Consider the following 121896-nt stretch of genomic DNA (forward strand, 5'->3'; position numbering starts at 1 on the left):
CTGCAGCAACTCACCTGCTGTCTCCTCTGAAGCCTATATGAAGCCCCCGTGGCCCTAAGACATAATTATTATTTTGTGTTATGACCTTTCAGAACATTTCAGCCTGCTGCAGCAGAGTCTTTATAGCATGATGTCAAATTAATGCACACAGGCATGGTATGAGTCTATGTGAAGGTACCTGAGAGCATGAGTTTGCTAGAATAGCATAGGAAAACTGCACAGATCTGAACAAGCCAAACTAGTGTTTTCCGGGAGTAAACTATCCCCAGAACAATTTGTGGATTTAATCTCAGGAAAGACCGGATTTACTCCGAAGGGCAGCCCAGAACTCTGGTATCCATGGAAGGAAACGAATAGCGATCCGGAGCCTGAGAACAGGCTGAGCACGTGTGTTACAATGTGCTCACCAGTTACAGTCCACAGCCTCTGGCATTTCTAACTAACCCTTAGCTCTCTCAACTCTTCTTCCTAATAAGCCATAAGTGGTCATGCAAATGACAGCTGAGGACATCCCGATCTGCTGAGAGGTTCTGCATGATTCCTGAAAGTCTCCAAGAGGTTAGATGGTTCAGAATAGAGAGCAGCTGCCTGTGCTACATTCCTTCTTACCAACAGAAAAATGAAAAATCATGGGTTTTTTAAATAACTTTTTTCCCATATCCTAAAAAAAAGAGTTGATTAGGACTTGGAATGACAAAGACCTCCTCCTATTAGTTTTTGTTTTATCCCAGTAGGGTTATTCTAATCTTGATCACTACTGTGCAAGCTAGTTGAAAAGCCAGTTTTCTGTAGCTACCTGCTCTGGTGGGAGGGACTGAGGGCCCAGGAGTGACGGTCTATCAGGCCTTCAACTGTCTCAGCCACATTAGTTCTGGCCTGACACTCCTCAAAAAATTCAGGGGCCTGCCTCTATGCTCAGCAAAGTTAGAGTCCATGGACTTCCACATTTCCTTGATCTGGGTCAAAGCGTCCAATTCATAAGCAAGTCACTGGGGGTTTGTGCAAGAAATTACTTGGAGAAACAATGCTGAGAAAAACGTTTCTGGAGGGCCCTTGAATCAGCACTGTACAGGGCACATGAAAACTGAAGGTAAGCCTCCCCTGACTGCAATGCAAGTGGGAGTAATCACACAGGGCTTTTGGAAGTCACTTATCACCAACTAAGGTGTAAAGCCTAAACACTTACTCAGGAGTAGGTGTTTGCTGATAACACCTAGGAAACTAAAATCCTTATTTAACGGTTAAGAGTTTTCCTTTCTGATATTAGAAAACTTACTGATAAGGATTTAAAAACCTGGAAAGTACTTTGTAAACTTCCTAGGCCAAATGGTTCAAGCTAGTTAGAGAGCTTGTCATCATCTTCTGTATTTTGTTGTTGGTATTAGCCTAAGAAAAGGTGGTTTTATCCCTGTTCTTATGAAAGCCTGCAAATGTAGCAACTCTCTTGCGTGCATAAACTTAAATCCTGCCTAATCTCTGAATCCTGGTGTACAGCCTGCCCCATCCAGGATCTATGTCTCTTATCAAAGCAAACCAAGCACTAGCAGTGTCCACTGAAAAACAAAATACACCTTTCCAAATGTTCCCCAGTATGTCTTCCTTAAAGTTGACCATATAATACCATAGGAAGCACAGAAGAATTTTCTTGTTCTGTATAGTTCTCAATGACTGGAACTCATATTCAGTCTTATAGATGCCGAATAGAAAAAGATAAGGTTTATATTTCCATTTCTGAGTTAAATAACTGCAAGCACTTAATGAGAACTCCCACATATGCGTGGATGCTAGAACAATTTTAATGCTAGCAACTTTTTACGAGAAGAGGATTTTTAGCTGTTTTCTGTTCCCTGACAAAATCCAAATAACTAACAAAAAGAAGATGAAGGAGTATAACACAAAGCTTTCATTGCTGTAGACTTAAGATTTTAAACCAAGATAACTAACATATATTCTGTTTCCTTCTGGCTTTTGAACTTCCAGGTAAAAAGAGGATAAATTGTAAACTCTTCTGTGTAATACCTGCACTGTCAAAAAAATGTGTGTAAATTCTTAACCAGAGTATCTCTGATTACTTAATACAATACACTAATTTATGTAAGTATGCAACCATTTAAAAAGATGGAGCAGAAAGGAAAAGATCAGTGCAATAATCACAAAACAACCCAAAGTATCTAAGAAAAACTAGTCCATAACTTCGCACATAAGCTACTTGATAGTAAATGTGTCAAAGTCCTCCTAAGCTGTAGAAAAAGTAGGTCTTCCAAAATGCCTGGAGGGGAGACCCCAACATGTCTTTCAGCAGCAAAGCAGAATTAAGTACACACAGGCCATGCTTGACATGTTTGTCTATGACTGCTCTTCGAAATCATTGCACAAAGGGTGCTCCACAGCTGCATTACCATCTGTTCCCGTATGTCAATAACCCAAATAGATATTTTTATGTAAAGTCTAATTTCTTTCTTTGCCAAAAACTAAGTAGAACTCTTCTTGTTCTTATCCAGTTCCCAAAGAGAAAAGAAAGCAAATGTACATTTTCCTCCCTATAACATTCTATATATTGGAGGATTATGTTAACGTGTCCCCTCTAAGTCTCCTGTTTTCTAGACTGGATAAACCCAGTTCGTTCCTTTGCTGTCATGTTTTCTAATCTCATAATTTTTACTGGTCTTTTCCAAACTCTCATGCCAAAAGTTGTTATACTATTGTAACTAGGAACCAAGCAGAGTAAAAGAATTCCCTCTCTTACCTTAGTGTCTTACAAATCACATTCCTGTTAACATAAATTTAATTTTTCACCTTTTCTTTTTTCATTGACCTTTTAAAAGCATCCCATATTTTTATTCATATTTAGTTTGCATTGTACCAGCTAAGCAACCCCCATTCTTTGAAAAGCAGTGAACCTATGGGTTAGCTTCATGTAGCACTGCTCCTCTGACACCTTCCCTAAGACATTTTATTCCAACATACATTGCACATCAGTGCAACCAAGTTCTTGTTAACAGGTTGATATGCTCATCTGATCCCAAACTGAGGGCTCTCCGCTCACCTTTTTCCATGGCATGACCCTCAAGCATATTTTTATCCCTACACTTAGTATGGTGTCAAAACTACATTTGCCTGTCTGCTTCTGGAAAACACTTTGCCAGGCTGGAGAGGAGGTGCTTGCATGGAGACAGACACATGCCAAGAGTGCAGAGGCAAAACATCCTGGAGTTTGGCACAGAGCGAGTACCTGGGAGTGCTGAGAAAGGGAAGGGCACTCAGGAACGCTTCAGGAGGATGAGCACAGATACCTGGTTAAACAGCTCCCTGAGAAGCTTCATTGTTTCTAATACATCTATGTAGCACTCTATTGTAAGTGGTTGCAAGAAGACAGTGACAGAAGGTCAGTGGCCACAGTCCTTAACTAAGGTCTAGGTGGACAAAGCCATAGCTACCCCAATACCAGTGACCGTGCCCTCTGTTTAAAACTGGGAAATTATTCAGTGCAGCTCAGTGATTCTCTGTGGTGGAAATCTGGGGTCATGGGATTGTGTAACTTTTAGAATGTATTTTTATTGCCCTCTGCCAATGCTGTAGGAAGTGTAACTTTTAAGAATTCCAGGTCATAAATTTCAGCTTCCCCAAATCCCAGAGCACTAGTAAATTCTAGTAAAATTGTCTTTTTTCAAACCTTGGTGTATCTGTATGGCTGGTGATACCCTCACCAGTGTATTTCACAAAAAATGATATTATTTTTATACCATTAGTATAAAGATATTAGTATGTCTACAAGAAATATAGACTTTAGCTGATACTATGTCTATAGAAATGAGGCTAATGAAGCTTATTGCGTTACCTCCCTATAAGTTGTAATTTGCGTTGAAGATTATAAATGGAAATATTGAGGTTTTATAGGTAGTGAAGGTAGTAAAGTAGAGGAAGAGAAAGTGACTTTTGCTTTGAAGCCAAAGGACCAAGAGGCATTTCCATTCATTTTGGATGAACTCTCAATAAATAATCCTAGGGAAATTTTAAAACCATAGTACATAATTCCCTCTGCCACCTCAAACACTTGAGGGTGATATTTTTCATAGAAGCATTAAGGTTGGAAAAGATCTCTAGGATCATCAAGTCCAACCACCAACCCAATACCACCATGTCTCCTAAACCATGCCCTGAAGTGCCACATCTACATGTTTTTTTAACATCTCCAGGGATGTTACTTCACCACTTCCCTGGGCAGCCTGGTCCAATGCTTGACCGCTCTTTCAATAAATAAATTTTTCCTAATACCCAATCTAACCCTCCCCTGGTGCAACTTGATGCCATTTCTTCTCATCCTATTGCTAGTAACTTGGGAGAAGAGACCAACACCCACCTCACTACAACCTCCTTTCAGGTAGTTGTAGAGAGCGATCAGGTCTCCCCTCAGCCTCTTCTTCTCCAGACTAAACAACCCCAGTTGCCTCAGCCACTCCTCATAAGACCTGCTCTCCAGACCTTTCACCAGCTTCATTGCACTTCTTTGGACAACTCCAGCAACTCAATGTCCTTCTTGTACTGAGGGGCCCAAACCTGAACACAGTATTTGAGGTGTGGGCTTGCCAGTGCTGAGTAGTGCCAGAGCAGTGGCACAGGCTGCCCAGGGAGGTTGTGGAGTCTCCTTCCCTGGAGACATTCAAAACCTGCCTGGATGCAGTCCTGTGCCCCCTGCTCTAGGTGTGCCTGCTCAAGCAGGCGGGTTGGACGAGATGATCTACAGAGATCCCTTCTAACCTCTGCCTTTCTGTGATTCTGTGATTCTGTGAGTGCAGAGGGACAATTGCTTCCCTGCTGGCCACACTATTCCTGATAAAAGCCAGGATGCTGTTGGCCTTCTTGGCCACCTGGGCACACTGCTGGCTCATGTTCAGGCGGCTGTCAACCAGCACCCCCAGATCCTTCTCTGCCAGCCAGCTTTCCAGCCACTCCTCCCCAAGCCTGTAGCATTGCACGGGGTTGCTGTGATCAAAGTGCAGGGACTGGCACTTGTTAAAAAACCTTGTACAATTGACCTCAGCCCATCCACACAGCCTGTCCAGATCCCTCTGCAGAGCCTTCTTACCCTCAAGCAGATCAACACTCCTGCCCAACTTGGTGTCATCTGCAAACTTACCAAGGGTACACTCAATCCCCTCATCCAGATCATTGATAAAGATATTAAGCAAGATTGGTCCCAATACTGAGCCCTGGGAAACACCACTTGTGATGGGTCACCAACTGGATTTAGCTCCGTTCACCACAACTCTCTGGGCTCGGCCATCCAGCCAGTTTGTTACCCATTGAAGAGTACACCCGTCCAAGCCATGAGCTGCCAGCTTCTCTAGGAGGATGCTGTGGGAGGCAGTGTCAAAGGCTTTACTAAAATCCAGGTAGACAACATCCGCAGCCTTTCCCTCATCCACTAGGCGGGTCACCCTGTCATAGAAGGAGATCAGGTTGGTCAGGCAGGACCTGCCTTTCATGAAGCCATGCTAACTGGGCCTGACCCCCTGGTTGTCCTGCACATGTCTGGTGAGCTCACTCAAGATGAACCACTCCATAACCTTCCCTGGTACTAAGGTCAGGCTGACTGGGCTGTAGTTCCCAGATCCTCCTTCTGGCCTTTCTTGTAGCTGGGCATCACATCTGCAAGCCTCCAGTCATCGGGGACCTCCCCGTTAACCAGGACTGACGATAAATGATGGAGAGTGGCTTGGTGAGCTCCTCTGCCAGCTCCCTCAGTACTCTCGGGTGGATCCCATCTAGCCCCATAGACTTGCGAGTGTCCAGGTGGAGCAGCAGGTCGTAAAAACTGCTTCCTCCTGGATTACGAGGGGTTTATTCTGTGATCTGTCCCTGCCTTCCGGCTCAGGGGGCTGAGTACCCTGGGGATAACTGGTCTGTGTTAAAGACTGAGGCAAAGAAGGCATTAAGTACCTCAGCCTTTCCCTCATCCTCGGTGGCAATGTTCCCCCTACATCCAATAAAGGATGGAGATTCTCCTTAGCTCTCTTTTGGTTGCTGTTGTCTTTGTAGAAACAGTTTTTTACCTCTTACAACGGTGGCCAGATTGAGTTCTAGCTGGGCTTTTGCCGTTCTAATTTTCTCTCTGCATGACCCAATGAGATCCCTGCACTCTTCTTGAGTTGCCTGCCCCTTCTTCCAAAAGTGGTAAACTCTCCTTCTTTTCCTGAGTCCCAGCAAAAGCTCTCTGTTCAGCCAGGCAGGTTGTCTGGGTCAACCCCAATTTATCAAGACTTATCTTTCTGCTATATGTGACAGTTTCTTTAGAGAAGATTTTATATTTTGGGTGAGTGAGCAAGTATGCACATGCAGATGTGGACAATTTCATGCACACAGTGTCAGGCTGTGTTTCTGTCTGTATTAGATTGTGTTTTATAATTAATTTTATCTCTAGAAAATGTTATCTGAGTGTCCTTAATGTCTTTCTAGGATCTAACTGATTCTCTTAAAAAATGTTAGTTAAAAATCCAAGAAACCGGTTCCTTTCTGTTAAACCTTTGACTGCTTCCTGTAGGTAATATTTTGGGAAACTGGCCTTGATAAACATTTTTGTTTTCTCTGAGTTTTGCATGTTTATATATATCTGCAGATACGTGAATATCAATTACTTCATTGTTTATCAAGGAAAAAAATCAACCAATCTGTGTATTAATGGTCTTGTTTATTCCTACTCCTTTTTGACTTGCGATCCTAGTGGGACTTGGGTTTCTTTACTTTTTTATTTATAGATTATATAAACATTACAATTTTCATTGTATTTGCACCAACTCCTGCAGAAGTCCCGTAAGTCTCAAAATAAATAGCTTTCTGTGTGTTGTCAAAACACTATTTAAAGCCAGGTTGGCAATTAAAAGCAGTTCACGTTTACTGTCTTTCAGTGACTTCCCATCACTTTTCCTCAGTTTAAAAGCAAAAGGATGATGGTGGTTTTAGCTGTCAGTTCAATGAGCTGTTTCTTAGTTTGAAAATAAGGTAGGGTTTTTCCTGGCTTATGTATCATTACCTCTAAACCAGTCCCAGTTGCAGTAAGACATTAATGTAGAAAATGAGGGGGGTCTTGAGAAGCCCAAATGCCAGGAAAGCACCACAAGGTGCAAATCATTTATAACAACCAAGCATGTAATTTGTGGCGGGGCAAGTGGCATTACACAGGGATAAGATTGCTAGCTTTTACTTATCAACCATACACATGACCCGTGGGATTGAAAGAAAAACAGTATTTTATGTCCATTTACAGGATTAATTTTTTTTTAAGTCAGAAAGAGACAAAAAACATCGCCTATACCAGCATTTTTAGAGAAAGACTTCAGAAGTTAGACTTCAGTCTGGCTGATCTGAGGAAAGGATTTATCTCCTTCTTCATGAGTATCTACCTAGCAAATACAAATAATCCATCTCTGATAACACTGTTTAAGGTTATTTTCCTTTTGCCTATACACATATCATTAGGCATCACTACATTTGTCTGTGTTTATGTAAAAGGTCTGGGGTTTAATATCTTGAGGTTTCCTGGCAAATGCTGAGGTGTAGATGGGCAAAATAGTTCAAACAAAATAGATGATCTTTGCCTATTCTTAGAATCAGTACTGACCAAAGCTTGCCTTGGTTCCTGAAATGTTAGGTTTGTCTTTTTTATAAATGTTTTTACTTTTGTGCTTCTAGATCTGGGATAGACATGGAAATAAATGTCCACATTACAAAAGAAAAGCCAGCTGGGACCAGAAATATTGGAAATCTGTCAAGACAGTCTTCTATTCAAACCAATTCCTCTTCAATTTTGCAGTATCAAGATATTTGACTCATTCAGATAAAGTATGGAGATAAGAGTCTGGGCTTTCCAATGTGTGTCCGAACTGAAAACACAAACTAAAGTGAAGTTGAGAACATTTTGGGACGAAAATATCTGGGCAATGGGTAAGTGTAAATGTTATAGGAAGCATATTCTAAAAGCTCTAATATCCAGCTGCTGTATAAAACACTGATTGTTTGAAAATCCATCATCAGTCAACTTTTTGCTAAATAGATGAATAAAACCTGAACAAGAGAAAAAAGAAATCTCATTACTGGAGTCCCTGTACCTACTCTGGGAGCAGCGACTGAAATCTAGGGAATACATTATGGGGAAGAATCCTGCTCAGAGCTCCAGGGGGATGCTCAGAGCATCCAGACTGATGCTTGAAGTTTGGGTCAGCCCCTCAGTGTCAGTTAATGTGTGCATTGGAATATAAATGTTATGTAAATGCCTTAGGATCTGCAAAAGTACAGGTCAAAAAGTAGAGATTGGAGGGAAAGACAAATGTGATGGTAATTAAGTCAGATGAAGCTAATACATTTTCCAGCTGCCTTTAAGAGCTGTTAAGTAAATGGCAGTTACATATTTTCATCTTTCTAACATGGGAATGCAAGTATTTTATAGCGGTTGAAGAACAGGCTTTATAAACCACATTGTCAAAGTATGAACAATCAGTTTTTACTTTAACTTTCCCAAGGTTCTTTTCACAGTAACAGCATCACTGTTCTTTGGGAAAAGAAGAAAATAAAAGAGTTCAGACTGTTCAGCTAATAATGATAGCTTAGACATCAAATAATATTTTGCAATTATAGATATAGAGTAGCGTTCTCATGTTAACCTACTTTGTGGAGTAAACAAAAATATCAACCCTAAGTTCAGGGAAGTAAACTAAAGCCAGCATTTTAAAAAGCTGGGTTTTTATAACTCAGCCCCTAGTTCTCATTATTTGCTAGTTCACAGATGAATCTAATACTGCTCCCTATTACTACTGTTTTCTGAAACATCACATTTCAAGAACTTATTTTCTGTTAGTTAAAAGTCTGTCAGATTGAACTTCTGCATATAGTCTAGCTGCCTCAAGACAAGCAGTTCTGAAATGCTTCAGCCAAATCGATAGGGATGTTCCTGAGAGTATGCAAGAACTTAAAGGCTCAGTGTTTTTGTTTTCCTGACCAGACTCATTTCACAACTTGGTCGTGTTTCAGCTGGAAGTGGCTGTGACTGCCAAACTCAGTGCTGTGGGCATGTACTAGGCACACTAAGCTATTGCTTACAACATCCGGTCCCATTGGACTTAGGCACAGGACTGCTTAGCTTACAAAACAGCAGAAAGAGGCCATTATCTTCAGACAAGCCATCAAACCCCCCAGAACTGAGGGAGCGTAGGGATGTTTTGTGTTGGCCGCCCAGGTACCTGCAGACTCTGCCAAAGACAACAGGCAATTTCTCACTGCTTGCTCTGACAGGTACATGTCTCCCTCCTACCTGAAGTGAAATTTAAGTCCATTTGTGCATCTGAGACATGAATAAAGCACAAGACATGCAATGAACAAATACCAAATTGCTTCTTATTTAGTGAGCCCCAGCCAGTATGGGTCTCAAATGGAGCAGAACTTCTCTTGCATAATAACAGACACGTGAATGCATGCTGCATCAAAATGTGCACATGACAAGGTGTTGAACTTACAAAGAGTGTCTGGATGCTTCCTAGTTTGCCCTTGACTTCACGTCTTTTGCATAATAACAAAGTGTCACATTGTGGGTGTTTCTGGGGTGGATTATGTGACTAATTCATTTCCTTGTTTAATGTTCTCTGTATTACTATGCTTTGAACTTTCTAATAGTCCATATTTATTCCATAATTACTTGAGTCTGTAGAACATGAAGTGAAAGCAAAGGGAGAAGTGAATTGTCAGTGATGTATGTCCTTTCTTTGAATGCAGTCAGGGCAGCATCCTTTCTGTCAGACTGCAAGTAGGCAAATCACTATCCCCCTTGCACTGTTATAAGTCAGCTCAGTAATGTAACATTTATTTCCAAAGACTCACTGAAATATGAAGCTTGTGTTGCACACCTGAAGATACGACAAGGTCTGATTATCAGTCTGCCTCTGTTCTGAGTAAAAACTTACTAATGTCAGCATCAAGTCTGTTAAACAAGTTGCAAAAGGGTTCCAAGAGGCATCTCCCCTCTCATGAAGAGCTCTAAGACCTTTGTTACAATTCCAGGAACTGCATCAGGTGTCAAAAGACATACTACAACCAGCAGGTCCTGTATTACTCAGTTACAGTCCATAAACTGTCACTTTATAATTGTCAAGCAATTGTAATAGCTTGAGTCATTTAGGAAAAAAAAAATCAAAAAATGCTCCTTTTGCTTTTCCTCACGTCCAGCAAATTGTACTGGTGTTAGAGTCATATGAATGTCCTGCAGATGATGTAGACAACTTGTCTTCTGCATGCAATGGGTCTCCAACACACCAACATTAGTGGAAAGGTGATCTGGCTGTTGCATTTTACTTTTTGTTAGAATCCAGTTTTTAACACATCCCTCTACTGTTTGTTTCTTCTCCTAATTAAAATCTTGCACTGGGAAAATGTGATGACTCACCTACTTCTCCCTTTTGCTACAGTAAGATAAAAGGGGTTGGCAAGTGGCTGCAGAGCAAGATGAAGTCGAGAAGAGAAGCCCATTCTCCTGTACCATCACTAAGCAGCATCTAGCAAGTGCTGCCTCTGCAGACCTTTTCTCAGGTGATTCAATCTCCCGCATTGACTGTGATCCTGGAAAAGGGGCTTATGCCAAATAACTATCCAGATAAAGCTGCAAATTCCAAGCTAATCAGGGAAATTGCCTATTCACTTGAACAACAGTCACAGGCCTGGGAGACGCCAGCCTCCAACTGCAGTCATGCCTTGGCTCATTAGTCCTATGTGCCCCTGAAACTAAACTGTCAAAGGGGTGTTGAGTGCACAAAGCACTGGGCAGCATCTGAATTAAATTCCGGCGCGGAACCAAAAATAGAACACTTTGAGCCCCTTTTCTGTTGTGAAGCAAAGATGCCTGGACAAAAAAATGCTTTTCTTGGTATTATTTAATGTGTTTTTCTGTCTAAAAAGCTAAAGATTTTTGGCCTCAAGGGGTGCTAGCCTGTTACCTTAGAGACTGTTTCTTTTAGAGGCAGTGGAGTGGCAGAGGGCATGCCTTTGCTGCTTACCTTGGCAACCATGAATTGCTAAATGCTGTTCCCATGAATGCAAGCCTTTCACTGCCATTAGCGCTTGCCCACAGGTATAAACATTCCTTCATGAAAAGGTCCAGGGGAATGTACACTACCTCGATAAAAATCAAGACGACAAACAAAAGCATATTATATAACAGAGCAGTTATATAAAATTAGATTTTAAAACAAGACGTGTCTTTAATGACATTGATCCTGGACGCGGTCAAATTTCCTGTTCCATTTATATTCCCTACAGCCATACCAAGCGGTGGCAGTGGGGAAGGGAGGAAAGCAAGAAAGCTTGACAGGATATTCTTGTTTCTCTAATTGCAAAATGGAAGACCACTGTGTCTGTACTCAGAATAAACGTGCTGGACAGCTTCACAGGAATAGTACGACTCCAGTGGTCTCCCTCCCTGGCACTGGGGCAGATGCAGGCAGTAGGAAAGCAGAGCTTGCCGGGACTGTGCAATGGCACTAGCTCCCCCAGCTCACAGGAATTCTTTATGGTCTATCTGGGCAAACACTACAGGCAACATTCTCAACGTGTTTACCTGTATAAAGCCCTTGTGCTGCAAAAACAAGAGATTTGTTGTATTCTTACTGTAAATGAGGCTGTTGAGCATGGAGGAATTAAGTTCTAAACTTAATTCTCCCCTCCCCACCCCCAGCCTCCATCTTGTAAACTGATTTTTTAAAAAATGCAAGATTTTCATTCCGTTATCAAGTCAATTCACTTTCTTAAGTCTCATCTGATAGTCAGTATTTCTAGTAAAACCTTGGCTCATATGGTTTTTTAGATTGCAATGAGGCATATTTTAGAAGGAGAACAATCTCTTGGAAAAATGGCCCCACTACAAGACAGGTCTCTAAATGTCTGTCAAAGGCTGGCCAGAAAGCAATTAATGGCTCACATGGACCGAAAAGCACAGACCTCAGCAAAGCACGAGGAGGCTATGGTCTTGATCTGCCTATACAAGAACAACTTTGTGCAATGATATCAGGGTATTGTCCACAACAGGCTTGTTGGGGCAGGAGAAGACGACTCTTGCCTTGAGAAAATCCAGGTAGCAATGGTGTTTAGTACCTCCCATGTAACCTTCCCTGTGAGCAGAATGGTCTGGCCTTGCAGCTCCTGTCTGCGTGACACCTGGCAGCGAAATGAGCTCTTGAAAGCTGAGCCTGATGCAAGGGCAGCATTGCAGAGTTTCAGGATTGCCACTCAGCCAATGGCCATATGGCTGCACCCAGTTAGCCACCTGTGTATACAGACAGACTGCTTCTTCTGAAACTTTCATGTGCGCCCAGAAGATATCAGTGGAACAGCAGCTCTTAGGATACCATGTAATAGGGCATGTCTAGGCCAAACCCCTACAGAATGGAGAATGACCAAGCTATTGGCATTCCACACAGTGCCCCGATGCAGTGGGTGTCTCTAATCTGTTCAAAGAGCTGAATTACATTAAGCAGCAGATCTACTATTTGGTTTAGATTTGAAGTACACCTGAATTCTCCTTTATAACTTAGTAGTAGAGAAAACGTGCCTTATTGTATGGGCTTTTCTTTCTTCTGCCTTTTTGGCAGAGTATGGAAAATTTTTTCTTTTCTGGTATTATCCAAACTCACCGCATGCATCCCCTTTCTACTCCTTCCCCTGCAGGTGATTCAATGGTGGGCTTAGCAGTGTACAAGTGGCAGGGAGGGAGACTGGCAGGGCAAGTGAACCTCTCAATCAGCTGCAGGCACCTTATTTATTAAATGAAATTATTACTTTTTCCCCAAATTCCAAGTGAATCTTTCCCCTCTTTGTGCAAAGGGGAATGCCCATTGCTGTGAAACAAATGGCAGCAGGGTCAGCAGGTCGAGGGACATGTTTCTGCCCCTCTGGTGAGACCCCACCTGGAGTGCTGCATCCAGCTCTGGCATTCTCGGCACAGGAAAGACATGGACCTGTTGGAGCAGGTCCAGAAGAGGCCACAAAAATGTTCAGAGGGATGGAGCACCTCTCCTATGAGGACAGACTGAGAGAGTCGGGGTTGTTCAGTCTGGAGGACAGAAGGCTCCAGGGAGACCTTATTGCAGCCTTTCAGTACTTAAAGAGGGCTTATAAGAAATATGGGGACAAACTTATTAGTGGGGCCTACTGTGAAAGGACAAGAGGTAATGTTTTTAAACTCAGAGAAGGTAGATTTAGACTAGATACAAGGGAGACATTTTTTATAATGGGGGTGGTGAAACACTGGCACAGTTGCCCAGATTGGTGGTGGAAGCACCATCCCTAGAAACATTCAAGGTCAGGCTGGACGGGGCTCTGAGCAACCTGATCTAGTTGAAGATGTCCCTGCTCACTCCAGGGGGGTTGGACTAGATGACCTGTAAAGGTCCTTTCCTACCCAAACCATTCTATGATTCTATGAAAACATGCAGAGCGCTTCAGCAGGCGTAAGCAACAGCCACATACCAGGCAAGCACAAAGAAGGCAAAGTGTCATGGGAGGGAACCTGGCCTGTTGGCCATGCTCTGCCCCTCCTGGCTCTTGGCAGGGTGACCGGAGGCCAAGCAGAGAGGAGATGCAGAATGGAAGACCTAAGGCTGACCAGGAAACGAAGAGCAGCCTTTTTCTTTGCTCCTGAAACCAGTGGGTTTAACATTTTCTCTCTCAAAAGGGGAAATGTTACACCGACAGGAAAAATATTCACAGATGTCACTTCTCAAGATACTATACTCTTTCTTCCTCCCCCCCGCCACCTCAAGCTTCAGTCAAGTGGTTCTCAATTCTTTGCTGGTAAAGCAGCTACATATTTATTTTCCTTTGTCCCTATATTGTAGCACTGTCAGGGGGCAAAGCATGTGGTAGAGGCTCTCCTCCTGGCAGGGCAGGCCAGCCATCCCCATGGGTCCTGCCTCAGCATCTCCCCTCACTCTCCAACCTCCTCATGTCCCCTCACCAGGCCTGGCGTCAAGCACTGAGAGACACAACAGAGACAGGGATGTTCCCAGCACCCTGTGAGTGCTGGCCAACAACCCAGTACCCTCTCCCACTGCAGTGGCACAAGCTTCATGCCCACTGAACAATTAGTGCAATAACTTTGGGCTTCTACTGGTGTCACTGGGGGAACAGCTTTGTGCTTCCTTCTGCTAATCACATCACTGTCTCCTTGTAGGAATGGGGTCTTTACTGATTTACATCCCATACTTCTGTGAAATCACTGCCTATTCTATGACTTTCTACAGACACCTTTATTGACTTTTCCATTCCTTGTGCAACATCAAACGAATGAGGAACCTCCTGGTCTGACGCACTGGGCAGTGCCCGTGGGCTCCAGAGTCCCAGGGGCTTTCAGGGGCCTGGTGAGGGTATAAAGACCTTGTTTTCAGGGTTTCCTCTGAAAAGGAAACCAAAAAACTTGCAGAGTACAGGACTTACTCCTGCTTGAATTCAGATCTCATGAGAGATTACCAGCATCCATCTGTATGCATATAAATACACAACCAAACCAAAACAGGCTGAGCCCACCAGGAAAAAATAAGCATTAAAACAGACAAAACAGTCCTTACACTTTTGGTTCCCAAAAAATTGAATGTTCTTCACAGCAGCAGTAAATGCAAAAACAACAACAAAAAAAGAGAGTTATTCCTTGGTTTTTTGATTGAAATAACCTTCCTTCACAAAACAAATAGTATCACTTTCCAGGTGTTTGTCGAGAGAGACAATGGTAGTTACAGGACATTTCTAAAATCCACAATTCCCAACTGAGAAAAATTGAAAAGACATTTAATTTATGAGACATGAAGCAATTGTGAAGCAATGCAGTTGTGAAATCCATTTAGTGCAAACATCTTTCAAGGAACACTGAAAAACTGGGGTCATGTAGACGAAGCTTAGCAACTTTACAAACTCCAAATGTCTGCTGTGTAAGAATTATGGTGCAACTCAAGAAATGAAACAAAAAAAAATTCTTTATGATACTTTTTCCTGTTTTTTGTCCTGCATTATCTAAGTACATGAAAATGTTCCAAGTAGCAGAACAAATGTTCTGCTGAGTTCAAAGTAGCAGAATAGGTAATATGTGTAAATTGAATAGATTAAACAAAAGAGTCATAAACATTTCTGTATTGAATTTGCACTGAGGAAAAAAATTCTGTCTATTAGTTCTGTGTTCTGAAACTGTTGCTCAGGTTGGTTTCTGAAGCCCTTAGTGTACTGAGAAGGTGAATATAAGCTCTGGCATCTCCTTCAGGAAAAAAGAAAAAGGTGAAGAAGAAAGGAAAACAATCAGGAGGGCTGGCATCTGGCAGCAAAGCTGGTAGCAAGCAGATTAATATTTGGAGGCAATTAAATTTTTTAGTCAAAACCCATCAAAATTCTGTTTCCTTTTAAAGTTTTGGATGGTTCAGACTTGGGTTCCCTTCCTTCCTCTATCCCAAAGGCATCGTCTCCTTCCTCCCTCACCCAACTCCGTTATGGAAGTGCATGCCAATGCCTGCCACAGTTTCTTTCCTGGCATGAGGCAACAATAACCCTTTACATCAACAAAACATAAATCTGGGCACATAATGGCATCAGATATCAAACAAAACAAGCTAGCTATTAAACAAACCTGAAGGCTGGTGTGGGAATAAAGACAAGATCAAAGGCTCCATTTATCACTCCAATGTGAGCTTTTCCACTGCTTCCCAGTTGTGCCAGTACTGCTCAGCTGAATGACAACAGCCCACTGCGTTTCAGAGCTACCAGAGAAACTTCCACTACAGGAAACATACAGAATAAAGTCAGATACTTCATTGTTTTAATTTTCTAGCCTCTGCGTTAGGTCACATTTACATTTGTTTAGCTGAATTTCCTGCATCTGGGCTGTAAATTTGTGACATATTCAGCTGTTCCTCCATAACAACAGCCCCCAGAATAAAATATTCTTGCTTTGCCTTGCCTTGCCTTCCTTCCCTTCCCACAAAAGCTCTTCTCCAAGACAGGAATTTGGTGTAGTTTGGTCACCAAGTCATGACACTTCAGGTTTTAGAGGGTGGCTTTCCCCAGGCCTGTGCTGAGCTTGGCCCCCCTGCAGCCACCCAGCAGGTGGTCCTGGAAGGCAGTGCAGCCGTAGTCTTGAACCAAGAGCACCTACATGATTGCTGGGTCTGGTATCCTTCCTTGTTACATACAGAGCTAGCTTCCAAGGTATAATAATCTGGGTGGGTGAAATAAAATAAACTGGTATAATTTCAGGGGGGAGCAAGTAGCAGTGATTTTGGTTCACTACACTGAATGTGTTAAATGCTGAGAGCTGCCAGGAAAAGGACCATGGAAATTAAGGGATATTTTTTTTTCTGTAACATGGTGAAATTAAAGGAAAGCTAAAATTAGCATTCTAACACTAGCTTCACAGGTCCCAATTCTGCCATTACTGAATGAATGTGCTGAAATGTGGGGAAAAAAAAGACTCTTACTTCTGGCAGGGAGCTGTGAAGTGCTGCGATTATCAGAGTAGTGGAAAAGTCCCCTGAAATTAGCTAGCGGTCATGTACCACACTGTTTCAACCACTGTGAACTGCTCGTACCTACTGTGAACACACCAAGGGAGCAGCCCTCATCTCCCCCTCTCCAGATTTTTGCTGTGGGTTGGGTGTTCTTGATCATTTTCTTCCTCTTCTTACAGCAAACACACTCTAATTCACCCACCAACATAGCTTGTCAGCTTCCATTGTAAAACAGCGGTCACAGTTTGCAGGTATCAGTACAGATGGCCCACAGTGATCCTCTTATATTGCTGTACCAAAGTCACCATCACACATTCCTCATTTGAAAGCAACCATCACCAATTGTGTTGCTGATTTATGTCACAAGTTATTGCAATACCTAGTCATGGTTAAAAACATGTCTTGCTCCAAAAGTTTTGGGCTTTGATGGTCAATACCACAAGAAAAAGCTACTAATTTTTACTTATCTGGTGGCTTACTTTAATCACTGCCTCTATAGCTAAGTCACTGCTGGGATGGTGGATAACAAATATTTAACAGTACTCGGTAATGTTATGCGAAAACGTAGAACATGAACTAGGGAAGAACACCATATCCAATTGAAGTGGCAGAGGAATGCAGTAGTCAGAATGTAATTACTTGTGTTAGAATTTGCCTAGGAAACTGAAGCTAACACCTCTGCTCCCTTGAAAAATGTACTTTTTAGCATATAATCGTCTAACTTTCTTTGCTAGGTGAACATTGCATTGTTAAGACCGTTGGCAGGAAAGTTAGGGTGAAAAAAAAGCCCACATGCAACAGAATGAATGTTTCTTGAGTGTCTATTAATTTCAAGCTAGTATAGGAAAAAAATGCCACAACTGCCTAAGGAAAGCACAATAGAAATCAAGGGAAAACAAGCTTTGTTTTGAGCTTCACACATTTCTGAATTTCTGGAAGCAGGGCCGGGGCAGAAAGAACCCAGGACACTTCTGACCCAGGAAATACTAAACTCCATACAATTGCCTTTTTTTCCATAGGATTTATGACCTGGGGCCAGAGTTACATTTGGAGGCAAGTGAAAATGGTTTGGCAATTCATTATGGTTCTGATGAGAGCACTCAAATATTTTAAAAAATAGCCTGGGATCTTTTGGATGTCCTTAAGTCCCAGAAGGAAGGCCTTAAGTCTATAGTCATCAGTAAGAGCAAAAGCCTACATCCAGAGAGCTATTCAAAGGCAGTGCTGGTGTTTAGAAAACCAGCACCCAGCCCTGCGATGCTGGGCATCTACTACTAGGCACAGTGCAAGGGGTGGCTACAGGGAATTGCATCCACCCCGTGCACTGCTGAGACTAACACTGAGTAAAGAGCCTCTCCATCTAGCAAACAGGGAAACCCTGAGGACAAGCACAGATATTAACTCGGTCCTCAATGGCCCATGTGTTGTACTCAAGAGTTATTGGAAGGTGCCTTCCCTTCTTCAAACCAAAGTCTCAGCCTGCAGGAAATACCCTAAATTACAACACAGAGCAGAGGTGTCCAGCCATGCTTTGCAAAAATCACCTCAGGACAGTCTACAGCTGCCTGGTCAACATTTGCAATTACATGGGAAGTGGCTGACTGATACTCACCTTGGTCCTTCAAAATTGGGAGAAATGGGCTCTGCCCTTCCCTGTTTGGAAAGCTCCCAAACCAGCCAGTAACAAGCATGTGGTCTCCTGCCTGCTCAGATGCCCTGTGCAACAGCAGGGCAGATGCTCTCGGACAAAGACAGAGCAAGTGGCAATTTACACACTATGTGTAAAGGATGAAGAGGGGTAGCTTTCCATGCTAATCTTAATCCCTTGGGCCCTGGAAGGGGCATAGCTAAAAAAGCTAATTAGCTGAAGCACAGCACCATGCAGAGGAAGCAATATTCCCTTTCAACCAGAAGCTAATTTGGGTGCGCAGGGTCTACATACGCGCTGTAGCAAACGGAGCGGGGATAGGCATACTTGGCTTCAATCACTGCTCTGGTCATCCATTTGTTATGCTGTCTGATTTTCCACAGGTGATAAAAATGGGGTGTTCTGGTATCTATACAGGCTAAAGACAAACATTATACGTTGAAATACAATGGCATACATCTGCAGCAAGAAAGAAAACAGAAGACTGGGGAGACGAGCTTCAAATATAAAATTCACTTTAATGACATATCATATTTTAGGCCGGCCTCCCTTCACAATGTTCTACAAAACCAGTCTTGAGACATTTACAAGAACGAAGTGTACATTTGGAGGGAGCAAAGACCCACTTTATTCCAGGAAACTGTGAGAAACTTTCCACGTGCACAAACGTACTTGTGCACTCACAAAACCTCCTCGAGTGTAACTTTAAGAGAAGCAGCAGCATTGCTCAGCTCAGATTAGCCAGAACCACTTCATTTTGATTGAGGAGAGGAAAAACAACAACAGTAAAACTCAAACCACTGGGTTCAACAATTTGGGCCAAGTCCTAAAAATAGAACTGCTTTCTTATGGAAAGAAATACCAAAAAAAAACCTGATCCAAAACACAAAAATCCCTCCAGAAGATCTGAACTGTTCTCGAAATTGTCTGAATTTGGTGCCAAGCACACAGGGCAGCCTAATGCTTAAGAGGCCGCCTGTGCCAGCTCTGAATCCCTCCAGTAACTAGAGACTGCATATCCAAGACTGGGAAGTGACTATGGAAAAAAACCCTGTTTTCTAGTGGCAAGCTGTCCAGCTGTTTTAACCCTTCCTTGAACACTTGCCTTGAAGCCTTATGACAAACAGCCTTTCCCTGGCAGCCTGCTTGCAGCTGCCAGCACTCGTGGCCTGGCATGGCACTGCGGCCGGACCAGCCTCCGGCACCCACCCTCCAGCAGCGTGTGAGGTGAAGTGGCAGCTTTACTGCTTGGGAGGAGATGGTTCGGCCCCACTGGTGAAGGGGGCAGCTCCAGCCTTCCCCACTGCCTGGACTGGGTGTCTTTGGTAGCATCCACTTGCAAGAAGGGGGGCGGTTCACCCCAAGACTCCAGTCAGAGGGTGCTTGCATGTGCTCACTCCCACCATGCCCACTGGGCACAGAGCAACCTGCCGGCTTCCTCCCAGCAGGGAAAAGGGCATCACTGGTGGAGAATGGATCTGCTTTTGCACAACAAATCACTACTGTGAATTATTTGCCTGAAATTATCATGGAGCAAGGCCTTGCTGTGCTTGGTGCTGTACAAACTCAGACATATTTCTGTAGGACTGAACAGGCACAGGGGGTGTGCTTACAGTGGCACGCAAAATTATTTAAGAGGAATGGTAGCTTTCTGTTTCCCTGCCTGCGCTGTTCAGAATGGGCAAAACACAAAAAATAATGTTAAGAAAATAAGTAACAAAGCAGCTTATGCTTATCCCCTGTGAGACTCCCTATTATCTTACTAAGAACCAGGCAGAAATACAGCTCCTCATGATTTTGCTTTCATGCTTTGCCCAATCTCAAAATGTGTGGTACTAAGAGAGCATATCCCCTTCAGGGACAGACTATAGGAACAAATGCTTTCTGCACATTATACTGGCAAGAAATACAGGTCTTCATTATCCATGCAGGAAGGCAGGATTCTGGATTTTCACAAATCACCTGAGAGATTCATGCTAAAACACCTGAAATGTCACTGACATCTGGCAAAAGAGTTCTCAGGTGTTATCAAACCTGCACGTCCTCTTTCTCTCTAGACTGATGGCCTAACAGATATTTGTTCAAAACACCTGAAGATGCTGTCTGCTCCAGTAGGGCAACTCTACCATCTTCCTCTGCAATCCTTCCCAGCCCCTGCTGTTCTTGTGAGGCATTTCACTTGTGGTCCAAGGCAGAGACCTGTATTAGTGATTTTGACTTTTGTTTTGGTATAATAAGGTATTCAAAAAAAGTGTATAGAAAAATTCTTAGTAGTACAATGTTAGTTAATCATAATTTTTATTGCTTTTAAACAGGCTCCATTGTAGCTCCATCAGGTTCCACATAAACTCCAGATGCAGTCCTAACTTCAGTTTCCTGAAAACCCTTGTTAGGGTGGAAGGATAAACTACTTTCTTCCACTCCACATGGCTGAAATTTGTATAAGGAGCAAGAGAGTCCAGGACATTTAAGGAAGAAAGGTCACTTCTCTTTTCATGTAAAAAGGGTTTTTAATAAGCCAGGATCCCAGCTGAATTTTTGTATGCCAAACACAAGAAATATAATATGAGAGAAACAGAAGTGCTATTTTGGGTCACATAAGTATCATATTCTGAATAATCCTTTTATTAGCAGGCAGACTTTTCCTGCCTCTTCTTTCTCTCCAGCATTTACAGACTTCAGGCTCATACATTTCCATCGCTGCTGTGAGGAGGCCATTTGTCAACTTACTGTCCCTTAAAAAATATAAGTAAATCTGAACTTGAACTTAGCAAGAAGCACATCACAAAGCACAGAGCAGCAGCTCTCATGGTTGTTTAAAACTGTGTTTTCAAGGAGAAGGTCAATATTTTTTATGTTAGATTTATCTTCTTTCTAAATGCCTGACCCAAATAAGTAAGCAAAGAGAATGAAAGCCTAAAGCAATGAGTTTGAATTTCATCATGTGATTCTGGCCTGGTCTGTAAGAAAACACTCCATTAACTTAACAAGAAAAGTGTGCATTGGAAATATTATTCTAAGCATTTAATGGAGTTGCATAACTCTTGTGTGTTTGCTACAGATATTAAAAATAGTCAAGAGAAACCTTTTTCAATAAAATATGCCCTTTTATTTAAAAACAGAAGGTGCTTATGCTTTTTACAGACATTTAGTATCAAAGTGCTTCAGGTAAACATTATCAAAGCTCTTCAGGTAACATTTAATAAAGATACTCATTAAAAAGTAGTCTCTCTGAACATGATGAAATAAGAATTGAAAATTTTTTTTGCCCAGTTTTGTTTTCCAGACAGCTATCACAAATACTTTCACTTCAGAGTTAAATTTCTTTATTCAAGAGTCTGAATAATTAGGGTATTTTCTCCCACCCTGTCTCTTTAAGTTTAACCCTATGTTTTAAAGCTTTCATATGATTTGGACCAATTACAGAAGCTGCTTGGAACTGAACTTATGCCTGTACTAGGCACGGCTCTGATGCCAGGGCCAACCAAGCGAGTGCAGGAGCATTTTTAATTACAGCATCACCCTATGCATTTATGATTACTTAAGCGCACTTGACCCCACCAGTTGTCTAATCCTTCCTTTTAACTTCTCCACAGTCTATTAAATATCCCCATTTACAAGATTCTCTGCTGGAATTAAACCCTTGGTAGTTGCAATGTCTGCCTTTCCTGCTTACAATGTTCTGACAGCCCTTTACATATTCCAGTTCAGGTTTGACCTCTCAACAGTATGTGTCTAAATTGAGTCGATCTTACTGACAAAGATCAAACTGTTACTTAAAGTGTCTCGTGGCTGGATTTCCTTCCCAGCAGACCCACAACTCCAAGCCGAAGTAGACATGAAAGGCTGCACGCAGCTGCAAGAGGAATTAGGTAGGAGAACAGTGCAAGCCTCACATGATTTGAGCAGCAAGTGCTCCTGTGTCAGCGGTACAGGGAGAATGGAAGGGAAATGGGAGACAGGCCCCTGGCCCTAGAGTAAATCCGTGCCTAGAAAGCATGATGGTGACATTCATCCGTGCGCAGTGGTGATACCCACCTGCCACACTACTCATGCACAATGATGACACAGTCAGCATTAGATAAATAGGTTCTCCAAAGAGAAATGAAAGACACTATGCTATTTCCCTTCTTCGCGGTGTTGCTTGATTCATTTGCACCTACAGCTCAGAATTTTTCACACATACCATCTGGAAAATGAACTTCCCTACAAATCCAGGAGGTCCAGCTTTACAACATGCAGTATAGGTCTCCTGCATGGAAAAATGATTTGCTGCTCTCAAGTACATAGAGTAATTAATGAATGCTGTCCTGAAGGTGATTGCCAGCTGACATTAAAATAGAATATACAATTCCTACTCTTTTCCACTGAAAAGTAACAATGTAGACAAAAAACACTGCTTTTGTGGGGAGATGAAGAAGTTAAGCAGAGAGTTATAGCATCTACAGTTTTTATCTGTTTCCATTATTTACTTGCAATCAGGCATTTAATTTCCCTTTGAAGTTATATCTTCTTCTTGAGGACAAGTATTCTAGCAGGGAGAGAGGGGAAAACTCTTGATTTCCCTTTCTTGAAAAGGCTATTCTGCCATTAATATGCTGGAAAACAGCCAAAAACTATCTTCCTGCAGGACCTACAGAAACAGAACTAGTACGGAAAAAAAAGCCTTTGAACTAATTCTTTCAATACTAATGTAAAAGAAAATCATGTGCTTGCCAGACAAGTTCTTTAGGTCTAGTACAGCCAGAATGTGTACTTTGAAAAACAGAATCTACTTCCCAGATAATAATGTTCTTTTGAAACCATTCCATGCTCCTAGAAATTAATCTGTGAAGTTTATTTTCTGGCTACGTGGGTGGGGAAACACAGATCCAGGAAATACACTCATCATTCTCCGTGGATTAGAAAAGTTAATGCCTGTCTCACACAACTCTGTTAACCTTCCTTGTTCCTCTCCTTATTTTCCTAGCCATCATTTTTCCACTCGGTTCTACAGTGACTCTGATCTCACAGAATGCAAACTTGTTGCTCCTGGATTTCTTTACCTATATCCCATTATTGAAGAAATGTGTGGAGCTCTTTATTCAAAACCTTCTTCTAGCGAGTCCAAGCACCAAGGAAATCAAAACCAGAGGCATGGTAAGATCTCAATGGGTGATTGTGAGGGGTTGGGACAAATAAGGCTTTCTCAGGTTCAAGTGCTAAAAAAAGATACCTCTTATTGTTCTGGTAATGGAAAGGAGAAATCAATTAAATTGGGCATTTTAGAAAGCAACCCAAATCAAATACTTTAGATTTTGTTCTTACAAAGCAAAAATGAAACCAAAAAATGAGTAAAACCTCAACTATCCTGGGTAAATAGGTGACTAACTGTTCTGTATAATGCCCTAGCAGTGAGAAAACCACCACCTCATTTCAAGACGTATGTAAGTATATATAGCAACCACAGATACAACGTATCCCCTAAGCAATGTTTCCTTCCTCACGTATTACACAATGGACTGAAGTTTTAATTATCCCCTCCCAGCTTTGTACTAGCTCTCCTCCCTGCCAGGATGAAAAACGCTTTAGCATTTCAATTCCACTCTGCAGCTAAGCATTTTCAGTTCACACCGCATGTTTCTTGCCTTGGGTAGCAAAATCAATTTGTTAATTCAGCTGTTAATTCAGGGGGAGAAGAGTGCCATTTCATGGCTTCCGTGTAATTCTCCATCCCTCAGCTATGTCTGGTTTTCTTCCAAATATACTGCGGGGTTTGGAATTTCTAGTAAACATGAGAAATTGTTCTAGGATTTGCTTTTCCTTTCAAAAGGTATTTAAATTGAGGTATCTGCCTAGTACCTAGCAATTATTCCTTAGAGAATAAAGTTTCTTGCTAAATCCTGTGTTGCACTTAGTGCAATACCTAAAGTTGCTGTGCTGAAGGAAAGTAAGGGTATTTTGGGGGGTTCCACTAAAGATGTGTGAAGACCTAAAAATCTCAACACACACCACATAACCAGTTCCTATTGTTTCTGAACTTCACATTTCAACTATACCACTGCCTTTCTTGCCCACTATAAAATGACAGCACTTAATGACAGTTAGCACTTCCTCTTCTTACACGATAAAAGGTGATGGCACCTGTCTGTAAGCACACACATAAATCTGCTGGACTTGCATATTATGAAACATTTGAGGCAAGATGTCCAGTATTTCTATGCTGTAGAAATAAAATGCAGAACAGGATTAACAATATCTAAGACACTTCATAACTCAGAATCTAGGCAGAGAGGAACTATCATCATACAGATTTCTTTGCATTCAGTGTGACTAAGTCTTTGACTAATTTAAGCATTTTAAAAGCATTTCACTTGTATGCCATAATTCCAGGAGCACAACAAGCCTTTTGATGCACTGCTGTTCGATGTTTTAAATGGCAAATCCTGTATGCCATGTAAGCATCTGCTTCCATTACAGTTGTTCTGGTTCCCAAGAAACAAAACCCTCAGCTTTTAAAAGCTTCCACTAGTTTCTTTCCAATTGTTTTAATAAAACGTGTGGAATATATTTCATTTGCATAGAATTACCACATGTATTTTTCTGTGATGACTTCTTCCATGGAGCATTATTTTTGACTGTGCAAAAGCAAAATATTTGTATATTACAGTATTCAACTCAACATAAATTGTCCATATACCAGTCAATCTCTGACCTGAACTTCTTCTGTCAAAAACAGGACCACAATAATGTACGACCCAACTACTGAGCTGATCTTCAGCGATTTCATTCCTTCTTTGCTGGACTCCTGGATAGAACAGAGATAATCATTAATACACATCATAAAAGCTGCTTTGGTATTTTTGACAATTAGACCCACTGAAGGTGGAGTTTTCTGACCTGAACTTATACACTTGAGGTAGCTTTTTCCCATCTGAAGACTGAAGAACCTTCATGAATCTGTGAGGCAAGACCTTTGTTGGTATGAATTTTCATAGTTCCTCCTTTTATCTCTCACTTCTTATTATGAAGTGTCCATCAAAGACTGTATTCAAACCTGTTCTGCTCTTCTCAGTAAGTGAGTATTCAAGTAGCTGATTGTATTAGAAAAATGGAAATTACATAGAACAGCGCAAAACCTTACTATTTTATAGATAAATGCTATACATATCTGTTCATTGGAAGAAATATATTGTTAAATTTCCAGGTTCTTTGGCCAGTTCAATTTGCTGTCGTGGAACTCTCTAATGATATTATTTGCCTGGGCCTTTTTCTCCTTCCAGCCATTTTGTTCTGTTCCGAGGGCCTGTGCTACAATGTTCAGTTAATGTTCCCCTCTGAGGAACTCAGCTTTACCCCAGCTGCTGAAATACAAAGCAAACAAAACGTTGTCCTGTTTCCTTCAGGTTTTTCTGCTGCTCTTCTTGTTTTCAAGAGTCTTCTTCCACGCCAAGACAACAGAACTCTTTCCCATGTCATGGACCCCAAGAAGCCCTTTTTCTTCCATCACCCCTTCTCCCTGTCCCTAAATCCTTTCTTCCTTTTGGGACAATATTCCCCTTCGAGCCTCCTCTCTATCTGCTCAGCACTGAGACTGGCAAACAAAAGTTGCCTCCTGCTCACCCATGCAGTATCTCCTGCCTCAGCTCCAGCACAAGTCCTCCTCAGCTCCAGTGCCACTTCTTCCCACAAAACTGTTCAGATAAGCTGGTTGGCCAGGGAAGAACACTGTCAGATATATTACCTTCAAGGTGCAGTTTTAGCACAACAAGCACAGGGAAATCATCAGTCCTGTCTGAAGGATGAACCTTCAATATTCACATTTTCACAGGAACTTTCTTGCATTTTGTAAGTGCTTTTTATACAGGCCCCCCATTTTCATTTCTGTCTAGGTCTCAAGTTTAGGATTTAGCTGAAATAAATTAGTTCAAATCAATGAACAATTTGCTGCTATGTGTCTCAGAGTCATCCTCAAAAAAAAAAAAAAACCACCCAAAGTTTTGTCACTGTGTTTTCTGCAGACATAAGAAAGTAATTTGGCCTAGGTGATTCATTGTTTATTCCTTTCCAGATTTAGTGCTCACTGTGAAAAAATAAAGACCTTTCTTTTAAATGGCCTGCAAAACAACAGTAGCAGTTTTCACAGACTAAGTATTGTACTCCTAAAGAAATATTGATACAGGTATTGAATTGTCAAGACTCTCCTCAGTTTGTTGTATCACGGGCACAAAACTTTAGCAAGTTCAAAACACGCCATTTAAATACAGAACATTATTCAAGATGAAGCACATGCAGGAAGGAACTCGACCGACTGAGTCTGCAGAATCACAGCTTTGAAGAAGAATCCTGCTTTAACGGAGATTGTTTCTATCTTTCCTAATTATCGTTAAGGCATTAACTGCTGCAGCTTGTAAGGGTAAAGCAGAACATTAAGATAAAATGCAATCCTATTACATTTACAAATCTCAGGTACCCCCTTACTTTCTCATTTCTGGTTCCACAGGATGCTTTTTGTTAATCCTGAATATATCTATAACTGACTTCAGAAGTGGGCCTAACTGGGACAACTTCTCACAGGGGACCTTGGCAGGAAGAATTAAAGAAAACCTCCAAAAGAGGTTTCTCGCTGCATGTGACGTTGCTACATGAGACTTTCTTCTAGGATGGGATACAGATGTAAAGCAGTCTGGTTCTTAATATCCAGGCTAAATCACTGAGAACAGGACAAACCATGGTATTTAAATTAAGAAGAGTAAATAGCAATTTTCAGTCATGTTGTTACCCTGTTCTAACATGCTGTACGCTGTGGCTGAACCATCCAACATCTGGACTGTGAATATGATACTGCCAAAGCTGTACTCAGTGGTTGCCAAACTGCTGAGCCCACGTGTGGCTTCACAGCTTGATATCCAGAGAGCTCAACTATGATTCAAATTCTGAAAAATCACCATGTCCATGGCTGCAATATGATTCAGCAGTTTGGAGGAGAGCCTTCTTTAGGAAAAACAGAAAACAGCAGCAAAAAAAACCCATAACTGACCATATATGGCATACAACTCTTAACAAAGAAGTAAACTCCTTGAACGCCTTCCCTTCACAGCAGAGCTCCATAACTTGACTGGTTGATGTGGCTTAACACAAGCATCAGGGGCTAAATTCTGCTCCCCTAACAACCGTGCAAACTCAGATGAACTCCACTAATTTCAGTAGTACACAGCCTGTTTAAATATGAAGATAGAGAAGCTCCTCAACATGCCTCTTGCTGGCACTATTTGAGGTAAGCTTGAGATCATTAACCAGGTAGAGAGCAGCTTCTTTCGGGAAGAAAGCCTCCAGTGGTATTCAAGGAATGTAGCTAGAGAGGTGGACTCGGTCCCTACCACACAAAGATACTTGATTTGTAAATGAATTAAGGCTTGTGAATTGACAAGGAACAAAACCCCAGGTTCTGCACACACACAGAATGCACTGGGAACCTCAGTCTTACACTAATTGCTCTGTGTGTTCCAGGGATGTTTACACACACATAAAAGGTGACCGTAGCTTGCCAAAATGAGGTGCCTACTGGCCTGGTACATGGAAGAGTTCAGCTGCTAATTCACATTGCAAAGCCTATTCCTCAAACTTGGCTCCTTGCCTTCTTGAAGATAAAAATAGTTAAACCATGATTTTTTTCTTCATTTATTGATTGTTCGGGTGGGCCAGCACTCTGCCAAGTCATGAGAGCGCTCAGCCCTCACGCTGTGCCGCTCAGCCCTCCCTGGTCAGACAGGTCAGACACCGTCTATCCATCTGTACTGCCCTCATTCTTCTGGTGAGGATGCCTGTGCTTCCTTTGCCAAGCAGAGTGGCTTAAACTAATATTCTCTAGTCCTTACAAAATACATGCTCGGTCATTTGGGAAATAAATAAAAAAAAGTGAAATAAATGCCACTCCAGTTCAAGTTGAACAATTTGTTCAGCACTACAAAATGTTGCTTTAGGAAAGCTTCCTTTTAATATAGTACATGAGACAAATGGAGCCCCTTTTTCTCATTCCCTTCTCTTTAACAGTAATTGAATGAAGTAGAGGTTGTGAGGTAAAATCAAGCACATCTGGGTCAATTAGCATGGAAAGTCAATTCTTTAAAACCTGATGGATGCCTCTGGGAATCGCACACTTCACAGCACGAATCTCAGCGCAGTGCCGCACTCTCAGCAACTCAACTCAATTAAGCCATTACGTGGTTCTTTAAATCTGGGGATCCAGGGGAATTGGTTAATTGTCTGCTTGTCATGGTTCCTCCTCAGGGAGCATGTAAACGTCTTCTGTTTCTCCTATAGATGTGCAGTGCACATAAGAACAATCCATTTTAGCTGACTTATTCAAAGCTTATTTCTCCCGTGGGAAAATTAATCTTCCTCCTCAAACACTACCCAGAAGAACAAAGCTCTCCAGTGGAAACAAACCACGCCATCAATACGGGACAGGTTTTCAATTACTACAGTCAAGTTTATATTTTCTTTTCCTTGCAAGAATCAACTATTTCTCCCAGCTTCCACTTGTTCATAGCTTTCACAACCAAACTCCTCAGGTCTATGACAGGGTTTCACTGTTCCCCGCTGCTATGAGCAGCTTTGACACACTCTTGGACTTACCTAACGCACCGTAAATCACCCACCAACTTTGTAATCAGCGGAGCCCGAGCAAGCCATCCAAGCGTTTATGAAGCACTTTCTTCCGTGGACAGAGCTTAGCATCTCCAGAGGATAACTTATCCCACATCCAGATAGGTGGGCAGCATGACACATTGGGGGATGGTCATCCGTCCCCACTGAGAGCTGCGCTGGATCCACTGAACCAAGGGGTCCACTAAAGAGATCTTGAACAACCAGCCTAAGGCAGACATCCCACTTTTAGGCAGTAAAATTAGTGAGATTAATCCCACCCACATCTCCCCACCTCTGTGACTGTGACAAGCACCCAGGAAAGACAGACTTCTGTCCCTGTCTCACCACACCACATCAGTGAGCTCCTCTTCATGTGCACACAAGCGGCTGCTTTCACACTTCTTTTGCTTCGTGTTTCAGACTGCTGAACACCCAAAATCTCTACTGGCCTCAGTGGGAGACAGTTGCTGGGTGCTCAGGATTGAGGAAAACAAGTCACCCCATTTAGCCCCTAAATATGGATTTAGAAGGCTAACTTTAGCTTCAGATTTTTTTTAAACTTGGCATGGTATTAAAATTCATCCATGGGGCGAGTTAATTTTTTACCATCAAAGAGAAGTAAAACAACTTCTCCAAGGTCATACGGCAGGACGACTAGGATTAGAATGCCACAAATTCCGTGTGCTATAACCAGAAAATTATTCTGTTTCCTAAATGTAACATAATTGGGACATAGTCTGATAAATGGAGACTGAGTAAGCCACACTAAATCTACTGATGTGTTCTGCAACGTCTGGATGCATCCCCAACCCTAGCTATGAAAGGAAATGTAATTATGGCAATGGGAAAGTGCAGTCCACCCATCATTTGGGTTACCACACACATACGTAACCGATTCCAAATATAGAACTGCAGCAATGTCTCTTACACTCTTATCTCCCTTAGATCCCCTCTTCTTAAGTTGTAAGCTTGCCATCTTTTCCTCTGACAGGAGAAACAATCCATTTTGGTGTACGCATGCCAGCTAAAGGGTTGTCATGTCCTTCAGGGCATGGGGAACGGCTGCTCGACGTTCACCAGAGAGCTGCCATTGGGGGCAGACACCTTCACTTGCCCATGTAGATGTAACAAGAGCGTTTGCTCAGGCGCAATGCTGGGGATGAAGGAGGGAAGCTAAGCCTCAGGAAGAAAGTTCAAGGAGGAGAGGAAGATCAGGAAGCCAGAAAATTTTATAAAGCACCCTGTGTTTTGGAACCTATTGCCAATTTTAAAAATGAGGCATATGTCTCAGTACAGTCTCAGCCATGAATGCAGGGCAGTGTAGAGATTCACAAGCCTTATTTAAACAGCCTAGTTTGGCTCTGGAGAAGCAGAACAGCATAGCACACAGTCCAGGCTAACTTATACAGCTTCTGTGATGGCAGCTCAGACCAGTCAGTTCCTCAGGTGTAAAAAGGTAAATTTACATTGGTGTCCTTGGCATGTATCACTCACTTGGTTTACATCATCTGGAGGACCTGTCTTCAGAAGTTGTGCAATACGTATGTATAACTTAAAAATTTCAGCTGCAGCCCCAGAGTACGTGCAAGGGATCCTGACAACAAACTTTCTGGCTCTCCTGCCTGTCTGCAATCCAGGGACACAATGCCAGACACTTTTCCTCCTGCAGTGGACTGGCATGCAATTATTTTTGCGCACCTCAGTTCGCCTTGGTTACAGAAAAGAGAGGAAGTATTTTATTAACTTTCATCTCCTAAACCAGAGTGTGGTAGATAGCTAGACTTCCAGTTTCACCAAGTTTTTGCGGGCAAAGGAGAAATGGCTCATTGCCAGGTGTCTATAAAGGCATTCAGAGGTATCTGAAGTTGAAAAAGAGTTCTGACTCTAACTTGAAAATGTTAGTATCTTTAGGCTGTCATGCCTAGATGCTTACCATGAGTTACAGAATTATAATCAGAGGCAGCAGAGGCAGCAGTGGGAAGAATTAGACAACGGGATTATGACCTGCACATCCCCACACAAGGCTATCTTCTTGAAAGTGCCTTGTTCCTGTGCCGAGCAACAGCCTGCCACAGCAAAGTAATCCCAGCCATGGCAGGGGCAGCCAGTCCCAGTGCGTTGGTGGCAGCTCCTTCAGCTTTCAGTACTTCTGGACACAGTCACAAATCAGAGCTTCACGTTGAAGGGACTCTCTGTTCATTTTCCACCCACAACCAAAGCAACGCGATAGCTCTGTTCTCAGTGAAGATAACACTGATGCTCACGTATGTGCGTCATGCTGTTGTAGATTCAAGATACTTTAATTTCCTTTTTAGAAAAAAAAAAAAATCAGCAGACTATCTCTTCTGCCTTCTGCCTTTCCTAATGCCTGGAATTCACCAAGATGGTGCCTGATCAACCATGGCTGGAAGAAGAAAAATAGGAAAGGACTAGAGTAATCACAGTAAATTCAATCCAACCAAGTCAACAGTGCCTTGAAGACTTTCTGGATGCCTTGCAATACAAATGCAAGGAGGTCCCTCAGTCCCCTTGCTGATAAAAATCTATCTGCACCCCAAAGTTAATGCAGATAGAGACCAATAACAGCCAAATTGCTTCCTGACCATAAGGTACAGTAGCCCCTACAGTTGAATATACGTTATATACAAGTTGAGGAGGGGACAGACCATTGTATGGCAACTGCATGCAGCGTAGTCAATTCCTGGCTGCCCTGTATATTCTGCGCTGTAGTCTTCTATCCTGGTTCAGAGATTGTGTAAAATGCTGCTACCATGTTTATGCTGGCTTCACTTTGATGCAAGGGACTACACAAAATATCTCACACACACACACACATACACACACACACACTAAAGACAGGCCTTCTTCCAGAGCTGTCAGCAGCACCTTTGAACCTTCGAAACGTTGTATATGCACCTTAAAAAAAAAAAAAGAAAGAAAAAGAAAATAAAAAGAAAAAACTAAAAGGAACCATTTGCAGTGAATAAGAACTTGCTTTTCTGACCTTTCTTCCGAAGCAGCTCTAGCACCCTCCAACACCCTGGGTAGCACAAAACCTGGTATGTTCACCTTGGCATTACAAATACATACACGCACATGAACATACATACACATACCTACACAGACCCGAAACCCTCTCGCCAGGAATGTGGCCTTCCCTTTTCAGGTACATACCAGCAGGAATGCATACCCTGAAGAAATAGAGGCAGAAAACAGTCATGTTTTTTCACACAGTCGTTTTTATTCTGCTTGCAGCAGTTCCTTCCTTTTCCAGCCACAGGCAAGGGTTGAATCCAGATGAGCCAAAGGCAGTCTAGGCGGGATGTAAATGAGACCACACCTTCCAAACACCCTCCAATCATAAGGGAAGAGCATGGATGTAAATAAAACCACACCTTTGCTGGACCAGCCTCCTCTTCTTACGTAAAACAGTTTCCATGTAAATAAGACCACTCCCTCAGATGGCCTGCCTATTTCCATTCGTGATGAGAGGCATGTAAGCAAGGCCAATCCTTTTTAGAAACTCTTAAACAAAACTGAGAGGAGTGTAAGTAGCTTTTACCCTTCTCTTGCTCAGAGAAAAGTTAGTTTCTTCTTTGGAAAGCGCTTTCTTGCTGTGCATGGGATAACATGAGCCAGCACAAATCTTTCCTCAGTCTTCCTGTCAGGCATTGAAGACTGCTTTATGAACAAATTTCTTGCCTATAGGACATGGATACACATGTTAAGATGTAAATTTCACCTTGCACTGACAAGCCTTCTCAGCCTTTACGCTGACATTAGATGGGTGCTTTCCTTCCAACTGGGCAGAACTCAAATAATACAACAATGGAAAGAGTGAGATCCTCCTGCATTTTCTTTTATATCCTTCTTTCCACATGTACATCCAAAGCTGATTTTGAGATTTCCAACCCAGATCAAATGCAAGAGGCTTGTCCCATAAGGTAAAGAACTAAACTGCAGCCAGGCTTCAGTATAACTTTTTCCAGATGTAAGAGCTCACCACATCATCTCTAAAATCAATTCTGGTTTGGGCCAACAAGCCACACAAGTATCAGTAAAACATTACTGTCACTGGAGAGTCATTTAACTACTTAGAAACACTTAAGATGTCTAGTTTAGGAAGGCAAACAATATGAAGACATTCTCAGAGGAAAAACACTGTTCTCATCTATGCTCTTCACTGTAAGAAAGTCCTGGAGCAACGAAATAGGCAGACTCCAACTTCCTAGAACAAGATACATGAGACAGATTGAAAGTGCTTGCAATGGCACAGGCTTTAGCCAAAAAGGTGGTTTTTAGTAAAACTGGGAAAGGGTATACTGCCTTCCCACAGAAATGGTGGAAACACAGATGATGTCCAAGTCTAGAAAAACAAAACTGTCCACATTTTTGATGCTTGCACCAAAGGAAAAACTATCACTTTGAACATTTGAGGGGAAATTATTAAAGGAAATCATTATTATTGTCATGGCTCCCACCAGTGATACAAGAGGCCAGGGTCTGTCAACATTTTCCTTATAAATCCATCTTTCGGTAGAGTCTAAATTGGCCTGTAATAGCTAGCTGGGACCAAAACCTGGATTGTGAGATCTCTGGAAGCAAACCTGCATCTGGCTGTTTACAGAATTCCAGTCTAGAGAGACCATGAGAGCTGAAGAGGGAGCATTTTTAGCAATTAAAGCTATCTTGTTTGTGGTGCTTTACAGTGCTAATCAGTGATCAGCAACCAAAAAGAAAGTTTGGAAATTGGTGCTGATGAGCATCCGGAAGTCTGCCTGCACATTCATCCATCTCCTCCAGGATTCTCTTCTGAAACATGCAGCTGCCACATAACACAGGCCATCTCACAATATATCTGGAGCTTGCGTTTCCAAGGACATCCTGGACAAAGCCCAGTGAGGACCACAGCGGGAAAAGAAAGATTCCCAAACATTCTTCATTTTCAGCAAAGAACCATTACATGCTTAGGCTTAGATCTAGGCTATGTCAAAAGCACGATTATTATACTAATTTAACAAACCAGTTCATTAGGCTCAAAGGGTAGCACTCAAACTGAAGGATAGATGCAGTTTTCCTTTTCAAGCCAGCCCCCCAAAAGTGCCTACCCTAAAGCTCCACACTTAATGGAAGACAGAGAGGAAGTAAAATGAGAAATGCAATCATAAGGCAAGTCCGATTTGGCAGATATTCCATTTTATGGATGGAGGATACTGGTTCCCGTCCACTGCTCCTGCATCATTGCACTGTTCAGTGGCCCAGGCTACTCTCATGTGCGTGTAGAACACCCCAGCTTTCTATTTGCTTCTACAGCTTCCTTCCACACTTCAACTTCCATAGCTGTAAAAATGAAAAGTGTTAATTGTGAAGTCCATTAATGTTTCCCTGTACCAAGCTAATTAGGAAGCTGAGCAGAAGAGCAATGGGCCCTGGTATGGGCTCTGGGCTACTCTTTCAGTCATCACTACATGTGTTTTTCTGCTTTGCAGTTTGTTCATCTTCCCCTCAGCATTTTCCTTTCTTGCCATTTCTGCTCCAGTTTATGCCACACACCTTCTCTTCCTCGCTCTTCCTTGTACTGGTCTTGCACTCCACCTCCACTCTCCAACTCTTCCTACAGCAACACCCCTAAAGTCAAACCACCTTAACTGCACTCTCAGGAAATACCCATCCCAGGTTCTCCCCTATTTTACCAGATTTTACAAGCTTTTCTATACAAACATGCTCTCAATCTGTGCAGCACAACTGACAAAATCAGGACTCGAGTGTGGTCCCTTCAACACAGAGGCTGTGTTTTACCACACATTCCTGCAACACTGCACAACTGGTATCCTTTGCATGCTAGTTTACTATTAAAAATTTATTACCGCATTAATTATGTCTTAAATTTACTAGTTCAACAAATAATATGGATCCCTTACATTTTAATTAGCCAATTAGTTAGATCCTTTAGGAAGATGGTCACTTAAACTCCTAGGCTTACAACAGAATTATTTTGTGAACAAAATCTATATAACAGTATCTGAGAGAAACTTTGAAACAAAATATTACAAGAGAAAAACTGCAGTTGGTGAGAGACCAATAAACACACTGTAAATTCTGAGGGTTTGCACAAGAAACACTGAGTCGTGAATGACTATTCCAGAAATGGAAAAATAGAGAGTCTCTTGACATCCAAATAGGGTGAGCAGGCAGTGCTCCAACAAACAAATCACAAGTGGAAAGAGAAAAAATGTCTTCTCAGATCCAAATAGTTTTGAAAATGAAAACAGGGATTAAAAAAGAAGAATTGAAACATGGGAAGCTGAAGCCTATTCCCATATTTTATTGCACCACTTGAAAGAAAGCTAAATGCAGGCTCTGTCCAGATGAGAAGCAACATCCTCTGTTTTTCTGCCAGCGTTAGATAAAACTCACTGATGAAGATGGTGTTTAAAATAGGATGGGTTTTAAATCTGTGCACAGAAAGAGAGGTCATGCCGCGTCCTCTTCTTTTTTTAAATGCAAGGATGACTTTTCTAACCTGTGCACTTGGGAGGTGGTAGATTAGGTAGATAAGGCTGCCGCATCAGCTCTTCCCCGTGTCAATCTGCAAAGCAGTGAGTCAGAATGAGCAACTGTTGGTAACACTGACAAGTGCTGAATGCTATTGCACTTTGATACGAAAGGCAGGAAAACACCTGAAGGAATAACCTGCACCGGCTCTCAGACAGCAACAACGCAGCCCACACTTGAGCCCTCTGAAAACATCCCTGGCATGTCACCCCCTCTGGGAGGTGCTTGAGGGGCTACGGCAGAAACCCATCTACGATTACTTTGGAGAGCTGTTGAGTGATAGATCCTTTCTGTAGGGACACTTATATGAAACTAGATAAACACAAAATGGTCATGAAGAAGCTGTGAGGGGAGCTAAGGCCCTCATGTGCAAGTGCCACCAGAGAGCGGTTTAGTATCCTCAGGTCTCCAAAGGAGCTCTCTCTAGACTCAATCCCTCCTGCTCTGTGTCTCAGCAACTCCCCCTTCAACCCCAGCAATAAAAAAGTGTGACATACAACTATTGTTTCTTTACAAGTAGCGAAGCTTTAGCCAACACTCCCAAACTGTAATGCGTACTCAAGCACAGGGCTCAAGTAAAAGCACACAAGATGCAGAATAATGGTGAGGGTTTCCAAAGAAGTCAGCAGTGGTGGATCCCTACCTGCTGGACTCACTGGCCTGTTATCCAACACTGAGCCTTTGAACTACCCAGTCCAAGGCTCTGTACTGCAGACATTCACAGCAATGGATGTGTATTAAGAACTACTGCAGCAACAGAAAACAGTAAAACTGCATTACCAAATTCGCTTTTACACAACAGGCTTTAATGACTCTGAACAAATTATAGGATATTTTTAACTGTTCCCTGATGTGGGCCAGAAAATGGATTTTCTGCTCCTTGAAGAACACTGGGTTTCCAAACATCTCTTCAGCCCCACTTACAGAGACAGATGTCAAAAAAAGTCCCTCAAAGTGAAAGTTTTCAAAGTGTTTTTCAGGCCAGTCGAGACTAGTAGATCATTGACACAAAGTGCATTTCAAAATAAACTCCCCCAATGTTTCTCCCTTCCAAAATCAAACCATAACATTGACATGTTTAAAAACAAAAGAATTCAAAATTTTTTCTAAGCTTCATTTTGCTGAAAATTAATGCAAGCAAGCCATAGGGCCTATTTCATCAGGATGTCTCTTTCTAATGAAAACAAACTTCAATTAAAGTTTCCCAGTTACCCTACAAATGTAAAGAGAAAAGACTACAAATGTTCCTCATGGCTTTTTCTCTCAGTTGAGGAAATGATAGGCCGTATAAGCTGCGTAAGACAGGTGAATAGATAGGCAGGCAGATGCCCCCAACTTTAAACACACACCAAAAAAAGTCCCAAAGATCTGAAGGGGATTTTCGTAGCCTGTCTGTAGTTCTGACTGGTTCCCTAATAGGAAAACAAATATCTGACTGCCTTATATACTCTTGAAAAAAAAAATCCTGTCGTAATTTTTAAGTGTGTTGATCATAGTTTATTTTAAGATCTGACAAACCACAGAAACATCTCCAAAAATATTCTAAAGAAACACAGTGACCTTTCCATCTTGGAAAGCAGAGATGTTTTAACAACACCATCCAAGCTACTGTACAGGCTGAACAAATCTATAAGACCCCCTCAGTGGCCTACCAAAAAGACTCACACATTCACCTATACACTGTCCCATAAAAACTTCTCACCTAGGCTAGCAAAGGTAGTTTTATCAGCTCATACTCAGAAGCAGATCAAGCAGCCACCTATCGAAGAGGGGAGCAGAAAAGGAGGTTCATGGGAACCCGAGCTGAAGGCAGTGAGGAGCAACAGCCAGCTTTACATCTCTGCTTGAGAGGAGGCAATTCACTTAGACCGAAGCGAAATGAGGAAAGGTGGTGAAAAGGCACTGAGACTCAGACTGCTCTAAGAATGGGGAAAGAATGGTCAGGAAAAGGAGAAAGCTTCCAAAACGATCAGGGATTTGATACACAAATGACGCAAAAGTAAGTGAATACTTCGCAAGCTGCAAAGGGCAGAGGTGAGCGGGGAAGAAAGTTTTACCCCTCATGCTCTGGTGATGCCATGTTACAGCTGTCAGGCAGAGCGTCACCGTGGTCCTATGGTCAATCTGCTGAAGCTACCTATAGCTGGGTATTGCGTTATGTCCAACAGTTATCTCAGCCCCTACGCTTGCTTACTGATTCAAAACTTCCTTCCAAGCAAGAGCAGTCATTAGGCAAGAGGATCGCAGACCCAGGGTCTATTTTCACCAGAATTTTCCTGGCATCAATACTGTGGTCCCATATCACACAAATTATGGGCACCCCACTATCTTAACCTTTGGAGTTGTTTTCTCTCCACCATCCCTGTTATTCCCATCTTAGTTGTCCCCAAAATTCTAATGCATTAGTTCACTTAGTCTAGGACTATCGAATATACTTCAAGTCCTGCAACTATGTTCCTGCTTGGCTTTCTTGGTAAATATCTGTGGGGCACAACTTCTTGTTACCTTGCCTTTTTTTTTGTTGCGTATTAATTTTTTTTAAAATTCAGTGATGAGAATGTAACGCTCTGTGTTGCTCCACAGGAAAAGCAGGAAAAATGAAAGAATTTTGAGCAAAAACATAACTTTGGCAGGATTTGCTCTATGGCCTTCAAAAAACAAAAATGAGACACCTCATCCATTCAACAACTAATTTGGCTCGATATACAGCATGTGTGGTTTTCTTTCTGGAATTATATTGTCATAAAATAACCTTTTTCAAATGACCAAAGTGCAGTATGAATCAGCTCTGGACATAATGTAAAATGAAGTCTCTGCACGAATGAACCTGTGACCTCTAGCACCAGAAACACACATCTATACCTCTTCAACTAAAAGAATGATTCAATTACACTACAGTAACTATGCTGTCCACTCATCTTAAACCATGATCAAGAGTAGAAATAGAAGGGCTAACACATCTAGTCAGGTGTTGGATACCTTAAACCCTCAAAAAGAATTGCTGTAATTTCTGTCAAACTTCAAAATCCTTTTTTTTTTTCCCCCTGAAAAGAATAAAGTGATGGAAACTGAAAAGCCATAGAAAGAGTTCTGGAATTACAAACCACATAATGCTGGTTTTGCTCTTGGTTTTGTCTTTGTACACATTGATTTGTCAAAGGTTACGAAACACACGCTATGTCCAGAATTAATATCTTGACACTGTACTTTGCAAAAGCACCCTAACTCTGGTCTAGGTTTTTACATTTTTAGGTGCCTGCCTTTTTATTCTCTTCTTTTACATACTCACACTTCGTTGCCAATTTCCTCAGCAAATGTTCTAGGACAAAAGCTTTGACAAACCAAGCTGAAACTGCCTTAGGAAGAGCGGGACAGAAGTGTAGGTATCTTTAAAAGGGATTTATGTGACACTGTGACACTGACTCAGGTCAGTGTTCTTCAGGTTTTTATTACTGTAAGAGTCCAAGTGAGTGCAATAAACTGTAGTAAAACTGTCAGCATTTTTCTGACTTTAATTCCTTCTATAACTCATGCATCATTGGAACTAAGGGAAAATGTCAAAGTTGCTCAGAATTTATTTAATTTTATCTTTTTCTGTTTGATTTTTTACCTCCAGTTAACTCCCTGAATTAGTACAACCATCCCTAAGAAAAGCCAAGAAATACGAGGTTTAGGCACAAGTTTGCCAAATGTATACACCTTCTTGTTATCTTCGATGTTTATTGTTGAACAAAACCAGCCTTGCATTCCTTCAGACTTTCAATATACTTAACGTAGTTCCATTCAAACCTAAATACTTTACCTCCCAAAAGCATAAACAAATTCCTTATGTCTTATTTGGAAACTGGACCGTTAATTCTTTTTTTTGTGTGTATGTTACGCACAAGGTTGTGGAACAGGCATCGAATTATAAATATACTATACACAAAGAATGTGGATTTCTCCCAGGTTCCTTTTGATGATAGTTCAACAGTCCAGGAATCACAGACATACAAAAAGCACAGAAAAATTTCACCCAAAGAATTGTTTTCCTTCCCACCTTACTTTCGCCATTAAAATCAAAATCAAAAACTTGCTTGCCATATTTTCCTCTGCATTCTAAAATAACGCATTTTAGAAAGTAATACACAGCATTGCTATTTTTCATAATAGGTTACAGAAACATAAACATGATTTTTCATTTCTCCTTTAATTCTTCCTTTTTCCTCACTTACTCTATCTCATTACAGATCTGCCTACTGAGATCTGGAGAATTTTATAAAAGAAAACATGCCTGATTCACTCCTTTTGGTTGCTTTCCTGATAATAGTAGTAGTTCCTGATAATTAATTCATTCTTTCCCAAAGTAGTTGCTGAGAATTCGTTCATTCTTTCCCAAAAATTGTTGACTTGGTTGTCCAATGATAAACTCCCTAACACAGATGCCAAAAGCGAGAAGGATGTAGTCACACCACCGTGCCCCTCAATGCAGCCTCTTCCTGAGTGCAGCAGAGCAAGGAAAAAACCAAGACTGGCAAGGTTCTCAGAACAGGAGCCGAAGGTTCTCAGAACAGGAGCACCCAGACTTCGCTGCAGACACATCTCCTCTCTTCTTCTGGTAAATGAGCTCGCCCGTGGTTGAACAGACCTGAACACTGTTTCTCGGTGGTAAAACACTGTGAAGGCGGTGGGAAGGAAGCTGCCAAGCCCACCTCATCCTTGGCCGGTTCATTTACACCACTCTCCTCACACACCATTTCCTCCACTTCCTTCCATGTCCTCCCCCCAACCCTTCCCACACAAACATACACATGCACCTCTCTTTTCAGCCCTGTTTACCCTTTTCCACTCAGCACCACAGCTGGTTGCCTCTGGGTACAGGCTCAAATCCAGCACATGGGTGGGAAGCTAACAGGAGGGGTAAGCCCCTTTCCACCCCCTTGTCATGCTGCACTACTCCAAAATCCTTCCACTCTCACGCCTACATCCCCATCTCTGCCCAGTCCCTCCTCCTCAGAACGGCACCAGGCCCACTGGCAGGGCAGGACAGTGACTGACAGCTGCGCTGCTACCACAGACCATGCGCTGCAAGAGCAACTGTCGTCAGACACAGGATGAGAGGGTAACCCCGCAGCCAGGGCCAAGGTGTGAGGAATACATCCCCCTTCCCCATCCTCGCTGCATGGGACTCAGTCTCCAGCTACTCCTGCGTTAAGTAGCCAGAGTGGATTTCACCAACACCAACAGTCCCACGAGAACAACCCTTTTTTATCAAGTTGGCAAAACTTTCCTTGCTGAGGACTCTGCCTGGCAAAGATGCCTTGCCTCTGCCTAGCATTTTTTCTTTATTAGCAAATACTCCTAACATGGGAAAAGCCTTTCGTCAGGACAGGGATTTTGCAAGTACTGTACTACTCCCACATGTCATCTTCCCTCCTGAGGCAGGAACACAATTTGGTCACATTCCCTTTACATCTGGACAGAAAAGCTGGTTGGAATGAATAAGAAAAACAGCGTGGTTTTGCGATGCAGTGAACCATTCAACCCGTCCCAGCTGCAGAAACCCTCCAGCTCCTTCTTCCAACCAACCCTTTCATTCCTAGCACACCCACTCTTCTTTTGCACCCGTTCTTCTCCCTGTAAGGGACTGGCCAGGGTACGCACATGGAATACAACACTTGCTTCTTGGCTTCTTGGGCAGCACAGTCCTTTCCAAACTTCTACTCCCCCCTGTGGCAGCTTGATGGCAAAAAAGAGAAATAGAAAGCATGCTTCCCAAGTCATGTACTCTACCATCACTCTGCAAGCCATTTATGAAGAAAAACAAAGATATGTGAAGGCCAACGGGAGGTCTCACTGAATTTAAGACAGTAAAATAAGAAAGCTGTTCCGAAGGAATCTGAAATTCAACCCTCCGAGTCTTGCGACTGATATAAGAAGAAAGAAAAAGATGTGGCTAGTTCGTATATGCTTTTAAAACTCACCTGAAATTTTTGTATTACAAAGTTCCTAACTCACAGGGTGAACACTGGTTAGGACAGTTTTAGGATTTTCAAACACCTTTCAAATCTTAGGTAATGAAAAAAGGCAATTGACGAACAGCCTCTTCAACCCATGTCATAACTGAATCTTAAATAATCATACAGATCTAGCATGCTATTGAGGTTACACTTTTCCACAAGATCCATCGCGGGTAACTTCCTCACTAGAAACGCACCACAAATAACTTCATAGACTCAATCTTCATAAAGACCCCATTGTCCAACATGGTCAAAACAAACACCTAGGTACAGTAAAAACCTAACCTTGATTTCTATTTAAAACCCTTTAATCAAAGGGTTATAAATGGAGTAATATGCTCAGAAACACTTGCTGTTAGTGTGAGTCCTACCACTTTTACAACTTCATGCTTACTACTTAAAAGCCACTCATCACCAAGACATTTGTAGCAACATGACTGTAAATTCTAGACCTGGGACCACTGCCGTTTAAAATAACTACATTTCCTCAATTAGTTCCTGCAGGAAATCAAAATAACTTAGAAAGGCCCCCATTTCCCTAACAATGCACATTTCTTGGAGTATCTGCTTTTCTCGGCTCCATGTGAAAAATGATCCAACAGAGAATTTCCCACCGACACCAGAGAGATTAGCATTGTAAGATAGTTCTCAGACCTGGTCCGGTAGTTGCTAAATTTCACACACATCCGCAGGTCAATAAGGAAGCCACCTTGGCTGTTGTAGGTTACATCCTACTTTCCCCGTCTGCGTCACTTGTACAGATGTATTTACACAGGTCACATACCACACATCACTTGCTGAAAACACAGCCAGCCACGCTGGCAGCTGAACCATGGGGAACCATTTTCCTGAAAATCAAGCAATCTCTAAAATCCTGTGTTAATAGGTTGAGGACATTACACTCCTTTGTAGGTCAGCTGATGCAGTGTGCTTATTAAGTCCTCCAGAGACCTTATAGACCCATGCTATAACCCAACTCCTCCACTTTCTCAGGAAGGCCTGTGTAAACTGAAAAGCCCATGCGACGCTATACCAAGGTCTGTGAACTCCAGCTGCACCAAAAAGGGGGAAAATTTTACAAGCAGTGATCTCTCCCTTTCTCCCCAAAGAAAACACTCTGTTCGTCATCCCCAAACATACAAATACCGACCTAACCCTGTTAGACAGCACGGACAAATGTCTCCCACAGCGTTCTCCACCAGCCTCTATTTCTCCACAGCAGCTACAACATAAATTAGGAGATCCCATAGTTTACAGCAGAGCAAACCGCACTTGTTAAGTGAAGCCCCTAATCTGGTCAAGTCTTAATTAAACAGCGATGTGTCTCAGCTTGGGGGAAAAACCCACAAAACCTCAGAATTTACACTGGCTCCTGAGAGGAGCAGGTTGAAACCCTGAAAATAAAATCACAAGCCTTTTAGAAGCAGACCTGATTCGTTCCTGCCCACACAAGCCATGACAGAGTGGGCGGATGCATTCCTCCAGCTGTTTTCCACGTGGTTCCTCTAAGAGACTGACCTCAAAGGATTTCTGGTGGATGTTCTGCATCAAGTCCCTGGCCACGCTTCCTCTCCAGCAAGTGACACTCACTTTTTATGAATTGTTAACCATTTATAGGACAATCATGAAAGGAGCAGTTAGTGACTCACTGCAGTCCTACACTAGCTGACTTACTACTGCAAGAGGTTGTGAACCTCAGTCAAATCTGAGAAATAAACAACTGAAAGACTCTTCCCTCCTTTCTCACCTTTGTGAGCTGTGGAAGGGCTCTGGGCTTCCCCACAAAAACCTAGGACACAGCCAACCTCCGCACAGATGTAGTGAATGCTGCTCCCCACAGTGCTGATAAGATCTATGGCAAATTTTTCAGAATAAAATCAGATAAACTGAACCTGAGGTTCAGTAGGTGTAGGGGAATAGACAGGGATCGGCGACTGGAAGATCACGGGATATGACGGAAAGATAGACTCCTCCCCATAGGAGCGGCAGGAACAGGAAGCGCAAGAGCTATATAAGCGTGTGACGCAGTTGAATAAACAGACATTTTGTATCCATCATATTGATGTCTGTGCATCACTGTCCCCAGGGTGGGTAGAGCCCTGTGTCCCGGAGATATGCGGCCCAAGATAAGTTCTCCCATAGAAGCGTACAGCAACAAGTAGGTAAAGGACCTTTGGTTTCAAGCTACAGTCTCTCTTCTGTACAAACAGCTTTACATGTGTTTTGAACGCTAGTTTAGATTATTCTACTTCCAGTAATCATTTTGCTTCTTTAAAACTGCACACATCCATAATAAACTCCAGCTACTTTTTAAGAATGAAGCCAAGAGCTTAAAGCAGCATGCTCAGTGACTCTAGAATTAACAAAATATTACATGTTATAACGTAAAGAACGTAAGTTTAACTAATGACGGAAAGCAACAGAACCCAGATCTGCTAATGAGTATTGCATCTGATGGTTTTGCTTTGCTCACACTGCTGTAGCATTAGCTCAACAGACTTGGGCTTATCAAGTCCAAGTATTTTGACGGCCAACAGTGCACTCAGTGAATCTGCCCAACTGACGCTAGCAAGGAATCCGACCCAGTATCGCGAGGAACTTGGACGAGGTCCACCAGTTCAGCCGCAAACATTTCCACAGCCCCTATGCCATCCACTGCACCGCCCAGCCTTCTCATTCTGGTTCGCTTTGGAGAAGAGCTAACGCCTCTCATTGGTAAGATTAGCTGACAAGAACTGTCACAGCTCCAAAGCGGAAGGCTTGCACCACGTGCCTCACTCTAACAAAGCAATGCAAATGGCACAACATGGAGAACTTGCTTGACAGCCTCTGGGAAACGAAGTTTTCTATTTCGCTTTGCCTTTGCGGATTCGTGTGCTCACGCATCCCTCCAGAACAGAACGAGTGAAAGCCCAGCGAGCAGTCTCCTTCTCTCCTTCAGAGCACTCTCTATGCCTACAGGTACACAGAATAAGTTACCAGATGACTTCTAAGAAAGACAAATACCAAGTAACCACATTCATGATGGAATAAATCTCTTTATTTTTATTCTGTGTCTATTTCTGAGCTAGCAGAGTAAGTCTTGCTTGGAATCTGCATTTTAAGCAAAAGCCTACGAACGTAGCTTTAACTAGACCTCTCAGGACTTTGAGATATATTTGTTACAATTTTTAAAGAAATATCCTGGTGAGCATTTTGGGAAAGGAACTAATTGGCATACTAAACCCAAAGCAAGCCAGAAATGTCTGAAGCCAGCTACAAGCCTATCATGATGATAAACAGCTCAGGGTCCAGATGTCCATATATGGCAAGACTTCCTATAAGACTGACAGTACTGTATGTGCATTGCGTATGGTTCTTGGATCAGATTCACATTCCTCGGGTATGTTTCTCTGGGAGCTTTTGATTTCCGCTTTGAGGGCTGGCTCAGACCTCCAATTGCTCTTATAAAAAAAAAAATCTGTGACTGAAAGTTGAAAATGTGCAAGATTCTTTCTTTAAGTACACAAACACTCCAAGTCTAGCCACTTTCCTGTAGTCTTGCCAGGTTTTCAGTGTGTCTGATACCTGATCAAGTGACTTTTTTGGGGAAAGGAGGAAAAAAAAAGAAGGAAAAACACAGGAGAGGAATGTAGCATATCCACACCTGTACATTTTACAAGACTTCACCAAAGGAACGATACCAACTGAAGCCGATGTAGACACACACATACCGTATATAGCTGTGTAAACAAGTCTGCAAGGCCCGTGTAGTGAATTCCTAGTTTCAGCAGAAAAAATATACTACCTTAAAAGCACGTGTTGTATGAACACCTGCATGGAAGTCAAAATTAGTGCATTTTAACCATTTTATGCATCAATACCAAGATGGACTTCTCCAACCCATAACATATTGTCATCAGAAAGGATAAGCTGGAGGCCAATTGGACTCTGAAAGGATTACCTTCACTTCCAGGTTCCCTTCGCCCCTGTGCATACGTACACACGCACAAATGAGGTATCCAATGTGTCATACCTCACAGCACAGAAACCAAAATGACAAACCTGATGGCTTTGATTCTTACCCACTTTCATGGCTTCGTACAACTTGTAATTCAGTGGGCTGATGGCGCTTCACAGTGCTACAAGACCAGAATTAGTTCTGAAGTCCAAATGCCCCTTTAAGCCTTTTTTCTCAGGGCAGCGAGTGGATAGGGCTGGCTGTACTCGGCCCGCAGTGTGAGGACTTCGGACAGATTTGTCCCTTAATTTTGTATCTCCTGGCTTTCTGGTGGCTTGCTACTTTTAAACATACTTTTTCCTTCAGTGAGATTCTTAGCTTTTGTTTAATAAAATTGTTTCTCTGAAAAAAAACCTATAACATAGAAAGTTATAAAACATGTCTAGAGCTTCTCTCTCTCTGATGTTCTCCTACCATATTTAGGCATTTTAAAAAGGCATTCTGTTTACCTGGTTACATTTGCATTTTGGTATGCATGTCATACATAGTTTGGTACACATATTATTTACCCAGCACTGAGGCCATCGGAGTCCTTCAAGTAAAGACAGATTTTGGGAGGCCCCATGGGTTTGGGAACATATATTATTTACCATAACTGTTCCTCTGGGATTTCTTTTTCTTTCAGAGCCAATCTCATTTCTTTTAACGGAGGATTTCAAGTAGAAGAAACGACATCCAAACGACTTCGCCAGCCAAAGTACAGTGCTGGCAGAACATAAATAACAGTTTTACAGTACAATATATCCTACTGGGGCTTTATATGAGAACCTTTCTTTTTTCCTCAAGAATCCCATGGATACATATTGCTGTATCATAGTGTGGAGGGATGGAAAGAGCGGGGGAGGGGGGAGCGTTATGGCAGCAGGAGAAAGCTTACATGCAAAAGATGGTACCTTTTAAGATATCCATCAAATTTCCGTTTGCCTAATAAGATGCATTAAGCTGGTCTCTCTCATTAAACATTAACATACTTCCACAGGTCAAAAGCCAAAACGCTGGCATTCCTTGTGTTAAAGCAGAGGTCAAACAACATGACATCACTGAATATTCAAATAGTACATGGGGAGGTGGGGGAATAACCATCCTCCTGGTTAAAAGAAAAAAAAAAAAAAAAAGAAGCATAACAGTTATCTGCAATGATTTAATACAAGCCACAATGCTTAGGTCTTGGGTTCCGTCAAATACAAACCACAGCGTTTGGGTTTTGGCTGAGTGCGGCGGCATGCCAGTCTCTTCTCGTTGTAATCCCGGGGTGGACCATCGGCAAGGTTGGGAAGCAGGGATGTGCGAGGAACGTGTTGCTCAGAAATGACAGCTGCACGCAGGCAGTGGGAAAATAATAGCCACTTCTTCCACGCTTCAGACTCCGTCCGCTGTGCCAAATATTTCAGAGTAAATAAGCACTCTCTCTATTCATAGAGAGCATCTATTAGGGAAGGAACACATTACAAATATTCAGTATGATTCAGTGGTACACAGAGTCAATTTATACCCGGTAGCGTAATTACACCTTTTTTTGGCGGTACCAAAGCGCCGGGACCGTTGGCCGCCGGGCACCGGGGACCCCGAGGCCAGGGCTCCGCCGCCGGCCGCCGCCGGGGGGGCTCGGGCCACCCCCGAAACCACCCGCCCCGCGTCCCCTCAGCCCTCGGGGCGAGCGGGGAGAACCGAGGACGGGGAATAACGGATTCCCCCGGCCGCCCCTGGCAACCGCCCCCCTCGCCCCTTCCCGCCGGGCCCGCCGCCGCCTCGAAATAACGCGCTGCCGCCGGGGAGGGGGACGGGACGGACACACGGACACGGCCGAGAGCCGCTGGCAGCGGAGGTGACTCACATTTAAAAAACACCAGGATGAAAAATAAAAAGACGGGAGGGCGGCGTTGGGGGGGCGCAGACGGAGGAATGCGGGAGTCAGGGGTCAGGGCCGCTCCGGGGCGGCGGCGGCGGGGCGGGGCGGGGCGGGCGGCGCGGCGCGGCGCGCAGGAATGCGCGGAATGTCGCTGTTTGTCCGCGGCCCCATTCAGCCCATTGGCGAGGCCGCGCCGCCGCCGCGTATAAAGGGGCGCCCGCCCCGGCACTCCGCAGTCACACAGACACCCTCCCGCCGGACTCGGAAGGAGCGGAGCGCCGGAGAGCGGAGCAGCGCGGCACCGAGCAGCCACCTACCCGCCCGCCCAGCGCCCACCGCCACAGGCCCGTCCGCGCAGCGCCCCTGAGGAGAATCGCCCGGCGGGAAACCCTCCTCTCCTCACCTCACCTCAGCTCAGCTCAGCTCACCCCGGCTCACCTCACCTCACCGCCCCTCCGCCGGGCCGCCCGACGCCGCGCCGCCCACAAGCCGAGGACCGCCGCGGGATGGCCCCCGCCAGCTTCGCCGTAGCCCTTCTCCTCGCCCTCCTCAGCCCGGTAAGTGCCGCCGCCCGCGGCGCCGCCACCCCCCGCCCCGGCCGGCGCGGTCCCGGCGGCGGCCCTGACGGCCCCTTCCCTCTCTCTCTCTCCCCCCCTCTCCCGCCGCCGCTGGCAGGAGGCGCAGGGCCAGGAGTGCAGCGGGCAGTGCCAGTGCGGCGCGGGGCCCGGCCCCACCTGCCCCGCCGGCGTCTCCCTGGTGCTCGACGGCTGCGGCTGCTGCCGCGTCTGCGCCAAGCAGCTGGGCGAGCTCTGCACCGAGCGCGACCCCTGCGACCACCACAAGGGGCTCTTCTGCGACTTCGGCTCCCCCGCCAACCGCAGGATCGGCGTCTGCACCGGTGAGTGGGGGCCGGGCAGCCGCCAGCTCGGCGGGGGGACGGGGGTCCCGCCGGGCGGGGGAAGGGGGAAGCGGGAAGCCGGGGCCGCGGCCCGGCGCTGCTGCGCCTCCCGACCGCCCGCCTCACCCTCCGCCTCCTCCTGCCCCTCGCAGCTCGGGACGGCGCCCCGTGCGTCTTCGGCGGCATGGTGTACCGGAGCGGCGAGTCCTTCCAGAGCAGCTGCAAGTACCAGTGCACCTGCCTGGACGGGGCGGTGGGCTGCGTGCCCCTCTGCAGCATGGACGTCCGCCTGCCCAGCCCTGACTGCCCCTACCCACGCCGGGTGAAGCTCCCTGGAAAGTGCTGCGAGGAGTGGGTCTGTGACGAGGCCAAAGAGCAGACCGCCGTGGGACCTGCTCTCGCTGGTGAGTGGGGGTCCCTCTGCGGATGGCAGCCCCGGGGGAAGTGGCACCCTGCATGGGGGTTGAAGGCAGGGGGGCGGGTTGACGCAGGGCACCCCTGCAGCTGGAGTGCAGCAGTTAGTGGAGTCACCCCACAGATAAGTGTGGCTGCCTGAATTCCTATGGAAAGGGAAGGGAGCCTCTAGCAGAGCATGATATCAGGCAGTGGTCTCATCCTGGTTGTCTGTCCCCTGCAGCTTACAGACTGGAAGATACTTACGGTCCAGACCCAACAATGATGCGTGCCAACTGCCTGGTGCAGACCACTGAATGGAGTGCTTGCTCCAAGACCTGTGGCATGGGCATCTCAACCAGGGTCACCAACGATAATGCCTTCTGCAGACTGGAGAAGCAGAGTAGACTGTGCATGGTCAGACCTTGTGAAGCAGACCTGGAGGAGAACATCAAGGTAAACGATCTCATCTTTATGTGTCATCTATAAGGAGGCTTCCATACGCTAGCAAAAACCCCAGAAATGTGCGGTTCTGACAGGTAGTCAGTTGCAAGAGGTTTACCTTGAAATTTGAGTTTGCCCCAGTGGTGAACAGTTTACAGTTAAATGCCCTTAACTTTCTTTCATGCTGTATTATGGCGCTATGTAAGACACTTTTGCTCAATGAAAATATAATAAGGATTAGCCTGTCTGCTTGCCCTTAGCTTGCAAACTTAGTGCTGTGTGAAAGTCTACCATCTAACCATTCTGTATTCACTTATATCCTAACAGAAAGGCAAAAAGTGCATTCGCACCCCCAAAATCTCCAAGCCCATCAAGTTTGAGCTGTCTGGCTGCACCAGCGTGAAGACCTACAAAGCTAAGTTCTGTGGTGTCTGCACTGATGGGCGCTGCTGCACACCCCACAGAACGGCCACCCTCCCTGTGGAGTTCAAGTGCCCTGATGGGGAGATCATGAAGAGGAAAATGATGTTCATCAAGACCTGCGCGTGCCACTACAACTGCCCTGGAGACAATGACATCTTTGAGTCTCTGTACTACAGAAAGATGTATGGAGACATGGCATAAAGCCAGAAGGAGACGCTAACTAGATTCTCAACTTGAACTGATTTGCATCTCATTTTGTAAACATGATTCAATAGCACAAGGTATTTAAATCAGTTTTTTGTTTTTTTTTTAATTTCAACAAACTGCTCCATGTGACTTTAAGACAATTTTTCTACTGACCCCAAATGGTGGTTTGAAGAAGAAGGTAAAACGGACAGCGGGACCACAGCAAGACACAGCTTCAGAACACGCTGTTTGTGAGGTGGTGTGAAGGGGTTAAGGGAAATAGGCAGGAAAAGCAAGAGTCAAGGAAATGTTCCCTTAATGTCGTACAGCGTGCTTCATCTAGTAGTGCAATTGAGGAGGAGACCCTTAGCATGTTTGCTGGCGCTGGTTTAAGTGACAGCAACAGCCGGAATGCAAACCCTCGCCCAGCAAAGCGCTAAGTAGAAGGCGTTCTGTTAGTCAGGACAGTAATGTTTCAGCTCTGACACTCTGATTCATATGGCTTGGTCAAGAAGAATCAGAATCATGTCTATTAGACTGGACAGCTTGTGGCAGTTAATTTACCTGTAACAAGCTACTTTTTATTAATATTGTAAATACTGTGTGTATATATATTTGTACAGTTATCTAAATTAATTTAAAGTTTTGTGCCTTTGTTTAATGCTTTGAAATTTCAATGATAGCCTTCTTTTTTGGAACAAGATAGGTAGGATTTAAAAGCTTGTCTGACAATGCATTCAAAGCATGAAGTAGATACTCTAGTGGAAATTGTTCAGACAGGGCCAAATGGTGAGTTGAGATCGAGATGGAGAGTAGTAGAGCTGAGGTGCCTGTATCCTTACAAAGCACTCACCTGGCAAAATACATTTGCTTCCACCTTATTGGACAAGTGACTAAGAAAAATGGCTCTTCTGCAGCTCATCAGTCCTTCCACTCGAGCATTTGTTTCTTTCTTTGACTATGGCTCTTTTTGGACAGTTTTATTTGTTGAGAAGTGTGACCAAAAGTTACATGTTTGCACCTTTTTAGTTGAAAATAAAGTATTTATATTTTTTATATAAATGGCTTGGTATTTCATTTACCTTTAGTCTTCACTGTTACTTTACATATTCCTAAAAGGGCTTGGCTTTGCACCAGATGAAAATCACATGATGCATGGTGGGGTTTTTTGTCCAGAAGCACATTCACTCATGAATAAGCTAATGATTTATGGTTACTTGTTCTGTTACTAGTGAACCAACTGTAGTTTGTTACTCTTCTGAATTCAGAATGGAGCGCAGGGCCAGGCTTGCTTCGCCGAGCCCAGTGTTGCATTAGAAAGTGCAGCAGGTACCTCACGTCTCACATGTGGTGGCTTTAAAATGAGCCAGGTGCTCACCACAGTACTCAACTCCTGCTATCGTACTCCATGCAACATTCTTGATTTCATTTAAATGTTCCACTGGTTGAGAGTTTTCAGCTAAGGCAAGGGAAATGGTTTTTGAAGTATCTGCATTAAAGTGTCTCCTGACTCTGGAGGCAAATCCAGAGGTCCAAAATTTGGTAAAATACTCAGTGTAGAGCTAATGAGTTGCACCATAAAAATCACAGAATAATACAGGTTGGAAGGCAACTCTTAAGATCATCTGATTTAACCTTCATGCAGAGTAGGGCTAACTCAGATGTGGTTTCACTTGAATTAAGACCTCAGTGTGGCATGGTAGAGCACTGAACTCAGATGGCAAATACCTGGGTTATCTTCCTGCGTGATGGCTGGGGACAAATCATTCTACATGACGGTTCTGTCTGTGAAGTGTCCATTGATTCAAACTCTTGCAGGCTCACAGATGAGCAGCGTTGTAAGAGCTGCACATTTTGATAATGGTCCAAACGTTCTCCTCAGACAGGCGAAAAACAGTTTAAGAACGGCTGTGAGTCACTTCCCTCATCCCCCTAAAGCTAAAAGGAAAGCAGCTTCAGTCCTGTGCTAGCTCCTACATTAATAACAGACTGGGGTTTTGTCCCTTTATTAAGACGGGGGGATTCTCCGAATTTAAAATTAACCTTTGCACTAGAAGTATTAGTTCTTGTTTTCAGAAAAAACACATACTCTCCAACAAGAATCCTTTTCAGGCAAACAAGTTCAATCTGGAATTTCCTGGTGGTGAAAGAGTGTTAGCTTACAAAAATGTCCATCCTTCCTGAGCACCTTCCAATCCCATTGATTTCAGCTAGCATTAGCAGCAAATCAGTGTAACACCAGCTTTGACTAATGATGGACAACAGAGCCCTAAACTAATGGGAAGTCAATGGGAGTCTTGCCAGCGGCCTCACCAGGCTCTGCACAAGGCCATAGAAGCATTTCCCCTTCCTCTAAAAAATACGAGGAATTCTCCTGGCATGAGGAAGTGGCTTTCTGTCTCCCATATGAAATAGTTTTGGGTAGCCTCTGGCTCTTATACTCCCTGAGACTCTCCAGCATTTTCTCTCTCTCTCTCTCTCTCTCTCTCTCTCTCTCTTTTTTCAGGTTATGAATATGATGCAGCCATTCAGTTGACCCTGGAAACACTTCAAGCGTTCATACAACCACAAGGCCTGGCTGTCCCAACTGCTACTGTGGCTCCACCCCCAAATAAGAAGAAAACTGTCACTTTTAGTTCCAGCAAGGACAGGACATACATGGACTACATCCATAGCCAGCACTATTGAAGCTCTCAGGATCAGAAGAACAGAAAGGAGCATGATATACCTGCCAGGCTGGGATTAATGCCTTTAAGAGCTGGGGTGTTTATGGTGCTGCTTAAGCCTGTTCATTAACAACTCTGCCCTGTGTTCTTTTACAAATTGGTGTCAGTCATTATAATGAATGGCCATGCCTTATAACATCCACCTCTTGAGCCTCATGACTGGCTCACAAGATTCACTCAGGTTCTGCTCCCAGTCGCCTGCAGCGTGGGCTGTATCTCAGACACCTAAGCTGTGCAGTGCTGTGGCCTCCCCTGGCACTGTCCGCCATCTGTGCCTGGCTTACAAGGCTGCGGGGCCGGAGAGCAGCAGTACTTCTCTAGTTTAGGAAGGGCCACCTGTAATTAGACACCCACAAAGGGGCTCCCCCAAAATGGCTTGGGACCACGACCTATCCTCTGCCTGGTAAGGCAATGATGCAGCTGCTTTGCCTGCCATCTGACAAATTATCACACTGCTTCACAGGCCAGCGGAGAAGGATGGAAGAGGCTTCCTGTCAGAATATTTCAATGGTGGTTTGCCATTGCCACTGTGAATTAAAATAAGATACACTGCATATACGAATCTGCTTAGCAAGTTGTTGCTTTCCCCTGAACATATCAAGGATCATAAATCCCAGCTATCACTGCATTATAATGATTTGCACTCCTTTTTTTTTCCAGGATCACATGTAGTCTTCTGACAGAAGCATGCATTTTACACCATTTCACAAGTGTTAGACCTCTGAAGGTTTTATCTCCAAAGGTAAAGAAATCTAAATACTTTGTTGTAAGGACTCCCAGAGGTGGAGCTAGGCATCATACTGTTTGTAAGATATGCTTTCAAACATGTCCCGGGAAAAGGGAGCCCTTGTATGGCATTTATGGCACCTTAAATGACAGTTAAAATGTGGACCTTTCAACTGTGAAGATGTTTCCTGATTTCATTCATTGTGCCTAAGATGCATAGGTGCAAGAATAAAAACAGGAGTTCAAAAGTCCAAAGTCACTTACATGGGAGAGAACATTGGTTCACATTCCTTCCAAAACACCCTGTTTTGGAAATTTGCTTTTGCGTGTTTGACATTTGCATCCTCAGAAAATCCTATTGTGCAGGTTTGCTACTGTACTTTTAAAATATTTTATTCACATATGTAAGTATATTCATTCAAATGACGAGCTCCTTGAAATGGATCTCCAGCAGTACTAGTAGTACAGTTGGTAAGGGACCACTGTAAAGTCAATACTCATTTAATAAATGATACTCAGTTAATCATTAAAGAGGAATTCAAGGTGGCTGGGGACCAGAGTATCAAACAATTTGTGAAATAACTGTAAGCCATCATATTTCAGATTTTTGTACCATAACACTTTTATATGGATTTTCAGCTTAGCTTTCTAACACAATGCAGATGTGAACAACAGACAGGGATTATAGCCCTTTCATATGAAATAGGCTCTACTCTCCAGATGGAAATTTGTCAGATTCCTCAGAGCTAAGAAACATCCAAAAGACACTAGTTAAGAAACTCTTCAAGAATGAACCACTTTTAATGATCTGTAACCACACAGGAACAAATAAGTCTTTGAACAGTATCCAGTTGTTTGTCTCAGAAAGAAGGGGTCTCAGCTGAAAAAACTGACTTTTGGACACCACTAGAAATAACATACTCTAACGAGATAATTTGTATTTTTTTCATGTAGCATGGCTTTTTCAGACATCGCACTTGAAGAAAGCACTCATACCATTACACTGAAAAGGACCTTAAATGTAAGAAGGAACAGTACTATTCTAACCTAAACATATAATAATTCAACCATTCTGACTTTGCATCCTACCACCAAAACCCGAAGTTCTTTAAAAACAGTGCTTAAATGTGGCTTTAACTGATGTTATGCTATGCCTACATATGGAAGTAGTTAGCGAGGAGAAGTTGGGATGAAATACCAGTGTAAGGCTTTGCCCAAAACCCGAGAAGAATCTGAGAGAGGAAGTAGCTCAGTTAACTTATTTTTCCTCTCATTTTCCACTTTTTTTCCTCCCTGCAGTTCCTTTGATTCATGCCCATAAATGGACATACCAAAAGCCACCACATTCTCACAGTGTTTTTCAGCCTGCCTGGAACCAGGAAATACCAGGAATTTCTTCAAGGAACCTGTTCCCAAACTGTACTAAAGCCTTCAACACATTCAGCGTCTGAACAGAGTTTAGAAGCATGACTAAGGTCCCATCTCCACTGCACGACCCAGCGTTGCTCCTGCATCGGAGGACAACTGCTTACAGTCATTGCTGCCAGCTCCAGCCTTTCCTGCTCTCCTCTGTGCCGGTCCCAGTCCACGCGCCCAGACAGCAAATATGGTGTGATTCTGAAAAGTCCCCCCTAAAAACCTCGGACTGTGTGTAGTGGCAGCATTCCTCAGCTCCTGTCGGTCGTTGGGGCAGTGCCAAATGCAGGAGTATTTACGTTTGCTTAATGGTAAGTAAATCCAACCCTAATAGTAGTATAATAGCGTTTATGCTGTGAGAAACAAAGCATTTTACAGCCTCCCGAGCAGGACCAAAAGGTTGCTAATGTGGTACTGCAGTGTAAACACAATCCAGTGGTGCCTCCATTCATTACTTGGCCCCATTAATTGGGCCACTGAAAGAAATGCACAATCCAAAGAAATGTTTGTTGTTTTAAATTAGTCCTATTAAAAGCAGGTATTTAACAGCTTTCAGCAGCTACAAAATATGTTTTCCTGCTCCTGAGCTAAATGCTGAAAACCTGCTTTTCAGCCAGTTTTCAGGACTTAGGTCAGGCTAGCTAATTGACAGAACTGCAGTCACGCTGGTTTATACCACCTGCGGCCCAGAGTCCCGAGGCTGTACAGAGTTAGGGGAACTGCAGGGGGCTGTGTGCCTGGGAGGGCTCCCAAGAGGCACAGGCTGGCTCCTGTGACATCTGCTGGGCAATAAGCACCTGGAGGAGCACAAATAGCCTGAGAAAGTGTTACTTACCAGGGAAGTGATAAGCCAGTGTATCTGGTAAATTAATGCAATGGACTAGAATTCAAAATAGATCTGCAATACTGTTCAGGCTTTAGGCTATGTCACATCTGGGAAGGTATTAGATAATATCTCAATACACTGTGATACAGTGTGGTGTTAATTACATTTTCTTAATTACACATTTCTTAAATCATGCAATTACAAAAGAAGTCTTTTTTTCTTAACCAAAGGAGCCATTTGAGGTCTTCTGAGGAGAGATCATCTCATCATGGACTTTGTGATTTGGCACACCACCATGCTCTGAAGGAACCTACTTTGCCCTGACTCTCAGGCTTTTGTTGCACAGCATGTGCTGAGCCATCCACTGATCCAAGCACAGGTACGGCCCAGCTGTCACAAAGCTCCAGCCCCAGGCGGAGAAGACTGGTAAAACAACAGAAAACAGATTGGCTAAACAGATACCCATCCCTCTGGGGTTCAGCTTCGCAGCCAACAAGAGCAAGACAGAAAGATAATACTGTGCAAAATAGGCACCTTCTTACCTGTGAATCAAGAACAAGAGAGAATGTGTATTTGATGGAAAGCATGAGAATAGTTGAGGACCACTACATGCTGTAAGGCCAGGGAGTAGAAGTACATGGTCTTGCTAAGAAAATACTTATTTTTACAGTTTTCCAACTTCTGCCACCCTAAGGAAGGTCAGTGTTAGAGTTCATTGATCTCAGTGGAAAAGAGTATTTCTTTTGACTTGGTTTTCAAGAACACCATGTATGCACAAGAGGAAACATGCAGAGCAATGGAAATACATAAAAAGTCACATTTGGCCTTTTCCATTTATACGTATTGTTCTAATTCTAGGCTTGTTCTGAAGTCAAAAAGTCCAAGGTCAATAAGTTGATGAAGCTTTTGAAATCTAACATGGTAGGAGTTAATAAAGAAGCCCAGCTTAGCTTATCTTGGGAACTGCCATGAGTGTCTTCAATGGGCGTTTCCTATCAGCATCGTAGCTGTAGTTGCCCACCTGGGGGAATCTGCTCAGCTGAGGATTTTCTTCTACATGTGACTACGGAGGTGGTTATTAGATGGCATAGAAATGAAATGTTTCTTTCCTTCCATTGATCTTTCCAGCCACAACTCCCATAGTCAATAAATAGCCACTTTGGAAAGCACTACATAATCAGAACATGCCCCAGCCAGTGATCCTGAATGGACCCCAGAGTTGTCGATACCTGCGAGAAGCCACCTGGGATCAGCACTGCAAGGGAAGGCAACATGTGGCTTTGCTTGCTGTGTTACAGGCTCAGTTCCATAGCAGTAAAAACCAGCAATGTAGAAGTGCCATTTTATTTTACAGTTATTTGATTAGATACCCAATAAAACTCTGTTAGAGACAGATTGGCAAGGTTACCCACCTTGACTTAACAGCCAGAGTACCAGACTCATAGAGCTAGTCAATGCCAGATACATCTAGTGCAAGGATATCCTGTAAGGTCTAACCTTACACACACACCCCCCCACACCCCCACTGTAGCTTTCTGTATTATGCAGTTATTCTCATGAGGATGCAGTTATAATATAAATGTGTCACCCTACACAATATTCCACTCTACAAATGTGTTTATGCTCATCTTACCTTTTGGAAAACTGTATAGTACTGGCATTTTAGTTCTGGCTTTTCTGATTTCTGCAAGTATATCATGAACGTGGCAGAGCTTGGAAGTAGATCCAGCCTTTAGCATGGAAGGACTCTCTGGGTAAAAACTTGTATTCTATATGAAGAATTAATAAACTTTCTGCATGCAGAAATCAAGGAAGACTCTTCTACCCTTAAGAGTGCTTTAATTTCATGCAGTTGAAAAGCAAATGAGAGACTATTTCTGTAATATTTTCTTTGGCTCTTGCACGGAATTCTCTACAGACCTTATCACAAAACGGTTTAGAAACAATACGTATATTTGCTAGCAACTACACACAGTCATACATGAGCCAAACAAGCAACCGTAATGCTGGCTGATAACATCTCCTTGTGACTGCTGATTGTGAGAGGCAACAGGTTATTGTTCCAAATAGCTAACAGTTTTGTCTAAGATCTCTCTTAGATTATTTATTAGACTTCATTAAACTGGTCTTTGAATTTCTTTGTACCCTCTGTATCCACACCAGGACAACTTGTGGGCTAGTAGGATTGCACAGAAACAGCCTGTACTTCAGTCAGAAAATAAAAAATTGTGCCCTGGCACCTGTATTTTGCCTGTCTGCTTTTCCAAAATGAGGAGGAGGAAGTTGGTCTCTCATTTTATTTCACGAGTGCATTTAGATAAAATTTGTTTTTTTAATGAGGCAAATCTGGAACATATAATTCCTGTTATATGATGCTGCTAACAGATGGTGTAGGAAGTATGGCTTTATATTCTAATGTTTAACCTACCTAGCACTTCATACACCCCCTGAACCTGTATCAGACTAACAACTCCTGAAACGGCAAATAATTCCTGTGCTGGTAACTACCTAGGCCCGGTCGGGTCCCGGTTGGCATGCAGCTCGGCCGCTGAAGGGCTGCCAGACGTAGAGCCAAGTCCCAGGGATGAGACCAGGCTCTTTCTCTGCATCACACTGACACCGTGTGACTGCTCTGCAGCAGCAGCAGCCGCCGCCGCCTTGTGCTCCAGACACAAACTTTGCCTCCATATAAATGAAGATAAACAAGCTCATTGTGCTCTTTTCAGTGGTAGGTATTTTGTTTCTCACTTGAAACAATTCCTGCTATTTTGATAAGGATGGTGTGAGCTAAGCGTAGGCTTGTTTGAAATGTAGGGAATCTTATTTTCTCATAAAGTATTAAAGTAATAGCTACATAGGTCTGTCTGAGCACCATGCATTGTTTATACACTCTGCAAATCATTGTTATCTGTATTAAAGATGCAGAAAATAAACCACCCAAGCGTGCAGTTAAGACTGCTCTGGAACCAGCTGCAGGTCATAGGCTGAGGTCTCACTGATCCCCTCTCTCCTGCTATGGGCTGCTGCTGTGCTTTGAACCGGCAGCAGGTGCAGAACAGGAGCCCCTTGCAGACCCTCCCTGGGCATCCTCTGACTTCCCAAAGGCACCCATCCTGGAGGGACAGATCTCAATAATATGTCACAATATATCACAGTAATTGTCACCAGCAGGTACCTGGAAAAATAATCCAAAATAGAAAATTATTTATTAAAGGCAATAATAAAGAGAAGAGTATACTTTACATGTCTTGCTTTTTATCTTGCATGCTTATTAAAAATTAATCAACCCCCTGAGGTCCAAGTTTTAGGATGAGCAGAGCTTGCTGCTCCTCCTTAGGTGGGCACAGACTCATATGTAGGCATTGGGCATCTGTCAGAATTCCGTGAAATTATCTTATGTAATTGCATCTCTTTTTCCAGTTGACTAATTATGTTACAATAAGCCTTTGACTTAAATGTTGAAAGGGAAACGCATATCCTTCCTGACTTCTTCAACATGCATAAACATGATGAGTCACATCCATTTTGTGTAGGTTTGGTCTGATGAATGGGACTTCAAGTCTGATGCTCTGGGTCTAACCCAAACCTACTGTAAAAACCCTCTGATCCAGCTCCTTACTTGAGTCCCATCTCTGTGAAATGGGTTTGGACATACAAACGGGCAAGAGGGCTGCTGTGCCTCGTCCCCTGGATCCTCTCTACTGCAGCTGGCCCCGCAGCCAAACTGTGGAGCAGGATCTGGTATGTGGGCAGCTACATCACTTAGACTCAAAAAAGCGGTAAGAAATGCTGGGTGTTTGTTAGGTGCATACACCAAGCTGTCAAAATCTATCTTCTTATTAATAGTGGGAAATATTTCCTTTTTACTTATTTATCCAAGTCCTTTGGGCCAAAACAGGCTTCTGGTTAATTGCTTTTCCTGTTTTAAAAAGTCACGTGATTGTTCTCGGCTATTAGATCCATCCCCTCCAGTTCCCAAAACACTGCCCCTCTTTTGATGCCCTTTCAGTAATGGAACAGTTGCGCTCTTGCTGAAATATCTACCTTGTAGGTAGGTCTTTCTCTTGTAATACTTTCAGTTCACCATCATGTTTTTGATACCAAAAATGTCCATCTTTCATAAGCTTTATTTTGGTACAGATGACACTCTGGCAAATTGTCATTGTGAAAGATTCATTCTGGACGTTGCAGGGATCTCCACACTTTCCGTATTCAGGGAGCTACGTGTCAAGAAGCTACATGAATGCAACTTTCAAGTGCTGAATCTAAACAGCTGTCACCAACCGTTTTCCCAGAGCTACGGCTATCTATGCCCTCAGACGACAAAGCTATGGAGACTGCAAGTCATTCTAACTCCTGATAAGGACTTAGAGCCAGCTAGTGGGTACGTCTACATATTGGTGCCTTCTTCCTCAAGGCGTTTTCTGATCTTCCTAAGTTTGTTTGCTTTGCCCTTTATACATACTGAGAAGTGTCCAGTCGAATGAAAACTCTTCTCTCCTCCAGATGAACAGCATATCAGTCCAAGTCCTGTCCTCTAGAACTTGAGATCTGCAGCCAAAGTTTTTAACGTAATAAAAATACAGTCTTTTCCATTAGCTGACTTTCCTCTGAAGCCATGAGTGTTTCTTGTCATAACACCACCCCACCTCTCCCATTTGAATCAGGGTATTTTGGCTGCAATGTGTTCTGATCTTGCAGTATATGGGGACAAGGGGTCTGGGGTCATGCTTTTGCTTTTTTTTTTATTTTTCTTTTTTTTTTTTTGCAGAGAGCTGTGGACAACCTGGTTTATATTATGAAAGCTCCAAGATGACATTAATTTCTGTAAGATATCCCAAGAACAGTTATTCTCCCCAGCAATGAAGTTGTTGATATAGAGTCAAGCTGTATTTCTGCTCTGCTGAAGCCACCAGTGGGAGTTGGCAGTGCACATTTTATGTCAGTTGAGCTCATTTGTAAAACAAAAGTGTTAACATCCGTAGTGTAATTAGTCCCACTGGTATGTCTGATACACAGGATATACAATAATTTAAATGAAAAAATAAACTTCCTCTGTGTAGCATAACCTTCTTCCACAAAAGTTTTTTTTAATTCTTTCGATCCCAGTAATTCAGTCTTCCCAGTGCTCTTGTCTCTGAAAACTGTAGTAGGAGTGTTAGCTAATGACAAGAATGTGAAGTATTTCATAAAAAGCTTAAGAAAGCCTGTTCTTTTCCAGGTGGTTTGCCTGGATTTCTACTGTCCCAGGGCCATATTTCCTTAGAAAATATACAGTGAGCAAAACAGACCTTTTTCCAGTTATCTCAGATCAGACCAGAAGAGGGCCAAGTATCACCAGCAAATGCAGCTGTGTTCACCATTTGTTCAAAGTCAAATGTATCCATATGTGATTATCGAACTTTGCACCTCCCCAAAAAATTTATTTTGAACAGCAGAACCAAGTGTACATTATTCCTTTCTCCAGTATGAAGAGGCTAGGTACCGTTTGAAATCTAGTTACAGCACTATAACGGAGTATAATTAAAATTTTGTAGTGGACTGTGCCATCTTATACAGCCAGCAGGTATATAAGATTTAAAAGCAAATTCATCGTCCTCAAGCAGCACCCTTCCTGCCACACAGAAATTCAAAGCGTCAGTAGACACAGGATGGCAACGGTAAAGCCTCCAGCACAGACAGATATAGAGAGACATAAACAAATTCTCCTTCAAGCCCCAGATGGAGGCTGGTGCTGAAGCACAGCTTTGCCAGAGTAGCATGAGTGCAGAGTCTCATATCATCTAGACTGGCTTTCAGCCATGCATATATGCCTTACAGACACGACCAAAGGGCACTTTGCTGTCTTCTAGTCAGGGGGAGATCGGTCAGGAGCTTTGGGGTGATTCAAAATGTTTCCATCCTGCTGTATTTATTTCAGCAGAGAAACTAAAAATAGAAAGGACTAAACCTGCAATAAAGGGCAACACAAATTTAACATGTTGTGGCTGAGGTGGAATATGATAATTTGCAATGGCATCCTCTAAAATCTGTTGCCAGGCTTCCATAATTATTGCAAGTTTGTCCGTGGTCTCCATAGCAGCCTTTCCTGAGGCTCGAGGCCTCTGTGGTGACTCACAGCGGTTCAGTGAGGGACTCAGACTCCTTTCCAAGGGGAGTCTGAGTCACAGGATGCCAAACCTGGACTGGTTTCCTGTAATATAGAGGTTCCTGAACTATGGTAGACGTACCGCTGATGGTACACAAACCACCTCAGTGTGATGCTCCAGCACCTCCCAGGCATTGCCACAGGGTATACAAGGGTAAGCAGGAGACGTTGCTGCTGCTGCCACTGGCAATGGTGGTACCCAAACAAAAATATTTGGAAACCTCTGCTTCAGTAAGTTGCTCGGCTCACACTAACTCTGTCCCTGAACTCCTCAGAAGGATGAAAACAGTTTACCACAGAAAAGCAGTAAAAGAGCTGAGTGTAGCCCTCACTGTGAGCCTGGGATGGTTTCCTGACCTCATTAGTGGTGCTGCTGTAGGTACAGAGTGTGTGACCCTGCCATAGGAGAGGTCCCTTGTGGTGCTGTTGCCCCTGAGCATCTACTCCAGAGTGGTAAGGTGGGCAACACATCCTGGCACAGGCATTTCTTCAGCAACAGGCTTGAGCTTTGCAGCAGATCTTGGAAGAAGAGAAATCGGAAATGAGGACATTTTCTCTGTGCCCTAACCACAGACCCACAGATTTAGGCTTTCTTTTATATTCCTTCTTGCCTTCTTGTCCCCATGAATCTCATTTTCCTGGAAAAGTGGGTGCCCTCCCATGCAGCAGTGGGGTAGCTCCTCCCAACTTGCAGAGCCTGGTTTATAACCCTGTATTTAAAGGGATAATTTTATACTTTGAATCTCCTCACACCAGAGAAAGCCCAGGCCACCCACTCGCTGGATGAGACAGGGCAGCCTCTGGCAGGTGCCCTTAGCTGTTGTAGGTGCTGGACATGTCGAGAACAGATTTGTCAGAACAGACCCGTCTCAAATACAGGCCGGTAGATATTGCTTCTTTTTAAAATAGGGTCAATCTTGAGGTAAATAAGAGCAAGAAACTGGTAACACAGTTAAGCAGATTACCTCACAGTTGCTGAGAGGGGAAGCAGACAGCGATATAAACCCGTACCACCCGAACACCTCTGAAGGCACAACTTCATGTGCATTTTTTTCAGCAGCAAAACCATACTGAGATGTCCTCTTCCCCACTACTCATTCCTACCACACCATCAAAGACCCATCAGCTGCTCAGGTATGTTAAGGTTTGCCTGCACAAAATCCTTTCATGACCCATTTCATTCCTTCAGTAACCAGCCTGCTCCATCGCTTAACTCATCCCACAGTTAGACGCCCCATGCCTCAACCAGATGTCCCCTGTTGCCCTTCAGGCCCTTTCTCCTTGCTTCCTGCCCACAACAGTCACAAGGACTAGATTAGCTCTGTCCACCCTCGAGCAACCTTTAACATCTGTGAAGGCTGCTACCACCCTCTTCCTCAGCCACCCTTTCCTCACCCCTAACCAAACATCATTGTTTAGGAGCTGGAGACTGGTCAGCACCTTACCTGTACCAGTGGGCACCAGCTGGAGCCTACAGCACCTCCAGGTGCCTTCCCTGAGAATGCCTGGTGACACAAGATGCTGCTATGACACATCCAGACCAATGACCCTTACTCTGCCCCTCCACTGTCTTTTTTACCTCCAAGAAGGCCAGACTGCCCAGCAGCTGACATTAAGAAGCAGTTACATTGAATAATGCTGACAGTCCTGTCACAACAGTGTTGCTACGACACCTTTCAGCTTCACTTACTGAGAATGCTCAGGGGAGCTCTGACACCCTTCATCAGCTGAGACAGAAAATATTTTACATGCAGATAGAAGAAGCTGTAAGTTTTTTGCAGAACTATGAGTCTGATGGTGGCATGTTTCTTGGGGGTCATCAGGCTTCAAAAACACAGCCCAGTATCAGCTGTCCCAGGGTATCACCAGCCACTGGATACCATGACTAGCACTGGCATGTATTAATAATGTTCTGACACCACCATTACAAATGTTTCTGAAAAGCAAAAATGAGGAAATAAAGGCAAAACTATTTACCCTAAGAGTAAATCAGGATAGCTCTCCTCCTTGTCAGGCTGACTTGTCAATTTCTGGCAAACCCCAAACCCCTCTCAGCCACTACCTGCTTGATGACCATAACTTCCACAGCCTCTCTCCCTTCCAAATCCTCCCAAGGTTAAAACGGCAGTCATCTGCTTGAAGCCTATCCTGTTCCACCTTTACCCAGGAGCTAGGCTAGCCCTGCCTCTTAACTGGAACTGGCATTGCTTCACTTTCTGAAGATGTTAACATCTCTGTCATTTGCATTCAGGAGGCACTATCCGTTCTAAAAACACTTAAGAACACCTTGACCGTCTTTCTTCCTACCTTTCTCTTCCAATAACGAATGCAAGTTCAACATTCTGGTTGGAGAAGAAGTTATCTTCCACTCAAAGAGCAGGGATTAAAGCAACTGCCATCCCACACCCTCAACAAAAATGTGAAATAGCGCTCTGTATCTGCACCAGTGTTTAATGATGCAGTAGCATTTGGTACAGAACGGGTCACAAACAGCATACTTCTGGTGTTTTTATTGGTCGCAGGCAATGTTACAAAGCAGTTACACTGAATAATGCTGTCACAGTCATATCATAATGTGATGTTGCTAGAACACATTTAAATTTCACACAGTGAAACTACTTCAGGGGAAAAAAAATCATGCTTGTAACAGAAGATCAAGAAAATACATTTGATTAAGAGAAAAGATGGTCCCAGGATTTCAGCCCGCTCAAACTGAAGTTAATGGAAAAGCTTCCACTGACTTCAGCAGGCTTTGAATCCAGCCTCCAACATCCCCAGACTGAGCTGTAAAGGTAAAATGCCTCTCCGATCAGTCACAGGCTCTTCATTCTTCTAACATACTTGTGCGTGATGTATTTTCTTCTTTTTAAATGAGAAGAACATAAATGTGTAATCGACTATGCCAAACTTTATACACAACAGAGCCCAGTTTGGCTCATCAGCTTTAGAGAGAGTGGGAGAATTGCAAAGGTGTACTGGAAAAGGAGGGAGTTCCTACACGCTCCTGGGTGCCTGTAGCAGCTGTTTGTGTAGCCTGAAAGCTTCAGTAAAGCTCATTACATGCTTCTTCAGAATTTACATTTGGCAGTGCCTGCATTCAAGATGGGTAACTTATGTGAGCTGGAATTTGGATGATTTGGATGACTAAGAACAGTTACAAATGCAGCTAGGATGTGGTCAGTTTCCTGTGAACAGACAACCGAATGGCCTGTGGGGCATTTACTGAAGTGATGAGATGTGCCACTAGAGAAGATCATCTTATCATTCTAACTAAGGCAACAACCTTAGTGCAAGATTACCTCTTCTTGACAAAAATGGGATTTCAAAACCACAGCTGACAAAATCAGGCACTAATTTGAGAAAGGCATCTAGCTTCAAGAAAGCAAAATCTTTTAATCAAATCTAATTTTGATTTGAAGTAAGATAATTATTTCTGGGAGCTCAGAGATCTCCTTTAATTAATTTCTTCTGACTTGCAGATGACTTGGTGCATCCTATACCTGCTCATTCTGAGGATGCTTATACAACATGCAAACTGTGCATCAAATTCTCCTTCAGTGCTGGAGACACCAGAGGGCAGCAACATACCAAGGCTTCCCAGCTAACTGAACTCCTTTAGCCAGGCATCTTTTCCGTGTTGGGGAGGTTTCACTTACCAGTCTTACTAACCTCAGTAAAGCTTCCAGCACCATAACACTGCATTATTTCTAAGGGACCTGAGGCTCAGAATGTAATTCATGCTTCACGGAAAACTGGAGTGAGTGGTGCTGGTTAGATTTCAATGGTCACCAAGACTGTAGTTATTTCCTAGAACTGTATTTGCTAATTATCTATATTTTTGAAGTAGAACATTGATCATAACCCGTGCTTTATAAACTTCTCCCTCTCCAGTGCATATAAAAGATAACATTTTTGTTCGTGTCAGACTACAAGGATCAAATGCCGTTAGCATTTAATAATGGACATGGCTGTACCACATTCAAGTGGGAATGACAGGAGCTGCCACCCTGTGTTATATACATAGTCCATCAGGGGTCCCTGAGATACAATTATGGCACCCACTCTCCTCCCTACTGGCATTTTGGTCAAGAGTTCTCAATAAATGTTCCAGCTTATTTAAAAAAAAAAAATGCACTCATTAGTTAAAAACATTCTATTTACAAATCAGTTATGACATGGACAACAACATTCCATAGGAAAAATCAAACCGTTTCAAAAGTTGGTAAATATGTTTTTAACTGTAAAATCTCAGATACTGGCTCTTTTCTGTCTTGATAGAAGCTGAGTCCAGTAAGTAATTCTACATCTCTGACCCGAGCTGTATGAAACTTCATTCTCTCTTCAACCCACTCAGACTCGGACTTGCCATCCTATTGGGAGACAGGAATGAAGAAGAGGGTTTATAAACCATCTTTTTTTTTCCTCACATACACTTAATCAATTAGCAAAAGACATTTTGATATTTTATGACAGAAAGCAGTAATTGTTGGCGAACATCTAACAAAAAAGGAAACGGATGGCACTGGATTATAACTAGTTATAAGCTTGCCTGAATTTAATACTTGCTGTTACTTCCTCAAGTATACAGAACTTGTAGCTGCACCAGTGGAAACTGGTGATAGCTGGGAATGTCAGGAGAGGCCAAGCATCTATCCACCATCTCTATGACAAAATTATTTCTGAGAGCTGTGCCTGACTTGGGCAGTGACTTGAGGAACTCTTCACTGTAGGACAGGTCTGCCCACTTTCCATGCTTTGTTCTGATGTATATGGAACGCAGCTATGTGCATTCCCATCGCAACGCCAAGGTACCTGAACTAGAAGCAACCAATGCTCTTTAGGAACATCTGTGCCTTCTCCTTTTGGGTATGCATTTGGCCTAGCCCTGACTTTTGTTTGTGGATGACTCATCTTATCTTAGCAGCTCTTCATCCTTCTCAGCTACTGACTGGATATTTGCGTTACAGAAATCTATGTATGTATCACATTGATGATGTCAACATACTCTGAGACTCTATTCTGCTAGCTGTAAGTTTTGCTCTTTGAACAGAGAGCTTCTATTTTCACATTTGAGCACATATACAGACTTCAACATCATTCTATTTATAAAAATATTGTCTTCGCTCTCAAGATGACTTGATAGACTGTACCGTTTTTGCAGTCTTTAGTTAATCACTGATATCCAAGCAAAACAAGCTCAAGCCTGACTGCAGGTGTTTATGGGGACCGAATAGACTACTTACTGCACAGCTTTCACTGTTGTCTTCTCTGTGAGGTACAATGAAAGACAAAGCATCTAGAGATCCTTCACACTCCAGAGGGGTTTCAGAAGTATTTTTACAACTAGTCAGCACAATGAAGAAGTGAGTTGGAACTGGAACTTCTGAATTACTGGGGTGTCTGAAACACAAAAGATCTTTCTGTAAACCCACCAAAACGTAATTGCACAAATAACAAATTACAGCAATCAGCTATATTCTGGCATATCCATTTTAGCAATCCACCTGTTTACTCAAGGAAAGCTTAGTCCTGGAAGGAAAATTCCAGATTACTGTTTTGCAAATCAAGTCTTGCTTGTAGGCTGATCTAAGTAAAAAGTTTGATGAGGAATAACAACAACAAACTGATTTATCATAAAAATATATAAGAATCCAGACTAGATGGAGAGTTCAGACAGAGCCCAGAAAACCAACTTTCTGCTGGCTTGAAGCAATTTTGCTAACTGCTGTATTTGTACTCACAACTCCTAGTGGAACACTGCCAGCTCAGGAACTGCAGGGATAAGCCCCTGCCTCGTCCACTCCTAGAGGCAATGTCATAAGATTTCAGGCTAGCAGACATTCTTCCACATGCAACAGCTTCACTTACACTTCACCTTCAGGTTTTGGGATGACAGTTTTTGAGGGTGCGTTTTCTCTTTAAGCTTGTTACTTGTTTCTTAGCTTTACACTTCTGTAACTGCTTAGGACCATCTGACTGTCTCCCTCTGAACTGATACAACCTGCCAAGGGCCCTTCTCCACAAGATGCTTTCCTTGACAAAGATCATAGTTACTTTTTGACCACTAATGAAGGAAAGAAAAAAAGGGTTATAAAGTGAAAGGTTCCTACCTTTTCACCTTTTCTGGGGTATCATAGAGCCCATCAGAGTCATAATCAAACACAGGACCACTGACTACATTGACGCCGTTCCTGGCTGCAGCATATTCAGGTAGCAGGGATTGATGGAAGTAGTTCCATAACACTGAAACACAGTAATGGAAGTAGGAAACAACCTCCAAGGTAGAAGCTGTTAATACAACTCTGTAGAGTTTTCAGTGGAGTTTAAATAGACATCAGCTAGGAAAATAATAAGTTATACAGGTGTTTACAGTTTTCAAAGGCTGCATCTAACCGAGCAGTAGCATGCACCGCAGTGTCTCCTGGCATTGTGGTTTCACAGTCACCATAACCACAAACCTGAATGAGGCATAGTGATGCTGCTCACTTGTGGCCTTGCGTTTCTTTCCTTGGAAACCAAATCATAGAGAGGCTAGATGAGGGAAGGTGAGAAAAGACCATGTCTGCCTGTGTCTTGACGCACTATCAAGTCGGCCTGTCTAGCCATACAAGCATACCTATGAACTGGGAAGTATCCTTAAGTCCTTCACTTCAGACGTACCTGAAATGTCTCCTTATCAACACTCTATTTTTAATTATATGTAAGAGTTGACCGCTATTCCATTACAAAACAGGACACCTCTCCTGTCCAGAGGAAGTGCCTTCTTTTTCACCAGGAATATGCTTAATCACCCTCAACCAACCATCTCATGTTGCCCCTCACCCAGGAAAGCCCAGGTCGTCATATCTTTTCTACTCGAGACATGATTATTTTCCTGTTTTCTTAGTGACTAAAACCCTGGATTCCTACCTGGAAACTAATCTGAGTTTAGGAGATATTCCTAAACCAGAATGAATTTAACTCACATAATTATATAAGGCTATCTGGGTTCTTTAGAAGAAGATATTCAATATAAAACCCTGTTTAGATAGGTAGGAAAATGCAAACAAAAATGTCAGACTTTAAATGGAGACACTTATACTTTGCTCCCATGTAATGAGCCAGTTGATTAGGAATTGTAAGCTCGCAATGGTGGGCCTTTTTCACAAGAGTGATAATCCTACTTCAAGGAACTCTTCACTGAGGTAAGAAGCCCACAGTCTGGGTAGGTCTTACTTTACAGAGGCAGCTGAACCAGGGATCATTTGCATGGTTTGGAAGCAGGCAAACAATCGGCAGACTTTCTTATATTCAACTGTGCAAACAAAATATACATACAAATACAATACCTTTAAATGCAGGATACATTGGCACAATGTTGCTGGTAAGCAAGGCATCATAGTGAGGTTTCTTTGCATCTGTCATAAAATCTAAAACAAAAAAGAAAGCAATTCATTACTTGGATTTGTTACTTTAAACTTACATTTTCATGCTTTTAAAGATTGGTGTAATAACATTAAGGTGGAGCTGACCTAACTTCACTTTCCACAGCTGACATGGGTTTAAGTGCTAACTTCAGTACCTGCTGCACCTTATCTAAAATAAATAATCTTAGCCACAGCAATTGCACTTGTCAAATATACAGTGGACAGATTTCCTGAGATTTTAAAATATCAGAACAGACTTTTGAATTATGGGGAAGGGAATAAAATTCATTTCATGAGTGTCAGACCAACTTGTTCTGACAGCAGAATGTAGGCATAAAAACAGGAGCTCTGTTGGAACTTCGCAAATTACACTTGATGTAGACGTTTGCATAACCTACTACTCAGTACTTTAAGGCACTAAAGTCAATGTAAAATGCTTCCAAATCAGGTCAGCAACAGTTCACAAACAATTTAACCACTTGTAAACAGCTAAGTATGACCTTGGACAATGCACCAACTGCTGAAGTGCCCAAAATGTTTTTCGTTTTCATATGCTGAAGTGAACTGCAACAATTCAGCAACTACTGCTTCATACTCCGATTAGTTACCAGAAACATCTATAAAAGACTACACCTACCACATTACAAATTATTTAAATCAGATATGCTGTACAATGAGGGTAGTATACTTACTTGGAGGAGAAAGGAATCCGTAAGTTAAGCGAGGATGATTGCTGTAAAACAAACACGTCTGGTTGTGATTAAAAGAAATACGAACATCCTTGTGTATACAGCTGGAGATATCTTCTGCAGCAAAAATCCATTTGTCCTATTGAACAAGAAGAAAGTATCATTGGTAAAACAGATAGCTGACTTACAATAACTCTCTCAGTGTGGGGGACTGGAGAACTCTAAATATCTAGCTGCAACTGCCTTTAATGGTGTGAAGGAACTAAAGATGCAAGAATTGTTCCTCTTGTCAGTAGAAGACAAGCCCTCCCATCCATTTCACGTATTTTGAAAATAAAGTGAATGGAACTGCAGCATCTTAGTTGAGTTGAGAATAACGTCTTCCAAAACAAAACCTAGAGCTGCCCATTAAAGATAACCTGATCTATTGTAAATGTACATGGTCATTCAGGCTAGGAATCAGAGACAGACAGATGTGTTGTTAGCCATCTCTCTCCACTGGGCCACTTATTATAGTAACTGGTTGCTTTATGCCACTAACTTCAAAATATTTAAGGTCAAGCACACCTTGCCAGAGTTTAGTAAATTTTACTCATAACTGTCATTATTTAAAACATACAATTCCCAGATAATCAAACTAAAAAGCAACCTCAACTGTCCTAATTCCTTTTAAGCACAATGTCGCTTCTAAATTTTCTATGAACGGGAAAGGCCACTCACTTTCATTCACAAGATCAGTACTCTGCATGAACATATGCATCTTAGCATAGGGCTCGGGACAGCAAATACCACATTTATCCCCACCAAACTCTTTTTTTCCCCAATTAGGACGATCTTGTGAGAGGAGGATCAGATCAGGGCATGAACTGCTCAAGACAGTCCAGAAATTATATTTTCAAAAGGGTCCTGCCACATTACAAACACGGTTTTAAGACCACGAAACCTGTGTTGAGACCAGACTTTAAGGACAGCACTGGAAGACTGCTGTAGCAGACTTACACTGCCAAGCCGTAAGTTGGTGCAGACTCATAGGGCTTCTATATCAATGGCAATGGGCTCGTAACTTCCTGGCAGATCTACTTGCTCTGGAGGCAAAACTGCAGCTCACTCCAAGAAACAGGAAGGAGCCAAAGCCATTCCTTATTAATACAGGAAAGTGAAGAAAAGCTTGTACAAAATTACGCTTTTTATCTCATGTGGTTCTACTTGGTTCCCTTGAGATAATATCATGAGCAGATCTAAGCAGCATTCAGGAAGTAATGACATTCAAGCTTTTTACCTTTTGAGATTGCTTCTAACCTTTCTTCAGATACTTACATCTTTGTTAACAGTGTACGCACTCCACAGAGACATCCTGTAGTCCTTGCTGTATCCATTCACATAGTGGTAATGGTAAAGGAGGCAGTAATTATGTCTCTTCTGCAGAACCCTGGGCCGTCCGTAGGGCAAAGTAAGTTTCTCTGTCCTTTTAACTGCAGGAGAAATAGTGCTTGTTACATTTCAGTCAACACTAGTTGTTATGTATCTTCCTCTTTTATACACCTAAGGTTGCCCCAATTTCCAATTGCCTAAGTTGCAGTAATGGAACAAAAAATATTTCATTCTTATATCAAAGGTATAGTTTCTATGCTAAAACAATAGATTAGATGACAAAGCTAGCATAAAACAATCATTTACACTTATACTGTACAAATTGAGTTTATATTTAAACCAAAGCATTTTGCCATTTAAAACAGCAAATGGATCTAAGTTGAAAAGTTAAAGTTCTTGTTGACTTTGTGTTTTAATTGAAATATGTAATGCACGATCTGCTTCTATATAAAATTTAGATGGGACAGCAACCAACTGTGGTGATTTGAAATCTGCTGAGGGGACTATTTTAGTAGAAACCACAAAGTCATATGTAAAAGTGACATTTAAAGGACTAAGAAATATAGAGATCTAAATAAATGATACAGTGAAGTACTGGTTGTATTTTCAGATGTGTGAGAACTTGCTTTATAATGAGCGTGACAGTCACAGAACCCTCCTTCTTCTCTCTCATGGACCACATCTCTTTAGAAAGTTTGTTCATAGAGAAAGATATCTCCAAATATTTTATGTTTGATACTGCAAGAGGGTTTTGGCAGACCCTTGCCTAAGGCACTGCCTATCTATTGGCCAACCACTGCATCCAATGGAAGAGCGAAGACTTTCCTTTAAAACTGTATCAGAAAGAAGCTATGTGGGATCAGCAGAGGGTAAGTCATAGGACAGAAGCTCAAAAGTAAAGCAGGGTTAGCAACAGAATTACTTTAGGGTCAATACCGTTTAATTTTAAAAGTAACGGAGTCAAAAGAAACACATGCTATTGCAGTCATCTGCTGTAGTCAAATGTCAGCAGAAAGTGGCAGCTTTTAACGCCTAAAGTAGACTTCAGTTTCATCAAAACACTGAATATTTAAATTTTTGCCAGCTGGAAACAAAAATAAGGTTTTTCAAGTTTCGAGTTCTCTGATGTAAAATAAAAACTAAGGAAAACTAGCACATCGCGGAAATATTTTAAAGTAACAAAAGTATTACTTTGCTATTGAAAAGGCAAGGATTTTCAATCATTGCATGACTGGAATTACAGAGAAGGCAAAGTATATTTTCCATTACACAGGTCACTACCATCCACAAATTATGCAGAACTACAATTTCAATGCAACTGTTTTAAATGGGGAAAGAAATTGAGCAACAAATGCCGCATTTTTTTTCCACAGTAATTCCACAGCACAAAAAAATGTCAGGATTGTGACATTTATTTCTCCACCCACGAGGGAAAAGGAAAACAATCAACTTTTTTTTTTCATAAAACTAAAAATGCAGTTAATATTTTGTTGTTCTTAAAGACTGTCAAGTTATGACAATCAGTGAGAGAATAGGCAAACTGAGGTAACTAATGAACTCTAGTCTTAAGGAGCATTTAGGCTGGTTACTAGAATTCTTTCATCTGTGATAATGCTTTTTATATCTAATTAACAAGTGCTTAATTCATACAATTTATAAGGAAATTACTGCTTTTAAGACCAGTGCTAAGACAGGTCTCACTGATAATCCAGGCCAAAATCCTACTGTTTTGAAAACGTAGGTTTAGAGCCTTATTCTCTATTTCTAGGTTCCTATTTCTTCAAAACAGAACTGAAATAGGTTACGTGCCTGGCCTTGACATATTTCTTCAGAGCTGGGTTCAGCAAGGCACTCAGACATCCACCTCCACATAAGCAGAGCCAGTTTCAGTGAAACCACACTGTATCTTACCAATTGCATTTCATTTTGTTGCTCTCATGAGTGTTACCAGACTGAAACAGTTATTTTAAAAGGGTTCTGGGGCATATCTTAAAAAGATGCCACAGCTTAGTGGAAAAGGTTCAGGAAAGCTCTACCCACTCTTTGTGCCAGGACAAGCTATGCAAACCAACAGAATCCTTAAATTAGGCCTGAATAAGCAGCAAGTACTGGATCCTGACTGTAAAGGGCATTTAACTCCACTTCTTAATAGTGAGCTATGGTGGGGTGTTGCCAAATACAGAGTTTCTTTGCATAAGAAAGAAGGCTTCATGAACACACATGAGGCAAGGTCTCCATCAGCTTATTTCTCTTTCTGACAGCCTAATCATCTTGATTTCAGCTTCTAAGGTTTTAGCCCCAAGGGCTACATTCCGTTTTGACTTATGGTTTTCATTACTTATTGTCTTACCTGCTTCATGCTCAAAATAGTTTACTTTGTTTTACAAGTCATGAGCATATCTACACCCTTGCAAACTGCAGCTCATACATGGCATGTACATGTCCAAAGAATGGAAATTAAGCATAAGTAAAACAAGCAACAGCTTAAGACCATGTAACAACTCAACCATGTTAAATACCCCTTATGCTTCATTAAAAGCATGCTGCCATCATGTCAGTATTTGCAGGGATTTCTGATCAGATACTCCCCCCATACACCACTTTTCCCTCCCATTCTGGAATGCTCTCAATTCAGTGCTAGAAAATTCAAAAATATCAGATAATACATGTGCCATAAGTACACATGTATAAGGATACACATTTATTTGAGAACAAATGGTTCAGTAGGACTGTATTTGAAAGCCTCGAGACTGTAGTCCCAGCAAATATTTCAAAGAATTTTTACCTCATGTACTTAAGCTTTGCTCAGAAGTTTAGACATCAAACATTTTATATTTTTAATAATTCTTATATTTTTGTTATAAATTTATATTACTATCTGAAGTTCTTACCTTCTCTTTCAGTGAGATTTAAACGCTGATGCAAATCCCTTATTGGCAAGCCCTATAATTATAAAGCAAAAAGAGTGAGATTCTGCTGTGTTCTACATAGCATATTATGAGCCACTACAACACTTAAAGCACCCAATATGATGTCTGCCTTGCAAGTTATCCCTATATAGAACTCACTGACATCTACTGGAGAGGGACTATGCAGAATTTGTAGGAAAAAAATTGTTTTTGCCACAAGCAAATCTACAGCCTTGAAAACCTCAGCCCAAACACACAACAACGACAGAAGGGAAATCTTAACATAATTAAGTAAGGCAAGCAAGAACCGAATGCTTTCCCCATCAAAGCTTCTTTCTGTGGCGCCTTCCAGGCCCTTCAGAGCTGAATACGACTTTACATAAGCAAATTGCAAAAATGAATATACAATACAGGCTAGTACCCACTAACCCCAGGCAAGGTTTGATTTTGAAATCAATAGTAAGGGACCGCAAAATTAGCGGGTAAAGATAAACACTGGAGAATCCAGAGTTTTGCTCTTTGAATACAAAACAGACTCTGTCTCCACAATCTTAACCATTTCAGTATTTACCCCTGTCCTGCAGGAGCAGCCGAGGCTCACTGAAAAGGCTCTTTGTCCCACCACAGAGCATTCAGAAGGATGGCTTGTTTCTTTGGGATGCTGGGGGGTATAAATGGGGTTTCTTAAAAGATGATTTAGGAGTCCATGAGTTCCGTTGTTTGGGGCTGGTTTCAAATCAAGCAAATCTATGGAAGAATTCAAATAATATTAACAGGATGAGAAAGACTATAATACATTGCTGCGTATATCGTGATTACGAGTATGGCTGAGTCAAACCTGCACTGTTTGCTGCTCATAACACCCAAAAGGGAAAGCAATGTAACCCCTTTAAAAGGAAGCACACATGTTCGTAGCTAGGGCTCAGGATGGTATTAGTCTGCTTGTAGAGGCACAGAACAAGCGGAAAAAAGGATAGGCTTACATCTGAGGGAAAGCGAACTTGCAGCATCCAAACTTGCAGTGGGGGACAGAATAGGAATCTCAAACACATGAAGCTAGTGACTATATAACATTGAAGCTTTGGTCAATAAGTTTGGGGGCCTTTTTTTTTTTAATGATCTGGCAATTAGATATAAAAGCTTCAGTTAATAAGCATCACTAAAGGCTAAAGACATAAAAGAACCTAGACAGAACATAGGTTCTGCTTGTCACTTAGGTCTAAAATGTTAAGCTTCAACATTCTCAAAGTGATCTAACTGCAAAAGCATTCCTACCCCAAAACACACAAAAATCTCTGCTATTAAACTAACTCGAACAACTAAAACCTGCCTACCACCAATGCCTAGACACACTTCAGACAGCTTCAAAACACTGCACAGATCAAGCCCTATTTCATGCTTAATCCTTGCTAGCATTCATAGATTTGTTCTTCCACTTAGCTCATACTGAACCTATGAAATAAGATGTTTTCAAAACATAGCAGGTGACGAGACATGGTTGTATCCAAAAGCTTGGTGTCTAGATCACTCACCTAGAGCACATGAGTTAGAGCTTCTTACATGCGGAACTGAACACATTTCCTCCTACATTATGCCACTCATGTTAATGCCGTTCCCTCCAGATGCAGAAGCTGTTTTGCTCTGGAAAGAATAAAACTACCTTTCTAATCCTAGCAGTCTCTGCTCCTACGATTACATCACCCAAAGGAGTGAAAAACCAAACCAAACCAACTAGTCCTGGAACTCGGGTCCCCACTTCAACAGCTAAATTACATTGTTATGTTCCTATTATTTCAAGTAGAGTATCCAAGAATTCACAATGCCCCAGAAATCCCCAAGTCCAGCAGTTTGAACACCTTGAAAAACATGAGTTGAAATTTCCCAATTCAGACAACAGTTGTAAATATCTGGTGGTCATGCTTTTAAGTGCTGAGATGTTGGACAAATGGGAGACAGTATCTCTTCTCTGGCTGTATTTTGCAAGAAGGTACAGTCAGGCACTTCCATGAGAAACCCTAGAGCCCCAAACGACAAGTGAAAGAAGGTGCCCTTCTGCAGTCCAGAAGGCGCCTAAGCCCTGGGCAAGGAAAAAGGTTGAGTAAGGCATCTCACTTCATTTTCTGTCTGAAAGTTAATATGCTGGCTTTTGCACATCCTATTCTTCTAATTCTGTCTACAGAGGATGGAGGAAATCTAGACCTCAATGACTGCACTTAAAACATCTGATCTGTCACTGAACTTGCTTCACTGAGACGTCAGTAAGGACTCTACCCCTCCCACACAGCATACACAGAACAGAGCGGGGGGGGCACAAGAAGGTGGTTCAAGATCAACAATGACATGATAAGACAAAGCATACAAGGCTGTCAGAGACACACTCCCTGACAGTGGCCTGTCTCCTATTCCAGCAAAGACTTTAAACACATGGCTTAAATGTGATATACCTGATCATCGCCACTGATCTCAAGCATGTGCACTGCTTCCGTTAAGTGTTTTCTGGATCAAACCCTTTGGTAATACTTTGTCTCTCACAGATGGCAGATGTTAGAGCAAGTATAGATCCTGGCAAGAGAGAAGTAGGCAGGAAATAATGGAAAACAGGTGAAGACCTCAAGGGAAATAAATGAACAGAAAGTGGCAGAACTACAGACAGACCTTTGGAGAAACCAATGAAGTACAGAACAAGGAAGAAGGGACAAAGGAACAAGGGGTCACAGCAATATTGCGTTTGAAAGGGGGGAAAGGGAAGGCAGCAAGGTGTCTAATTTTCAGAAAGACTACTTCTCTGGTGCAGCGTACTGTACAGTGTCAGAAAATAAACTGAAGAGTATCTGTATATGGCATGTCCTGTCTGTGATCCTCAGATACAGACGCAGACTGCATGTAACAGAAATCAATCATGAATCCTAGAGTTAGAACATAGAGGGGTGAGAAACTGGAAACCTGACTACTGCAGAGACAACTAGCTCTAGAGCAAGACTCTAAAGCAATGGGACTACAGACTAACAAGACAGTTGCAGTCCATCAAAAGACCAAAAAAAAAAGTCTATCTGGAACACTTGTTGTATTAGACAATGAGGAAGGACAGGGAAACATCCAAATCTAGTATTAAGATACAATACGTAAATTGAACAAATAGCACACACAGTGATGAATTTGGGAGAAGGTTTAGTATATGAATCAAGTAAAAAATAAAAAAATCTAAATGTTACCTGAATTAAAACCCTATTTATATCAAGTACCTAAAATTAAAAATATGATAAAGGAAAGCAACAAATAAGAAAACGCATGACAAAATAAAAGGAATTGTTCAAGTGCATAAAAAGCAGAGGGCGACTGATTCAGGCTTTCTGGAAATTAGCTACCTGGCTGCTGCACCCAGACCCATTACTATGCTTGTTATTTATTGTTCTGCCTTAATAAGGTCACCTGAGTAATTAATCTAATAAAGCCTCTAGTTAGATATGAGAAAGAAGTATCTCTTCTTCTTGATGGTAGAGAGATTGTGAAGTAGTTTTAGTAGCGGTGAGTCAAAGCACCAGCTCTGGAGCAGCCAGAGGAACACACAGGGTCACCAGTGGAAAGGAGAGATATGAGGCGGCCTGACCAGTAGTCTCTAAAAAGCTGTTAGTTGTTTAGTCACTGGACCTTTCTCAGAAAAAAAACTAACAGCTTTTTATTAGTAAAAACAGCAGCAAGTCTTCAGGACAAATTTCTAATGACACTTAAGAATCCGTTATTATAAGATTTACAATACCCAAAAGATACTATATTTTACAGAACAAAGGTGACCCCCATCAATTGTACTTACCACACATTAAATTATATACTTCAATGTTTTCAAATGGATCAACTTGAGTACGAAACTTGAATCCTGGTCCAAAACCAATAAAGATAGCCTAGGATTTACAGAGAAAAGTAACGTGGAACTCTGTTTAAGACAAGTTGAAATGGAAAATATCTTCAAACTCAGAGCGCATTTTCTTCCAAGAATTTAATCTTTTTCTTTACCAACATAGTATGGATCACATCAAAAGCATGATTTCTTTTTTTTTTTTCAAAAGCAAATGTATGAGAATAATTTTAAAAAGTAGTAAAAGAGTATTAGGAAACCCAACTCTGTCTCACTGTTGTCTTTAAATAGTTGCTGTCAGCCATTTATGAAGTCCGTTGCTCTTCTCTGCTTTTGAAGATGTTAAATTAATTTTCTTAAATGCTTTGAGAGATTTAATGGAAATCCTGAGCCAAAAAAAAACCAAACCATCGCATTTCATGCCCTGTAAACAATTTGGAAGCTTTTAATTTAAGACTATAAAAACATCTGTTTGCAGCAATGTTTTAAATCATTTAAGCAATGGCAAGATCCTAGACTTCTATGCCTGGTTTGCAGCTGTACTTTCTTCATCTTGCACCACTTCCTGAGCTGTACTGGCACAAGCTATTGTGTAACCACACAGTGAACCTGATCCAGGAACACAGCCAGCTCAGAAAAATTTCTTTTTTTTGCTGCTGGCTCTTCTCCTTCTGGTTCATTTCCCCGACCTACTTAACTCTGCAGCCACAAAAAGCTTACACTAGCACAGAACAGGGTTTGCTGCAGGAGTAAGAACAAGGAGACAAGGGCAGCAAATGCTTCAACTCAACTCCTGCCAAAAAGATTGTTTTTAAACTTGCCCTGAGATGTTCAACTTTGTTTCATTTAACTAAAACTGACTGCACCCATCTGCGGTATCAAGACACTGAATGAGTGATGGATTTGCAATCTATAGCATCTTCCTGGGTAAGATCTCAAAGCTCTTTGCAAACAATACAAATGACTCAGATTTCATAGCTTTGTGGCAAAAATAGAGCCTAAAAACTCAACTCTAACTTCTTTTTTGTGATTAAAGCCTAAGGCAGGCTGTCATTCCGTAACTGTTGATACTAAAATCCGCAAGCTAATAATTTACTCAACAAGCCTAATCTGAACCAGATGAGGCAGGAACATGTTATCTCCTTTCTGTTGAACTAGTTAATTACACAGTATGAAGTTTATGCTGCTATAATGTTAGCCACAAAAGGATAAGTTATATCCGTTTTAAAACCAATTGGGAATGGTACGAACTGACAATCACAAATCTGGCAAGAAGTTTGAATAGAGTCAACATGCTGAAAAAAATGTACAGAGTTGAACTGTGGCAGGGGGAGAATATACAAAGCTGGCATTTAGCATCACATGGCCTTGCTGGTTGTAACCAGTTACTAGGTACCCTATCAACAGATTTTCCATTGTCAAATCAGGGAAGAAGAGTAGGCCTGGAAGGGTGAACTGATATAAAATTAACACCGTTTTCTTAAGTTTTTTAAAAACAGTTTGACACCAACACAACATAATTCTACAAGACATGAAAAATAAGGCTTTTAAGAGAAATCTCTGATTTGCATGGACTACATAGATCTTTTTATAAAACTTGTTTTAATAATTTTTTGAATACAGGGTTCTCTCTTTATAGATGTGCTTACATATATTCACTGCAATAGTACCAAATATCTCACAACTGTTAGTGGATTTTACCCTGAAAAATAACTTTTTGAAATTAATAGTATTGCCTTTTTAATAGCAGAAACTAATGCAAGAATGGGTTAAGTGACTTCCCCAAATTAGATGGAGCTCACTAAGGATCTGATTTCATTTTTCCCTATGATTCCTTCCCATTTCTCATTAAAGAGAATTCACAGACTCTCCTTATTTTAAACATGGCTGACATGCTCTCTCCTGAATGGACTACCACAAAACAGTGATGCACAGTCTATCATGACAAAGTAGAATTACAGAGTTGGAAGATGATTTAGTCAACTTTTGCAAATTTCAGAATAAAATTTAATTATATTATTTCTGAAAGATGCTTGTCTGACCAGTTGTTAGGTAATTCCTGTGGTGGAAGCTCCACAGACTTCCAGGGCAAACTGTTGTACTCATTAATGATTAAAAAAGTTTTCTAGTAAGCTGCAATAGAGTTAATTTGGTTAAATCTGCTACTTCTGTTCTTAGGCACTCTCAAAAACAAAGATGGACTACCCTTACAGACCAGGGGACTGGCTGGCTGGGAACAACTTTGCTTGCAAGGGCCGGGGTGACATAGTGGACAGCAAGCCAAACATGAGCCAGCAGCACACCCTGGCAGCAAAGAATGCCAACAGCATCCCATGCTGTATAAAACAAGTTCAGCCAGAAGGTTGAGGGAGGGGATTATCCGTCTCTACTCAGCATTTCTTTAGGCCACATTGGGATACCCCACCTCCGACATAAACATGACATCAATAAACAATCATCGCAAATACAGTGGAGGGCCCTCAAGATGGTTGGGGCTGAAGCTCTTGCCCTGCAAAGTGGGACAGGTCTTGTTCAGCATGGAGACGAGACTGCTTCAGGTGGACCTAACAGCACTCCCTCACTACCGACAAGGTGGTCATCAAGGAGTTAGAGTTATGCTCTTCAGTGCTACACAGTAGGAGGCAGAGACACAACAGGCATAAAGTGAACAAGAAAGATTCTGGCTGGCTATAACTCAACACATTTACACCCTGAAGACATTCAGGCAGTGGAATGGGTTGGTTAGAAGTTGTGGAGACTCTGCCCTTGGCAGTTTTGAAGATGCAGCTGCATAAAGCCTGGAGAAACCTGGTCTGATCTCACAGTTGAGTCTGTTTTGATTTGGAGGTGGGACTAGATACCTCCTGAGGTCCCTTCTAATCTGAATTCTCTCATGACCTACAATTACTGCATTTGAGTTATTGATAAGTTTTCTCTTTTCCTTCTTTTAATGTTACAACAAAAACAACTTGGCACAACTTTATACTCTTACCAGCACAGTGAAATCTCTGGGGTAAGTCCTGCTGGGTTTTTATGCAACTCTTATGACCACAGAATCCCGCCCTGTATAGGTTACCCAGCATGTCACAATACCAATCATACAAATGCTTGATTCTTTAATTGCAGATGGAATAGTGTCACAGATCTTTTAAAAAAATTCCAACAGCCAGCAGCCACAACATTCAGAAATAGGAGCTAAAAACTAAGATCTAGCATAAGTTTAAGTCTCACCTGCATACTGGGGAAGCGATTATCTGAGCCATGGAATCCACCTGTGCAGCTTTTAATCTCAAGTGGTTTCCTATTAAAAATTCACAGCTTATATAACTCACAATTTACAAATCTTATCAGTATAAAATACATTCAGTGATGCATTGTTTACTTGTCTATTTAAAGATTTTTAGAGGCTTGTCCTTAGGGACTAGAAAGTGTTTAAGCTCTAGAAGAGATGCCTTTAAAATCAGAATTATAGTTTTCTCTGCAAATGTTATCCCTTTGGAATTCTCCAGTGTCCACCACAGTCACTTGAAGTCAAAGGTCAGATGACATATGAAGAGAATGTTTGCTCTCAGGATAACAGATTTTCATGTTACTCTTATTTGGGAAACAGAACTTCATAGTACTTTTTATATGTAGTTTCTTAAGGGTTTTTTAATTTGTTTTTTAACAAACAGGCATCTTACAGTCCAACAAAAACAAACATCCAGCATATGCCAGGTCCATACATATTATCTAAATGTGTACAGTTCTAGTAACCCAAACCTGATTTGCATGACTTGTACATGTTCACAATGCTATACATCAGGACTTAATGAACACATGGACTTAACTTTTTCATGATGAAAGCCTTGGAGTATCACAGGGGTGTTCAAAATTGTATTATTATAGCAGATGCCATTATTCTGGGAGTTGTAAGTTCACTGGTCTCAACATGTGAGGTAATTAACAATAGTGGGTTCAGTACATTTGGTGTATGCCAGTGGATAGCTCACAAGACTGATTCAACTGTGTAGCTATGCACATGCTTAGCTTTCATGACTCACTTTGGAAATTCCAAAAGCATAGCAAGATGCGCTCAAGTATCTGACATGTGGGACCTTACTTTTTAACATTTGTGTCACAAAGCCTGCCACTACCTGCACACTCAGCAGGCAGAGTATCTATAGCTGCCGGTTTAGAATTCAGCCTCCTCAAGCCAGCAAAAACTGTAGAGAAAAGCATGCATTTTTTCTTTGCAACATCCCTTCGCTGTGACAAACAAGAATACCAGGCTCCAACAGCTATTGTTGAACTCTAAGCATCTGGAATAGAAAAGCTATGAGAAAATAAGACATTATTTGCTGTATAATCAAGTACTGAAAACTGTAACTTACCTAGCAAGCTGCCATTGGGAGTCTAAATAAAAGTGCAGTGGTTCAATCCGGTCGTTATAGGAATAATGGAAACGCTTGGGTAGCAGCTGTTTCATATAAGCTTTGAACGGCTGATTTGGTTCTATGCACTGAAATGTTTAAATTAAAATGTAAAATGTACATTTCACCAAACTTTTGCTTATGTCATGCACAGTTCTTATAAAAACTTCAATTACAAAGGGTCTGCAACAACTTCCACCATGGACAATGGGACTCTGTCAGGTTTGGAGTCGTATGGTCTGGGACATAAATATTAATAACTATTTAAATAAGAAATACTGACTGGTTTTGCTCTCAGTAGTTATTAGAAGAATATTTATTTTGGATTATGCACTTAACTTAGGTTTTTTTCTTACAGCCTACAATTATACAGAACAAAACAGTACTGCTTAGAATTAATAAAGAATTACACTGAGACGTGAACATCATGATACTTTCAAGTGGTAGGAGACTATCCAGTGCAATAATTCTACACTCTGCAATACAGAAGGTAACAGGCATTCAAGGTTTTTTTAGACTGGTCACTCAGGGACAAATAGATTTTTCCACCAATTAAGATCCATTCACGATTAAAAAAAACAAAAACCCTCTACTGTAATAGTAGAATTTCTGAACAGTGAAGTCATCTATACAAACAGCACAGCTCTCATGGGCAGCAGCGTCTGCACAACTGAGAGGTAAACAGATTATGGTGCAGGGATAAGAAGAGAGGCCAGGTATAGAGAAGAAAAACAAATTCCTTAAGTTGGAACTGACAAAAAAGAATCAATATCCTCTTTCAAAGCTGATTATCAAAAAGGTGTGAGCAAGAAAATCTTATGATTGTCCAGGAAATGGAGCTGAGCTTTACACTGACTTGGCCTGCAGCCAGTATGGTCCAGATACACAGGTTCTCCAGTCTGAAGAGCAACCTGATACAGTGCTAGGTAAGGGTTAGTGAAAAGAAATGAACACAAAACCTTAGTTAATGCACAACCACAATAGCCATATGACACCCTACTCAACTTTGACCTTCCCTTCCCCGGCATGGAACTAGTTTTGTTGTTGTTAACAGCACAGCATATGGAAGGTCACCGATTCAAAGTCCAGGTGCTATGTAAGTAGCCCAGCAAACAGCTGGTGCTATAAAATACCTGTAGATGTCAGTAGAAATCAAGCTAAAACAACAGATATGATGACACTTACTGTGAGGTTTCTGACAATGCCTTCATAATTAACTGGAAGAATCATATGTAAGAATTAGTCACCTAAGTTAAAAAAAATCAGATGTAAAATGAAAGCATTCCTATCATGTAATATAATTAGTTTAGTTTCAAAAAATTTCTGGACATAAGAATTATTTTTCCACAATGAAAACCATATGGAACAAAACAGTCAGGAGGCTGTCAGGCTATTGCTTTTATGAGATTTTAGTCCACAGCCTCTCCTTCCCTTGCTCACTTATTTACAGCTTTAAAGTTTTAAGCTATATTAGCCACAGTTAGAAAAATAATCTGAGAAGTAAGTTTTCACAAAGAGAGGCAACTAAAGGCTGTGCTGATCAAGCTGGATTATTCCTGCTTGCTAAGAAAATTATAAGGGAAAAGAAACAAATACAACTATTAGGACAGGAGTTTTATCTGGCAAGCATTCGTAGAAAGATAGCCAATTGCAAGCTGGCTAATATTCAGATGCTTCAACTCAAGCCAAAAGGGACCATTACATCCATTTATTTTGACATTTTGTATAACACAGGCCCATTACATTTCACAGAGTTACTCTGCCCCATGTCTGATAGCCAGTGCTTGACTAAAATACATGAAGGACTACACTGGCAAGGGAACCATTAATAACTACTGCATAGATGTATGCAGTGCTACAAAGACAGCTACGCTACTTCATTAAAACAGTGCACATGTCAAAAAGAGAAGATACTCTATTTTTCTTCTTCCTGAACTTGTTTCGCCAAGGAGAACCTGGAACTGCATTTGACTCCCACGCTCCCCAAGGAAACATGTAAAACAGTTTAGAATAGCATCAAACAATGAAGTAAACAGAACTTAAAGTCACTGCAGTTGACGCCTACAAGTTTTAAAGGGCATGGAGAACAATAATCTAGATAGAAAAAAACCCAACAAACAATTATGAAATGTGAAGGGAACACATGTATTCTACATTAAAAAGTACAAAAACCTGCAGGCTTTAGTGTTCACCTGAAATGAGACCGCATAATGAATCAAAGTTTAAAATTTGCAAGCATTCATTGATTTTTACTCAGGTTTATTATCTTATTTATGTTTATTTACAGTTTACTCAACTGTTTTCAGGCCATTAGGCCATGTTTTCATAGCTAGGAAATATAATACTCAAAATATGTAAAAGATAGTAACAATCTAGCATTCCTTTAAGACAGAAATATAGCAAGTCTACATATAAACTGGTAAATCAGGAAGTGAGGTGAGACATGAGGGGGAATTTTAGGGCTGTCTTGAGTAGCAAAGATCTGATTCAAAGGAACGCCATTCACAGGGCAAGAGCATTTGCAGTTGGTCATTCTGAGGCAGCCCACAAAAGCAATCTGTAGGTTCAAATACACTTTCAGACCTGCAAAGTCAAATGGTCTTTAAAAGCACAGATGCACTACTCAGTATTTCCTCTTCATCATTATCCAGGTTGTCCCTAGCTGACCTTCACTCAGGTTTACTAATGGAAGACGTGGATCCTAAGTTTGTATTCATAAAGTAAAAAAGCATTTAACTAAGTAACAAAAATTAGTTTAGCAACTACATACAAGAGAAATACTCATCTGGAACATTATTAGGTCTTAGGCGAGCCGCAGGACCAGGTACTACTATGAAATCTTGAACATCATCCAGGTAGGTATTCAGATATGCTGTTTTTCTGCAGCTCCCTGCTTCCATCCCTGCAAAAGGAAATTAATTTTATTTAAAAGCGGGAATATCAATGAAGAGTAGCCTTACTGAGGAGACATGTAACTTAAGTTGCAGAAGTCAGAAATGTAATTTCTTAGGTCTTTTTATCAGCAACCCTAAGACATCTGATCCAAGGAGATCACAATACTCATGTATCGAAGAAAACAAAACATTACATACATACACATAATCAGCCATTTCCTCAGCCTAGAAAGACACTCCAATTGAATAGATAGACAAATTTTCTTCTCTGATGGGGAAGAAATCTTATGAGCCTAAGAACAGTAGTAATGGTCAGGCCAGACATTCATTTAGTCCAATACCCAATATTCAGTAGTGTGTATCTAGAGAAATACCCAATAATCACAGCAGTTATGGACTGATCTTTTTCCCAGTGTTCCTTATCAGTTTCCAAACACCAAAAGGGACTCTGAGTTACATATTGCATTTGAACTCTTACTTTTAATAATTCCTAACAGGTTTACCCACCAGTAATTTTGTAAATATTTTAAGCTTGTATAGGTAATTGGCTTGGATCATTCCCAGTGGAAATGAGCTCTGCAAGTCAGTTTTGTGCTGCAGAGAAGTGTGCTTAGATTTTTTTTGTCCAGAAAAGAAACAGAAAAAAAATGTATTGGTAAAATACAGAACTTATTACAGAAATAATTCCAGAAATACAGAAAAGCTATTAAAGAGATAAATTAAAATTTCATATTCACAGCTTCTAATAACGGAAAAGGGAATGGGTAAATGGAAGGAAGATACAGCTTCTATTTTCACTTCTTCAGTAATTCACAACTGGTGCTGTGTAGTGTAGTTAAAAGACAGAATAAAATGAAATCTGTTTTTTACAGTTCACATTTTTATTCTATTTCCTTTATCATCTGGGAATGATCACAGGAGGATTTAGGAATAAAATATGAAAATTATTTAATCCCACCAGATGTTCTCCACTTCTTCGCACCGCCAACAGCCTCATTCTTACCAATACTGATTATCTCTCACACCATCTTGATAATGTGAAATGTAATTTCTAGGTATAAGCTGCTTCCTTAACCTTGCCAGAAACATGCAAGTATAAACTCAGAATATTACTTTATAAAAACAGCCCTTCAAAATTCTGATATATTTTATAAAATCAAATTTACCATGATCTGATACAAAAATAATATTCAGGCATTTATGCAAGTTCATTTGTTTGAGACCATCCATCAGCATCCCTACTATGTTGTCCACCCTCTGTAATGCCACAATCACCTGCAGGGCAAAAATACGAACAAAAAGTAGGTGTTAATCACTTCAATTAGAGAATAGAATTTATTTCTAGGGAGAGTGAATACATATAAACTGTAACAGCGTATGCTAAGAAAGAATAAGGAGCTCTTCTTATACGCCATTCAAGGCTAGATGCAGTCCAGACATAATCAAAGGACACAGGGGACCTAAAACCGTGGAGTAACCCCCAAACTCATGACAGGAAGCACATATAGCACATGCTACCAGGAGGAATTGTGAGGACAGCAGACTTACAGCATTCTCGGTTAAACCTGTTCCTACTTCTGTCAGTTCTGCACCGTTTAGATGCAGTCTTTACATCTACTGAGAATGGACTCAACAGGCACACCTGTACAGCTAAATAAAAATGGGAGCTTGCAGAGTGCCTAGCACCTGCACTGCTCGTGGCTACCTCCCCTACAGAAGACTGGCTATATTTACCCTATACAGCTCTTGGTCCCAATTTTTTCTGGGCCCCACATTTTTCTGTGTTGAAGATATTAAAAACAAACAAACAACCCCAAAACACCACCCCAGATTATAGCCAGTGAGGGTGGGTTTAAAATTGAAGATGTTTAGTGTGTTTTAAACTATAAAATTGAGAATGTTTGGTGCATTACCAGGGGCACAACTGAGGACAAGAGGGAATGCTTGAGTGTGCAGATGCTAATGGAAGAATACCAGAGGACTGAAGAGAACCGAGGAAGCCAAGCCTGTGGCACTCTTCCCCAAGATCCCTGTTGGGAAAGACCCTGGAGCAAATTACCCTTGAAATTATGACTAGATATTAGCCTCAGAGCAAACTAGTTTAAAGGGACAGAAAGATCCAAAGAACAAGCCACCAAACTAGCACTGTTCATGATCAGGGGTCTGGCATTCAAGCTCACTTGTATAGGCACCACCATTGGGGCTGCTTTTGAATACTTGCTAAGTAAAGAAAGCAAAAAAAGTATTTTTAAATCAAGTCATTCACCTCATTGAACTATAATAAGCTGTCTTGCTTTGTGTGAACAGAGATGAGATGCTTCTGGGGATACTATGGACAAACCCTCAAGGTCTTTCTCACCTGAACATTTGTGGCATACAGAACTTCAGATCCACTTATTAACCAAAGAAAGGATAAATATCTGAAGGGTGGGTGTCAAGAGGATGGGGCTGGACTCTCTTCAGTGGTGCCCAATGACAGGACAGTGGGCGATGGGCACAAGTTGGAACACAGGAACATGAGGAAAAACCTCTTTCCTGTGAGGGTGCCAGAGCAGTGGCACAGGCTGCCCAGGGAGGCTGTGGAGTCTCCTTCCCTGCACACATTCAAAACCTGCCTGGACGCATTCCTGTGCCCCCTGCTCTGGGTGTGCCTGCTCAAGCAGGGGGTCAGACAGCATGATCTCCAGAGGTGCCTTCCAACCCCTACCATTCTGTGACAACCAATTTAAAAATGTTCCCCATACTGCAGTTCCAATTAGTTGTCTACTACTTCACTGGGGACTTACATTCATCTACAGTTCCTTACAGGAACACTAACTGCTCATACCTTAAAAGAAATTGGCAAGAGCTTTTTCCTGTTGTCACCACTGAGGTTAAACACCTAGTTAAGATGCCCAAACTTCCTGGCCATTGAAGATGAGAGAATTTTACAATGTTCCTGAATTTCCAAGAGCTTTTTCTTTTGCACTCTTCACTTTGGTTTGCTAAAATGTAAAGCTATTTAGTACTTTTGAAAACAGTAGCAGTCCCAAAGACTTCTGATTTATACAATAGGTACACCACAGACTGATGGGGTGAACATCCTTTTTCACCTAACTGCAGAGAGATAAGGCCACTATTAATCTAAACTTCGCACAGAGACTGCGGAAAAATTAATGACAATTATAACATGAATACTTAACCACTAAAACTTGGGCCATTGCTATAAGAATTTATTTTCTTGCTAAACTGAAAGTAAATAAACTTTCTGTCTCTCTCCCCCCTGCCTTAAAGGTTTTCCTTAAACCTTAAACTTCAACATAAAGAATTAGTAGGAGCAGATAAAACAACATACAAGACTTACCCAAACATGCTTCGACAATGTAAAAGTTATTGAAATACAGAAAATAAAAATTAGACTTACTAAATAGGCTGTTTATTACATGCTTTGTATCAATGTTAATTATGGATGGGCTGTCTACTCACAATTGTTTTTCCTAATAAGCATACTGAACATATTTGATTAATCTAACATGAATTATAGAAGTTTACTATAGAGTCAGAGCAAAGATTCAAATTGGAAAAAAAAAAAAAAAAAAAAGAAGAAACTACAAAACTACTTACTCCGCTGCTTACTGGTCCAAACTTATGTCCTGAGGAATCTGGTTCTTCTAAATACAGAGTGTAAAAGTGTGGTCTATATCAAACAGTACCAAAAATGTAATATTTTACATACACGTAGAGACAGTTTGAAGAAATTGTATTTCAACAACAAATATCAAATATTGGAAACAACACTATCATTCAGAGAAAGGACACATTAAAGGGAAACAGAGAAATATAATTTAATAAGTTTCACTCCTAGAAACAGGCTTTCATTAAATAGTATTTTAACATTGTTAGAATAATGCATAAGATATTGTTTAAAATAGAAATAATATATTACAAAATAATTCATTGCAATACCACTCAAGCAGGAACTTGCACTTGCAATAGTATACCTACCTTTCATCTTCAGGTAGCTGCAGCCAGCGAAGAACAGTTACCACCCTTTCTTCAAAGGGGATTGAGCTGTATCAGAACAATACATCATCATCATGTATTTCCAAAAGCTAAAAAAAAATCTAGTCACACATTACAAAAATCAATGTACTTTAGCAGAGAAAATTGAATTCAGCTGGATGCCATTAATGGCTACTTAGCAAGATGCAAGTTTATCTATGCTAATTGTCTGTGACTCTACAGGAGTTAATGGCCTGATCTAAAGTTCCCTTGAATATTGTCCCCATTGACTGCAACGCGATTAGAATAAAGCTCCCAGTATTGCTTGTGTTTATTATACAAAGAGGATAACTGGCTTGAAGGTGCCAAATCACGTGCAGGTTTCCATTCCTGTACTGTGTTTTGAAAAAGTTTTACTTTGGGAGTGTTTTGTTTTAAATTTGTAAACAGTTTGAATACAAGTTCTCATACTATTTTGCAAAGTAGATGCTCTATATCAATTACTGAAGTAGACCAACAATAAGTATGTTGACCTGTAACAACATGAGGACACACGAAGTTAGTAATTCGGCTATTTAACACAAGTTCAAGTAACAATGTACAAGTTCCTAGGAAAAACCACATACGTAGTAAGTCAATAATCAGAATTTCCATGCTATATGAAGGTTGTAGGAATAGAAATGATCCTAAGAAGACAGAATTGAAAAGCCTGTTTTCTTGTGTGAGATTTGAGATTATTTAGTAAAGTGGTGACAAACATATTTATGTAGAATTTTCATTAGGCAGAAAATGCTTAACTACATGCAGAGCAATCACTGACTAAAATATGACTACCTCAATGTGAAATATTTTCAAAATTTGCAAGGAAAATAATTTTACATTGGAACAATTTGCTACAGTCAATAGTAAAACATTAGTTTTCATGGACAATATCACATCAAGACCCGATCTATTCACTGTATGAGAAGTTTGGATTGAATGACTCTAAACACACCCACGAAAGACTTATAAACAGAAACAGAAAAGCACTAAAGCTTCAAAGCTGGCTGCTCTTCAAGCTGATTTTTCCACATCTTTCCTGTAAAACATTTGCTGCCCAATGACAAAATGATCATACAAAGAATCTACATTAACCTGAAACAAAGTTAATTGGATCCTATCTTTTTTTTCCATGTTGTGTACAACTATTTAGAAAAGCAGGAAAAAATGTATGCTTTCTCTGGCACCTGTCCCATTGCAACAGTTAAAGTAAAATACTCATCCAAGACACAGGAGTTTACATACCTATTGTAGTTTTCATACAGGTTTGGAAAGGTTCCATTAACTGCTACATCTGATCCAGGCCAAAAGAATGTACCCGCTTTTAGACCTTGGTACATAGCTGTTACCCAAATCTGCAGGAGAACAGTTGCCATCATTAGTGCAGGTCACTGCATTAGCTGAGTAACTGCCAGATCCACTACTACCCCACTGGCTCTGCACCCTTCAGCAAGATCAAAAACTAAAAACGTAAGTGGAGTGCTCCAGACAATCTTGCATGCTGTCACTATCTGCAGTCCAGATACACACTGCAGCCTGACTCCGTTTGGCAAACACTCGCATCCCTTCTGCTGCTATACCGTGGGGCAGGCGGGGCAGGACAGAAGTAGAAACCGTTAGCTCCCATGAACGGAGCAGTAATGCAATGGTAGAATTCTCATCCTGAAAAGCGGGTTCATTTGCCCGGTGAGGAAAATACCCAAAACCATGGCTGAACAACAGGAAGGGGAAATGTCTCAAGAACACTGAAGCAAGAAGAGGTGGGAATGTTCTGAGGACCTCCAACCCACATACTCTGAAATACAGGAGCAAGACTTTGGTCAACCCTTCTGATTCTACTGCTGATATCATGATTTGCAGGTTTCTGTCTGCCTTCTGCATGTTTTCCTGCGTGACTCGTACACCGCTTTCTTCTCAGTGGCCCACAAAGCCTGCACTTGTACTTTCTTCCCTCAACAACAAAACAAAACCAACCAACCAAAAAATCAGCCTTCCCCATGTTACTAAGTAGTTGCATCTGTTCCCTTGCTTTCTTCAGGCTAGCGCTCACCCAGACTTTCCCATGTCACTCGATTTGGATGGTAGTCTCGGCAGATTTGCCATAACTGTATGATTGAACTGAGGCCCCTTCTTTAAAAACTGCATCTTCAGTCTTAGTAGTAATTTGGGCAGAGTGTAAACTTTTACTACTGCTCATTACTAAAACTGACTGCTCTGTTGATTTCCTCAGAGAAGTTAACTGCAAGCCCACTTCAGTTCAAAACCAGAACAAAATCTGGTATCTCTATTAGTTATTTTAAACTAGTTTTCTCCTTAGAGAAAATTCCATTTAAGTTCAACAAAATCTGTTACACTTTGTTTCATTTGTCATTTTACAGCTCTCATATTGCAGTCATGCTGAGTAATGCTTCTTGGCTGACTTAGAAGTACCCTCTGTACTCTTTCAACACCACTATGCATCCAAGTGATATTAAGTAACAAAACAACAGACTGATTGTACATTCTCAGCAGTATATTAATACTTACAGGCTGTCCTTGATACCACTGTGGATTAAACTTCTCTTCACTTTTAAGGGCGAAGGATGCATTTCTTTTGGGATCATACATCTTGTTATCAATTATACCATGAGATTCAGGATACAGCCCCTGTAATTGTGACAAGGTATACTCTCAATGTCATAAAGAAAAAGAACTTTCCAGCTACCTAGACAGATGTCTGTTAGACAAATATGTCCAGTGAATAATCTATATCTTACATCTACTCCACCAGTACCTCAAGACCCAAATTCAACAGCATCACCTACCACTGCTACCAAGCCCTACCTTCCAATTCTTAACTGCTTCTCAGGGAGATTAAAAAAAACATATAGGCAAGCAACTTGTGCTGGGATCAAACCAAGAGACACTGTTATGTAGTTTTAACAGACTTTGTGCTCTGCCTTCAAGCAGACTAGCTCCTTTTTACCTTGAAGGATATAACACCACCACCATTAGGACCCTGATAAACACCTTGCTTGCTACTTTTCACAAGAACAGGGAGCTGAGACAAAGCTCTACACTGCATTTAGGGACCCTCTCACCTGGTTGCAGGGCATGATTAATGCCTCTTAGCTGCATATGCAATCATGGATTTTTGTGAGGATTACACAATTAAATATCTTATTCCCAAACCTGTATGCCTCACTTACCAAAAAACAGTCCTGACAAACTGGGAAGATAAGAAAGAAGGTGCAGACCCTCAAGCCTTTGACTGAATTTTAGTTCTGACATGATGAAACTAAGAAGGACCTGCTGTATTCCAACCCTGCGTTTGGTGTTGAAAACCTCCGTTCTTCTTTTTCCTGCTATACGCAGGTGTTGATAAATTTACAAGATCAGCTTTGTGCCATTCCTATCCAGGTTTGGGTACAGTCCATCACAGAGTCAACACTAATGTGATGTTCAAATCTTTCCTTTCATTTCACACTCTTCCTTGCACCATGTCAAGATACTTAAAGAAGTGGAACAAGGCTGGCAGTTTAAGAGTCAGGCTGCTCTCACTCCAAGAGAGAGCGTGCTGCAATTTAATGGAAATATTTATCCAAATGAAGAGTTGTAAAGGGATGTGACCTTCCACCTATATGGGAGTTGTTGCAGCTAGTCTTGGAAGGACTGGATTACTTAAATCTGACCATTTAACTGTAGTGTTATATAATGACTGTTAATCTAAATCAGATAAAGAGTGTAATATATACATTTTTATATTCTGAATAGAAAACCGATTATGTTAAAAATCCATCAAAAATGTACTATTCCTATGAAGACAACTTGATAATGAACAGTCTCTTCAGTAGTGGAAACACATAATATACAGGAATTCTTACTGTGACGATGGAGTAATGATTGGGAAAGGTTTTTGAGGGATACACTGGTCTCATACTGGAAGTGTATGTTCCACATTTCTCTAGACAGAAGAAAGAAAAATCAGCAGAATTACAGAAATAGAAACTTTACAAGTTTGTCTCATGGAGATATATACATATTTTAAAAAAATCAGACAAAAAACCCACCTCAAACAACAAAACCAATAACATAAGAGATTACTGTAAAGTTTTAATTCTTTAAATTCTGGACTTAATACTTTATTCTTCTTCCCACATTCATTTATATTCTGACTAAATAGCTATACAATAGCTATACAATAGTTATACAAGTTTTATGTATTCCTAATGACTGACTTCAGTGGTCACACGAGCAAAACCTACAGTCCTTATGAAAAGCATGCATAAATAAGTATGAATAACCAAAGAAATTGCACACCCCAAAGTAGCCCTGGTGCATGGTAAGTGCAGTCTGCAGCTTGAGACCAACTAGCTACTTCACCGTGGGCACCTCCAGAGATGAAGCTGCCACTGGCACAGTGGTGCTCTGGTGCTCTCAATCACCTGTCAAATCACTATTCAGTTTGCATTCTCCTTTTTATTTAAAAAAAAACCCAAACAACTCTTATTCTAGGATGAATCTCAAAGTTTTATTCATCTTGATATAAAAATCATAGGTTTCTAAGGAGACTAGTGTACAGTATTTGTCAGTATGCAGAGTCTTTAGCCAGGCCAAAGCACTTAAGCAAAGCTTACTTAAGTTAGGTGCCTAAATCTTTGGTGGGTAGGGGGCAGTTAAGAAGAAAAAAAAAGCCTTAACGACTTCAAAAATACTTTGTGATAAAACCACTTCAACTGATGCTAAACAGCTCAAACTAATGATCCTATAGAAAGAAGACCACTGGCCGCCTTCACTAGCCCTCTGGGTCATTATATATAAAATAAAAAAGAAATTAAAGGTTTTTTAATATAAAAAATGTTGTGTCACTTTGAACTAATAGGATTGGGGCTTTGGATTAGATCTCAGCTGAAATAATCAGTTTGAGCTAACTGGGATAAGAAGCCACCAAGCTGGAAAAAGAAATCCTTTAGAGTTACATAGACATCCTCTCCCCCATTTGCATTCTGTAGTAACAAATCACCACGTGTACCCTTTTTGGTACTACCACACACTTCACAGAACCACAGAATCACAGGTTGGAAGGGACCTCAGGGATCATCTAGTCCAACCTTTAGACTGGGAGAACGGGATTTGTTCAGCCCTGAGAAAAGGAGGCTTAGGGGGGATCTCATCACCATGTACCAGTACTTAAGGGGTAGCTACAAAGAGGATGGAGACTCCCTTTTTACACAGTCACATGGAGAGGACATGGGGGGATGGACAGAAGTTGCTTTAGGGGAGGTTCCGACTGGACACCAAAGGGAAATTTTTCACAGTGAGGACAGTCACCCGTTGGAATAACCTCCCCAGGGACACTTGATGCATTTCAGCAATTTCCAAATCTGTTGCTGAGGCTGTTTTCCCAAATCGTAGTATTTTGGTCGGGGTGGTGGGGAGGGAGGTTGGGGTGGCTTGGTTTTGTTTTTAAGGTAAGAGAAAACTACACTTAAACCTTGTTTTGTCCAAAATCCTAGGGGGTTTTGCTGGGACTTTCCATAAGATTCATTTTTCTTCTTTTTGGCTTACTGTCTTAGTTAAAGACAACTGAAGACAAAAGGAGGGTTTATTTTAATTATGTTATCACAGCATAAAAGTATGTGAAAATATCTTCTCTGAACCCCATATGCACACATTATAGCTATGCCTGGGTTCACCGAGAACCCTCAGCTCCATGCTGAATCACCCACCTTTCAGCAGGTAGCAGAGTGTGCGTATAATAAAATTTACTGAAAGTGAAATACTGATACTGTCTTACAGGAATCTACTCTAACAGATTTCTCCAAGGAGACATCAGAATCTCAGTGTAGGCACGGCTGAACTAACAGGACTAGACAATTGAAATATTTTTATCAAACAGAAGGCTGCACTTGTTCTCAAGAGGAAAATCCAGGGATTTAGCACAGTTCTAATCCAATAAAGAACTGGGCAGTCCGATAAGTCACTTAATGTAAATAACTCTTCACTGCTTTGTAAATGCTGTCATTCATAAACCGTGTCTCTTTTTGAGCATTTACTAGTCCTGTAAAATGGCTAACTATGAACTACAAAAGGATTCAATATAGTTTTTCAGCAATAGTCCAGCAATTCATCTGTTATTGTTACTCATCCACCAAAGAGGGACAGATTTCATTACCTCTTCCTGCACAGTAAAGTATTGTAGCAGTATTTAATAACGCATAGAAATATTTTTACAGTGTGATTGCTTCCATCATTTTCAGTGCCTACAGACATGGGGGACCCAAAGCACATGGAAATTTGAAGCCACAGCCCCTCAGTGTCATGTGATCTACACCCACCTATTTTCATTCATTCATGAGACTACTTTTCTCTTACTGAAGAAAATTTGCCTTATCTCAGCTTTTCACCCACCATTTTACTATAAGGGGAAAAAAAATACTAGAAAGCAAGGTTTTGTAACAAAAGAAAGCTAGATATATTGTGGTATATCATAAAAGTCTTCTATCAGATTACAAGCTTCCTTTTTTACAAGATTCCTAGATAAAAACAGATTACAAGGTTCCTAATTACAAGATTACAGGTTCCAGAGTAATATAGAACTGTAGACATAATGCAGAAATAGTCTTTTTCCCCAGACTGTTCCTTATTTTATTCTGTGCAAAACATGTATTATTAGACAGTCTATTTTCAGAACCCTTCAAAAACCTAAGTTTTGACCATCAAAAACTCCACAGAACTGGAGAAGTGAAGTGCCTTTGATGAGATTTGTATTTCTTAGTGGTCAGAATTTATCATGGCTTCAATGGAAACAGGAATACAAGTTTACTAGAAGACAATGAGAGGAGTTGCACTGTAGCCTATCCAGACCAAAGAATGAAGAAACTTTACACGTGAAAGTGGATGTCGCAGCCTGGCAGTCCTACTGATGCTTTGTGGCACCATCATCTTGTATCTCAGCCAGAGCTATAACAATCTGTAATAGTCGACCTCTCCCCTCAATACCCAAGAAGTCTTCTTCAATTGAAAATTTTCATAACTGCATGTTATGAAATTGTTTCAAATGTCTTGTTTTATTCTAACATGGAGAAAAAAAAAAAAACCAACCTAAAACCTCAAATGCATCTGTGAATTGTTATTCTCTGGAACAGATCAAGTTGTAACAACCGCTGTATAAAAAAGCAAGTATTTTTACTGAGTTATTTTCAGTCAAACTGAAACCAGCCACCCCAGGTAGTAATTTATGAACGACAAGAAGATTGGCATATTTTTCAGACAAGAAATGCCATCGGTTCTTTACAGACCACAGCTAAAATAGAAACAGGAAAAGTAACTAAAGTTACTTAGGCATTACAAAGTTAAGTAAGACACTACAAAATCTACATTAAAATATGTACTTATAAGGCTCTCATTTCTTCTGAAAATGTTTGTTAAATGAAGTTTTTATTCAGATTCATCACGTTTCTACCAGCCCTTCTATATGATCTGTTCCTAATCTCCTCCTTCTCTATCTTCTTTTTCAAGTATAATGAAATGCTTTCTACCTTGCTTTCCATTTTCCAAAGCCATTCCACCTAAATATGAGACAATATGCAATACAGAGTAAAAAGCATGTTTTCTCCGCTTTTAAAGAAATAAAGTAAGCTCACAGCAAAAAGTGCCCATGTCCTAAATACAGCAAGGGCTACTTAATAATTTTTGAGGTTTCACTGAATATCCAAGGGGTCCTTTCCTCACACCCTCCCTCTCTTTGCCCTTCCACACCTCAAGTTCTCTGTCCACAGTTGCTATATAGGGCAACAGCTTAAATTTCCATGGAAGAGTGAGGATTCAAAAGAGTAAGCATAGCTGCATCTGCAGAAAAAACAAACTCCGTGGATTTTTCAGATAAGACATCATGATATTGCTTAGACAAAGAAACTACTCACGTAATTTGCTAATAACAGGTAGAAGTCCACCCCAAGTCTGCAAATACTCTGCTCTGAAGCCATCCAATGAAAATAGTAACACTGGAGACTTGGTAAATCTGAACAAACAGAAATTGAAGTATTAAAAGACAGGCTCTGAGAAATAATTTCCTAACACTTATTTCAAGAAAGTTCCCCCCATATGTTCATTATGGGACTATAAACCAGGCTGAGGAAGAAAGTCCTCCTAAGCAGGAAGGTTCGCAGGCTGGTACAGTGGTGAACAGACCACTCGTCCGGTCCCTCTGCTCGTAGGCTGGCATAGCAACGCTGCCCAAATAGTCTGAGGATTGTAGCAGGGCATGCACAGGGAAATCATAACAAAGCTGATTTCACAAAACCCCAGAAAATAAAGTACAAGCCAAGATGCTAAAATAATCCATCTGGTGGGTTCAGTACCTCTTATCTTGAAATCAGTCCCACTGCAGCAACACTCAGCCCCTCCAACCCCCCTCCTCCCACTCAGAGGTAAGAGCAGGGAAGGAGAAAAGGCAATGTGAAGCCATGGCTTTCCTTTATTCACTTTGCTCCTGAACAACTTGTAGTACAGCTGAAAAAAAGGGAATTTATCTTTTTACACGCACAGTGCACAAAAATGTAAGAAAGTCTAGTGTACAGGATATGTTAAATCAGCAAATAACACACATTTTTCTTTCCATCTTATAAAGGTCATTTAACCAAGAACTGAACCACTATCCCTTTTGTACCACAAGTACTATCAGTCTCCAAACTGAAAAAATGTGGCCCTATGACTGGAACACTGAAACAACATTTCAGCCTGGAACCCGACAGATAAACTCAGAACCTGATTTCACTAGAACCAACAAAAATAAATTCTCCCATCAAGTCTCCACAGGACTTATGTTTTCCAACCTGGACTTCTTCCCAGCTTCAACACTGTTCAAACAATTTCTCTCCAACTCTAAGTACTTAAACCATTGCATCACAGATGGGAATAGTCATCAGCAACTTCTTCCTTGAAGAAAAAATAGCCTATGTTTGACCTATACGTATGACATGTGAGACTGCAAGAGATCACTGCAGTGTAGCAACAACCACTGAAAATACAGATTCACATAAAAGAATCAAATATATTTTACATTACAATTGCAACCTAACTTTTCCTTTTTATGTTTACAAATTGTAAAACGAAAATTTTTTTTTAATCTTTGATAGTCACTGTTTTATTTTGGGAAACTAAAGTACAACAAAGATCAATATTTATAAAGTGTTGTCAATTTCTTTAGTGAGGCACCCCACAAAAAAATCCAAACTGCCATTTACAAGTGAAACATTTATAAGCTTTATTTCAGTCAAAAAAACATGACTGTATTAAACTGAAGATTAGTCAGGCAACAAAAACGTCTATCCTAAGAAAATTTTAATCAACAGTTTGGACAACAGTTCAGCCAAAAGGACTTCATTAGTGAGAACCATTGCATAGCCTACTCTACGCTCCAGACAGGATAAAACACTAGGATATATTTGTAAGATGTGTGTTTGTAGCCTGTTTTTAATTTGTGGTATATTTAACACAATCTTTTCAAAATCTTAGTAGGGGCAGTTAGCTGGGAACAAGAAATGAATAATCTTCAGACCAAGACTAAAGTCCTTTGGCAGGAAAGGGTAGGGAAACTTCATTATTACCTTTGCCCGTATTACAAGTACTTTTTGCACCACAGATTCTAATCTCTGCAACTTTTGCAAATACCTTCTCCACCCACCCCCCTCCAACAAATTGATTCCCTCCAACACAGAGGTCTAAAAATCTACACTGCAAAGTTTCCTGAAATAAAATATGAACTTTCAGGCAAAGACTGTTGAATATTACTTACCAACAAGTCTAACTTAAAAAGATGTATTTAAAACAACTCAGAAAGGGACTTTACGCAACTGTTCCTGGTTTGGCATTTACAAGTAAACCAACTGTTAAGTACATGTTTTGGTTGTCTGCAAATGCAGCTACTGACCCCCTTTGCACATGTAAAATTAAACTTTGCAAAACAGACCATTGCCACAACTAGGAAGGCTGGCCATTTCACTTCTTGTATACTGCTGAAACTCACATAGTGAATTGCCCTGTGCTCAGGGTAGCAAACCATGACAGATCATGTGAAACTACACTCTTTTTGGAACAGTTCCAGTAAAATCCCCAGACAAACTGACCTGAGCTCAGTTCCGAGATGTACCAGCGATTTCCATGACCTTCCTGTCAGTAGACAAGGTTACACTTGCTACTTCAAAAATGTGCTACCATGAGCAAAGAAGCCTGGGATACTCAAGTTTTGGCTGTGCCAGTGATTCATTCTGGCTGTGTCCAAACAGTATGACAAGGGTGTTTCACAGCTCTTGGATAAATATGTATGCCACAGTCACATCCTGACTCCAAACTGAAGGAAATGCAGTGGTAATTATCCCCTCCTATAAACTGGCTTCTATGGAAACATAATGCAGGCAATACAGGCTTGCTGTGGTCTAGCAGGTTCACCAGTCTGCATGATCAAGAGCCCAGAACTGTGGATCACACTGCCAAGCTGACCTGCCTCACCACAGGCAAGTTACACCACAATTAAAGGAAAAAAAAGACAGAAAAAGAAAAAAAGAAAAGAAAGTCCTCTTCAAAAGCTAAGCATACTACACAGAAAACTTCCTTTCCTCCCCACCATACGCTACTGCCTATATACAGCCACAAAACATAGGAAGTAAAGCTTTCTTTACCGGTAAATGTATGAAATGCCTCAACAGGAGGCATGATAGAAATCTTCAAATATACAGGAGACATCTGCAGAGAGGAAAGGAATCAGCTGCTCTTCCAGCTCAATGAAGACAGAACAAATGGTAACAGGCTTAGAGTAGAGCAAAAAGGTAATAGGACATCAGGAAAACCATCTAGCTAAGCACTAGGATAAACTGCTTAAGTAGGTTTGAAGTCTCAGAGTATCATTTAATTCCTAGAACAGGGGGAAGGACTAGATCATTCCTGAAATCTTACAGTCCATTAACTTTAAAATCCTATTAAAAAACTTAGAACCTAGTCTTGGAAAGACTTAGATGTGCACTTAGTTTTAAGCATTTGATCAGTCTTACTGAAATCAAGGGATTTCTCAGATTAAACACCTCATTGAACACTGCACCACAAGAGTAAACCCAACTTAAACGAAAACAGAATAAAACCAACAATTTGAATCCACAAAACATCCTCTATTGATATGCACAGAATCAGAATTGATATCTTGAGGCCTCAAAATGAGCACCAAGCTAAAGTCACCTGTACTCCTGCCTACTCGACCATAGGAAGTAGATTGTTTACGGAGTTGTTAGTTTTGGAAGAGCCTTGTGCGCTAATAGTCTGAGATGAGCCTCAGTCAACACTGTTTGATTCAGCTTTGACCACACATCACGCTTTCCTGTATTGGGTTTTATTGCAACATTTTTGGTTTTGCCAGGATTAAAACAATTTTAATAGAGTAACTATGCATCCCTTTCATGTGCTGAATGGAAAAAAACAAACAAAAAACCCTAAACCCAAGTTAACCAACAGGAGTTGCCCTAAAGCATTTACACCATTAACTGTGGCTGTGGATGTGCACAAGGCTTTTGCTTGTTTATCCACTCCTTGGTCTTGCGTCAGGGAAGTCAACATCCAGGAGTCAGTTCCCAGCCCACAGTCCTGAATGGTCCCTGTCCTCAGAACTGGAAGCTTTTGCCATTAACTTCTGAACTGCCTGGCTACCACGCTCCTACATGGCAGCTTATCAGATACTTGGACTCCCAGATGGAGAGAAGCTCCAACTTCTGTCTTGAGGAAGGTTCTGAAGTGTCAGCATTTGTTATCACTCTGAATCAGAATGAAAAGTGCCTATTTGGTATAAAAATATTCCAAAAGGAAATGTATTTTGACAATATTATAATTCCAATGAATAAATATAGCACTATTTAAATATCTTAACGTAAGTCAAAAAAGTAATGACATAATAACAAAAGGAAGTGTTTTTGCTTTACTAAAAATATCCCTAGCACACCATAATTTCAAAGTCATCAAAATTAAAATAGGTTCGATTTTTTTGACACTCTTCAGACAAGAATATAACTGAACTCAACTCATTCAGTAAGCTATTTTCCAGTGGAACACTTTTCAGTCAAGAATGTTTAAGTCACTTCTACTAATAACTTATAAATGCAGTCATGGTTTGCAGTCAACCTTAGCTTTAAAGTTAATTTGAAGATCCCACAGCAGAAACATTACCAGAAATGCAGGCTTTTTTCCTGGCTGGGAACTTTGCTGTACTATTTGAGCCCAAGTGCTGATGCCATAAACTACATGAGTCATCTCTCACACTGTACACATAGCTTGCAGGAGCGGGCCCAACGTGGAACTGAGCCAAAAAATAAAAGGATCCCACGTCATTTTACACCTTTTAAAGAAAGTAGTTCAGACAGCTTGATAATAATGCTGTCCCACTGCTGGTGAAATTGCAACAGTGATCCACTCTGCAGCTCTGGGGCTGGAACAGGCAAGGAAGTGGAAAGGTCTTCAGAAGTGACTGGGGAGAGAGGCAGTCTTGGGAGTCAGATTTCTGGGTGGGTCACAATATTTGGGACAGTGCGTATTGGAGCATACACAGGACAATAATGAGGCTGGCACAAGGCAGAGCTGCCTAGAGCACACACATCTGTGAGAGAAAGTAGGGTTCAGGAATAGGCGTATCTTGCAAGTCAAGCAAGCGCTGGGATACATGAGCACTGCTGGGATAAAGCAACCTGATCTGTTAGTAAGCGCTACCAAATGCTGGCTGAACAGGTGTCCTTCTCAGTCTGGCAGCTTCTCTCACTGTGGATAAGAAAAGCAAGCAGGTCCCAGGAAGGCACAGTAGGGAAAATAATCTCAAAAATGAAACGTAAGCAAAGAGCAGAGCTATGCAAATATACAACATCCTCACCCTTTTGGACACTGAGGTTCAGTAATGTCCTCACACTCTTCTTCAACCCAGCTTGCCTCTCCTTAAAACAAATGAGTGCAATTTTATTTTTTAAGACAGTACATTCTTATTTATAAATGCAAGCTTTTTCATTTTATTGGATGCTTTTAAAATTATATTATGTCCTTGCTCCTTTCATACAAATATGGGTGTATATATAAGAGACTGTAGGAATTTGTTGAGGATATCTACCTTTACAAACGGCATGATAATTGACACAGCAATCTTTATTTTCCATACAATCGTCAGAACAGGAACAATGGTATTCTGGTCGCCTCTTCTCTCCACACCTAAATTTACTGCAGGTCCATATATGCGCTAAAAAACAGACAGGAGAAGACGACAGCACAATGATTAATACCAGTGTAAAAGTTCTGTCTCAAATGTGTACTCACTGAAAAACAGTCCTGAGGGATCTCATGCATGCATAATATTGCAAGCTTTGGCAGTTTGGAAAATAGAAACACCCATGGCTAAAGAATCCAAGCACATACCCATCTGAATACAATTATGCAGCATATGGTAATAAATATCACAAATAGAAGAGGTCAACGTAAAGAAATCTGTTTACAGACCTCCTAAAGTATAGTAATTTATGTGGATTTCATCTGGTAGATGCATACTATAAAGAAGCTCCCAAACAACTCCCCCAGAAAAAACGCAAACTTGAGTCTGAGTTTGGAATGCCTAGCATTCCACTGAGCAGCACTAATTTATTCTGACTTACACCGAAGTCACAACGGCTTTTACCAGTCACCATCAAGCACTTCAGCCTCCTTCAGCACATCTTAGGCATGGGCATAACTGTCACTATTTGAGACTATATACATAAGCTCACAGGAAGACCTACTGACTTCAGCTTCATTGCTGTTTTTAGTAGAGACCTTTTTTTCTGAACCATATTGATTTTTCTGAATGGAATATTCCAATACATCCTATCATTTGAAAATGATCATTTTGTTATCAGTTGTAAGCACAAGCAGATTCTTTGCAGTCAATGAGGATTAACATGAATGAATTTACCAACAGAGTGAATACTTAAGTGATGGTCTTAAGAAACATGGAAGCCAAATCTAAATGTCTGAGTAGAGGACAATCAGTACATGACCTTCATACATGACTAGCAATTAGAAATCCCTAAAGGCATTCTCAGAATGTTAATCTCACTTTCAGGAATACCGAACTTCAGTAACTCCACCAGTATCAGTGGATCTTCACTTCTGTGAGAGATAGAAGAATCTATTATGGCTCTAGTTACATGACACTATTTGGAAACTAGAATTTGATTCTCCATGGATGTTAAGGCTAATTAATTAAAAAAAAAAAAAAACAACCCCAACACCTAACAATGAATTCTCATTCTTACTGCTAAGACAGAGTCTCTAGTTTGTTTTTAAAGGATGCTTTAAACTAAGGGAGGGTGGTGTAATGAAACAAAGGAATAAATCCCATACAACTATTCTATAAGCAAAAAGCTTCATGCAATTTTGAGGACCTTTCAATAATAGTCAGTTGATGCAGAGATCTGAGCTCAGTTTAATCATTTGGTTTTAAAAGTCAACATTGGAATTTTTAATTTCAGGGTGAGACTACATTGACAAATTTTGCAAATACACATAAAGAGGAATCAGAAGAAAAATAGTTAACTGAAAAGAATGCTGCATATGAAGCATTAAGACAAAACCAGAATAGAGAAAACAGTCAGGTTCTGTCCTTAGTGTTACTACCCGCACTAACATCTTTCTCTGTAAAATGCCTCTGTTGTGCTTTTCATACCTTCGCCTATCTGACCTTTGCTTTCTGGCAAATCATGAGAACTGCTTCCCACTTCGCAATCATTCTCCACCAGTGCAATCTGTTTTGTCACCCCACCTTGTCCCAAAGGCCAGCACGTGACTCTTGCTTCACACTCAAGCTGGGGAGTAACAGTGCAGAGGGCCTGGGTAGCTGGGTAGGGAGAGAGCAGCTTTCACAGAGCAGCTCTGTCCTCCTCCTTTCTCACATGGGTGATGACAGAAAGATACAATTTTCAGAATGCACTCCTATTCCTGGCTTGCCTAAGAACACTGGAGATGTCCCTGATGCTAGGGACAATGCAGGTCACTGTTCTCTCACCCCCAGACAGAGAACAAAAGGCTGGCTGAGACCTCGAGTTGCAGTTGTTCCTCCTCTTTCCAAGAGGGAGGGCAGCAGCACAGTCCCTTGCAGCCTCTTTCCCCACAGGAGCTATGGGAAAGCCAGCCTACCGGCTACGTCAGCTTCTATGTAGTCCAGCTGAGTGAAAGACAAGCTTTGTTTATGTACAACAGCAGCTGCACCAAAGCCCTGATGTTTCCACAGGAGTCCCCAGTACTACTCTCACCACTGCAACTCCACCAGTGGTTGCAACAGCAGGAGCACTAAGAGGGGGAAACAGCTGGTATCAGAATGACCCTGCTGTTCAGCAGCCCATCATTTGCACTCACGGCCCATCTGAAAGAAGTCAGGGGTTACAGCCACCCAACCACAACAGTACTCACATATGCAAAGTTGTCCTACATCACAGAATAGGGGAGTTTGCCCCATAGCTTTTTCCATCCTTACCTGGTTGTATACATGCTTCCTGGTAATCTAAGCAGCAGTTTCCAAGCTTGACGCAATCTCTATCACAACGGCAGCTTCCAAAGGTCCTTTCAAAGCAACGACCTTTGCAGGTTTTCACTGTAATATTGGATAGTGTTAGATGTCAGTGGCTGAGCCCAAATCAGTCAATGTGCAAAAGAAACAAGTAGGACACAGCTGGTCCTTCCACAACTTACAGATGGCTGCAAAAACAGTGACAGCCAAAAGAAAGGGAAATCTTTATTTTCTGTTATTGAACAAAAATATTTTTTCATCATATTGAACGAAGGGTTCTGTTCTGTTTCAGCAGGAACATGGCATTTCATTATTGGCAGAAATAAGTGAAGCAAAAGACTACAATTCTAGTTGTGACGGTCCCTGCCCTTCTGTATCACCAGAGCACACAAGTACAATCATTCAGAAATACGGCAGATCTCTATCAGAGGAAATCTGAACCTAAGTTTTCAATACAGGTCCCCTAAACAGTGAAATGTTTTTGCAGAGAACACTGATCATCATTTTCCCATCTGACAGTGTTCCACTTTCTATAAATAATTAAACATTAATTAGAATCTAGACTGTATTGGCTATGCTTGCAACTCTCCCATGCTCATGCCCTGTTTGAATTGCTGTCTTCATACAAATCAGAGGAACCGAAGAAGCCCCAGTTCCGCATCCCACTGTACCAAGGTTAAGGTACTGTGTCAAGACACAGGAAGGGCTGTTCCAAACCTGACACAGAAGATACGAACTTCAGCGTACCGCTCGCTGGCTTAATTTTTGTTCAGTTTTAATGTTTTTTAAAAAAAAAAAAAAGGCATAGCATTCTTCTGCTAGATTGGGGTTGCCTGGGGGAAAAAAATACTGGTGATGTGAAGCATTAACAACACTTAAGTAGCTGGTCAGTCTGTTTCATCCTGTGCAATCACCAGAAAATAATGAGGTGAATCCTTCACATCTTTGGCTCTTCTTCTCAAGAATTTTGAGGTATGTGATATTAGGAAAATAAGACAATATGGAGAAGCTGTAATAAAATGAGAAAAAACCCTGAACAGATTCTAGTGGTAAATTAATAATCTGAATTTTGGTTAAAAATCATTGCAAGACTGTTTGTTAAACAGATCAGCTCTGGAATTATTCTAGATAGTTGTTCCCAAAGCGAAGTTTGATTTCTTAAAATATCTTTCATAACCTTCTACCTGAAGAAACTTCATCACTAAAAAAACCACATATTTTTCAGGACTGAAAACAGCCAGAGGAGTTCCACAAGGAACGTTTTCAGACTACAATTCTAACCAGTAAAAAAAATAACTTTTTTTCCCCCCATAATTGACTGGAAAAGATGAAAAACAAATGTTCCAGGACAACATGAAATATAAATTGTTGGGTTTTTTTTATAGTGAACTGAGAAAAGCCAGCCATGTGACATCACCACAGTGAGACTTGGGATACATGGAAGCTGCCAGACCAGACAGACACTGAGTGCCAGGATCAGTTTACCTCCCAAGTGAGTACACACAAGTGCTGAGTACACCTGAGGTTTATTTCCTGGTATTTTCATTCCCCTTTAACTGAAACTGTTTCAAGTAATGCATCCAAACCTCTTCCTGCAGCAAGAAAGGGTAGCATCCTGATAATATCAAAATTAATTTACCGAAAGAAAAACAAAAAAAGGAATTGTTTAGAAATATTACTAAATAAAAGGCATACTAGTTACCATCTTTTGAACAGCTAGGCTTCAGGCCAAATATACATCCTAGGATTGTCGTTAGCATGCAGACACAAAGTACCTGTGGGACAGAGAGGAAAAGTAAGTAATCTTAAATGACCACTGAATGGTTTTGAAAGTCCTCATTATCTCTATAATACTATACAACTGTACTGAAATTGATAAACATGCAGATCAGGAATCAGGAGGTTGATTTCACAAGCAGTTTTCACTCACACAAGTAGTTACGTTGCTTGCAATTGATTACTGGTGCATGAACATGAATATTCTCAAGACTGGGTCTGAGTATTTAATTTCTTATCAAGTTATTTAATGTAGATGTGATTATATATTTCTTTCTTACAAATAAAAAAATCAAGATATTTATGGTTACATATATATCAGTTTTATAGAAAACTTTCTTTGCTCCACCTCTTCCTTCCTCCTAGGTTGTTCTAAGAAAGTGAAGTTTTGCCATTGACCACAGACTACAAACTGAAGGCATAGCCCTTAAGTGATACCTATAATTTTCTTAGGCAGGAAAACTTTTTCCCACTTCCTAGTATCTAGTACATACTAGATGTTGGTCCATACCATGGTAGGCAACTGTGGGATGTCACATTAGACTGACCACAGTGTCTTACACTGACCAGAAACTATGCCCATGTTTATTTTGGATACTGAATGTATTAAAGTTATCAAACAAGCACCATATTGTCTTTGCCCAGCATATTAGGGCAAGATCTAATGCCTACTCAAATACAGGGAAAGGTTCCTTTTATCCTCATTAAGTATTGGATTTGGTCATAAACTCTTTAGGAAGAGGATACACATTATCATCGCATGTAGAGTAATTAAAGAGTCCAGAGAAGCCAATAATGCACTGATGATAGCTATTCTATTCAAGTGTAGAATGTAATAAGGTAGTTTGCCAAAAATCCTGAATGAGAAGGCACTTTAATAATGCAAACTTTCTTATTCAGAAGTATTTAGGAAGGCATGGGTAGGAGAGAATGTACACATGACTTATGGTCATTGTTTTTTGAGGAAAAATTGCTTTCAAGCAATACTTCAATAACTTTACGTAAATGCCCACACAAAGTCTCTCCCTTTTTTCCCCTCCTCCCCCATCAGCAAAAGCTGCTGGGTCAGTCTTTTGAGTATGATGCCTGAATTATGTTGTGGTGTGGCAAAAACTCATCCCATTTTAAAATACACCTGATTATTTCTTAAGCTTATTTCTTTAAAGACTGTGAACACTTTGGTAAATAAAAGCTATTTGTGTTGGTTTTGACAAATACATAGTTCACTATACAATTTTCTTCACTGAACAGTTTAATAAAGACAGTAAGAAAGCAATTTCTGGAATGGGTAGCAATGAAATTCAGGTAGTCTGGATTTGTGAAGTGTAAATTATCATAGACCATATTAACCAGTGTCAGAAATATTACATATACAGCATTCATGAAAAAAGGGAATTATAGACTGGACCCGATGAAACTTTGGCCTAGAATTCTGAAGCAGGCAAGCCTGGAATCTTAGATTATTCAACACAATGTCTAGCAGAGAAATAGGTACTTTTGAGTTCAAATCTATGTTTGAATTGACAGGTAAAGGAGGAAAATAATACAAGAATGAGGAAGAAGTCTGGCACTATCAATGCAAAAATGCACCTAGATGCACTACAACTGATAGAAAGGTGTCAGTCTCCATTAACCCAGCTGTCAAGAATGAACATGACTACAGAGCTGCATACTTGCCTTTTTTTTTTTTTAACAGCATGCTAACATGTATTATCAACAACATTTTCTGTTAAATTGGTATCAACAGTATTATCTTCCATGTAAATTGTTCTGGGCCTTTGAAATCTTCCATATGAAATATTAGCTAGACAGGAGCACGTGCACAGCTAAGTAGGTAACATGTCAGATGCAAGATGTCAAAGCACAGTAAAATCAGTGAAGAGAGCAAAACCTTTTAACTTATATATTATTATTTGGAAATTACAAATTGGTTAATTTGTTTTTAAAAAGCCAGCTTTAGAACACTTTATTTCAGGGTGATGATATATTACTCCCAGAAGGCCCTGCTACAAAGATCAAACATTAGAATATCTCTGGTGTGTAACCACAAACACACTTTAAAATAAACACAAGCCACACCTACTCTATCTGTAGGATCTTTATTCCCATATCTTCAAATAGCTACATGACCTATAGGACTTATGCCACCTAAGGCATCCTTGTAATGAAAACACATTTCAGTGACACTAAATTGACTATTAATATTCCCTTATGGAGCTCCAGTGTAGTTAAAGCATGTTTAAATATCAGGAATTTTATTGTAAAACAAAAATAATGTAAAAATAAAATCTTAATAAAAGCCATTCCAAAGTGGCAGCATTATAATACTTCCCAACTAAAACCAGTAAATCCTCACTGAAGTTCTCACAAATAACTCCTGAGATTTTGGCACCATATGTTACAAAAAAAAAAAATATCACAGTATTGTATTCCAGGTTTTCAGTTTTACACTTCCATGAACACAATCAATTCCAACAAGCAAAAACATGAAAAGATTATGTTCACTGAAGCATATGAACGTTCTTTTGGGTAGAAAATACTACAAAATGGTAATACTACTTGATACAATAGTGCAACTTGTTGCCTGCAAGCAGTACTCTGGAAATCTCATAGCATCCCAAACCACAGCATACTCCAGATGCTCTCTGCGTCTCTACTACAAATCAGTTCTGCTCTCAAATTTCTTATATATGCACAAGGCAAAACATGGTCGAGGTCCTTACCTGGTATACTATGTCCATCTACAATAAACTAAGATCTTGGAACTTCTATTGATTCATTACATTCAAGCCTTTCCTTTACTTAGTCCCACTAGCGAAAATTTTAGTAGAAATATTTTATTGCAAAATACTAACACTTCCCCCCCCCCCCTTTTTTTGCTTTTTAATACTTAAAGAACCTTCACAAAAATGTTAAGCTTAGAGGTAAAACATTTGACAATATTCTGGGACAGTCAACTCCAGTCTCGTAGACTATACCATGGAATTGCAACTTAGTGTTCAAGGCTTTGAATCAAAGCTTTATCTCGAGCCTTAATGAATTCAGTCATGTGGATATTATCCCCACAAATGGCACGAATATTCAGCTGGAACAACATTAAGTAACTAATACTGGCCAACAGCAGCAGGAGTCCTGACTAGGCACAGCAAGAGGTGTTACACTCTGCAGATGAAGAAGAATATTCAAGCTAGCTTTAAAGATTGCCCAGGTACAGAAAGTCATCTCCCTGCTGCAGCCCAAATTTGGACTAATTTGCTTTTCTTCTTGCTACATGGGACCTCACTGCAGCAGGTAGGTCACTAATATTACCTGATCTATTTTGCATACAGGTAGCTCAGGTTTGGGATGCTGCAGTCTGCTGTGTAAAGATTATATATTTTTTTAAATTTATATAAAGACACATAGCTGCACATGTAGCCTAAGGTTTACTATCAATAACTTCATTAGAACCCCCCCAGCACCCTGCTGCCAGCACCAGAGGCAAAGCTTTAGCTACTACCACACTGTCAGACTAACACCTGCCTTCAAGGTTTAGTCTGTCTTTTAAACAACAGGAGAAAACGTTAACTGCGCTCTCTCACTCTCTCCCATATTCTTCCCCTCAAGAGGAAGCAAGAATTGAGAAAAAGGTGCAATTAAAAAAGAATATGGGAATCCAACATTTAAGTAGGAAGGCAAATAAAATTAAAGAACCTGGCCTTGTTATACATAAAAGTAGCACATTACATTTTTATGGTCTGTAACTTGAGAGATTACCAGGACAAAATGGCAGATTTTGCTTTAATATAATCTGAGAAAAGTTTTTAAACCAACACAGTAACAACTGCAGAGAAGAAAGTGTCCTCTTTTGTTTTAAAAGTATTTTTTAGAAAGTTTGGTTTGGAATCAAAAAACTGTCATCTAGGGATGAATCTCTGTCCCATCACTGCTTCCTTTACGTGGGAGGAAGCAATAAAAGCTTTGCTTTGTAAACATTATGGTGGTTGAGGATAGGTGGTTGAGTGTCTGGAAAACTGCAATCCCCGAAACATTTCAAAAGCCTTTTATTTTGAGCCGGGCAGAGGGAAATATGGTAACATGGTTAGAGAGCAGAATCACTGCTGTCACTCACTTCTAGAACTGCAGCTGTAGAGAATTTGTAAGCAATGGTTTCAGGGAGCTCGTGGAAGGGCCACAGAGCCAGCAAGCTAACAGGCTGCAGACACTGGATCCCAGAGAGGTCAGTCATACTGTACCAGTCTCAGTGACATACAGAGAACTCTCTCACCAGCCTTAGCTACTGTCACCTTTCCTTTGCTATCATATTTTACTCTTCCTTTACACAGTCAATGCCACTGTCCCGTTCCCTCCACTCCTCCCTAGCTCTATCCATCTCCCCTACTCCCCCTCTACTCTTCTGTTCTACATTTGCTTTGGCAAAGAATGCATTGATATTTCTTTTAAGGAATAATCATTCTGAATTAAGTTTATTTCTGCGTTGATCTTCCTCACTCTTTGCCTACCATGTACTCAGTTGCTTTCCATCTTCCTTTCTTCACCCCTGGTGTTCCATGGCCAACAAAACTTGTCACTTAAAGGTTTGGGGCACATTCATTAACAACTACGCAATTAACAAAGCAGCGATGTAAAGTAGTGGTTTTCCATTCTAATCTCCATGATTGATTCTCACAGTTGTGTCATGACTATCCATAAAGGGAGAACGTCTAGACTGGGTCTGTAATGTCGGTATTACAAAAACCCATGGAATTTTCCAAAACCACTGGGATCCATGAAGGGCACACTATGCTTTCACTGTTATGTGCACCTAGAATAGATGATTAATGACCTAGACCTTAAACACCAAAATTTCTTTGAGAATTTCATCTGCAAAAGTGTAAAGAACACAGTAATAAATAATGAATTTCAAGTAAGAGCAGAGTCTCCTTCTGCCTTTAAAAGGGCATTATTAAAAATGCAGAAAGCATACTGTCCAGAGAAAAAAAAACCTTATCTACACTTGCCAGGGCAGTGAAGCACTTATTCATGCCTGTAAAAGTTACTTCTGAACAGGGATAATCCCCAACATCTCAGTTTTACTAAAAAGCAGGGGATACTTAATAAAGTGTACTAAACTGAAAGGACGTGGATACTTCAGTCACACCAGCACAGCTACATAAATCACCTAAAGCCAATACATAACTTTTATTGGCTTTAGGTGATTTATCAGCAGCACTGAAGCAAGTCCACCACCTCCTCCATGCATCACTCACGTCTTCTTTCTGCATTTGAAACACTTTTAAGCTCTTCAAAGACTTGGTTCTGTTGATCCACACTCCGCACCTAGAGCCCATGAGTAAGAGGTACATATTCTCCTGAAAGGCATTAACATATGAGCTGTTATCAAAGCACACACCTTTCAGCCCTGGCTGTTTTGGTTTTCAAGGCATTTTATACCATGGGAGAATTTAGAGAGATACTAATGTGCAACTATATGCTAGCCAAAAAGAGGTGGAAATGTGGCTTCTGGTTAAATTCCCAGAAAAGATAGCAGTTGACTCTGCTATTTAATCAGCAGATAGGTTTTTGTAAAAACCTATGGGTAAACAGGACTGAAAACTGATTTTGATTTATGAGGAAAAAAAGTAAATATTGTACTTGCAGACACAATTCTTTTATTTAGCACAGCAGACTATGAACACAGAAGAAAGACCACCACATACCACCTGGTTCAGTGGCAACCACATATGAATGCATGCTTACATAGAAAGAGTAGAAACTGTCAGTATTACGCCAACTCTAAACTGTTGTCCAAACAAGCTGCACTTGACCCATGAATAAAAATGAAACTGGAGAAGAAAATACAGCCTTGAGCTACCTTTGTGCTCCTTCTATTCCAAAAATCCCTTTTCGAGAATAAAGCTAAAGCTGTTCCAATTTATAGAATCACAGAATGGTTTGGGTTGGAATGGACCTTTACAGAGAGGTCATCTAGTCCAAGCCCCCTGCAGTGAGCAGGGACATCTTCAACTAGAGCAGGTACTGTCTATAATACTATAGTACTGTCATGAGAGTTGTAACAAGAGGCGTGTAAAAAGGGTGCTGCTTCTACTGGGTACTGACAATACTACCAAATATACCAAGTAAACCCATATTCACCTCTGTTTTTCCACAGCAGATGCTGTTGCTGCTGTTAGAATAACAGCAACATTAGGCTGAGCAGGAATACACAGCAACCTTAAAGAGCAAGTGAAGAAATCCTGTAAAATACTGGAAGAATGTAAGGAGTGTCAAAAATTGCAGATCCACAAAGGGGTACAGGAAGAAGACAGGACAAATAAGGTTTCAAAGCTATTCACTATGGGTCTTTACTAAGTACATTGATATAGATTACAGGCATACCTTTAGTCCTGACTCCTTTCGCCATTTTCCCAAAATGAAAGCCAGGGCAGACAAAGAGGCCATTATTTACCTCTGCACCCTTTGAATATAGCCCCTCAAAAAAACAAAAGGCAGACTTCCAAGTTTGATGCTTCACAACATGGAAATGTTGTATTTCAGCCAGAAGAGGACTCAAGAACTGGCCCACTTGAGCATGCCAGAGATATAAACGCACAATGGAAGATAAATGGCTGGGTTTGATTTTTGGCTTTTGTGTAAGCAGCTGTAACAAGATTGTATTTTTTTATTGTATGAACAATAAACAAAAACCATTAACACAACCTAGTGCCAAAATACTACCACGTATTAAAGGGCATTTATATAGGTTGATTTGCCTATATGCCATTACTCAACAGAAGAAGGTTCATGCTTACCGGAGTTTCTTCAATAACACAAATATTTCATTTTTTCTCATTACTTCCCTTTTCTCCTTCACTAACTTATTCACTCAGTGTTGAACAGTTAAACGATAGCCTGTCTGCCAAAAGTCCTTACTTATACTTTCTTTTCCCTCCACCACATTCCATTTATAATAAAATACACTGATATCTTGTGAGTACCCTTAAAGGAAACTTTATACAGCTGACCTGTGCAACACCTGGGCAGAAAAGTATTTTTTGCTTTTTAGCACAGAAAGTATGGGAAGTTTATTTTTTTACATGGTTTTGATAATTTCCTATATCTTAGGAATATATGGATCATATATCAATTTTTAATATATATTTTCAAAATACCATTCCAATATTGATCATCACAAAATAGCTTCTCTGCAAATCATATATGCTACTGTTCAGTCAAACAGGATAATACCGCAATACAGCATACTGCATAATTCTGTCAGACAGAACATTCTTTAAGACAAGTATTTATCCACTGCCCATAGCATATGGTCACAGTGATGTTTGCCAATATATTAATTTCTAATACTGGCTCTATGGTGGGAAACTTTTCAAACCTTTCATGTTTTCAAAGCCTTTAATTTCCTCTACTCCTCCTTTTGGCTGACAGCAACAGAAACATAACTTCTATGGCAAGTCAAGTCAGAACAATCCACTCCTTGTGTAATTCTATTGATGTTGGTGAAAAAACGCCAAGGAAAAAATTTGACGAGCAGGAGTTGGAAGGAAGCCTTGCATAATTTTTATATCTTTTGCCTTGCCTGAAATCTAACAACTCCAGCACAGTAACTAAGTTGTTCTGAATTCAACTCAATAATTATATCTACAGGAAGTCTATCAGTTTAAACTGTTAATGTGTTCCTTATTATTTTAGTATCTGAGAGCCTTGCAGAACTACACCTTTGAGTTGCTGTTCAGACCAAGAGCACACTCCCTCTTCCCAGGAGTCTGGCTGCCTGTGTGTCCTGGTTTCAACTCGGAAAGAGCTTATTTTCTTCATAGCAGCTGGTATAGTGCTGTGCTTTGGATTTAAGATAAGAATAATGTTGATAGCAGCCACTAAAAGCTCAGTGTGTTAAGTAGTGCTTACACCAGTCAAGGACTTTTCAGCTTCCCATGCTCTGCTGGGTGCACAAGAAGCTGGGAGGGGGCACAGCCGGGACAGCTGACCCCAGCTGGCCAAAGGGATATTCCACACCATATGACATTGTGCTCAGCATATAGAGCTTGGGGGAAGAAGAAGGGGGGGCCACACACACATTCAGAGTGATGTCATTTGTTTTCCCAAGTAACCATTATGCATGATGGAGCCCTGCTTTCCTGGAGATGGCTGAACACCCACCTGCCCATGGGAAGCAGAGAATGAATTCCTTGGTTTGCTTTGCTTGCATGCACAGCTTTTGCTTTACCTAAACTGTCTTTATCTGAACCCACAAGTTTTCTCACTTTTCCAATTCTCCCACTGGGGAGGGAGTGATCGAGCGGCTGTGCGATGCTTAGTTGCTGGCTGGGGCGAAACCACAACACTGTTTCAGCTGTTGAGAGCACTGTTTTGAGAAACCTCAACCATCCTTGAAGACAGCTCAACCTAATTTGGCAATAAGATTTAAAATTAGTTCTGAGTACAGTTATAAACAAAGGCAGCCCCTACCCTCCCTTGGTGAAGATTTTTATATAAGTGGAATTTTTTGTTTTTAAGTATAGACGAAGCCTCAATTCCTGCAAGTGTTTCTTCAGATAATATTTTTTATTTCATATCAGCTTCTGTCATCCAGGATAGGATATGCTGACTAGCTCTGAAGTAAAGTGCAAGTAAAGCAAGAATACAAGTTAGCCCTGGAAACCCTTCAGAGTTAAAATGGCTAAATATCTTAGCTTTTTACTGTATGAGAGCAAGATTATGATTTTTGTCTTTAACAACCAGCACGAAGGCACCCACTTGAAGATTAAAGAAATTGTGGGATCTGCAAAGTCTAGCTTGAAAAATGGGTGGACTGAAGAGAAACATAAAAGTTAATGATCTTAAATTCACTAAAACCCAAATTTTCTTTTGATGGATTAAATTGGATAGCAATGTATTTATTGTATGTATTCATAGATACAACTGTATTATAATTAGATTCATTTAAGCCATATCAACAGCAAATGCACTAAAAGAATCTGTTGTTGAACATCAGCTTTTGCTTGTCTTCAGAATTCAAAACAAACCACCATTGGAGCTGGAGAACTATAACATTGATGGAAGACAGGGAAGATGCTTACTGTAAAACACCCTTGTTTCTAAACACTGGAATAGTTTCCTACAAAATACTGGAGATGGACCAAGAATTGCTTTAATATTCCTGAACCAAAAACACTTCAAAATCTATTTAAACTATGGCCATCCTATCATTGTCATTTTTTACTTCCTTTTCCAAAGGATATTTGCCTAACAGTCAGCCACTTTAATATTACCGTTAAGTGGTGTCAAGTTTCCTGGAACAAAGTTTGACTTAAACTCAATCCAGCATTGTCACAAGAGCTAGTAATTTCAGCAAGGACTGCTTTTCCTTACTGAAAAAGGGAAAAAAAAAGGCAAAACAAAGCAAAACAGTACAAAATGGCTGAAATAGAATGATTTGCTGAGGGCCAAAAAAGCTTAGAGGAAAGGCTGAACACAGCACCCAGTTCTCCCAAACTCAGCCAAAGTACAGTGCCCTGAATCCAGTGCTTAAGAACTGACTGATACCCATAAACACACCCTCACCAAAGTTGGCTTAAGTCAATAACCGTGTTCCAAGTCACAAGGTTTAGCACAAACACTTTCCTGTCATTGTCCTTCCACTCCTCACATGCGTTAGTTAATTCCCAAGCCTGTATAATGAGCACAAAGGGAAAGTATGTGATTTTGGAACTGGCTTTCTACACAGTCCTTCCCCTGGGAATCAGGACCACATTGCTGCAACACAACAGCAATGGCAGAAGACAGAGGAGTTCATCCAGTGACCACACCCCTCAGGAGCCCAAATCCGAAAGCAGAACCTCAAGACCAAGCATTTGAAGGGTCTGTGCCAACACACTACTTCAACAAGTCTAACTCATTTCCCACCTGCGCTTTCACTAACTGCTCCCCATCTTTCCTTCTCCAACAGGAGATGTAGAAGAGGAAGTAAGATTATTTTATTTAATGTACTTGTCAATGTAAAGAGGTATTTTACATCTTTCTGGAGAAAGAATATAGAAATGTGTTATTCCAAAGAAGCATTAACCTATACAAAGGTTTAGGCATACTCAAACATTTAGGAGGAAAACCATCAGCACTAAAACAACCAAACAGGCATGCAATCTTCCAGACTCCTACATAAAAAAGGTTGTTTCCACAATTTTTTTTTCTTCCCCCACAGAGGTGAAAGAGCAAAAACCAAAAAAAACCAAACAAAAAACCTACAGCTGCCTCTAAAATCCTGACACAGCACACCCATCTTTCCCTGTATGAGCAGAAAGTCAGCAACTATGGATTATTTTAGAAGAAAGTGGTGAAAAACTTTCAGAACTCTTATGTAAAATATCTTGATAGCCAACAGATCTCTCATATAGTTAGACTCTCTCCTGACTGCAGCAATGGCAGATATTGACTTTCCCTTGGGCCAAGACTGTCTCACTGATTTATGGAGGTTTAAGATTCCAATCTTACACACTAAACTTTATAAAGAGACCAATGGACAACTGGAAACACATTTATAGAATCATAAGGCTAGAAGGGACCTCAACAGGTTTTTATTCCAATCTCCTGCCCAAAGTTGGGTCAAAAGTTCATTCAGACCTGGATGCTCAGATCTTTATATTGTTGAGCCTTGAAAACTTCCAAGGGTGGCAACAACAGTCTCCCTGTGCAACCTGTTCCAGCACTTAATTATTCTCATAGTGATTTCCATCCCCACCCCCCCATATCCAGTACAAACCTCTCTTGTTCCAGTTTATGGCCATTGTCTCATTCTCCCACTGTGCACATCAGTACAGAGCCTGTTTTCACCTTCTTGATGACATCCTCAGAGGTATGGGAAGGCTGCCATTAGGTGTTCCCTACACAAGACATTTCTTCCCCAATCTGAAAAAGCCCAGATCCCTTGGCCTTTCCTCACAGGAGGAAAGCTCCAGCCCCAGACCACCTTGGTGGCACTCTGATAAACTCGCACCAGTGGAACTGATCTTTCCTGTACTGGAGGGCCCCAGCCTGGACACAATATTCCAGGTGGGATCTAAAGAGTACCGAGTATAGAGAAAGAAAAAACTTCTTGTTTACCAGCCCCTGGATACAGCCCAGCACCCATAACTTTCACTGCTAGATAAAAAGACAACAGAGATCAGTGCAGAGGCTCACAAGGATGTCATCTTTACCCCAGAATCCTTCACTGGCTTCTGTTCACCGATGACTACAAGACCTTGTCCCACCCACCACCTTAGTCTGATCCTCAGGCTGATAAAGAGTTCAATAACCATCCAAAAGAAAAAGTAACCAAGCCTACAGGAGTACAACCACATATCCGAGATAGCTTCTTGGTGCATCTGTAACAGCAGTAAGACACAGAGCAGCTTTCTGAGAGTATGCACCAAGCATTACACTGTCTTAACTTGTTAAGTAAAACTGTCTTAATTCACAGGTATTACACGAGTTCTAGCTACCTTTCAGGTGAACTGCAGAAGGCAACTAACAAAATAAAATTTTAGAAGACACTTTAGTGTTTGGCACACACATAAAACATTAGTCTTAAAAAAGATTAGACTGCCTTAATGAAAAAAGTACAAGGGAAAAATAATCCCAGACTTAAAAATATTTTATAAGGGTACTCCCATGGCATTTTTTTGAAAACCTCACAATTTATTATCTTTATGCACTCTGAAATGCTTGAGTTACTCTTTACAGAGGACTAACACACTTTCAACACCTCAATCTATTTTTTCCTTCTAATCAGGAATTCTCAAATTGCAAAAACTCCTTAAGAAATTTTCTAAAACAGTGTCAGTTTAAATGAGTTTTCTAGTTCTGACAAAGCTGAAACTGTCGAAAAGAAAATTGTCTATTTTGTTACTTTTTTCCCCACCTCAATGTTTCAGCTGTTATAAATGCATGGAAAAATTTATTTTAATGGAACAAGTAATCAGACCAAAGTGCAATACCTGAAAGTCACTGGCAAGCTGGAATAGAAAACCTCAAACCTAAGTAAGAATTACAGTGCTCTTGGGTAGGTAGCAGCATGCTGCTCAGCCACACAATGGCAGCGGGTGAGCCTGGAGAGACTACAAACAGGCAGGCAACTCATTGGATATGAACTCAGAAAATTGGCAGGGCATTAAATGAAAATGTGTACACAGAAGTTACATAAATGGATAAGAGAATCACCATCTCTCACTATTACTCAAAGCTGGATGTTTTCATTCCATTGCCAAAAGGCCTGTCCCTGCATTCGCAGAATCCTCCCTGTGCAGCAGCAACAGAAGAGCTACCTGCATAGTATGAAAACCTACACCTGAACTTAGTTATGCATGTCACAACAAGCACCACTAGAAGTGGAGGTGACTCTATATACCACTTCCTTATCTACATCCTCCCTCAACCAACACACATTCAGTTAACAACTAAGTACTGCCATGGAATACAGAGGCTTCCGGAGCAACCAACAAAACCCATGGATAAAGTCTGCATGGCACAACCTTTTGTACATGCAGTTCCTAAGTAACTGGGTAAGGTTGGCTCATGGACAGAAGCTGGGAACATCAAGGTTGTGTCCCAAGTTGTACAGACATTTAGGGGTGGCCAGCAAATGGAGAGGAAGAAGGGAAAGCAAGAGAGTCTGCTTTCCAGAAAAGTGAAAATGGTAACTCAAGTATTCTCTAATCACCAGAAATGCACTCATCAGTTTTCACAAAAAAATCAACATAAACTTACCTGAAACCAGATTTTTATCTGGGCAGATAAAGGAAGCAATGGTGCACAACTAGGATAAATGCAGGCAAAGTGAGTTTACCTATGTCTAGTCACTTTTATAGTTTCATATTGTCCAACCCAAAACACCAAGCAAGTAAGTCTACTCCTTTCTTGCACTGATGCTATCATCCCAATGTATTATAAATATATTGTCTTGTGAGAAAAAACAAACTTGCATTTCCAACTCTAGTTTTCCACTTTCTAACATGACATTTTGGTTAAATAATATTCTTATTTTACTCAATCCAATATCACCTGCAGTATTCAGAAAGTTTTTCAAGCTCTCTCTGAATATCCTAGTTTATCTCAGCATCTGCAATAGCTGAAAATAATACTGGCATGGTCACTTATATTTAGAAGTTTTAAATTATTTCTGTATAGATGACATACCTTTCACTCAGACACTTTAGTCAGCACAGGATGAACGTTTCACCAATTCTCAGGGAACAGCTATGGTTTGGAAAATGAGGACTGAATTCAAAAGAATAACTACCTGCAAACATTTTAACTTGTGCTCAACTCCAGTCTTTAAGCTGCTATGTATCTCTGATCATTTTGTTGTATTAGAGCCTAAAAAGCTCAGAGCAACATTAGGTTTTGAATAGTATACGATTATTTTCTACTGTTACTACCTATTTCTAAGCCTGAAAAAAAGCTGAGCTGTTTCTACCATCCAACTGCAATGACTTTTATGGTACAACCTAACCTCCCCAGAAGACAACAAATAATGAAACCAGCTAAAAGCCACTACCTTTATTTAAGGGGACTTTTCATCAGAATACTTGCCAAAAAGTCTACATGGCAACTACTAGAGACCCTTACATGAATTTTGATATTTTCCTTAACATTTTGACAAACTTGGAAATGCAACTTACCACCCATTATGTCAGAAAGTATGACCAAGATGTAGTTGCGCTGATGTGGCGGATGGCTCATTTGAAACAGTAACCAGATAACAAAGCTATAGATAAATTTGGAACAGCATCTTGATATTTATGCTTTAATGCAACAAAAGAGGACTCCTTATGGATATTTATATGCAACAGAGTCTGGTGCAGTTCCGCCGAAGCTTCCTTCCAAGAAGGCCACAGTTCTTCCACACTGATAATGATTTTAGCCTCATAATGATCACTCCAGGCAGTCTGGAAGGTCTCATTTTCACATCTCTACAGAAAGGATAATTACAATACAGCAGCATGGCTAAAACTGGAAAGTGACCCACCTGCTAACAATGGCTTTGGCCACTGGGGCCTCTGAAACAGGGCTGAAAGTGGCTCCAAGCAGCACTTGGAGAGAAACTTTCAATCCATGGTACTTAAGACTCAGTGAAAAGCCAGTTTTTAATACTTCCTCCATCCTTTTTGCTCTTGAACTCTTTTTAGCTTTTCCAGTCATATTTTCCTGTTTTAACCTGGTTTTGTCTTCCTTGGTGCATCCTCTAACACCAAACAGCTAGAAGTACATGACGGAAGATGGGACAGCCATTAACACCTCAAAAAAGAATCAAGGCGATTTAACCCTGAGCACTGTCAATAGAGTGAAAATAAGCAAGAAGTCAGGAATGCCCCTCTCAGGCAGGTTGATTGATGTCTGTAAGCAGTAGCGTAGGCACAAGAGCCACGCTTCTGCCCGAAGGCAAGTCCTGAGGCGGGCGGGCGGGAGCCGCCCGGGGAAGGGTTTCCCTCTCCCGCCGCCGCTCCAGACCGGCGGGACTGGCGCCCCAGGAGGCTCCGAGGGCCCCGCCGTGGGCTCCTCTCCCGTCCCCAAGGGACCGGGGAGGGACTTGTCCGTCCCCAGCCCCGCGGGAGGAAACAGCTGCCCTCCGCCGCAGCCGGTTCCTCACCCGCCCGCCGGCAAGAGAAGCCGTGGGGAAGACCTGCCGCCCGCCCGCCAGCCCTTACCAGGGAGAGCACTTTGTAGGTGTTGGGGTCCTTGTTCTTGCCACCCGGAGCCTTCTCCGGCTCCTCAGCCACCTCCATGGCCGGCAGCATGGGCACGGCCGCCGCCTGCAGCCCGCCATCAGCCGCCGCTACCCCGCCGAGGTGGTCGTCATGGCCCTTCCCCGTCACTGCCGCCGCATGCTGCCCGTTACCCTGCATGATGCCCGCGCCTCTATCCGCCACCCGCCGCGGCCACGGCTATTAATAGCGTGGCGACCCGGCCCGGCCCAGCCCGCCCCGCCCCGCCCGGGAGCGCGGCCGCCCGCAGCCCACGCTCCCCCACCGGCAGCCCCGCCGGCTGCGACGCGGAGGAGGGAGCAGGCTGTGCCCTCCCGCCCTGCCCGCCCCGCTCGGCCGCCGCCCGCCCCCTCCCGGCAGGTAAGGGCGGGCCGCGGCCGCCCCTCCCTATGAGCAGGGCGGCGGGGCCGAGCCGCGAGGCCTGGGGCCGGCGGGGGCGCCGCGGCAGCTCCCCGTGACGTCCCGCCGCCCCAAAATAGCGGTCGGGGGAGGATGCCGGGCCGTGTTTACGAGGGAGCGCGAAGAAAGTTTCCGCCGCGGGAAGCGGGCGGCGGCGGCGCGGGTGTGAGGCGGGTGCCGGTTCCCCTGCCGCCGCCGAAGGCATGCACCAAGCGCCCGGAAGGCTCTGCTCGCTGGCGCTTTATTGCCTGCTGCCGGCCGCCTCCGCAGGGCGAGGGGGCTTCTCCCCCTGCCTCCCAGCCTTCGAGGGCTCCCCTTCTCGCCTCTTACCCCGTGCCCATGGAGCCCCTGAGGCAAGACAGCAGGTGGGTCGGAATCCACAGATGCCAGGCAGGAGCGCAGCAGGCAGCTTCAGTGCCCTTCCAGGGGGCATTTCTTCTCCTTTGGGGTGACTTCAGGCTAACTGTCTCCAGGCCGAGCCATGCTCCGAGGGTGCAGCGGCGTT

General features: G+C 41.5%; 2 protein-coding genes and 1 long non-coding RNA gene across 3 annotated transcripts; 1 reads left to right on the forward strand and 2 right to left on the reverse strand.

Annotated features, from left to right (window-relative positions):
• Positions 1-44373: 44373 nt before the first annotated feature.
• LOC135312594 (uncharacterized) lies at positions 44374-47371 on the reverse strand. The gene is made up of 2 exons (XR_010372204.1): positions 47186-47371; positions 44374-46777 (listed from the first exon to the last, which is right to left on the reverse strand). It is a non-coding gene; the product is annotated as an uncharacterized LOC135312594 (long non-coding RNA).
• Positions 47372-47407: 36 nt separating this feature from the next.
• Positions 47408-50606, forward strand: CCN2 (cellular communication network factor 2). The gene is made up of 5 exons (XM_064447270.1): positions 47408-47757; positions 47876-48098; positions 48251-48502; positions 48736-48947; positions 49263-50606. The coding sequence occupies exons 1-5, from the start codon at positions 47707-47709 to the stop codon at positions 49557-49559; spliced, it is 1035 nt and encodes a 344-aa protein (XP_064303340.1). The 5' UTR covers positions 47408-47706; the 3' UTR covers positions 49560-50606.
• Positions 50607-63881: 13275 nt separating this feature from the next.
• On the reverse strand, positions 63882-121264 carry ENPP1 (ectonucleotide pyrophosphatase/phosphodiesterase 1). The gene is made up of 25 exons (XM_064447271.1): positions 120936-121264; positions 106181-106253; positions 104446-104562; positions 102055-102180; positions 101824-101884; positions 96845-96942; positions 92804-92883; positions 91467-91586; positions 90186-90295; positions 88905-88970; positions 88524-88596; positions 86087-86195; positions 84797-84928; positions 83212-83243; positions 81988-82115; positions 80846-80915; positions 77573-77660; positions 74333-74508; positions 73744-73795; positions 70799-70953; positions 69485-69620; positions 68715-68795; positions 67497-67629; positions 66630-66786; positions 63882-65756 (listed from the first exon to the last, which is right to left on the reverse strand). Exons 1-25 carry the CDS (start codon positions 121131-121133, stop codon positions 65589-65591), a joined length of 2739 nt encoding a protein of 912 aa, XP_064303341.1. The 5' UTR covers positions 121134-121264; the 3' UTR covers positions 63882-65588.
• Positions 121265-121896: the final 632 nt, after the last annotated feature.

The sequence above is a fragment of the Phalacrocorax carbo genome, chromosome 3 (assembly GCF_963921805.1).
Source record: "Phalacrocorax carbo chromosome 3, bPhaCar2.1, whole genome shotgun sequence".
NCBI lineage: Eukaryota > Metazoa > Chordata > Aves > Suliformes > Phalacrocoracidae > Phalacrocorax > Phalacrocorax carbo.

Bases quoted from the DNA above. Each gene is read 5' to 3' on its own strand.
- CCN2 (XM_064447270.1), top strand. From the start codon at position 47,707: ATGGCCCCCGCCAGCTTCGCCGTAGCCCTTCTCCTCGCCCTCCTCAGC. The intron at 47,758-47,875 runs GTAAGTGCCGCC...CGCCGCTGGCAG, and splicing joins TCCTCGCCCTCCTCAGCCCG to GAGGCGCAGGGCCAGGAGTG. The intron at 48,099-48,250 runs GTGAGTGGGGGC...TGCCCCTCGCAG, and splicing joins CAGGATCGGCGTCTGCACCG to CTCGGGACGGCGCCCCGTGC.
- ENPP1 (XM_064447271.1), bottom strand. From the start codon at position 121,133: ATGCAGGGTAACGGGCAGCATGCGGCGGCAGTGACGGGGAAGGGCCAT. The intron at 90,296-91,466 runs GTAAGTATTAAT...GTTCTCCTGCAG, and splicing joins AGTGGTATCAAGGACAGCCT to ATTTGGGTAACAGCTATGTA. The intron at 83,244-84,796 runs GTATGTAGTTGC...TGATTCTTCCAG, and splicing joins TCCAGATGAGTATTTCTCTT to TTAATTATGAAGGCATTGTC.